The following is a 144179-nucleotide window of genomic DNA, read 5'->3' as shown; positions in this document are numbered from 1 at the left end:
AAGACTAAAACAGAGATTTGGTGTGGACCCGGCATAGGACTTGCAAGTCTTGCATTACGATCAGTCACTATGAACAAGAGAGTTGCCAAACATAATATTATAAAACCAATGCCCTCTGGAAAAGGCCCAATCCTTACTGCTTTCAGGTGGAACGACCCGTGCAGATGGATAGGCCTGGGCATTGAAAACCCACTTCTTATCCTTCTCATTGTTTTTTTTCCCTTTTTTAATCCCAGCTTTCATGCATATTTGCTTTTGTTACACCACAGGAGAAGGGGCAGCAATGGAGAGATGGTTCTGCACTGCCTGGTGCTTTGGGTGTCATTTACACAAGTCCAAAACTACTGCAAGGGGGGTCCTAAAAGCTAGCAATTCAGAAGTCTCCACTCCCATGCCAGTGGGAGCATTTTATACCCACTTTGTTCAGATGTAAATCACACAAAATGCCACTCAATGTCCAGTCAGGCCCACATCCTCATACACAGTGCTAGGGAAAAGGCACCAAAGATTTGCCATTTTCTAAGGTGCTGGTTTTATTTGTTTCCACTTTTACATCAAACAAAGTTAGAAAACTAGAACAGGATCTGGTGAAGGTCCCCTGGGATCTCCTGGAATACACTCCTGGAATAAACCTAACCAGACACAGAGCTGCCTTCAGATGCAGTCCAGGAACTGACATCTGTGTACATTAGAATAGCTATATCAGAGTATTATGGATATTCAGTGGCCAGAAGGGAGTCTCCATAATTCAACAGGCCCTGGACGATCTTTAAGTAGGAAACCAGACCTGCCATAGGTTCCTCTGCTCCTCTAAAGAGAATATACATTTGCATTTGATATAGAAGCCCTCTAACAAAAATATTCTCAAGGAATGACCTAAGCGCTACAGGCTGGATTCTCCTATCTCACCAGTTTTGTATCAGTGTAACCCCCTTTGTCTTCAGTGAAGCTGTCACCTCTTTGGCCCCAGTGTTAGCCAATATTCAGGGTTTTGCTGGGTTCGTTCCTCCAGGAGAGGAAGTCAGGTATTTCGTTGGTGCAATCGTGTTTACAAAAAAATTTACACTAAGTCCTGTTCCCTGATCCCAGTAGAACCAAACAATAGCAGGCAGTTTCCTCACACAGAAATCCCCAAGCCTGCCTGTCCAGCAAGTTCAGTGCCCAGGCAGCTCTGTCTCTGCTTTCTCCAAGGTCACACTCACCACGCTGTCCCTGGTTCCTGCCTCTCCCCTCGCAGCCTGACAATCCAAACTCTGCCCCTACCTTTGCAACCAAGGAAACCCCTGTTAATGTATCAGGGTTGGTTTTTGCTCAGGCCTCACCAGGCATCTGGTTGTCTAAATAGTAGCTTCTGTTGTTTCCAGCTATCTCACTACATGAAGGGGCTTAATGGCTTCTTCCATTTAGCCTGAAAGAAGGGTGCTTAACACATTCATTGGCTTTAACAGGGTCAGGTACTCTCTGGATCAAAGACCCACTTGATGGCATCCATTAACAAAGTCCAGCATAACAGAGCTACTGCCAATTTACACTACTGCTGTTTTACCAACCGCAGAAGTTCAAAGATCATGAGTCAGATTGCAAAACAACCTGAGACTGGCTCAGAAAACATGAGATTTTTTTAAAAAAATTCGGAGTTCTCTTTATATGCTTTCTCCTTTTTCAGGCTCTAGGGTTTGCATTTTCAAGCTTTACTCTGCAATCATGAAATCTTACTGTCTTTTTCTCTTTTTATTTTCTTTAATGAAGGCTGAGATTCCCGTGTAATTACACAACTCCTGGAGCTGGGGCTTTAAGAAAATCACCAAATATTGTGAGACTCATAATAAAATAGAATTGGTGACACTGCTAGTGTGAGCGAGAGGAGAATGAGGCCTTAGGAGTGTCACTCCAGTGTTTTAGGCCATTACTGGAGGATACAGAATGTAGCAGATTTTTATAAGGGAACCAGTGACCTGTAGGAAGCCACAATATAAATGAGGATCTCAGATTTATTCTCCAAGTATCAGTGCCATGTGGAATAGCACCTAGGATCAAGATGCAAGGTGACAGCCTGCCAAAACTCTCTCTCCCTGAGACACCTCACTCCTTGAGATTGCAATGTCTGGTAGGGACAACATAAATGCTCCTCTGGGTCCCTTGCCTCCTCTTTCCAAGCCGTCAGGGATTCATCTGGGATTGAAAGAGGGATGTGACCCCTTGAAGGGAATCTTCTTGCCAGGAGAGAGATCTGAACACTGTAGGGATAAAGTGGTCCCTAGAAGCAGACTTCCTGTAGCCAGACTCTGCTAAGCCGAGATCCAAGCAGCCTTCACACAGATTGTCACTACTATTAAAAGTACAGTCAAACTTGCCACATATGGGGTTCCTCTGGGGTATGCCTGAGAGGACAAGGCCCTCTTCTCTGCCATTGGTCATGTTCCACCTGCCCCCGGAGAAACCACAGTGTCATTGTGCAGTCCCAGTGCTAGCTCCAGCTGTGTCTAGAGGCCAAAATAGCTGGTCACATCCTGTTTAGCTCCAGCTGGTTTACAGTCAGCAACTATAGGCCTCCGGATCCCTGTGCAAACAGGAGACAGCTGTAGCTGAGAGAGAGGGAGGGGTTTTTTCTGATGATGATGCTCGTTGGAGATGGGCTTATGCAGTAGGCCTTGGAATCCAGCCTTGTTTATATTACTGTTGCTTCCTCTCCCCCTCTCTCAGACCCCCGCAGCTCAACTCTGCATTGGGATACACAAAAATGCTCCAGTTTACTTGTTGCCTAGGATCTATTTATATATGAAAGTCTCAAGCCGTTACCTCTTCAGAGAGTTCTTGAGCTACAAGCTTTTAAATTCCCATGCCAGGTGTACAGCAGATGGACAGACACAGTGGGAAAGCCTCACAGAATCACTCCCCTGCCTCCGGCATCAACAGACCAGTATCCAAGAACCCCACAGAAGGGAGCAATGCTGAGTGAAGAGGAGGCACTGCCTTGGCCCACAGTTTGGCAGTATTGAGCCAAACCCAGGACTGGTGTAACTTATTAGCATTTCTGCAGTGACAGCAGGGACAATTTTGGCCATTGTGTCTATTGCACAGAGGATTTCTCAAGGCAGTCAAAGAGGCCAATTTTCATGCTAGCTGAGCTCACTTTTATCAGACTCTGAGCACTGGTTATCCCCTATTAGGAATAGATTTCCTATACAGTCATTGTATTTTAAATCTACAGCATGTGCAGCCCATCCAGCAAACATGCAGAAAATGGATTTGTTTCCTGCTGCCACTGGTCCTTAGCCCTCCCTTTATGTGGGTGCCCTTTGCGCCTGCACTAGATTGTGGGCACATACAGGAACAGCTGGGTCACTAACTACCTATTTTCACCTACAGTTCATTTGTAGACACAAAGGCAGGAATTTTCCCCTCTCTGAGCCTCCATTAGCCACCTGTAAATTGGGAATAAAGACATTTTCTTACCTCCCTTCAGGGATATAAGGTTTGTGAAGGTTAATTTGGAAATCGCTTAGAGCTCTTCATCTTGAAGGGCTAAAGAGGTAACACATTTCAATAGGGCAGTCATTTAATACTATTTGCACAGATAGCCAAATTCACCTGTGGTCTAGGCAGGTGCAACTCCACTGAGGCCAAGGATGCTGTGTTCACTTGTATCATTTGCCTGTGAGTATCCAGATAGTGTTACATAGTACAAAATGGGCATTACAAATGCATAGAAGAGTCACCATAAGGTTTCAGCTGCACAGAGAGGAGCATTGGTGGCTGATACAGTGAGGAGAGTTGGTCACGCTACAGGTTAATGGAGAAAATTATCCCACCCTGTGGCATAATTGCTAGTTTCTTCTCATAGATGACCCAGTACAGAACAACAGGAGATCCTGTGGGTGAGGACTGAGGGGCACTATCAGAGCTGGTGGGGGAGCAGTAACAGAATAACAGGAACTGGATACGGAGAGATGTGCATTGGCAGCGTTATGTGGAGAGCCCAGGACTTGTGCAGCAAGACAGGATTTAGGGACATTGGCAGAGCTACATAGGGAAAGTTCTTACAGCAGCTGACTGCATTAGCATGACTCTGCCTGGTGCTCTAATGACTCGTTTTCATAAGCACCAAATTTGCTTAAAATTTGAAAGAAAAGCCCCTCTTAAAATGTACCAGTCCTGAGAAAAGATAATCAGAATCCTGGGAAGTGCATGGCTCAGAAAGAACCCCACATTAGAGATGCCCTGGAAGGTCTCGCTATTGTGGTGAGAACTTATTAACGGAGAAAAGATGGTCTTAGTGCACGTTCCATCTTCTTATGTGGCATCTCCATTACTGGAGGTTTGCAATCATGCTAGCCCGTTCTGTATGGTCCCCTATTAATCTCTCGATAGATTAATAGTCCTTTTGATCAGACTAGGATACCACATCATTCATCCAAGATCTTTGTCTGCCTTGTGTTTTTCTGCCATCATCTTTTCCTTCCTATGCCTGTAAACATGCATCACCTGCTGAACCTCTTAACACGTGCCCTTTAGATTGAATCTTTCTTTTCATAGGATCTCTGACTAGCATTTGCTGAGTTGTTACATGATCTATCCATGATATTTTTCAGAATTATTCTATAAAACCATAATTCGAGGGATTGTTGTTTCTTAATTGTCCATTGCTTAAATGTCCATGTTTCACAGCTTTAATTTAACACAGACCAAATGTAAGTTTTTAAGAGTCAGAATTTAGTCTTCAGATTTATGTCCCTCTTCATCAGATGTTTATTCTTCCAGAATGTCTCTTTTGCTCTAGCTATTCTGATGCTGACTTCGATATCTGATCCTTCATCTTCTGTTATCTTGCATGTTTTCCCAGGATCCTTGCATACCACCATAGTTTTTGTCTTGTCCACATTCAACTCAAAACCATATTCTTTGCCATATTCATATCTAATCTCCATTAACTTCATCAAACCTTCTTCTGAATCAGCCAACACCACTGTGCACATTCCGTAGTGTTTTATAAGCCACATCCCCCTGCTCTATTGAATAGCTGGGATGTAGGCAGGATTTCCCTAAGGTTGTATCAATGGATTTTGTGTGGCATGGAGAAGATAAATCTTTACTTCTGCCTCCCCTTGTTCTCCCCAAACACCTATCCAAAAGGAACTCAGTATTTCTAAGTTGCTATATGGCTCCCATACCATCTGAGACTCCCAAGTACTTATTTTTCAATCTTTCCCTGTGAGGTAGCAAATTATTATTATGATCACTATTTTACAGAGAGGGAGTTAAGGTACACATCAATCATGAGACTTGCCCAAAGTCACACAGGAAGCTTATGGCAGAGCCAGGGATTTAAGTCACATCTTTTGTGTCCAATGTCAATGTCTTAACCACAAAATCATACTCCTTCCTTCGATGGGTAAATATAACTAGCACTTAATCTCGCTGTACCTCAGTTCCCCTTCTATAAAATTGGAATATCTTCCCTTCCTCAGAGGGGTGTTTGGAGAATGAATCCATAAATACCAGGAAGGCTGAGATAGGATCATACAAGAATCTAGAAATAAAGCAAGTCCCATTTGAACTAGTGTTTGCTTTGCAAGCATGACTGGCTTCTCAGCGTGGCATGGATAAGGACGCTTTATGCTCTGTACATCTCTATGTACAATAATTCAAAATTTCATAGAAGCTCCGTGGTCCTGTCTGCTTCCCATCCCATTCATACAACTCAGGGCTCTGGATTACAAGACACTATGGAATGTGCCAGACAGATTCTTCCCAGTCATGGTGCAGGTGGAATTATGTCAGTCAGTAAACAAGGGTAGATCTGTTTTCTTTCCCCTGTGAATGATTTATACTCTGCCATGAGAGTGAGAGGGTAGGGAAGCTGCAGAAACAGAGGCAGAGAAAGTGCTCATGGACAGGGCAGTGAACCATGTTTCCTCTGTGTGTGCGTTATTCCCATACGGAAGAAACACATGGTGGCTTAATATGTTTAAAATATGTAAACTCCCTGGGGATGGCAGCACAAATCCAGAGTAATTCCAAGTTGATTGAGTTACGGTGTTATAGCAGGGTAAGTGATAGCAGGATCTGGCCCAGTGTGCTGGTCACACACAGTTTCAATCTCTGTGTGATGTGTTTGATCAAGATTATAATAAAGTGTGCGAGGAAGGAATAATTGGCCGGATTCTCCTTTGCACTACACCACTGGCACAAAGTGGCCCTAAACATGTAGTAGCAGGATTCAGGAGGATCAGCCCAGTACAGACAGATTGTCCCATAGTGTAGAGCTGGTATAGTGGCACCTTTGCTACCTCCCCTGCAGACTGCTGGTGTAAGAGTCAGGACTGGGAAAAGAGGACATTGCTGCAGCTTCTGTTACAGCCCCATGGGGTCACTGGCAGCCAGCTCAAGATACAGCAGCCCTTAGGCTGCTCTAATTTACACCATGGGATATCATGCTGGCATGCAGCCAGCCCAGGATTCAAGCCATCGTTACATCCCTGTCCTGAGTTGTACTGTGTGCTTCTTGGCTGCAGCCAAGGATCAGGACTGATGTTTTATGTTTTCTCATGGGGTTTTTGTGGGTGGAGGTGCTCAGCAAATGGATTCTGTTTATAATTTGAAGAGACAGGTCAACCCATCATCTTGGAAGACATGGTGAGGGAGAAGCATCTTGCTACTCCTAACAGGGCTCTGCTAGGCAGCCATTATTGAGTGTAACAGTACCCCTACTCTCCTTTCAGATCACAGTAAATGCGCCTATCATGCTGCAGACATGGTCATTTTATTTTCTTTCAGTTTGGGGGCTTGTTTAGTTTGGCTGTCTAGGAGTCCCACTCTGTCAGCAGCTGCCAGAAGATTGAGGTAGGCCAGGCAGCCAAGTGAGGCCTAGTCACTCAATGAAACCTTGACACCCTTGTCAGCAGGAGACTGGATGGGACCCATTTCACTCTAATTCTGGGTAGGTAGATATCAAGAAAGGACTTGTCTACACAGTAATACTCAGGAAAATTAATCTGAATAATTTTTTTAAGTGGATTAGTTAAACTGCAATAAACCCCTGTGTGGACACTCTTATTCAGAACTAAAGCAGCCTTAATTCACTCAGGAGGTGAATTAAACAAAATCGAATTAAGGCTACTTTGATTCTGAATAAGAGTCCACACAGGGGTTTAAATGTCATTTAACTAATCCACTTTAACTTCACATGTTTAGTTAATTCAGATTAATTTTCTTTGAGTGTCCCTGTGTAGACAAGCCCAAAGTTCCAGCCTCAGGAACAGAAGGGATGGAAACCCTCTCCTGTATGATGGAATGGAAGCTAATCTGAGAATCCTTTTCAGCAACAAGACAGCTTGTTGCAGCCACAACAGTTCCCCAGAGGAGAAAGAAGGGTCAGAGTAACTGAGAAATATTGTACCCCGTAGTATAAACAAACAATTTTTATCAGCTGTGATTCACCATCAAGAGCCAGCCACCTCTGGGGTGGGTTGCAGCAGCTGTGCACAGCATCATAACCCAAATGTTTAGGGCAGGAAGTGAAGAAGAATCCTAACTACATGCAAAACTGCTGGGGAAGTTCAGGGAAACAGACTAGAATGACCCAAGCTGGAACTTGGCCACAATGCTGGAGATAGAAACCTTACTCTCGAGAAAATTCCCAAGACTTTAGTGCCCACAAGTGCTCAGGATTGTACTTACTGTTGCTCTATTTCTCTGTACAATTATTGTTTCATATGTGTTGCATGGCTGTCCCATGGAGGAGGGGGAGAGTTATCATGCACTATAGCACCAGGCACAAGGTCTCCCTGTGTCACCAGGGCTGGTGTATCCAGTTCAGATAAGTTTTGTTAAACTGTTTTTGTTTTGTTTTCTCACTGATTGGCCTGTCTTGCTTCAGACAGGAAGCAAAAGAGCCAAACGCCACTAGGGAAGTGAATCTCATGGTGTTCCTCCTAGGGCTATCATGCGATTAAAAAAATTAATCGCGATTAATCATGTTTTTAAACAATAATGGAATACCATTTATTCAAATATTTTTGGATGTTTTCTACATTTTCAAATATATTGATTTCAGTTACAACACAGAATACAAACTGTATCGTCTCACTTTATATTTATTTTTTGTTACAAATATTTCCCCTGTAAAAAAACAAAAGAAATAGTATTTTTTAATTCACCTCATACAAGTACCGTAGCGCCATCTCTTTAATATAAAAGCTGACTTACAAATGTAGAATTATGTACAAAAAATAACTGCACTGAAAAATAAAACAATGTAAAACTTTAGCGCCTACAAGTCCATCAGTCCTACTTCAGCCAATCGCTCAGACAACCAAATTTGGTTACAGTTTGCAGGAGATAATGCTGCCCCTTCTTGTTTACAATGTCATCTGAAAGTGAGAACAGGTTTCGCATGGCACTGTTGTAGCCAGTGTTGCGAGATATTTACGTGCCAGATTCGCTGAAGATTCATATGTCCCTTCATGCTTCAACCACCATTCCACAGGACATGCGTCCATGCTGATGATGGGTTCTGCTCGATAATGACCCAAAGCAGAGCAGACAGATGCATGTTCATTTTCATCATCTGAGTCAGATGCCACCAGCAGCAGGTTGATTTTCTTTTTTGTGGTTTGGGTTCTGTAGTTTCCACATCAGGGTGTTACTCTTTTAAGACTTCTGAAAGCATGCTCCATACCTCGTCCCTCTCAGATTTTGGAAGGCACTTCAGATTCTTAAACCTTGGGTTGAGTGCTATAGCTATTTTTAGAAATCTCACATTGGTACCTTCTTTGCGTTTTGTCAAATCTGCTGTGAAAGTGTTCTTAAAACAATCATGTACTGGGTCATCATCCAAGACTGCTATAACATGAAATATATGGCAGAATGCGGGTAAAACAGAGTCGAAGATATACAGTTCTCCCCAAGGAGTTCAGTCACAAATTTAATTAACACATTATTTTTTAATGAGCATCATCAGCATGGAAGTATGTCCTCTGGAATGGTGGCCAAAGCATGAAGGGGCATACAAATGTTTAGCATATCTGTCATGTAAATATCTTGCAACGCCGGCTACAAAAGTGCCATGCGAATGCCTGTTCTCACTTTCAGGTAACATTGTAAATAAGAAGCAGGCAGCTGCATCTCTTGTAAATGTAAACAAACTTGTTTGTCTTAGCGATTGGCTGAACAAGAAGTAGGACTGAGTGGACTTGTAGGCTGTAAAGTTTTACATTGTTTTGTTTTTGAGATCAGTTATGTAACAAAAAAATCTTCATTTGTAAGTTACACTTTCAGGATAAAGAGATTGCACTACAGTACTTGTATGAGATTAATTGAAAAATACAATTTATTTTGTTTATCATTTTTACAGTGCAAATATTTGCAATAAAAATAATATAAAGTGAGTACTGTACACTTTGTATTCTGTGTTGCAATTAAAATCAACATATTTAAAAATGTAGAAAAATATCTAAAAATATTTAATAAATTTCCATTGGTATTCTATTTTTTAACAGTGTGATTAATTTTTTTAATCGCAATTAATTGTTTTGAGTTAATCACGTGAGTGAACTGCGATTAATTGACAGCCCTAGTTCCTACCCTAGATGAAACCAGAAAGTGCTAGCAATCTCACAGGGCTTCCTACCAGGGAGGTGACAAACTGGGAATTCTTAACTACACTGTATGCAGCAGCCCCAGGGACCCCATTCCCAGTGGCCTGTGATACATGTGGAAGGTGATGGGACTACTGCATACCAGACAGCAGCTAGCTCAGTTCCTCATGGGGTCATTTGAATGGTGGTGTGGGAGCTTTACCAAGATGTGGAGATAGGAATAGAAGGCAGCAAGGACCAGATGGAGAAGGACACCTATGGTGGGCCTGATCCAAAGGAACAATGGGGATGGGGCACGCTGTGAACTTGATGGACAGACTGAGCCAGAAGAACCAGGGGAGTAGTATACATCTACTGTATGCCACCCTGATTCTGAGGACTTGTTATTTACAAGCATCAGGAGAAGCTGGGTTTGAATTGGCCCAATTTGTAACCCCACACAATGAGATGACAAGCGTGGAGCAGCCTGTGTTGACTGGGGATGATGGAGAGGGTGGGGGGAGAAAGTGGTAGGGAGGCTGGCGCACTCCCTGGAGATAAGGGAGGATATAATGACTAGTTTGACACACACATACACACAAACACACAGAAAGCCAAATCGCAGAGGATAATTGCTTCAAAAAACAAAGGGAAGCTTCATATTTTTTTGGCTTGCTGACAGAATTAGCACAGTAAGCATTAGCTGTCTTTCCTTTTGTTCTCCTCCAAAAACATCACTTTCCTTCAAGGGAGTGGGAGGCGGGATATGAGCATCCCAGAGCTTGCAACAGAATACCGCCAGCTGCAGAAGGAAGCCCTCCTCCGCACACACACCCTCTTTCCCCAGGGACATATCCTGAAGATAAATGCAGCCAGCCACAGCACATACCTGGGAAGCTGGAGCTCATTTGCTTCTGGCCCTGAGGATCCCTGTTCTGGCCTGTGAGTGTCAGAGGGGGACTTTCAGGTACTGGTACTCCTCTCTCCTCCTGCTTCCTTACCCTATCACATCCAGTTCCACTGAGTAAAGAGACATAACCATATTAGCTCATGCTGTCTCCCAGAGAATGGGGCACATTGTACCAGTCTCTGAACCTCGCCAGATGATGCTTCCATCAGAACCTGTACAAACCCAGCACTCCCTCTCTTATCGCCCCTCCACCCACCTACTGAGGTGCCCAGTGTGTCTGTTTCAAGGGAGGGAGCTGGTTGAGGCAGGATATTAGAGTAATGGTCTAATCTGGTACAGGGGCTCCTCTAAGCCTCAGAAGTGTGAATGGCTGGATCAACTCAAGAGCCTCAGGGGCTTGTTCCCAAGCTCAGAGAGCTCTCTGAAGCTCCATATTAATTGCCCAGTGCCCAGGTTCCCTTTTAAACTGAGCAGGCAACATCAGCTCCAAGCGCAATGAAGCAAGGGCAGGAAGGGCTCTCTCCAATTCCCCAGCCCAGGCCTAGAATCTAGGCCAATAACATACAATTAAGATGTCCTGCCAGAGGAGAGCTCTGGATTGCACATCGACGTGGATATAACACGGGTTGGCAGGGAGACAGGCCATCATCAAAGGGTTATTTATGAGACAATTTCAAAATGCCGCTGTCAAACGGCCCTAAATAATGGAAACTCTCTGCTCTGTCCTGGCCTTAAATATGAATATACAGTATAGCTATAATGAGATTTTTACTACTTTGCTGGAAGAAAGAAAACAAATGGGGACGGGGCGGGGGGGGAGTGGAACTGAGAAATGAAAGGACTCGAGATGGAAGAAAGAGGAGCTAGGTCAATACCCCTAGTGCGGAGGCAGCAACAGGGAGGCAATATCTTGTATAACCCAGCAATGCCGCCTGTGGATGACTGATGGACAGCACTGGTCCCCTGCACAGTAAGTCCCATCCAGTGCATTTTAGCCCAAAGCAACGACAGCAATAAAGTGGGGATCACACGGATGAAGGTGTAAAGTGGGGAACAATTCAGGGATCCTCAGATTGGTGATTGGGACTCAGGAAGTTCCCTGTTTCACCCCAAATAAAAATGCAAATGTAAAACCCCATTACTATCAGAGTCCTGCTCCCCAGATCAGACCACAGCACACCCCATTGCTGCTCCACTTCCCAAGCCAGACCTGATATCCTTGTAGCCCTTTTTTGAACCTAGTGGCTTTTCACCTGAGGGCACCTGGGGTCACATCTGGATCGTGCTACAGATGAAAGCGTTTGGTGACCACAGTCTAGTCCCTGAAAATCAGTTACTCACAACACAAAACCACTGCACAGCCTGGCAGGATTAACTAGCTGTGCTGGGGTGAGGTCAAGGGTTGTGACAACTGTGGTATAACATGTCAAGTCTGAGGGACATTGGCAGAGCGGGGGAACAGGATTAGAATAACAGAAGTGCTGCAGGACAGGATGAAGGGTCCCTGGTAGACCTGAGACAGGGTGAAGCACAAGTGGGATAGCCAGAGTAGCTACAGGTCAGGATAGGGGTGGCAGAGTTGTGTAGGGCAGGTGACAGCTGTCACAGTTTGTACACACACTATACCACAATTGGGTGAGGACTGTCATCCCCACAACTTTCACCAGCACCAAATTCCCCTCCCTCCTCAAACATTCTTAAAAATGCTGAGCACTGCACTGTACTCAAAGTGGGGAGAAAACCTGGGCTGTACCTTGCAAGGCTGGTTAGCAGATGTGGGCCATAGCGGGGAGCGGGGGCGGGAAGCAGAGGAGGGCGTTGCCAAACAAGGCAACAGAGTTGTCTCCCCTCCTTCCTCCCTCCCCTGTCCTCACCCCCTGGACGTAGACCAGCCCTTCCATCTCTGCAGCACTCTTTTCTTGTTCAAAGGAACCGGCAAGGCAAGACAGTTTTTTAGTTTATTCCATAAGCAGCATCACTCCTGGGGCTCCTTCTCACCCCCAGGCACTGTCAGGAGTTCACCAGATTCTCTCCCTCCCCCATCCCACCATTACCAGGCAAGCTGCGTATTTGGGAGCTCGACTGCTCTCTGCCCCACCTACCTGCCTTTAGCTCACTATTTATCCTTGTAAATTATTGACATCAGAAATGCAAAACCTTTAACTGGAGACCACACAAAACTTTACACTGCCTGGGATATTGGAGAAAAAAGCATGCAGGTCTGGAGCCAGGGCCCTCATTGTCACTCTGTGGATTGCATTTGCCTCTTGGAAGGGCAAGACTGGAGCTATGCTCAAGTCACACCTTTTTCTATAAATTGGCTTATCAGTGCCGCTCCCCACTGCAATATCTAAGATTCACATACAACTCATTGATTCATCCTTATAGCCCGATGAGGTAGGGAAATTTGTCTGCCCATGGCATTGGGGAGGAAACTGAGGCACAGAGATGGTGGTCTGTGGCTTGCCCAAGGCCACACAGGAGATCAGTGACAGCACTGGAACAGTCTAGCTCTACCAACTCACATTTTAAAGCCCTCTCTACTAAACTAGGCTGTCTCTCTGAATCTGTGCCTTGCATCTCCAGGTAAGATAAATCCTCCATGCAACCAGATTTTCCTAACGTAATTTTCCTTAATGAAAGGAAAGGACTATTAGTGAGCAAGGCAGAACTCTGCGTCAGGCTTCCTCCCCCTTCTGCTGCTGTCTCTCGCTTGTGATATTTCCAAATCCTCCTCCTCCCCCTGGCTTTGGGTTCCCAGGAAGCCTGCAACACCATTGAAGGCACTAGGTCCCAGAATAAATTGCACACCTGCTTAAGCACATCAACTTCCCAAACTAAGAGAGCTCATGCTTGTGATTGCCAGGGGCATTTTATGTCCCATTAAGGCCGAAGCTACCCCAGTGAGATGTGTCCAGGGATATACACTGTGTATATGCAACAGTGCAATCTGTCCCTCCCCACCACCACACAATGCCCTGGGACAGCTCTATGCACTCACACACCTTTCCCCAGGGTCTCAGGTTGGCTTCTGTTGCTTATTTTCATGCCTCCCTCTGAAGAGTTAATGTGGCTCAGAGCCGGAATTAAAAGCTTAACAGTAAAAGAGAAGATAAAGGGAACAGTGGAAGAACCGGATTTTCTTTTTATTGGCATTTTTTTAAGGATGCAGTATTGAGCCGACCATGACAAATATGCCTGGAATGTTTGCCCTGGAGGCCTGGTACGAAGGGGGAAAGGCCCAGAAAAAAGCACCCACCAACTCCTTATCGAAATAGCCAGTCCCACTGTTTGTTTAAAAACAAATGTATGATCTGGTGTCTCTCCCAAGACTACAGTCCACCCCCGCTCCCAGAGTGGGACATTAATGTGTGCAGAACATGTCACTAAGGTCTCCATTGTGTTGGAGTCAGCACATTCACCAGCCAGCAGCTGTCAGAGGCATTGGCGTCCCCATCTCACAGCCTAAATGCCAGTGACAGCTACAAGATGCACAGCTCCAAAAGGAATGCAGGGGCCCTGCAACATGTGGCTAGAACCCAAAGGGGCAGTGATGGACTCCAGTAACTTGCACTGGGGGAGGGTTCCTAGCGAGAAGAGGCTGAAGAGGGAGGACAGAGGCGCTGAAGGGTGCTGACTTCCAGTGCTGGAAAGTCACCCAATGCCATTGCCAGTCACTCAACAGCGCTGAGCAGGGGCAGACGGTTAACTACAGTCCAGGTGGAGTCTGTGTTTGGAGGTCTCAGCACAATGAAAGGTGAGTCAAGTTTCCTCCAGCAGAGGTAGAAGGCAACTGCAGAGAAGCCAGGCCTGAAACCTAAGCAATGAGCAGCAGAAGCGGAGCAGCTCTGTGGGGAAGCAACCTGGAATATGCTGCTAGCCACCAGGTGCTGTAAATGTTCTAGCCCATGTGTGAGATGTTAGATCTGGGGTCTGAAACCAAAGAAGGTAATCGTGGGTCTTGTTTCCAAACTAATGGAGGTCATGGCTTGGCATCATGGGGTGACTATCACCATGCACAGGAAAACGTGAGGCACTGACATGTCTATGCTTGGGGATGTGCATTTAATAATCTTGTAGACTGCTCCTGAACTCTTCAGCAGCGGGAATGGGTTTCTCAGAGCACTAGGAAAGTGATAATACAGCCTTTTATATCAAGGTTGTTGGTTCAAAGCTAGCTCAGCTCAGTAATGACAAGAAGTTCCTACCACATACTTTCTGTGAAATGAGTATGGTGATCTCAGTCTGGATTCCGGAAGGAGAAGTCCCAGTAATACCATGTGCGACGGCGTGTCTCACACATTCCCAGGAGCAGCTCTGGCAATAGTAGTGCCAAAGGGCATCACCTGGAAGCAGACCTATGATAGACCCATCACCCCCACCCCACAGTTTTGCCTATGTTGCTATGTCCCCAGTACATGTCTGTTAATGGTTTGGAATTTAGCAAATGTGTCCTGTCTCTTAGGCAGTACCTGTGCCAAATGCTCACACCTGGGAAATAAAGGCATTGTCATAGCCTTCTGATGTTTCCTGCTCTTTCTCAGCAGCGAGGGACCTCCTTCTTCAGTGGTCAGGTGTAGAGTCCTGCGGATAAACTTGGGCCTTTCAATATTTTGGAGATACGTTGTTTTCTTCTGAACCGTTAAGATAGGACTCCTCCAAAAGCAGCTGGAATCATTCAACCCAAGAAAGGCTTCAGCAGGGAACTGTGTCAAATCTGAGGTTTCCCACAGATTTGGATTGACACTGGATTGGCCCCATTTGAATGGTAGCAAACCAAAGTATCCCCAGGTTTCCCTTTCCACTGGATTGTCTCGTAAGCAAGTACCTGATTTCAGAGGAAGAGCCTCATGTGCCAGGGTTTCTCATAGATGTCCATTGGGACTGATTCAGGTCCAAATGAGACAATCTGACCACAATGCAGCACAATGAATATGCAAATATGAATCCCTTCATGAAATGTTTCTTTTTGTAATTAAGAAAAGCCCAAGGAAATGAACATATCAGCTAAATAATAGAAACATGAGGGTCCAGGTGCTAAACAAATGCTCTTAATGTATTGGTTTACTAAATAAGAGGCAAACAAACCATCGGTCTACCCTCGAATACCCATAGGCACAAACAGCCTCATTTGAGAGTGCCTCTCCTAGGGTCAGGCTTCATCTGGAGGTCCCACCTGAGCCCTAACTGCTCTCTTCATGCCTACATATTGAAGGGTATTTTGTCCCACCTATCAGTGGGACCTTCCTGGTCTTCTCCACCACTTTTCTGACCCTCCATGCTATTTAAGAGCAGTGCTTGACCATGCAGACAGAGATAAGCAGGAAATATAGATCAGTAAATTGACTCTATATTACACATAGATCAAAGTTTGATAAGTGACCCCTGGCTGGCAAGAGAGACAGTGAGATAGAGAGATGCTCTCTTCAGGCCTGCAAGCCATTCCATCTTCTTAGCTCTTGCACCCTTTGGAAATCTTCTGCCAGAGCCACCACCTCGAATTCTGAAGATGAAGAAGCCTCATAAATAAGCTCTGACACCAGTCAGTATAACACATGGCCCATCAGCACCCCGTGTAAACAGAGTGTATGAACCATTCCCTGTGATTCATTTCACTCTCCTCCCTTGAAAGGTGCCTGGGGCCAAGCCCCCATTCATCACTGTAATTTATACCAGCATGATTAGAGCAACTGAGCTTTTCTGCACTAACAGGGGAAGGAATGGAGTAGGGAGGGAAGGTGATAGTTTTTGTTAAGCTTGGCAAGTCCATTAATCAGAGACCTGTCAGATCTCCCTAGCTCAGAGCCACATTGTTGGAATTATAAACCTCACAATGTCTTCGTTCCAAGACAAAGTGGCAAAAAAATACTGCACCATTCTCTCTCTCAGGAGTAGAATAGCGGCGCGGGAGGAGGTGCATCAACAGAGCTAGGGGAGGATAAAGACAGGCCTGGAATATGCAATGTTCTATAAATCCAGATTAAAGATACATTGGCAGATCATGGGGAGGGGGAAATAGCCACATGTTCAGTCTGAGATGCACTAGTTGGTTTCTGTGGGAGGGAGTTCACCCATAGCCTGCTACATATTGTCTCTCAAGCCTTAGGTTCCACTCTTGGGTCCTTTCATGAGCAATAACATTGAGCAAACTCACTCCCCAAAAAGAAAAGGAGTACTTGTGGCACCTTAGAGACTAACAAATTTATTTTAGCATAAGTTTTCGTGAGCTTCACTTCATCAGATGCTGTAGCTCACGAAAGCTTATGCTCAAATAAATTGGTTAGTCTCTAAGGTGCCAGAAGTCCTCCTTTTCTTTTTGCGAATACAGATTAACACAGCTGCTCCTCTGAAATCACTCCCCAAAGGCTTTCGAGAGCAGGGGGAAAGCTGCAGGTCACTGACACCTGCACAAACTTTGAACTCCACAGGAGTCACAATGCCTGGTGTGGTGCCAGGGCCAGATTTTCAAATGGTCAACACCCTCAGTTGTGGCTCACGGGAGTTAATAGGTTCATCCTAATTGCCTTGAAAACCAACCTGCTGGGCTTTGGGCTGGAAGTTCTCTCCACAGGAGGCTTGGCCTCTCAGTGATCCCTACATCTTTCTGCTTGGAGAGATGGGGGGCTGTTTGCCATTCCAGACATTGCCCACCCCTGTATTCAGACCTCAGCCTCTCTCCTGACCTTTGTGTGGTCGTTATGCTGGGTGTGGTTGCCCATCTGGCCCATAGTGTAATGTCAGAGTATAATCCTGAACCAGCCAGCTGATCCAGGTCAAGTCCAGGAAGACAAGAACCTTAGCACTGCCGCTGGATCTGGAACCTTTTGGCAGATAACAGGTGGCAGCACTGCCCTCTGCATTACACAAGGCCTGGATTCAGGTGCACTCTGGGCCTTTACAGAGAGCCAGTGAAGAAGCTCAGGATACTGAGGGGATAAAAGCTCCCACCAGATACCTACTGATAAGCAATACCCAGGAGGGCGTTGGCATATTCACTCAGTTTGTGGGCTGGAATATGAGCACCTGTCAGGTGCTGAGCCTTAGCTAACTCCTCCTTCAGACCCTGGACAATAGGGTGCCTTTCAGGTCCCTGACGTTTGAGCAAACTAGAGCTTGGCAATTTAGGTCAATAGTTTGAAACAGCCAGGACAGGAGTAATAATAACACTCTGCAAGCCCACCGTGCCTTCCATGTGAAGGGCTCAGAGTCCTTTGCAAACAATGAACTAAGCCTCACAGCCCCCTTCCTCCACTGTGAGGTGGGATAATATGCCTTGCAGACTAGCATATGGGACTGGGATTTAGGAGACCTTGGTTCTATTCCCAGCTCCGCTGTTTGACAGTGGACAATTCACTTCACTGTTCTATGCCTCTGTTTCCCCCTCTATAAAATAGGGATAATACTATTTCTTTGTAAAGTGCTTTGAACCCTACTGTGGAAAAGTGCTGTTTGAGTGCTGTTATTATTATCCCTATTTTACAGCTGGGGAAACAGGCACAGAGAAGTGAAGAGACTTGCTCAAGGTCACAGAGCGAGTCAGTGGCAGAACTGGAATAGGACCCAAGGGTCTTGACTCTCATCTAATCCTTTGCGCTAACCGCTAGCGAATTCACCTTCTTTAAAAGAAAAGACCTGGTCATGGTTATTTTTCTCTTTGCCTGTAACAAGCTTTCTCTACTTCTCTTTCATTTCTCTAGTCTCCTGAAGATTCTCTCCTCAGGTCTTTTTCCACTGAACCAAGTAAAATGCCTAGGAGTCTCTGTTCTGACTAAGAAAATGAACTACCACCTCCATGACATGCTGCTTCTTAAAGTCTGGGCCCGGTCTGCATGGAAGCAGAGCACAGCAGGCTGGGGTCTCACTAATTAACAGCCCCTGTTAAAAATATATCGTGCTTGGCTTAAACTAGGTTGCCTTGAGCTGGGAAGGCAAGGACTGGGGATTACTGAGAGAGAATTAGTAAAGCAGATGGGAGGAGGGGTTGGATTATGTCAATATACAATTAATTAATTATTTACGTACTGCCATTTCTAAAACCCAAAAGTGCCTTTCTGTAGTGCTAGGGACCCTCGTGTCCATTAAAATACCACACAGGAAATTGTAAAACACAGGAAAAACACCCCATCAGCCTGACTCCTCATCAAATGCCAGTCATAGTCATCAGAACAGAACAAACAAACCAATGCCTCATTCCGCCACAAGCCCCACTGAGGCCCTCCACATACACTCCCCCCGGCTATTTGTATGGCAAAGTAGATGGGCCTTGCAGCCTGCCCTGAAGGTCATAGCAGATTTGAGCTATTTCAGACAAAAAGGAATGGGTGCCATAGATAGGCACCCGCCCAGAGAATGGCGTGTCTGCAGTTACCTCCCATTTAAACCAAGGAAGCTCCAGCACCTCCATTCACTGCAGCAGCGGCAGTACCACAGGGTATCATCAGCACATTTAAGCCACATAGATAATGCTTCCTTGCTAGCCCCCCATGTAGTCATTGAACAAAGGGGATGACAAGGCAGAAATCTGCAGCACCCCACACCAAAGTACCATTCAGTCATTGAGCCCCCTAAAGAAATCCACTCCACTCTTGCACAGAACTACAAGGGATACCTCAGCATCTTTTGATCAGTGGTATCAAAAGCAGCTGATAGGCTTAAGATCAGCCTGGCACCTGCTCTTCATCCATTTCCAGAAGGAGGTCGTTGACTGAGGCAACAAGTTTGGGTTCTGTGCAATACTGACATCTGTTTCCAAGCTGAGAAAGTTCAAGGAGATGAGGCATCTCAATGCTATGAGACCTTCCAAGTCACCTTACCCAGAAAGGAAGATTTAAAGTGACTCAATAGTTGACCAGAGTCTCAAGCTCAAAAAGCTAAGGAAAACTTCCTTCACAGTCAGAGGCATCCTGTCCTCAAAAGAGTCAATGACAGTTTCAACTAACCATAGGCCCAGTGCTTCCTGACTGGCCCTACACCAGCCAGGAGGGACATGGCTCTGAATCATAGCTTTGGGTCCAAAGTTCACTCAACACTTCCAGAACTGACACAGGCTGACATTCAAGCAGAAAAGCTCTCATGTTCATCCCATCGCGATATTACCCTGCTACCCTGGACACAGATATTTCAACCTGAACCTGAATAATTTCCTCTACGTAATAGCTAGAAATTTCCTCACAGCAGAAGGCACTGAAATCAACATCCCACCAGAGACAGCCTGGATTAATCAGGCTGGCCACAACTCAGAACAATCTGCTGACTACGAATTGGCAGAGTCTGTGGTATGTGCTAAGGACCTCTCCTTTGCATCCCGCACAGCCACAGCATCAGAGCTCAACAATCCTTGTGGAGCGAGGGACTGCATTCATCCAGCCACACCACCAGCATTCCAGCCATCTTCTCTCGTTTCAACTGGTGCAGGTCATGCCCACACCCAGGTAAACTGTGGGGACACAGCTATGAAAGGGGGCATGTAGCAGCCACTCTATCAATAATAGGGGACAACAGATTGTAATAGAAATCCTTCTAAACCAGCAAGGGAGTGGTCCATTTGGCTGTTCTGTATGTGTGATTAGATGGCTATTAGAATCCTGGCTGATAGCACAATAGCCCAGCACTGGTATAGAGAACTTTCCCCTGCAGTCTTGCCCTGACCCTTTAGCCTTCCCAGCAGAAAGCCACTGTCACAGTCATGGGGGATTGGCAAGAACTCCCCATAAATCACCCTCAACAATGAGGTAGAGGAAGAGAGAACAGGATTTATCAAGTCATTTAAAAAAGCCTCCAACATAGTTCTGGCAGCAGCCTTGTTTCTCTCTGCTGTATGGGGACTCCTGTCCCACTGCTTCCCCGCCCCTCCCTTTCCTTTAATGTTAAATAGTGTCTGGATGATAAAAATCCCTCCCCACCCCTTTTTTCACTGGAGAAACAAAAAGGAACCCCAGGTTCTACAGAGATTTGTATCTCCATTAATAGCAGTTTCTTGTTCTTCCTTCCTGCCCCAAGGAGGAGATTGAGAATTATGTAGCTTTTGGCCTCAGCACATATTTTCCTCTGTACACCCCAACTAACCCTGCAGGCATTGCTATTGATATCCCTAGCTCCCTACCCTCATCAGCCAGGAATCTGCCAGATGACACAATCCCCCAGTGCAATCAGCATGTCTCAGTAAGGGCTGAGTATCTCTAGCAGGGTCAGCCAGCAGGTACTGAGTATAACCAGGGTACAGCCAGCAGGTATTGAGTATAATTGGGGGCACAGCCAGCAGATACTCAGTATAACCGGCGACACAGCCAGCAGGTACTGAGTATAACCAGGGGTACAGCCAGTGGGTACTGAGTATAACCGGGGGTCCAGCCAGCAGGTGCTGAGTATAACCAGGTGTACAGCCAGCAGGTACTGAGTATCACTGGCAGCGTCAGTCAGCAGGTGCTGAATATAACCAGGGTACAGCCAGCAGGTACTGACTATAATCGGGGGCACAGCCAGAGGGTACTGAGTATCACTGGCAGGGTCAGCCAGAAGTTGCTGAGTTGCCAGCCAGCTCCCCACGTGTGATGAGAAGTCTGTGTTCTTTGCTCTAAGCAGGTGTTGGCAGAGTGCTACAGGACTGTTTTTACAAAGGGGTTCCCAGCAGTGGGTGCCCTTTTATACCTGCCCCACTGTTAGCATGTTATGCACCCCGCATGTTGGGAGCAGTTCAATCCATCAGACCATGGAGTCTTTGAATGGAGAGGCACACGCCTGCCTGTTGTGCAATGACTGCGGGAGTAGGAAGCTTTGCTTTGCAATCTCTATGACAAGTTTTACTGCTATCTACCTAGCCAGGGCCTTTTCCTTCCCAGTTCTAATGACCCACATTGCTGGGTGTGGGCATCCTTTCCCCTGAGGCACCCACTACAAATAGCAGCAGTTAACAGCATCTGTCTTGATTCAGTCGAGCCTGCCTTATGCACAGTAGATAAAAAGTTAAGTGGGTAGCTCCCCGTTTGATTGAGTCTCTGTGTTCCCCAGGGGAAATGCACAGTGATGCACAACACCACCAAGCCCATTATGATGGGATTGCATTAACCAGCTTAAAGTAGGCCCACTAGCCTCAGAAGCTCCCATAATTCCCAGCCTCTGTCTCCTGCTTAGTTGCACCCGACCCCATCATCACTGAAGTCAGGCTTGGGGAATAGGAGGATTCCACAGGGGCAAGGGGATCAGGGCTCTCTGGTTGGGAAGCCCATACACTCTCATGTCACTGGGCCATAAGAGGGTAAGTGTTTGTTGTTCTAACAGCAAGCAGCCTTGTACAGAGGGGAGCAGCAGGAGGACGCCTTCTCCACCACAGAGCTCTCCTCTCCGTGCCAGAGCAGCAGGATGTTTACAAGAATGTTTCTGGCTGGTTAAGGACACACAGAGACACAGAAAAAAAAACCTCCTGTTGTTCCGTCTAGCAGATGGAAAGTAAACACAGCTGCTCCTTTAGCATAGCCCGGCCCCCCTTCTTACCAGCCACCCACTCCCCTGTGTAGCCACAGTGGTGGGTCCCCTCGGGCTTCAATGGCAAGGTATGAAAGAGCCTTCCAGAAAAGTGTGGCATCTTTGGACATCTGTGCATAGCACTAAGGTTAGTGGCTGCTCTGAAGGAGATGTTCAGACCCAATGCTACTGTGAGGGTCTCCAAACTCTTGCTCTCCAGCTTGGCCCTGCCCACTCATCTGAGCCCCTGGTACCCTCTTATATATCTAGCACACATCACTACATGTTGAGTAAAACAGCAATGATCAAAACAGGGCTGGGCTCAGTGGTTCAGGGAGAAGCAGCCACGCAACCAAACTGGAGAATATAGGCAGAAGGAAAATGAAATTCAGAAAGAGCTAACGGGGAAGACCAAGATGGTAATGGTGGCTGAGCCTGAATGAAAAGGCCATGTACATAGCCTTGAAACCTACCCCAGAAAGGTGCTGGTGGGTATGCTAAGGAAGGGAAACCCACAGATTGGGCCCTGGGTTTGAGAAGGTCTGATTCGGACACAGCCTTGGAAAAGAGAGCAAGGAGAACCCAGTCGACCTCAGCAACTTTGGCAAGACATGGGGCAGAGACAGTTGTTCATATATTTCTGGCCTACACTGTTATATATTATTTCTCTGCCTAAAAGAAGTGCTCTCTGAATGCTCCTAAGAGATAGATTCTTGGAGATTTCAGTCTCTGGTCTGCTCAGAGAACAGTGTGGAGTAGCAGAGTATGGGAAGACAGGGATAGGCATGTCCGATGCCCACATCACGCCAACCACATCACAACCCAGAGAACAGGTGACAGAAGACAGGATTAATATCTACAAACATGGGAAGGATATTCCAAAGAGGACAGGAAGAAGGGCTTCTCACTAGTCCCCAAGGCTGTGGCAGGAGCAGTGGGCTACACCTGCAGCAGGAAGAGTTGACGTTAGCTTTCAAACTCTACCAAGAGTTTGGATGACAAAATAAGCTCCTCATAGAGGCTGTGGAATCGCCTTTCCTAGAGATGTTTCATACTGAGAGAGGCATCCAGTTCACAGGGTAGTTTGTGGATAATGAAATCAATCCTGCCCAGAAGAAGGAGGGACAGACCTGATGGCCCACTAGCAGTATGTCCAGTTCAAATGTTTCTCTGAGAGAAATTTAGCAGCCTGGTGTTGCCACTGTCAGGTCATTTTGTCAGCAGTTTGTCAGGCCTGCAGCCCTGGTTTTGGGAGAATAGCTTTTCCGGTATAAGAAAGGTACTGGGAACATCTAGTGATAGTATTTTTAAGTGGCATTGCATTTTTGGGGCATCTTTCACTGTCTTCTTCCCTTCATCCCTTTTTCTTCTCCCTTCGTCTCCTGCATGGAGCTGGTTCACTGAGCACCTGAGGAGAGAACAGGAGTGGGTTCCCCTAGCACAATCTTCTCAGCCTGTGTGATTGGTAGAGGGACGCGTATGAAGTCCTAACCCTGGAGGGTTCTAAACTTCTTGCAGTGACGTGTGGGAGCCAGCCGTGGGGCTGGGTGTGCACATGTGTTTGGTGGACACAGGCCATGAAGCTGGAGTTTCAGCAATGGGAAGGAAGCTCCAAGCATCCTGCAGCCTCTGGGATTTTCCCAGCGCCCTTTGCTCCTTGCCATATTTTAACCTGATGAGCCCCTGGAACCAGGGGTTGGTGACTTCCTGCTGCACCTCCACAGCCTGGGATGTGCTGTCTGTGTGACTCACACCCAGCCTGACTCAAGGCTGAAGGGAAATTAAACCTTACTCTCATTTAACATATAATTTCACCAGTTTCAGGGCACAGCAGCTCATAGAATATTCCAAGCACTTTAGGTTACACCCCAAAATTATGCTTTGGGTTTTTAGGTTCAAATAAACCTTACATCACTAAACCAAACATCTGAATTTCACCCAATTTCATGTTAAAAGTCATGATTTTTGTATGATTTCAGAAACCATCCAAGACCACCCAGGCTCCTGGTCCAGGAGCCTCAGTGACCCTCCCACAGACTGGGGCTGAGCTCTAAGTTTGTTGTGGAACTCCAAAGGAGGCGAGTTGTCCATTTAAAGGTGTGAAGTTTTTGTTGCAAGTATCAAACATAGCACAGCACTAGAGCCAATGAAGTCTGGCTGAGCGGAATTCTAGTGTCCTCTAATGGCCAGTGTGCTTCATGACATCTCTGCAATGCAAACTGAAGGGACATGCTGCAGGAAAGTAACAGCACAAGCAAATTCCTCTCACCAACTCCCAGAAAGATTTTGCAATAGTTCATGGTCCCACAGATTGGACTCTCCACCAGTGTGAGCTGTTGGAAGACAGGGGTCCATGGGTGACCAAGTCACTAAAGCAATTGATGATGGGAACTGCTGATTCCCTCTATGACAGGTTTCAGAGTAACAGCCGTGTTAGTCTGTATTCGCAAAAAGAAAAGGAGTACTTGTGGCACCTTAGAGACTAACCAATTTATTTGAGCATAAGCTTTCGTGAGCTACAGCTCACTTCATCGGATTTTGAGAAGGGGGCATAGAGCAGGAGAGCATGCTGGAGTGCCCTTTCTATCACGTTTCTTGGTGAGTCCTTCCCATCCCTCTTGCAGGAGAGATGATGTCACAGTTGACATGGTACCCCTCCCCCCAGCTTGACCAAAGTGTCATCATGTCACTCAGATGCACAATGCAAATGCACTCACGTCTATTGTATGTGTCTCTGTGAGAAAGTGATCAAGGATCTGTAAGTGTTTACATTTTGGAGCTAGTAATTTGCGATAGAATTTCCTTCCCTCCCTGGCTGAGTGTCGTGTCCTAGCTGCAGTTTCCTGCTTAGACTGCTAGGCAGAGTCAGGTGTGGGCAACACCCTACATCCCCTTCTGGCACATGGTATCATAGCCCAGCCCCTTCTTATAAGAAATAGCAGCAATTCCCCAGACTGCAGAGGCTTGCACTGTCCCCACAGCAGTTGGTTGGAAATGGAAGTTTCAGATGGGGGTTTTTTGGGCAGGAAACCCTCAGGTGATTTCTGTGGGCCCCTTCTGTGCTCCAGTGCGGGTGGGGAAGGGGGAGCTGGAATGAGAGATGCGGGCCTGTGCAAGTCCCAGGGTGAGGCAAGGGCAGAGTGGGATATTTTTCGAGTGGAAGTGCATTGCTTTGAGTTAGGAAACTCCCAGCAGTGCCAGGACTGGTGGCCAACCCTACAGTAACAAAGCAGCCCTCCTAAAGAACTCCACACCTGGAAGTGTGTGTTACCCAGCCCGCAACCCTACACTCCAAAGCAGCACTCACAAAGAGCTCTCCAGTAATCACCTTGTGCACAGCCCCAGTACTCATGCAGGGCTGTGCGGATCACTTGCAGGATTATCTGGGTATATCTCACTTAATCATCTCCCTGCCTCTGTGGGGGCCTCTGGCACGGGTGCACCTCCGTCCCTCCTATTCTCTGCCTGTGGCACATAATAGTCTAGTCTCCTGTGGGCTGTACCACTTTGGTCTGATTCTGACTGTTGGGCTTTGTGTTTGGTTGCTGGATGCTGTTGGTGTCCTATGCTATACATGAGGTCAGATTAGATGATGTGGGGGTCCCTTCTAGCCTTCAACTTTTTGCCACCCCCCAGTTCAAAACTAGCAGGTTTAGCCCAGTGCCTGTAACCAACCCTGCAATAATAACCCAGTGTGAACGATCCTACAGTGACAAAGCAGTGTCTACAGAAGCAACCCTGCAACAATAACCCAGTGTGCACAGCCCAGCATTGCAGGGCATCTCCCAGGCCTCAACTGCCCTCTTCCCCACTACAACTCTAGCCGGCCCTTCTCAGTTCGGTAACCGGGGCATTGTACTGCCTTGCGCAGGAGGTCACGGACAGAGGCAATTGCCTTTTGCACGGTGTCCAGGGTAATGTCATCCCAACCTTCCAGTCCCGCACACACACTACACTTGGGGACAGGCTGAGATCCTGATCCCGCTGGTTATCAGTTAATGGAAACAAACAAGGTAAGGCCAAGAAGGGAGTAGGAGGGCGGGAGTCTAGATTTGGGTTTGATAAGAGTAACTAATTGGGTACATAGTTGCAGGAAAGAGCCATACTTGCCCCAGGTGAGTGTACATGGGGTGAAATATTAACCCAGACCCACGCTGCTGAAGGAATTGAGCTGTTTTCCAAGTCAGGGTTGTCTTACAGGCACCTTCAGTCAGGACCAGCTCTAGGCACTAGCTAAGCAAGCTGGTGCCTGTGGCGGTGCTGCTGAAGGGGCGGCACTCTGGCAGAAGCCCCGGTGGCAATACCTCTCCATTGCTTCCTGCAGTGGCAATTCGGCGCCAGCTCCCTCCAATGTTCCTGTTCTCTCCGGCGGTGGCATATTTGGCAGGGTTTTTTTTTTTTTTTTGTCTGCTTGGGGTGGCAAAAAACTTAGAGCTGGCCCTGCCTTCAGTCCCTGAGAGCAAGACAGCCAGATAGCACTAACCTGCTCCCCCAGTCTTACTGCAGTGTAATAGTGTTTCCCAAACAGCATGTACCCAAGAACACACCAGCTGCTTTTGGGGCAGCCAATCATTGTTCATGCCTTCCAACCCAGCCTGTTGGAAGGGTCCAAATCCATCCACACCACACAGACGGGCTCCCACATGTATGCATGCTCACACAGTGCTCCCATCCTCACTCCAATTCCTCTCTCTGCTTGGCTCCTACAGAAACATAACCCAGAAATACAACTTCGCACCCCCATCAACGATCAGATTATGATCAGCTCCTCAAGTCCATTGGTGGAGAAACACTAGCTACAACAGGAGCATCACATTGCGTCTCTCTGATGCTGGAAATGCAAAGGGGAGTGTCTCAGACTGACAATCCTCCACAAACCATTAGCTGGGGGCTAAGAGCCAGTCATTGTTGTAGGTTGGCACCCTGGGAAGGAAGCTCTTTAGAGGAGTCTGCACTTGCTGTCAGACAGAGAGAGGACAGCATTTGTGTACCCCCTGGAATGGACTCTGGGTGCAGCACCCAAGATCTGTTAGAGTTGAAGAAGTCCTGCTAGGTCCCATGTGTCTATCACCCCAGAGGCTAGGGCAGGGCTATTCCCAATGGCTGGTACTTGTATGATTTCTCTAGTCTAATAACAATACTAATAATTAGAGTTGTGCAAACAATTCCCAGTAGTGAGTGTATCCTACGAGTGGCTCCTTTTCCCCTGCGGCTGGGAGCAGAGCCCTCTTCCCTCAGGTTACTTGTTTTTCAGGATCTACAGATTTTTTGTGATTTTTTTCAATCAGTGGGTTGAGTTGGAACAGGTCTCTGAGTATTCACTATTTGTGCTGTCCTGTTTAGTGGTGATTGGTCAGAAGAGTCATATGGTGTTGATTCGGTTCCCTGATTGGGTGTGCAGGCAAGCATTTTCAGCAGAGAATTCACACGAATTCAGACATTCCCTTTCCATGGACATTCACTAAAAGTGCTTGTGGAAAGTGAGCCTGGCTAAAGTGAATTCACTGAGATGCACTAGCCAACACGAATGGGAAATGGTTGGTGCTATTTGCCCAGCTCTGAACTAATTTCTTAGCCATTTCAGCCTAGCAGCATTTCCATCTCCACAGGAGGGGTATGTCGCCATTCCCCCAAGTCCTCAGAGAGGAAGGAAAGCACTGTCTCCACTCTACACATGAGGAATCCGAGGGGCACAAAGGGGAAGTGACTTGTCCTAGTCACTGAGGGAGTTGTTGAATCCAGGAATTCCTGGCTTCCAGCCCTGTGCTCCAGCTACTAGATGGTGCTGCCTCTCCTTCAGGAGCTGGGTGCATGGTGCTTACAGGGATAAACATGCACAAACCAACACCCAGTGATAAGGTCCTTCCCCTGAAGAGCTGATGGTCTGGAGGCACAAGGAGGTTCCTAGGATATGCTGTCTGGGAGTATCAGCACATGAGCCTGGCTGACAAGTGCTGGGCTGGAGCTGGTGAAGAAGGGTGCTTTGATGGCATTAATAGTGAGGCATTTCTGAACATGGGGAGGAAGCAAGTTGGGAGTGAGAAAGGGGGAGAGAGGCCAGGGCACAGCAGAATGGAGTTCTGAGGGAATCAGGGCAGAGCTGTAGGGGCCGGCAGAACTACCAAGAGCAGGATGGCACACTTGAGCTGAAGGCTAAATAAACTGAGGCCTGAGCCTTCTGCTTCCACAGCGCTGTCCTCCCATCTCCCTCTCTTCTCTGCTTGCCTCCCCCACCTTGTCTTCCTCCCCTGTTCCTCCTTCCACCATCACCTCCCCCCATCCCATCTGACCCCGTTGTTTCTTGTTCCCTTTGCTCCCGTCACCTGTGCCAGAGTTTGAGTGATGGTTTGTTTGACAATCTGTCTCCTCCCTGTTTAAAAATAGCCCAGGCTGGCCAACTCTAGAGTGCAGCGGGCAAGAAAGGTGGCGTGTTCCTGGCTCAGGGTGGGGCTCTTAGCACCAGCTTTCATGGTCACTAATCCCTGGGAGCTGACAGCTTATTTGGAAAGGAGAATGAAGAAAAGGCAGTGTGTGTGCCCCCAGGACCTGCCTACCCACTCCAGATTCTCTCCTCCTCTCTGCTAATGCACCTGGCCAAGCAACCGCGTCCTTTATCTGGCACCTCACCTACTTGCCCTGGGGATTGTCGTGCTCCTTCAGTCCCATCTAAGGGACATTATCGGGTTCAAGGTTTGTTTCAGATGTTTGAGGATAAGACCCTTGGGGACAAATAGAGTCACAAATATTAGAATCCACAAAAATAAGGGAGTTAGTGAAACAGAAATTAAAAGGTACAGCGCCAAAAGTGAAATCCCTGCAAGCTGCATGGAAACTTTTAAAAGACACCATAATAGAGGTTTAACTTAAATGTACACCCCAAATTAAAAAACATAGTAAGAAAACCAGAAAAGTGCCACCGTGGCTAAGCAACAAAGTAAAAAAAGCAGTGAGATGCTGTAGCGAGGCGGTGTGGTGCCCCACCAACCCACAGAGGGAAGAATCTCCCCAGACACCAAAGTGGGCGGAGCCAGAGGATCCTGCGCCCGCCCCCCAGAGGTCAAGGCACAGGACAGGAAGTATAAAAGCCCAACCCAGAGCTCACTTGGGTGGCAGCTGCTGGAGATGCCAGACTCTGGCTTGGGAGCCCCTGGCAATCTGCAGCTGACCTGAGGACTGGCTGGACCAGCCAATGCCTAATGCTGACCAGTGCACGGAGGAGCTGCCAAGCCTAACCGTCGCTGGCTACCCAGAGGAGCTGCCAAGCCTATCTGGCTATCCTGAGGAACCCATGGTGCTGGAACCCTCTGAGGACACCACCCTGACCCAGGTACCCTATGAGGGGACGTCCAGAAGTAGCCAGGGGGCAGCTGACCCTAGTCTGGCTGCAGTGCTGCCAGAGCCAATGTCAGTGTGCTGTGGCCAGGATCCCCAATGACACAGCAGTGGGTCTTCTTCTGCTGCTAGGGCCCCAGGCTGGGATGCAGTGGAGTGGGTGGGCCTGCGTCCCCCCTGGCACCCACCTCACGGGTGGCAGTCTCCCCCTCTCCCTGGTTGCTCAAAGCCAGGAGCCTGGGATCTGCTGTTGAACTATTTGCTCAGTCCCTGTCTGAGGGCCTGAGCCTTGACTATTTGTTTGCTGCCGGCCCTGACTCAGGGCCGGGCCTATATTGTACTGCTTGCGGGACTCTGCCTGAAGGTCTGGGCCATAGACTGGGTATTCCCCAACCCAGCAGAGAGGGTGTAGCGAGGTGGTGTGGTGCCCCACCACCTCACAGAGGGATGACCCCCGGCTGAGTCCCCTTACAGATGCAAAAAAGTTTTCCTTTAAAAAGTGGAAGTTAAATCCTAGTGTGGAAAATAGAAAGGAGCATAAACTCTGGCAAGTGAAGTGTAAATATATAATTAGGCAGGCCAAAAATGAATTTGAAGAACAGCTAGCCAAAGACAAAAAATAATAGCAAAATTTTTTTTAAAGTACATCAGAAGCAGGAAGCCTGCTAAATAACCAGTGGGGCACTGGATGATAAGATGCTAACAGAGCACTCAAGGACAATAAGGTCATTGCGTGGAAACTAAATGAATTCTTTACATCAGTCTTCATGACTGAGGACATGAGGGAGATTCCCAAACCTGAGCTAGTCTTTTTAGGTGACAAGTCTGAGGAGCTGTCCCAGATTGAGGTGTCATTAGAGGAGGTTTTGGAACAACTTGGTAAATTAAAGAGTAATAAGTCACCAGGACCAGATGGTATTCACCCAAGAGTTCTGAAGGAACTCAAATGTGAAATTGCAGAACTACTAACTGTGGTTTGTAATCTATCATTTAAATCAGCTTTTGTACCAAATGACTGGAGGATAGCTAATTTGTTGGGGAAGAGTCAACATGGCCTTTGTAAAGGAAAATTATGCCTCACCAACCTACTAGAATTATTTGAGGGGATCAACAAGCATGTGGATAAGGGGGATCCAGTGGATATAGTGTACTTAGATTTTCAGAAAGCCTTTCACAAGGTCTCTCACCAAAGGCTCTTAAGCAAAGTAAGCTGTCATGGGTTAAGAGGGAAGGTCCTCTCATGGACTAGTAACTGGTTAAAATATAGGAAACAAAGGGTAGGAATAAATGGTCCATTTTTCATAATGGAGAGAGGCAAATAGTGGTGTCCCCCTGGGGTATGTACTTGGACCAGTGCTGTTTAACATATTCATAAATGATCTGGAAAAAGGGGTAAACAGTGAGGTGGCAAAATTTGCAGATGATACAAAACTAGTCAAGATAGTTAAGTCCAAAGAAGACTGTGAAGAGCTACAAAGAGATCTGACAAAACTGAGTGACTGAGCAACAAAATGGCAGATGAAGATCAAAGTTGATAAATGCAAAGAAATGCACATTGGAAAACATAATCCCAACTATACATATAAAAAGATGGTGTCTAAATTAGCTGTTGCCACTCAAGAGAGATCTTGGAGTCATTGTTCCAGGAAGAAGGACTGCTAAGCAGAGATGGGGTCCACCTATCAAGGAAGGGGAAGAGCATATTTGGATACAGACTGGCTAACCTAGTGTGGAGGGCTTTAAACTAGGTTCGAAGGGAGTTGGTGATCAAAGCCCACAGGTAAGTCAAGAACATGGAGACCTGGGAGAAGGTTTGGAATTTGTGAGGAGCATGGGATGTTATAGCAGAGATAAAGGAGAGACAAGACAGAACCAGGGGGAAGAATCAAATCAGTATCTTTTGTCTGTATACTAATGCAAGAAGTATGGGGAATAAGCAGGAAGAACTCAAAATGCTGGTAAATGAACACAACTATGACAAACTTGGCATTACAGAGACCTGGTGGGAAAAGATGCATGACTGGAATACGTACTGGAAGGGTACAGCTTGTTCAGGAAGGACAGGCAGGGGGAAAAGGGAGGAGGTGTTGCCTTATATATTGTATACACTTGGACTGAAGTTGAGATGGAAATAGGAGACAGACCTGTTGAAAGTCTCTGGGTAAGGATAAAAGGAGTAAAACACAAGGGTGATGTCATGGTAGGGGTCTACTGCAGACCACCGAACCAGGAAGAAGAGGTGGATGAGGCTTTTTTAAACCACTAACAAAATCATCCAAAGCACAGGACTTGGTGGTGATGGGGAACTTCAACTACTCAGACATCTGTTGGGAAAATAAGACAGCAGGGCACAGATTATCCAATAACTCCTTGGACTGTAGTGCAGACTTTTTTTTTTTTTTTTTCTCGGAAGGTGGAGAAAGCTACTTGGGGAGAGGCTGTTCTAGATTTGATTTTGATAAATAGGGAGGAATTGGTTGAGAATTTCCAAGTGGATGGCAGCTTGGGTAAAGCGATCATGAAATGATAGCATTAATGATTCTCAGGAATGGTAGGAGGCAGAACTGCAAAATAGACAATGGATTTCAAGAAGGCAAACTCAGGGGGTTGGTAGGTAAGATCCCATGGGAAACCAGTCTAAGGGGAAAAACAACTGAAGACAGTTGGCCATTTTTCAAAGAAACATTATTAAGGGCACAAGAGCAAACTATCCCACTGCGTAAGAAAGATAGGAAGTATGGCAAGAGACCACACTGTCTTAACCAGGAGATCTTCAATGATATAAAAATCAAAAAAGAGTCCTACAAAAAGTGGAAACTAGGTCAAATTACAAAGGATGAATATAAACAAATAACATAAGTAGGTAGGGACAAAATTAGAAAGGCCAAGGCACAAAACGAAATCAAACTAGCTAGGCACATAAGGGGTACACAAAGAAAACCTTCTACAAATAGATTAGAAGCAAGATGAGAACTAAGGACAGGGTAGGCCCATTATTCAATGAGGGTGGGGGGGAAATAATAACAAGAAAATGTGGAAATGGCAGAAGTGCTTAATGACTTCTTTGGTTTTCACCAAGAAGGTTGGTGGTGATTGGACGTCTAACAATGAATACCAGTGAAAATGAGGTAGGATCAGAAGAGGCTAAAATAGGGAAAGAACAAGTCTAAAAATTACTTAGACAAATTAGATGTCTTCAAGTCACCAGGGCCTGATGAAATGCATCCTAGAATACTCAGGGAGTGGACTGAGAAGATATGAGCCATTAGCGATTATCTTTGAAAAGTCATGGAAAACGGGAGAGATTCCAGAAGACTGGCACTGTATTTTCCCTTTTCCAGTCTATAAAAAGTGGAAAAAGAACAACCTAGGGAATTACAGACCAGTCAGATTAACTTCTGTACCTGGAAAGATAATGAAGCAAATCAATCAAGCAATCAATTTGCAAACATCTAGAAGATAATAAGGTGATAAGTAACAGTCAGCATGAATTTGTCAAGAACAAATTGTGTCAAACCAACCTGATAGCTTCTTTGACAGGGTAACAAGCCTTGGATGGGGGGAAATGGTAGACTTGATTTTAGTAAAGCTTTTGATACTGTCTCACATGACCTTCTCATAAACAAACTAGGGAAATGCAACCTAGATGGAGCTACCATAAGGTGGGTGCAAAACTGGTTGGAAAACTCTTCCCAGAGAGTAGTTATCAGTGGTTCACGGTCCTACTGGAAGGGCATAACGAGTGGGGTCCCACAGGGATCAGTTCTGGGTCTGATTCTATTCGATCTCTCCATCAGTGATTTAGATATTGGCACAGAGAGTACACTTATAAAGTTTGTGGACGATAACAAGCTGGGAGGGGTTGCAAGTGCTTTGGAGGATAGGATTAAAATTCAAAATGACCTGGACAAACTGGAGAAATGATCTGAAGTAAATAGGATGAAATTCAATAAGAACAAATGCAAAGTACTCCACTTAGGAAGGAACAATCAGTTGCACACAGGGCAGTCCCTACCCATACACAAAGTACACAGCTGCATAGGGCACCAGGAAATTTGGGGCACCAAATTTCCTGGTGCCCTACCCAGCTGTTTGCTGCTCCAGCCCCTGCTCCGCTTCTTCCCGATGGCCCCCGCCCCTGCTCTGCCCCCACCCCACCTCCTCCCGCTCCTGCTTCACCCCAGCCCCGCCCCCACTCCCCTGAGGACTGCAGCAGGGGGCGGGCCTGCACTCACCAGCAGCGGTAAGTAGAGCAACCCAGCCCCAACCCACTCCGCTCTGCCAGCTCATGCTGGGGGGCAGTTTCCACCCTGCCCACAGCCCACTCCCCCCCCCCCCCCGCAGAGGCCTGAGACCCCACACAGCCCCCCTGCGGGGGGGTGGAGGGGGCCTGCATAGAGCACCAAAATGGCTAGGGACGGCCCTTGTTGCACACATACAAAATGGGAAATGACTGCCTAGGAAGGAGTACTGCAGAAAGGGATCTGGGGGTCATAGTGGACCACAAGCTAAAGATGAGTCAACAGAGTAATGCTGTTGCAAAAAAAGCGAACATCCTTCTGGGATGTATCAGCAGGAGTGTTGTAAGCAAGACGCGAGAAGTAATTCTTCCGCTCTACTCCATGCTAATTAGGCCTCAACTGGAGTATTGTGTCCAGTTCTGGGCACCACATTTCGGGAAGCATGTGGACAAATTGGAGAGAGTCCAGAGAAGAGCAAAAAAATGATTAAAGGTCTAGAAAACATGACCTATGAGGGAAGATAGGAAAAAAATGGGTTTGTTTAGTCTGGAAAAGAGACTGAGGGGGGACATAATAACCGTTTTCAAGAATGTAAAAGGTTGTTACAAGAAGGAGAGAGAAAAATTGTTTTTCTTAACCTCTGAGGATGGAAGCAATGGGCTTAAATTGCAGCAAGGGAAGTTTAGGTTGGACATTAGGAAAAAATTCTTAACTGTCAGGGTGGTTAAGCACTGAAATAAATTGCCTCGGGAGGTTGTAGAATCTCCATCATTGGAGATTTTTAAGAGCAGGTTAGACAAATACCTGTCAGGAATGGTCTAGATACTACTTAGTGCTGCCATGAGTGCAGGGGACTGGACTAGATGACCCCTCAAGGTTCCTTCCAGTCCTATGATTCTATCATTGTGGATAGTTCTCTGAAAACATCCACTCAATGTGCAGCGTCAGTCAAAAAAATGATTTGTTGGGAATCATTAAGAAAGGGATAGATAATACTGAAAATATCATATTGCCTCTATATAAATCCATGGTACTCCCACATCTCAAATACTGCATGCAGATGTGGTCACCCCATCTCAAAAAGATATATTGGAATTGGAAAAGCTTCAGAAAAGGGCAATAAAAATTATTAGGGGTATGGAGGAGAAATAATAAGATTGGGACTTCTCAGTTTGGAAAAGAGACAACTAAGGGGGGGAATATGATACAGGTCTATAAAATCAAGACTGGTGTGGGAAAGTAAATAAGGAAGTGTTATTTACTCTCTCATAACACAACCACTAGGGGTCACCAAATGAAATTAATAGGCAGCAGGTTTAAAACAGACAAAAGGAAGTATTTCTTCACATACCACACAGTCAACCTGTGGAACTCTTTGCCAGAGGATGTTGTGAAGGCCAAGACTATAACAGGGTCCAAGAAAGAACTAGATAAATTCATGGAGGATAGGTCCATCAATGGCTATTAGCCAGGATGGGCAGGGATGGTGTCCCTAGTCTCTGTTTGCCAGAAGCTGGGAATGAGCAACAGGGAATGGATCACTTGATGATTACCTGTTCTATTCATTTCCTCTGGGGCACCTGGCATTGGCCACTGTTGGAAGACAGGATACCGGGATAGATGGGCTTTTGGTCTGACCCAGTATGGCTGCTCTTATGCTCACTTACATAGAGACCTCTACAACCCCACCCCCATAGGATGCCCATCTCTGGGTAACCACAGACTAAAGCTCATGGGTATGGGTGCACATCCTGCTGCAGGTCAGGCAGATGTGCAGTTGCCAGTGAGTCTGATGCACAGGATGGGGCTCTTGCAATACCTAATCTGTGTAGCCATGGATACTGCACCCATTTCTATGGCATCTGGGCACCAGGTGGAGGCAGAGGTGGCTCTGTGGTCCCTGGTTGCACTGATGGCTGTCAGTTAGCTTCACTCTGCCATCTCCTGTTTGATGCCTGCTCATGTGACTGGCTACTCCAGGTGCCCAGAGCTCTGGGTTTATATTACTCAGCTAGAAAGTCTTGCTGAGAGGATCTCTTTTAGTGTTCCCTTCACCCATCTCCCACACACCATTTCCTCATTAGCCAATGCCTTGTGATTCAACGTTCATCCATTCCTAGAGCAGAACCATTCCATCTCATTAGTGCCGAGATCTGCAAGCTCAGAACATTGTCAGGCCACTGGAGGGTTTATTTCACAGGGATTTGTGGCCAAGACACACATGTAAGATGAAGAACATGCCATCCAGCACTGGTATACACACATTTCCTGTGCATCAAGAGGCAGGGATGTGTGTCTCTGGGTCTGAGTATGTGTGAATGCTCATGTCTGTATGTGCACATGTGTATCTGTGGGTACATGTGCATATGCATGCATGTGCTAGTATGGAAGTGTGTGTTTGAGTGCATCAGTATGAATGTGTGGGTATATGCCCATGTGCATATCTGTGTGTCTGATCTGAGTGTGTGAGTGGACAGAGACACACAATCATTATTCAAAGCACTGGTGGAGCCAAAGGAAGCAAACAGAATAGGGAGAGGATGTGTCCAAGGGGATCAATGATGAGGAGGGGAGCTGGGAAGAAGGAGGGAATCAAACGGTAGAGATGGAACTGGGGAGAGATAGAAAAGCTGGGAGGAGGCACAGCTCTGTAACAAGACACTTGGGGCTCAGGTAATCCATCCATCAGTGCTAGCTTGTCATACACAAATCTACATAGATGCATGTCCAGACAGGCATCGCTAACGTACATAGACTCACACAGATATATCAACCCCTACATGGACATACAAGCCAGTGCATGTGGTGTGAGCACATGACTGCTGGCCACCATTAGTGAGTCACTCAGGGACTATTTGATGCTCTTCTGTTCAGAACAGACAGTCAGCTACCTCTCCTGCTTCCCAGGCTTAGAGTCCCCTTTCTGTCTCCCTCTCCCTGGGCCAGGATTAGCCTCTGACCCCAGCTGCTTGCTATATGGCTGTGAAATAAAACCTCTATATTGCTGGGCAGAAAGTTCAGGTCAGTGCCACTAAGCAGCTGTCAGCCTATTGCCGTTTGCCAGGCACTTTGTGCAGGGTGCACTGCCTGTTTGTACTTGGCCTCTGTGGGTAAATGAGGCAGTGTCAAACCGCTGGAGATTTGGCCCTGAGCATAGGGTTGCCAACTCTCCAGGATTGTCCTGGAGTCTCCAGGAATTAAGGATTAATCATGGGATGAAAAATTATGTCATGTGATGAAACCTCCAGGAATATGTCCAACCAAAATTGACAACCCTACCTGTGCAATGGACTGCTGGGGCCCTTCGGAGATGGGCTGCATCCACTCAGACAAGTTCCTCTACTTGAACTGCTCTCTGCACTGCTAGGTAGCACCATGTTAAATCAGATTGAATGAAAGGGTTGGCACCACTTTCAGTTGGTACTTCCTCTAGTTGACAGCATTAAAGGCCGAAGCTCCCAGATTCCTCATGAGTCACAAGGGTGGGTCAGATATTGCTGAGAAGCCACCAAAGTATTTGGGTTCCAGCTGTTCTTAGGGAAGAACTTGTGCTCTGGCACACAGTGTGAAGGGTCTGCTGGGGCGGGGCTTTTCACTGCATGGGCCCTGATGCTTGGCCCTCTCGACTGCCCCCCTTTCTAACCTTTGCTTCCTAGCTGAGACGCCGAATGTCCCACTGCCCTGGAGAACTGAGCCTCTGCAGGAATGGGAAACAAGTCTCAGGGAGCTCACTGTGTGTTGGGCTTCTGCAGAACTTCCCCACCATCCACTGAGAGAGCCCACCCCCATGCTTGCCTCATCTTCTCCTATTCCCATTGGTGGCCAGCCAGCTCTCCTGGTTCCAAGGGGACAAAATCCCAGCATCAGCCTGCTCTCCAGCTCCCGGCACAGTGTTTGTTCCAGAGCTGGTGCTTCCAGAAACATTACACAGCAAGTGTCCTTACTTGGAGGGACCATCCCTGTTTTTAGCAGGACATTGGCCATTTCCCCAGGCTCTGTCCCCAAGTCAGGTGTGTTTCAGGAGACTGAAAAAGCAGGTTCTACTTTTCTCCTCAAAAGACCCTATGTCTAGGTTTTACTGGCTGTCAGCCACCTGTGATTACTACCAGGCCAGCAACCCCCTTGTCCTCATAGTGACCCTTTCTCCTATGTGAGAGCTGCACAACTTCCAACCCACTTGGGCAGGCGGCTTTGCTCCGGGCCCCAGGAGCAGGCACTTGTTTCCTTGTGGTTCTTAAAAGAAGGGGTGGGAAGATCTCCAGGGGAGTTTGGAGAGAGCTGTCAGGCCAGGCTTAGCAGTGAAATATTGCTGGTTGGGTTTTATCAGCCTGCTAATCTCCTTGGACTGAAAATCAAGATGTGATAAAGGGCCTGGAGGTTCCAGCAGGCCCCGGCCGCTCTGCAGTGGCTTTGGGAACAATGGAATTTTTGTTCATGTTGCTATCACTGAGTAAATATCAGGTGATCCTGGCCCTGCAAACAGGGAGAGGTGACAGAGTGACACGGGGCTCTGTAGTCACTGTGTGGGCCTAAGGAAGGGCAGAACTAGCACCTGCTGCCAACAGGAATGGGGCATCTGATCTCAGATGCCATGGTAACAAACACCCCCTCCTACAGGACCATTTCAGAATAGTCTAAGCCATTTAACTCCCACACTGCAGCAGGGCCGTGGGTATGGCCTGTAGGCTTCCCACCCATATGTCAACTCCTGTCACGTGTCATTTTGAGCCAAAGGCCACAATGTACCTACCACTTCCCTGCCCACTTCTTGGGATGAGTGCCCCAGACCAAGATGCGGAGAGGGAAGAGGGAATGCAGGGGGAACTGGAGAGTGGTGGGGTCCTGACATCTGACTTCCCAGCTCCTTTGTGTGTCCTGTCTGCTTATTGCTGGAGTTAAGGGCAGTAAAGCTGTTTCAGAATCTGCTCCTGACACTCACATCCCAGGCCACAGCAGCTAGGTTCCAAGAAGCATCCAGCCTGGCCTGCCTCCTTGCCCCGGAGGAGTCTGGCTCTCCTGATATGAGCTGCACCTGTTTCTCCCCATCACCCCATTCCACTCTGCCTGGGAGGGTGCGAATCCAGGGCTGGCCTCTCACAAACTTTCTGCTGCTGATGGTGATTCATGTTCGCTTTTCAAAGCGACTGTTTATTTTAGCAGAAGCCCTAACAGGGGAAGCGCCAGGTGCTGTTTACATGGGGCTTTGGCTGGAGGCTGCACCCAGCAGCTCTACTGGCCACAAAAGGGCTGATTGAGAAACACAAAACAGGCCAATTTGTTACACATGACTGCAATGGAAATTAACCCTTTGAGCCCTGATTTAGTGCAGGAGAAAGAGGCCATCCAAGAGCAAGGAGATCAGGGGTTTGTCACCCAGAGAGGCAGCAGTGGCTGGCTCCAAAGGAAGCAGGGACTGCACAAGGCGCTCCCATCAAACTCCCCAGTTTGTACCCACTCTGCAATGTTAATAGGACTTTTCTCGATCTGCCCTGCAGCATTACAGTTCCTCACTGCTTTCCCAGCTCTCCCTGCCCTGTGCTCTGCTCTCTGGCCTAGCCTTCCACTGCAGCATTACCAGACAGAGTCCTGTTCTCCCCACCCCCTCCCGGGCTGAACCCTGCTCTGCAGTTACAGGAGCATCTCAGCAGTTCTTCTTCCTACAGTGACCATTTATCCTAATTTCGCCAATCTTTTAATAATTAGAACTAAAATGAGACTCTATAGGTGAGAACAGCAAGGACACTGAACCCTCACAGAGCACATCCCGGCTCTGATGGGAAGTCCCAGGGGAACCATGCGATGAAGTCTTGATGAGAAATTCCTGCACAGTCCCAGGGATCCATGTCATGGAGCAGGGAAAGGACAGGAGCACAAGAAAAAGGCCAAGCTGGGTGAATGGGGAGCACAGAACGTGATTTGAGTGGGAGTCAAGAGAAGGTGTGTGGGAGGCAGGCAGCAGCATCCAAGGCAGAGAAAGATGCAGAGGGAAGCTACAATGTGGCGAACGTGCTAACGAGTATGTGTGCACATACGTGTATTCGTGCACACTGTGTATATGTGAACTCTTTGTGGATGCATGTGTGCTGGGTGTACATGCCTACACTCAGTGTGAGCATTGTATGCCCGTAGGCGCATGCGTGTGCGCTGTATTTGTGTACGGGAGCATTTTGTGTATGTGTGAACTGCAGGTGCTGCATGTGTGTGTGCATGTGCACTATGTGTGTGCAATCTTGTGCCAGTGTGATGGTGGTAAAAAGGAAAGCGGCTCAAGGCAACAGGAGAAATGGATCTTTAAGGAATTAGGTGCATAACAAATAAGCAATCAGGACAGAGACCACTGTGCTGCTAGGAGTGTCATTCCCCTGTTTTTTTACAGATGTGCCATCTCCTCAACAGAGGCCTGAGATTCTCAATGCAATGGGGATGGAATGGACCACTGTAAGGATCAAAAGAAGATGTCTCTCTATACATTGATACTGACACATGCAGGCAGGCATATCCAGGGGAGGGACGATCAGACCCTCAAGTGTTTGCTTTGGGCTCCAGATTGTGTGAGGAAAGTGATATACAATAAAGTATGAAGCAATGACTGTGGGTACTGGGATTGCACTGGTCCGGGCAGCCCACAAGAGGGAAGCAGAGTGTAAGAAATAGCCCATTTCATTTCCTGCAGAAAGTGGAATAAATAGTAAAATTATGCAATGGCTCTAGAGGATTTTGTCACTGCAAAGACTTCAGCACTGCTCTGGGGCAGTTATTGCTCTTCTACCTGTCACTATCGCTGCTCTATGACTGATAAGAGTGTTTCCCCTCTCGTGTTCCACCTTTTCCTCTCTATTCTGCATTTGCTTCTCTGTTGAGTTTTATTCTTTTTTAATTTAGCAACGATGCAAATTCAACTTTAAAACCTAAATGAAATGTCTTTGTTTTGTGCGGGGAGGCAAGACCCCATAGAGGCACAGGGTGGGGGGATTCCACGTAGCGCCAGGGAAATCATCCCATCACGGGAACCCGGGATTCTTTCCTGGCTGATTGTGTTTTTAGAGCCCCAAGCTGCAGTGAAGCTGGGCTCTCTTCACCTGGAAAGAAGCTTGAGTGTTCGTCACTGGGCAGGATTTTCTCTCTAATTCCCAGCTAAGACATACAGGGTTTGGGTTAGATTGGTTGCCTCTGTGATACTGTAGAAGATCAGCACTGAAAATGGGCAAACACAGCATCTCCTCTGCTTGTATTTCATCCTGTCATGCTCACTGAGGGTCTGGAGTCACTGAGGGAGCTGCAAGCTGCAGCCTGCCCTTTGGACCTATGCTCCACATGGATGAGAAAAGCTAGGGGGTGGATACTGGCTTTGCTATTCATGGAACTTGACAACAGCTCCCTGAGGGGAGGGCAAGACACCTGCACACTGGGAACAAGCAACTACTCAAGACATGGTCTCTTCACAATGACAGCCTTGCTAGCTATTGCTCTGTCTCTAACCCTCCCTTGGGAGGAAGATCACTGTAAAGAGTCCTCAGAATTCCTCGACCCCTGTCAGTTTGGGTTTTAAGCCCTAGATATGCTACAGAAATAGTGCTGGTCTCCTTCTGGCAGTGGATAAAGGTCAGGTATCTGGGCTGAGCCTTTACGATCTCTGAGTTTTGTTGCTGACATGGCTGAGGACCTGGCCAGTGCAGGGGGAACTGAGACAGATGAGCTCCCTTCTTCCTTTCCGAGACCTCAGAGGGGAGTATCCAGCAGCTGCTTACCTGTCCTTGGGGCTCTCTCGGGAGGGGTGAGCCAATGCTCATTGTCTGCCATCCAGTCCTACATGAGGAGGGCAATGAGGCAGGATAGACTGTCCTGCCCTCCCTACACCTCTGACACTGCACTCCAGCAGACCAGGATAGTGTGATCTCTAGGCTTTCTCAGTCTCTGGCTAAGACATGGGTCTGGGTGAGAGGCTGATGCTTGGTCTGAATATGATGGAGATGATTTTGATTGGCTATGGGAAACATGTGGAGAGAGACTGTAGGCCATACCTGCCCTCTCATTTAATTAACTGGTCCCACCAGGAAGGTCAGTCAGATAAGCAACCCAAGACACCTCCATTTATCTCTAATAGTGGTGATTGTATGTAAGCAGCCCCTCCTGCTGCAGGATCATTCCCTGATAACTTTCCCTTCTGGGTGAACTCTTCATCAAAGCATTTCCATGTCATTCATTGAATAGCTCATATTTCAGTTACTCCCTGGGAACAGGTTTCAGAGTAACAGCCATGTTAGTCTGTATTCGCAAAAAGAAAAGGAGTACTTGTGGCACCTTAGAGACTAACCAATTTATTTGAGCATAAGCTTTCGTGAGCTGTAGCTCACGAAAGCTTATGCTCAAATAAATTGGTTAGTCTCTAAGGTGCCACAAGTACTCCTTTTCTTTCTCCCTGGGAACACCAGCTACTGTACAATGTCACACACTCATGGCCTCGCTAAGCTTCCCTGGGATCTTGCCTATCCCCTGGCTCCTAGAGGATGTAACAATAGCCATTGAAGTGTTTTCTCACCATGGGATACCAGATGAATTAATAACAGACAATTGCCCACCATTCACAAGTAGCTCATTCTGGCAATTCTCTTTACAATAGCAATTCAAGCACACCAGGCCAATTATGAAGACAAATGGGCTTACAGAAAAATCCATTCAAATAGCGCTGGCACATTCCAGGGATCTAGACTTAACATTGCTAGAGTATCATGACATATTTCACTTTTGGGATCGCCAGTTCAGAAACTGATGGGCAAAAAGGAAAAATCTTAGTGCCAACCTCTAACAAGCTTCTTGAGCCAAAAACAATTGACCCTGAAGAAGATCCTGCCCAGAACAAAAGCAACACTAGGACAAAAATTTCGAATGCTTACCCCAGTGCAAGTGGAAGAGAATGTTTGATTCCAGACATACTGTGTCTGTCAACCTGCAGTAACAGATCTTCCATCTGCTCCGAGGTCATACAGCATAACCATCCCTTACGGCCAGCTCTAGAGGGGGAACAGAACACATCCAACCAAAGCCAAGAAAAACAACAACTTTCTGTTTCCTGGGGATACTCAGAGTACTACTGACAGAAGTTATATACCCCACCTAGTCACTGACAATGGAAGACACGGAGCAGCAAACACAGGCTCCATGTAGTAGACTCCCTCAAGGGCCAAACAAACCGTTGCTGAAGGAAGTTTTTTGGGAATGAGACTTGGCCGTGTAATCAGAAAACCAGTGAGGGTCAGAGAGAGCAGCTGTTGGCAGATGTCCAATAAGAGGTAGAATAATCCTCTGCTCAGTCAGAGGTTTCAGGTTGTTTCCCCTGACTTCCAGCCTATGCATCCCCAATAACTAGTTGTACTGATCTGTGGTGGTGATTTGTGGTTGGTATTAGGATTTATTGGCATTTGATTTTCAAAGAAAAGAAAAAGGAAGATGTATCAATAGCTACTTGAGCAGATAGATACTGACCTCTGTCCACAATGGGTATTAACCTTTTGTAACCATGACCCATGTCTGGTGACTGAGGCCAGGACATAAACAGCCATCTCTTTCCAGCACTCCCTTATTACAGAGGGATGAACTTTCATAGCCTCTTATCCCTCTGCTGTGCATGCAGAGATGACACTGATTCTATCAGTTTGGCTGCGGTCCCACACGCTGAATTTGATATGCATGCATGGCCTCCCCCTCTCCGCAGCCCCCCTCCCCCCATCTTCAAAGTCAAAGAGCTGGCAGCCATTCTGAAACCCAGGCAATTTCTGTGCCACGCTTGGCACGAAACTCAAAGGCTCAATTAGCAACATCTGCTTCTGTGGGATGTGAAACCCTCTTCCTCCCCTCTGAGCACTCACAGCTGGAAGCAGCATGGAGCTGCAGCCAGCAATATCCAGGGACTTCCTTTAGCTCCCAGCAAATCCCCCTGCTGCAGGACAGTAGGAGAGAGCTGGGAGTATCCAGGAGATGCTGCCTGGAGGAAGAGCAGGCTACCATGCAGCCGTGTACCACTTCATTTGAAAGAATTCTGCAGGCTCGGCTAGCTCAGGGTTGTAGACCCTTTAAGGCCCCTCCAGATGAAGGATGATTTAAAATGCTGAGAAGTGGGCGGGGGATCAGGGTACTATGTGATAATAATATGAGCTGATCCAGAGGTCTAGTGAGCATCTCAGTGTGCTGCCACCCCAGGGATTTGCATTGGGTTCTGAGCCCTGTCCCCATAACTGGGCTGGGAAAGGCGGGACTCAGGGATGGGATCCCTCATGTTGCTCTGCAAAGACATGCTCCCTGCCCCCAAATCAGGCTGATTCAAAGAGGGTCACTGGTGGCTCTGAAGGGAACTGCATTCAGCCTTCTTCAGCCAGACTCAGATGCAAGGCCTGAAAGAAGGAAGAGTGGAAACCCCAGAGGAAGCCAAAGTAATTTTGAAAGCAACATGGGGGCCAGGGAGAACACACAGCTCAGCTCCAACCTGACTGGTCATTACACAGCCAGGGAAAAGCTCAAGCCCTGATCCCAATACAAACACCTAGTCAATAAGCCACACAATCCCCACTCCCCTGCAAGATGGGCAATTTTTACTATCCCCAGTTGGTAGCTGAGGCATAGAGGTGGGGAATGACTAGCTCAAGGTCACTCAACCAGTCAGTGACAGAGCTGGGACTAGAACCCAGGTCTCCCAGGCCTTTGTGCTAATCCTTGGGCAATCCTTCCTCGCAATGCTGGGGGTAGAACCAGTCCTGGCAGCTGGTCAGTGAAGAGCAGAATCTCCCCCCAGCAGGCTGGGACCTGGCAAGGATGTGGATTGCCACCCAGGTACTGCCAGCATTCCAGGGTAGGGGTGGATGTGAGGATGCTGCCATTCCCTCTCCTCTTGCCCTCAGGCAGAGCATGGTACAGTGGCAAGTGGGAGTTCCTCCTGGAAAAAGCTCCTCTCACTCTCTACAGAGCCTGAGACATGTCATGAAAATGGACTTTCAGAGCCTTGTGCTGGGGCTGCCATCTTGCTTGGCTGCAGACCCTGGCCTCAACCCCCAGTGTCAGGGACTGGAAGCCAGTCTCCATCCAGCTTCACTACTTACATGTTTTAGAGGACAAAGGCCTCCCAATAGCAGCTCCTCCCCCAATATACACGGATTGCTCCAGTACCCAGAAGGTATGGTGGGGTAGATGTAACTGGGATCCTTCCTCTCCTCTCTGCCCCGACAATGACTTCCTTGTTTGGGGTCTTCTTCCCTTCCTGCCCCCAAGAGAGCACCCCAAAAGCAGGAGTGAGAGCCTGGAACAGCCTAGTATCAACTCCCACAGACTGGAGAGGAGCCAAGGCAAGTTGTGTCCATAATGTCCCAGGTTCAACCTGGGATCAAAGCAGAAAGGCTCTTGCAGGCTGGGGAGGGGAACATCTTCTCCTTAATCAACAATGGTTAGGAAGTATTCACAAAAAGAAAAGGAGTACTTGTGGCACCTTACAGACTAACAAATTTATTTGAGCATAAGCTTTTGTGAGCTACAGCGTAGCTACACGAGCTATGCTGTAGCTCACAAAAGCTTATGCTCAAATAAATTCGTTAGTCTCAATGGTTAGGAAGAAATCCTTGAAGTACACTGCCAGGAATCAGGCATTTGACTCCCATCAAAGAGATGAAGTTATCTGCACAGCAGAGAAAGGAGTTGGGGGAGGAGGAAAACCAACTTTTCTCATGCAAATATAAAACAGAAGTTGAAATTGAAAGTCTCCCTCATCAATAATTCAATAAAGGGAGAGATAACAGGGAACTAGCCAGATAACAAGAAATGAACAAGACAGCACAAAACTTAACCACACCCTGCTCCCAAATCCAGCACAGCTCCCATCTTGGGTGAGATGAGTTTATGAGGTCTCTGTACAGCCTGTATGCTCCCAGCCCCTCAAGATTAGTGTTACTGCTTTGCTATTCTAGAGAGCCTTCCAGCTGAAGCTCTTCTAGTGCTTTATTCACCAAACAATCAAACATGCTCCCTCTTCTTTGAGATAAGGCGACCAGAACTGCACACAGTATTCAAGGTGTGGTGGTACCATGGATATATAGAGAGGCATTATGAGATTTACTATCTTATCATCTATCCCTTTCCTAATGGTTCCTAACATCCCGTTAGCTTTTTTGGCTGACGCTGCATATTGTTGAGTGAATGTTTTCAGAGAACTATCCACAATGACTCCAGGATCTCTTTCTTGAGTGGTCACAGGTAATTTAGACCCTAACATTTTATATGTATAGATGGAGATATATTTTCCAGTACGCATTATTTTGTACTTATCTTTGCACTTTGAATTTAATCTGCCATTTTGTTGCCCCTTCACCCAGTTTTGTGAGATCCCACCCTTTGTAAGTCTTCGCAGTCAGTTTTGGACTTAACTATCTCGAATAATTTCATATCATCTGAAACCTTTCCCACCTCACTGTTTACACCTTTTTCCAGGTCATTTATGAATATGTTGAACAGCACTGGTCCCAGTACAGATCCCTGGGAGACACTGCTATTTATCTCTCTCCATTCTGAAAACTGACCATTTATTCCTACCCTTTGTTTCTTGTCTTTTAACCCATTACTGATCCTTGATAGGAACCTCCCTCTTACCCAATGATTGCTTATTTTGCTTAAGAGCCTTTGGTGAGGGACCTTATCAAAGTCTTTCTGAAAGTCCAATACACTATATCCATTGGATCAACCTTGTCCACATGTTTGTTGACCCCCTCAAAGAATTCTAATAGATTGGTGAGGCATGATTTCCCTTTACAAAACCTATGTTGACTCTTCCCCAACATATCATGTTAATCTATGTGTCTGATCATTCTATTCTTTACTATAGCTTCAACCAATTGCCTGATATTGAAATTAGGCTTACTGACCTGTAGTTGCCAGGATTGCCTCTGGAGCCTTTTAAAAAAATTGGTGTCACGTTAGCTATCCTCCCGTCATCTGGTACAGAAGCTAATTTAAGTGATACATTATATCGCAGTTAGTATTTCTGCATTTTCGTATTTGAGTTGCTTCAGAACTCTTGGGTGAACACCATCTGGTCCTGGTGACTTTTACTGTTTAATTTATCAGTTTGTTCCAAAACCTCCTCTATTGACATCTCACTCTGGTACGGTTCCTCAGATTTGTCATCTAAATAAAATGGCTCCATTGTGGAAGCTCCCTCACGTCCTCTGCAGTGAAGACTGATGCAAAGAATTCATTTACTTTCTCTGCAATGGCCTTGTCTTCCTTGTGCGTTCTTTTAGCACCTCAGTTGTCCAGTGGCCCCACTGATTGTTTGGCAGGTTTCCTGCTTTTGATGTATTTTAAAAAACAAAATGCTGTTAGTTTTTGTGTCTTTTGCTAGTTGCTCTTCAAATTCTTTTTTGGCCTGCCTAATACTACTTTTACACTTGACTTGCCCCCCTTAAGGAGGGGGTTACTCATGAGTCCCAGCTATACCCAACCCCAAACACTAGTCTACTGTAGTTTCTTCCAGGCCCCACTGAAAGAATTGGTTCTTTCCCTGCCAGAAGCTGAAAAGTAGTGGGGCTTTATATTCCAGTTTGTCACCAAGTCATAATCCAGAGGCACTTACATAACAGACAATAACTGTGCAGGATGCAGGCCCAGCACAGTGGGGATAAATATCCCGGACTTCAGGGGGTGCCCAGTGTGATACGTCCCTCACTGGCTCACTGACTTCAGTGGGATTACAGCCAGGAACTCTAGAGCAGTGGTTCTCAACCAGGGATATGCAGTGGTCTTCCTGGGGGTACGTCAACTCCTCTAGATATCTGCCTAGTTTTACAATAGGACACATAAAAAGCACTAGCGAAGTCAATACAAATTAAAATTTCATACAGACAATGACTTGTTGATATTGCTGTATATATTATACACTGACATGTAAGTACAATATTTATATTCCAGATTATTTATTTTATGATTATATGATAAAAATGAGAAAGTAAGCTATTTTTCAGTAAGAGTGTTGGCATGTTTGTATTTTTATGTCTGATTTTGTAAGCAAGTAATTTCTAAATGAGGCGAAACTTGCAGTACTCAGGACAAACCAGACTCCTGAAAGGGGTACAGTAGCCTGGAAAGGTTGAGAACCACTGCCTCAGAGGTCTGTCCATTAGTATTATGGGTTTTAACAGAGCAGGTTTTGTGATGATGATGATGAAAGGTACCAGCCCAATATCCACATTCGCCACTCTCACTTACACACCTACATGCTGATGTGAGTGACCAGAAGGTGGATTTGGATGATTTATTATGGTGCTGATATTTGAAAATCAGGCCCCCAGCATGTAAAAGTAGATAGACTGTAGAGAGACTGGGGCACCCTCTGTGTGGGTGAATGTATGTGGAAATGGGAATGTGTGTTTATTCATTGTTACCTGTAGATGCAAATCCCCCACCCCAATCTCATTAGGTTCATATACCAGTGTTATCATTCTGTTGCAGTCTACTTTTCTGCTTTTTTTCCATTCTCTTGCTCTGGGCCAGATGAAGGCCCATCCCCTCTGCTGCTCTATACAGACAGCTGATCAACAGCCTTGATGACAAAAGAGATTTCCATTTGACAAGGGTGTCTGCAACAAGATTAAAAAACAATAAGAGGGGGCTCCTGAGCAGCTGCACAAAAGGACATGGACAGTGAGCAGGAACACGCTTAGGGCTTGTCTACACTGGCAATTAACAGCGCTGCAACTTTCTTGCTCAGGGGGGTGAAAAAACACCCCCCTGAGCGCAGCAAGTTGAAGCACTGTAAAGTGCCAGTGTAAACAGTGCCCTGTTTTTAGAGTGCTGCGCCGCGACCACACAAGGCACGTGTGATGCTGGTGGATTTTCAAAGTGGGCCCCCGATATCTTAGTGACAGAGTTGCAGGGTCCGAGGGAAGGTAGTTGGTCCAAACTGATGCCCACTGCGGAGATGCTTGTCAGGGAAATTCCAGCCACAGTCACTTTGGCTGAGAGGGGCCATTTTGGAAAGTTTGAATAACCCCTGGTAATTGCCTCTCACACATCTTCCCCCTTGGGCCTTTATTTCTGTTGTTAGGTTGTCTGGTTTTTGTTTGTGTGTGGGTGTGACGTGAAGTACCCCTGTATTCGCACACTATTGTAATAATCTTTGTAGAAGATATGCCTTGTGAGGTATCATTTGAAAACCAATAACTCAGTGAGCATTAATATTCCTGTGTGATGTATGTGTGCGCAATGTGTGTTAAGAGTTACAAATATATGCCAGAATTACGACTAAAGTGTGTGTATGTAAACCAGGCATAGGGTGGGAGGGGAATTGGTAAACAGGTCTATCCTAAACAAAGGAATGTGTGTTTACTTCAGCTTACATATGAGCAGTAAACAGGGCCATCAAGACAACATAGGTAGGAGATGGCAGGAAACAGAACAATTTGCATTTTAACAAACACAAGTGTGGGAAGAAGGAGCCTGGAGCTTCCTTTACCACCAGACTCCATGTCACCTTCCAGACAGCTTGAATAAACTTTACCTTGAGGGGTAACCCTCAGAAGAATCCCTTTCAAAAGTTTACTGGTCTATAAAGAGGGGAGGGGCTTAATCTCAAGTGATAAGCAATTGAATCAACGGATTGTATATAATATTACTGTGCTGTAAAAGTTTATAGAGAGATGTTTTTTGAAAGCAAATGGCACACTGTTGATTACATTTCACAATGATATCATGTGTTAACACAATATGAGGAAATATGGATATTTAATTACATGATATTTTAAAGTCTGTGGCCAAACAGGGAGAAACCAGTTCCTTAGGGGCAGGAGAGAGGGCAGCTACTTACCTGTCTTTTGTGTAAGTTAAGTATGGTGGGATCAAAGGACTTGAAGCCCACAGGAAGGGAAGAACAGCCTGAGGTCATCCTGCCTCTTCAAACAAAGTAATTGAACTTTGGAAGATACAAGCATTGACAGAAGCCATCTTTGGCATCCATCACAGACAGATACAAGAGGCCAGAGCTATTGCAAGGTGAGAAAGATCAGTCCTTCACCCAAGGGGAGTGTGACTTCTCTAGAAATGAATATAGGTGAGAAACCTACTTAGGCAAAGATCTTTTGCCTATGAAGACAAGGGAAGCCAGCTCCTTGTACTTCTGTGGAAGGTCCTGACTGAAGGAAAATCAGCCATGACTGGGAAGAGTTGCTGGTGCGAGATCATCTTGAACAAAGCCTGGATCTTGTTAGATTATGTTTTAGACTTTTAGGTGTGTGTTTTCACCCTCTGAACCGCTTTCTCCCTTGGCCAGAGTTAGCTGGATTTTGTCTTTAAAGTACAGATCTGCTCTGAAAAGTAGCTTTGTAAAATGGCATCATGGCCCTGTTTATTGTCTAACAGTGGATTCCTAATCAAATTGTTCATTTTACAAGCAAAAGACGGGGGAGGAAGCTTCCTGCTGCCAGCCCTGCAAATTCCCCCTGTAATCTGAAAGTCAAACTGGCCTTTCTGGCTCATGCATCATCACCAGAAATACTGAATCTTCCAGCCAAAGGCTGCCCTTGGCTGCACCTGTACAATTCTACAGCCCTCTGGCTCTACAGCTGTAACTGAGGGCCAGATCCTCAGCTGGTGTAAATCAGTGTAGCTCCATGTACTTCAACAGAGCTTGGTGGATTTCCAGCACAGGATATGGCCCAATGGATTACACAAGTGGACCTGCAATTAGAACCTAGTTAACAATTCTGTTGATGTTGTGCAGATCATAAAGCAATCTCACTTCCCTGCCAACCCCCCTTTTGCTGGGATAGCCCTACAGGGCTACTCGGAGTAAAAATAGTAAGGATACAGTGCAGCTGGAAGCACACTTCCCAATATGGGGAGAAAGACACAGGCTAGCTCTGCCCAAGCCAGCTTGCCAAAAATAACAGTGTGGCTGCAGCAGCTCATGCTAGCTGTCCAAGTCCATACCCAGGGGATTGGGCGGGTTTATACTCAAGCAGCTAGCCTGAGCTGCTGCCGCCCCACTGCTCTTGTTAGCATGCTAGCTGGAGCAGAGCTAGCCTGTGTCTGTCTGTGCTGGGAAGCAAGCTCCCGGGTGCTGCGCAGACATACCCCAAACGCTTATTGTTACTGAAGTCAGCAGCAGTGAGTCTGACAATCTGATGGGAAAGAAGGGGCCACTTCTCAGAGCAGAACTGTTCTCTAAGGAGGCCTTTTGAAGCCCACCGCTCGCCCAGAGCAAGGCTGAGCACGTTCACTTAATCGTGGTATAAAGTCAAGAGAACTAAGCGACCTCCCCTGGACTGACAGTGTGGAACAGCAGCCCGGTCTGTACCGCAGGGCTGAACAGCAGGGGTGCTGCAGGCAGAGGGTGAGAGCAGCCTTGGCAGCATGGGGACTCGGGACTGGAATAAGAAGTCGCTGTGTGTCAGCCCTGACTGCGTTGGCAGGCCCCTGCTGTGTGGGTTGTTTGTAGACTACCTGCCCACACTACACCTGGCTCCATCCTTCATTATCACAACAGAGCACTAAACACATTCACAGAACAGAAGAAAAGTGAGGCAACTGTGGCAGCTGCTGGGCCCTGCTCTGTTTCACTTGATACCCACGTGGTTCTGAGCCAAACTGGCCAGTCAGACTCCACCTCTTATCCAGCCTATTTTAATAATATAAATTAAGAGATTCCCTGCATTACAGTCAAGGCCTTTAATGTGCTTAGTGCTCCTGTCGCACAGATTCAGGGCAATAAATCAGCATTCAGCATTCAGCCTTACTGCTGCTTTCAAGTGCTTAGATTTGCCAGCGCTAACTCACAGGCTGCTGCCAAATGTTTGTCGCCCCAGCAGCATGAGGCACTTGCTGTCTGCTCTGTACCCCTGCCTGCCATCACTGGAGACCACTGAGAGGAAACAAAGACCCCGGGCACAGCAAAGTGCTTATACACTGGCTGGGTGAGATGTGAGCTGCACCCCAGCACCCTACAGAGGGAGAACTTCTCCCACCGTGATCCCTCATCTCCACCTTTCTGAGTCCGCACAGCCTAGCAGAGGGTTGCAGAAGTGCCCCCTGCACAGCAGCGTGTCCAGAGTTTAGCACTCTATAAGGCAGGGGTATTTCCATGTAGGTTCCTTACCTGTCCAGGCTCTCGTGGGTGACAATGCATTGAAATATGGAGGTGACTCAGTTACAGCAGGGATATGTGGTATTGCAAAGCAAGAAACACAGCATCGTGATGTGACAGTTTCATCCCTGAAAACAAAGCTTACAATATGGCAGCTCTGCTTCCGCATGCCAAACCCAATCACAGACAGGGCTGTTAGGGAACTTTTTGAAAAGGAGATTTGATAGTCAGGATCTGGGTTCATAGCCTCTAACCCTGTGTCTCACATGCATTAACAGGGATGAAATGCCCACAATGAAATGCCAACAACACATTGTTCATGTTCCACATAACCCAAATCCAACTTTGCCACGAAAACAAAGCATAAGGAGTGACTTGGTGATCAATGTGAAATGGGGCAGACACTGATTTGAGCATCTCTGAGAGAATAAAGACTGGCAAACCCAGGAACCCTCTCTGATAACAAAGACATCTTTGATTCTGGAACTATGTACTAGCCAGCCTGTCTGTGACATGTCTAAAACATCCCATCCCTATGGTAGTTGGGTGCCAAATACAAGACTAAGGGTTGCACAGCATTGATCCATCCCTCCACCCATCCTTGATTCAGGGACCTGCTTAGCTGTAATATTTTTTTAATCAACATTCTGTTTCTGAGAGAAATCATGTGGGTAACTCCTGAGCTTGTCACCCATGTGCTAATCTCTCTGGCACAGTGACTAGGTGACAGTGCAGCCTGCAGCTGTGGAAAGTGATGTGCAGCTGGTTGTTGTCAGCACACTGGTGGCACCAGAGCATGTGGCAGAAGCTCCCTACTGAAATCCCTAAATAATTGTGGGTGTGTTCTCAACAGAAGATAGGGCGGAACACGACAAGGTGATGGGGTGGTCCTGAGCAGGGAGGTGGGGCAGGTAAAGCATAGGTGGCAGCAGAGCTAGTTCCCAAACACATTGTTCATCCTGATAATGTGCCTCACCCCTGGCCTGAAGGGACCCCTCTGGGGAGAAGATGGGGACCATTTCAGTTTGTGGTATTTCTGATGTGAATATCCAACCTCTAGGAACTGGAAGTCCCCATCTTATACAGGCCCCTGGATAGCCACCTTCATGGTAGTAAGTTACTGAGTACTGACATTGACTGGAACTGAACTGGTAACCTCCACTGTATTCCATTACCAGGTTCTGGAGCCCTTCAGTGTATTTCATTATATGCATTTCTAAGGCACCCATCAGTACAATATCTAGGGCACCATAAAAGCCCATCATCAACAGGCCTTCAGGAGAAGGAACCAGGCCTCCTATTGTCAGATGGATGCAGAATCGTGGGAGGAAAAGCTGTCATTACACTGACAGGGGCTTCCTAGTTTGCATATAGTGCCTCCTTTCCTCCATGGAATCCCCACCAGCAATTATTAGCGCCTGGTAACGACAAAGAGGCTGTGACCCCTGACTCTGAGTAGATACAAGTGTCCCACTTGTAAACCAAATGCTGAACCTTAGGACAAAGGCTGGACTGGAGCCCAGGCTTCCAAACTGAACTGCCATGGCATTGTTAGCCAGCCCACGTTTCTCTGCTTGGAATAATAAAAATGTTAATAAACGAGATTGCTTCCTGAATAACCACAGCAGCGGTAGTAAGAAGAGAAATCCAAGGAAGGCTGAGCAAACTAATCAATTGTCTAATTAGGGACATGTGTAAACCAGCAGGTTTTTAATGAAAGGACCAAGAGTGGGAGGAACTGTCAATGTTCTTTTGATAAGGAGAAACTCCCAGGTAAAACATAGCTTTGTACCTTGGAAACGAACCCATTCTTCAAACAAGGTGAGCCATCCAATATTTGCATAGGCTTTATCTTCATTTGCTGACATTCAGCTTGGTGCGGGGGGGACGACAAAAAGGGGATTGACAGTAGCAATGAGTGCTCACTCACAACATTTGTGGGCATTTGGGAAAGTTTGGACCGTGAGCTGAGCTTTGTTGTTTGGAGCAGTCTCTACACTATAGAAACCCAGTGACTGAGGAAACAAGATAGGTATAGCATGCTGCAGCATTCACTGGTTTCCAGTTGTGGTGCCTTTGTTTTCCAAGTACCACACCTTTACATTTCTAAGCAGTTGTGTGCAAAGACAGCAGCCTTCCCCCCCCCCCCCCCCAGCCTGTTACAGAGAAGACACAAACACACTGTGATCACTCCTGGAGACTTTACTTTTGTTCTTTCTTGTCATTTTTTTGCCAGAAAGAGAATTGTCTCCCCCCAATGTGCTCTTCAGTCGACTTATTATGGCTTAGCACCATCCTCTATGGCCAGGAGCCAATTAGCTTCTCACCTTCCCAGGTAAAAAGCATAACTAACTGGGTGCCTTTGCTAGCCTTGCAGGTGATAGGGGTTAAATAACAGAAGAGCAAGACAGAGGAAACTAAATAGTACATTTGTTTCCGAAGTAACTGTGCCAAGTGCATTTTTAGTCTTTAACCCCACCTCCTCTTCGCTGGATGCTGCTTAACCCTCTAACTTCCCCTTCAGATTACTTAAATTTGGTATTATCATGCATATGGTGTGCACAACATATACCTGAGAAAGAAAATGCCCATGGAGGTACCATCCCAGTGATGGTGTGTAGTCACGTGGCAAAGGTTGTTCCAAAAGAAGCCCCCAATCATGAATGAGCCTTTACAATGCTGAAGGGGAAAGATGTGGATAAAATGTTTACATAAAACACTTGGGACGGGAAGAATAGACAGCATGGGCCTGTGGGGTAGGGGGTTGAGGGGTGAATTGAAGCATGTTCCCTGAGTAAGTCAGAGCTATAAATCTTTTCAGGGTGCTCAGTGCTCTGCAGAATTCATGGCCTTTTGCTCTGCTGTTTGAGGCAGTTAAGTCTCCTCCTAGGAAGTGAACTTTTGCTTATCCCACATTCTGTGTGGTTCAACATCTTGTCACTTCAGCTGTAGAATCATGGCTGGATAATCATCCAATATTTCTCCAAATAACTCCCTGCGCTTGAGCAGCACTAAACTATGGAATGTCCTGGCAGCAAAGCCACACAGGCCTTCATAATTAATAAACCTTTATTTTTGGCTCAATTGTATAATAGCAGAGGCAGGGCTATTGGTATGAGCTCAGCTAGAGCAATGTATATACCTGAAACACCAAGCTCTCCTGCGTACAGCGGTGTCCATCTGCCTACTCAAAAGATTAGTCCCTCTAAAAATCTCCATCAAACCAGGGTGTTTCATTCTTTACACTGATCTTGTCCTTATTCCTAGCAGTTAGGATTATTTTAGGTTATTTCAGCTCAGTTCAAAGCTCACAAGCTGCTAGTGAAGACAGGTTGTCTCTTGTGGCAGAGGGAAGAGGAAAAACAATCCCCATTCTTCGCTTTGGATGTGAGGGAATAGGGTTGTGGAAGGTCACTCTATTCCCTCCTTTGATGGTGGAATCAGGTGTGAGAGGCCACCCTAAGAGTCTGAGAGAGACAAAAGTGCAGCTAGGAAGAGAGGGCTGCATCCATGGGTGGGACAGGAGCACACATGAAAGAGGCAGATGTTTCATGGAAAGACAGGAGCACTGATAAGAGAATGAGCCACCAGCAGTTACTCCCCACCACAATTCTGGTTTCTCTGGAGAGGGGCAGAAAGGTAGAAACCATCAGCTTTTTCACAACTGCCTCCAAAGCAGGGCTCAGGGGGGGCAGCCTCCACCTGTGTCTTCTGTGAGCCAGTTACATTGCCCTCATGCCCTGATGCCTGTTGATACGGCTCCACCCTATGACAGTCAGAAGTATATATCACAGACCTGTATTTATTACACAGCATCACTTGTCCATGGATGAAGGAATCCTAGCCTCACCCTGACAAACTTTCCCAGTGTAAAATTGTAAGAGGGGAAAGGATGGTACTGAGTCTAATGCATTGGACTGGGAGGCAAGAGAGTCATGTTGTGACATGACTGGACTCTGGAGGAAGTAGAGTGAGGAGGGGTAAGAGGAGACTGGGAAAGAGAAAGCATTGTACAAAACAAAATTTACTCCTGCTGCCCCCTCAATAAATGAAACCAACTGAACAAAGCTGCTGACTCAGCAGCACAATCACAGGTGGGAGGATATGAATAAGGCGTGACCTCAGAATTCCTACTTCATGCCATTAGAGACTGGGCTATCCAAAGACTGACTGGCCTAGTATTCAGAGGGAGAAAGGAGGTTGCAGCATTCCTAACCCTCTCTAGAGACTGGCTGTTGAATGACATTAAAACATCAGTGAGGGCAGCAGCTGTTACACCTTGCTCTGTTACAGTGAAGGGATCGATGAAAGTTTTCTCACAGGTGCTGCCTAGGTCCTGACTTCAGAGGCTGGGCAAGTTTAAAATCAGAGAAGGCTGGCTGGGGTTAAGTCTGGGAGGGGTGAAGGCAAAGCCCGCAGTCACATAGCTGGGACAGGGCAGTTAAACAGAGATAGTGATAACAATGTGTGGATGTAGTTCATGTTATTATTGCTGTTTTCTATTACAGTAGCACCTAGAGACCCCAACCAATACCAAGACCCCATTGTACTAGGCACTGTACAAACACCCAATAAGAAAGAGTCTCTTCAATGGAGCACTTACAGTCTAACTAGACGAGACAGACAATGGGTGGGAGAGGAAACAGAGACCTGGAGTGACTTGCCGAGGTTACCCTGTAGGTTTCCTGGCTCCCAGTCAGGTGCCCTATCCTCTGAACTACCCTGCATCCTCTATTCCCAAGGAGATCTCTGTCCTTTGTGTGAAGTTATCCATATTTCTTCCAACACCATCATTGTTGCAATGTCCTTACCATAAAAAACACTGTAGGGCAAAATGCCCTGTGGGAATCCCTAATCCATGCCCCCAGATATGTGAGTATCATGAACACAGCTCTGTCTGGAATCTCCGGGGCACAGAAGACTGAGCAATAGGGATTTATTCTGCATGCTGCGAGCACCTGTCATGTAGCCAACTAGTGCCATTTCTTTGTGATGCCCTATATCTCTCTCCTTCATGCTAGCCTTATAGGGAATCAGTCAGGCTGCAATGCAGGGGGTGGTCAGGAGAAGCAGCTCCAGTGCAAATGACTGTATAACCGGAGGGATGTTACTAGAGCTGGAAGCAATGATATGCTCAGCTCAGTGTAACTCACTTCAGGATACAGCTAGATGAAAGCCCCAGAAATAGGAACACTTGGACCAGTTCCCACAAGCCAGGTTAATGCCTGCGAGTGAGAATGGATCTGTGTTTGGAAAGGCAGGCTCAGAGCATGCACTGTCTGCAGCTCTATTAACAGCAGGGTTTCACATTGCAGAGCTCTATCTATTGTTCATTTCTCTTGCCCATGAAATCCCTAGCAGGATGTTAACAGGGCTTGGGGAACAGGCAAGTGATGTTCCCTGAAAGTTGGTTTCTTCATTCTTCAGTGGCAATTCCGAGTTCACTGTCAGTGCCCTAGAGACAGAACACCGGGGCCGCCTCTTGGGAGGGCTCATTTCCCAACACTTCTCAGGGCTGAGGGCGTCTCTCCTTCTAGGAGTGATGGGCCCCTGCAGTGGCCTCTGCTCGGAAGACCAAACCATGTGGCTCAGGTGCCTCAGCACAGCTCTGGCTCCCCAGATGTTCAGCGAGGTCAGGGATGGGAACAAACCCCTGCCTGACAGAGACCGTTTACCTCCCCGTCGGAAAACTGGGACTGAGGGTGTCCCCAGGCACCAAGCCCGGTGCCTGCTGTCACCACAGACACAGGCCAGCTTCGTGCCCCACAACGCAGAAGCCCTTACATTGCTGCCAGGAGGCAAAGCACTGGGCATTGGCTACCCCTCCTGGTGAGCATAGTTGCCTTCCAAGCAGCTGACCGGGGCTTGATTCCTGGCCAATGGAGGGATGTGTTTTGGTGGGAGGGATAGCTCAGTGGTTTGGGCATTGGCCTGCTAAACCCAGGGCTGTGAGTTCAATCCTTGAGGGGGCCATTTAGGGATCTGGGGCAAAAATTGGGGATTGGTCCGCTTTGAGCAGGGGGTTGGACTAAATGACCCCCCGAGGCCCCTTCCAACCCTGGTAATTCTAAGGCGAAGAGCCGCACATCGCCAGACAGCTCTGCTCGCTGGGGTACTAGCCCGGTCGCGCTGGTATCTTCTCCCTGGCGGAGTCCCAGGGCTGGTTACATGGGAATAGACAATGGGATGAGTCCCTCCTGAGTGTGCCAGTAATAAACGGAGCCACACCTGGCTCGTGCTGCCGCTCGCCGTCTCGGACGGTGGCTGTCCTGCCAAGCCACCCAGCAAGGCCCAGTGGGATTGACCTGGGGGTGCAGACGGACCCCGTTAGCGCGAAGCCTCTGTCTGTGCAGAACAGCTGCTTCCCGGACAGGAATTACCCGGGGCGCTTTGCCAGGCTCGGAAAGAGCTCGGGTCTGGGCTGGGGCTTCTCCGCGGGCTCCCCGGGGTTAGTAGAAGGGCAGCATCGAGGGAGGTCCCGGCGGAAAGGAGGAGACGGCTAAAGAGACGTAACCCGTCTCCACTAGGAACCTCGCTGCAGAGAGAGCCCGGATCCCTGCGCAGCTCTGACCCCCGCGCTGCTGTCTCTGGATTAAGCAGATGCCCCGCTCTCTGTAACTGGCTCCAGCCTTAGACGTAACGAAGCTCGGATCTTCCAGCTCAGCTCCCATCCTGCTTTGTCAGCTCCTGTAAATTCCTTTCCGCGCATGGCTCCCAGGATTTCCCTTCCTCTCTAAACAGCTGTTTACTGGGAAACACACGGAACCGTGCTCGGCCAGAGCCGATCAATGTCACTGCGCTTCCAAACTTGTGCCCAAGCAAATCGTTAGCACCCTGGCAGCCAGCGCAGGCGGGGGGATGCTACAGACAGGAAGGCTGCAGCCAGGGAAGGCGCTGTGGGGCCCTCCGTCTCCCTCTGGGTCTGGCTGAGCTGTGGCAGGAGCTGTCCTTCAGCACCGCGGCACCTGCTAGCCCCTGGGTGGCCCGCGGCGCCCGCCCCCAGCACCCCGCGTCTTCCCCCAGGAGCTCAGCCCCGCAGCCTGCCTGGGGCAGAGCGAGCCCCGCGCAGAAGCAATTCCGCTTGGTCCGGGACCTGCTTCCTGAATCCAGGCAACTTATTCTTCCAGCTCAGTGAGGAGATACAAGGCTGGGGGGTTGGGGGTGGGGGTGGGGGGTGGCAGGAGGCGGCCAGGGGGAGAGGAGACGCTCGCAGCCCTTGGATCGAGAGCCTGGGAGGATCTGCCGCGGTGGCATAGGCACAGAGACATTGCCCCCCCCCGCCCTCCCCCAGGATGAACTCCGGGGGCGGCCAGACACCGGGCGGCGGCGGGGGAGCGCGGAGCACACGCCACCTGCAGCAGGGACCAGCCCCCGGGCCAAGGTGCCGCGCGTGCCCCGTGTCCCAGCGCGCTGTGTGCGCGGGCTGCCTGGGGGGGGGGGGGGGGGGGGCGCCTGAATGAAGGCTGGGACGAGCGGCTCCGATGAATGAACGGCTCCCTGGAGTGAATGGAGAGCCTGGCTTTGGGGGGAGGGGAGGCACAAAACAAATGGCAGGGGAGATGAAGAGGGGACGAGGAGCGCGCACGCGCCTTCCCTCCGCTTCCCCCTCCCTCCCCCCCCGCGTCTCCCCTCCCCCGGCCCCCCCCCCCCCCCCCCCCCGCCCCCCCCCCCCCCCCCCCGGATCAATTTCTCAAGGTGTTCTCTGTACAGCTGAAGATGGCGACAGATTGAGGGGGGATGGAAAACAGGAGACACCGATCCAGGATGATCAGGAACGGGAAAAACGTTGCCCACCAAAAAAGAAAGAGGAAAGCGGAGTGACTGTGCGTGCAGCGGGGAGCAGAGGCGGGCAGGAGAGCGGAGAGGAGGCGAGGCGCCCCGGCGGGGTGAGGATGAGGAGGGCCAGGCGCTGACTGTGGGGAGAGGAGTATGCTTCTGCCTGGCTCCGCTCGGGGCTGAGCGGCTCGCTGGATGGACCGGCGTCGGCGAACAGCCTGGACGTGTTGAGGACCCTGGCGCTGATTTTTCCTCCCGCAGCAACATGCAATGGCTGGTGGTAGCATTTAGCCGCCCAGGAGGAGGTGGTGGAGGAGGGGAAGGCACTTCCTTGTTTCTAGCCATGAGAATGATGCCCATCATCACACCATGCTTCAGAGGAGGTAGGTGACATTGTTGGGGGGAGTCTATAAGAGGAGAGGAGCAAAGAGAACCACACCGGAGACCGCAGTAGCCCCCCCACTCAGCCCCTAAAATATGATCAGGGGGGCTTGGATGTATCCAAGAGAAGATGACGCTGTGTTAAAAATTTGTTGTGCACCAAGACAAAACGACAAACCCTGCGCTGATTCCGAGAGGGCACAGAAATGGCGAATGTCTCTGGCATCCCTTCTATTTTTCACTGTCCTCCTCTCTGATCATCTGTGGCTCTGTGCTGGAGCCAAGCTCAGATCCAAGGATAGGAGCTTAGCCATGCAGACGCCTTGGGGGGACGCAAGCCAGCGCGCCTTCCAGCCACATTTCCTACTGACAGGGGATCAACAGTCACAGGAGGGGAGGTGTGAGATTTTTTTAAGCAATTTGACCAAATTTGCTGCTCCGATCCCATATTGCACTGGTGCCCGGGGTCATTTCGATCTGGACTCAGCTTGCACCAAATTGTATTCCTTGCAGCGACTCTTGGGCTCTTTCCCTTCTGTACCCTTAAGGCCACCCCCCTCCTCCTCCTCCTCCTCTTCTTCATCAGCCTCTTTTTTTTCCTCTTCCTCCTCCAAAATAAACTTCTTAAAGGCTTATTTTAGGAACTTCAACCTCTCTTTTTGTGATACTTACACGATCTGGGACCTGCTGCTGGGCATGGCCGGCCCAGACAGCTTGGATTGCAGTTTGGACAACCTGATGGTGGATTTCGTGGCTGCTGCAGCCGGTGCTCTGGACGGAAAGGCGTGTAGCAGCTGCGTCCAGGCTTATCAGAGGCTGGACCAACACGCTCAGGAAAAATATGAGGAGTTTGACCTCTTGCTGGAGAAATACTTGCAATCAGAAGAGTATTCAGTTAGATCCTGCATAAGAGACTGCAAGGTAGGAGGGGGAAGCACAGGGGGGCCTCCGAGCCCCTGCCAAACCACACTAGAAGAAAAGTAGCTTAAGGCAAATCACACCATTTTCCTGGGTCCCAGTCTCCCCTCCCCCATCTCCCTTGTTGCTCCTTTGTTCTGTCTGTTGGCTGGTTGGACTTTTTTGCTTTCACAAGAATTGGTTAATGCTGATATGGCCTCTTTGGATGTGCTGGAGCCCTGCAGCCCTGCAGTGTGATAATATACAGGCAAAAGTCACAGCAGCAGGAGGAAGAGGAGGAGGAGGAGGAGGAAAAGGGAATGAAACCGTTCAGTCTGGTAAAAAAAAAAAAAAAAGCCCGCTGAGGTTATGACTCGAGCATTGGTGGGTCCCCCATGCTCTCTTTCCTCTCACCCAGCACAGCCTGGAAGAAGGCATTTCCTTGGGTCCTCAGATTCCTTTCTTCCTGGTCTGAAAGCCAGTGGCATTCCCCTGGGCTACCTGGGCTTTCCAAATCTAATCCCACAAAGGAGGCTGGAAGGGGCAGATAGCCTGGGGGGTGCCACCACAGAGAAGATTCCTCTGCTCAAGGGAATCCGGGTGCTGCACAAGTTCAGTCCCAGAGAAATGCCCGTTTTGGACGGGAAATCAGTGGCGCAAAGCCTATGGAAATGCATTCCCCCCATGCACGCAGCCCAGACTTTGGGCGAGTGACTAGAACTCGCGCACGGAACAGGTGTGGGAGCCCATTGGCTGCTGCTTCCTCCGGCCTGGTGTAAATCAGTGTCGCTCCTGCGCAGTGTGCGGGGGAGGGGTGCACTCTCGGTGGATAATTAGGCAAAGATGTTTGAAATGAAGTGGCGACCTGATGTGACCCAAGAGAACAATGGCTCTTCCTTCCCCCAGCTCTCTCGGATTGTCCTTTGCCAGGGAGGCAGATCTCCAGAGAGCTAGCCAGAGAAAGGGAAGAATCAGACGTTTGCCAACCCTGGTCCCTGCATACTTGTGTCCCGAGGAAAGTGGCTGGTAAATCAGGGAGTTAGGAGTTAGCAGAGGCGAGGCCCTTGAACCTCTCTGAACTGTTTACTCTTAACCATCTATTTCTGCAAATCACTTTCCCCATTTCCCCAAAAGTTGGAGGGGAACGAATGATTCCCTTCCCCTTGCTAGAAGAGGCCCCTGGAGCTGCTCGTGCTAAGCCCTCCATCCTCCTGCAGCGCAGTGCAGAGTCAGTGTTATCAGCAGCGTGCATTTTCCATCTGAATTTACAGCCACCCCACAATCCCTCCCCACCCCAGACAAGTCACTCAAAGGCAGCTCTAGTTGTCTCAGATTACATTCCTAGCAGACCCCTGGGTCGCTGTTACCCATCAGCACACACCTACCCCTCTGGGTTGGGTTGGGGGCATCTTAGTTCTGTCAGTTCTCCTCACTGACTCATGGTGAGCTAGCTCTATCAGGTGGTGATGGTGGGAGAAGAAAGACAGCAGTGGGGCTACTTCTGAGGCCCACGCTGGGTGATGATCCGGGCAGGGTAAGAAAAGTGAATGTACTTCCCCCTGGACTCTGAGGCTGGATGCAGGGCTGGAGTGGGGCAGTAAAGAGACAGGCACTGGGGGAATTCTACTTGACTTGTGCAGACGAAGGACTGAGAGCTCTAGGGGCTGGGCCTACCAGTGTGTGTGTGTGGACAGTGCCTTGCGCAGTGTGAGTGCTGCTCTAATACAGAGAAATAACCATAACCAAATACATTTTTGTACCTGGGCACATTAATCCATGTAGGCCCTTCTCCTGCCCTTGGCAGTGACACCTATGCCCAGTATTTCAAAGGAAGGCAAAAATACCCACAATGCACTTAGCTAAATGTGCCATGCTGTAGCTCTTGTGGCGAAGAATTTATTCCCAAGGCGGCAGGTGATCACTTCATGTTCAAGAAGCATAAGAGTTGCCTTCCCCAGCAGCAGTTGGAACAAACCTCCCAGCCCACTGTAGTCAACTACGTTTTTAATGTATTCCAATGTCCATCCAGATTCCTTGTAAATTACATTAAACTCTTCAATCATTTCTCATGGAAATGACATAAAGGCTTAATCCCCATGACATGGCTCTTTGAACTTCAGCATGTTCAACAACCCTTGAGTGACTCTGATGAGATTTCCTGACTTCATCTGTGCAATCTCCCTTTGGCTGCTATGTCCAGGAAATGTAACTGTCTTGTTAATTATCCCTGAAACCTTTTCTCAGAACAATTTCTTGTGGGTCAGATAGTGTCTGTGTGTTATAGCAGAGGCTGTGCTTCTAGATCACCTCACAAAGCGATTGTGTCAGCACTCACAAACTGACCAGGGGTTGTTCTTGGTCAACACTTTTATGGGAGACCTCGAAGAAAAACTCAGAGCTGCAGTAAAGGTACTCGCGATGCATTAAGTGGTGCTCATCCCCCCAAGGAAGCACTGAACTAACACCTTAGTATGGTGCTGGAGGTACCATCTGTCAGATGATGTAAAATTGAGATTCTGATCACTTCTGGACAGTTTTTGTAATGAACCTTTTTGGAAAGATGTTAGTTTTGGTGTCCTGGGAAAATTCCAATTTGGGGAATTACATTCCGCCTACCTAAATTCCTCCTGCAGTTTCAAAGGTATATGATGTTCTGCTTACACTGAATTGTTTTGTATTGCTGCTCTTCTCTGTTAAATTGTTGTCATATTCCACTGGAAAATGACTGCATTATTGCCATTTATTATTTGTATTGCAGTAGCTTCCAAGTCCCTAGTCAGGAACAGGCACTCTACAAACCTGTAGAAAGATGATCTCTGCCCCCAGAAAACCCAGAATCTAAGACACGGTCATGGAAGAAGTGTAAAAAAAACAGAAGGAGGGAATAGGGGAGGAAGGAGAAGGGTAATAGTGATAGGGATACGTGGCTGCATAGACTAGCTACAGTCTCAACTTGACTTTAAAACAAACAAATAAAACAGATATCAGCAATCCCCACTGGCCATCCACCTGGGCATTTTCAGATGGCAGTTTTCCATAGGTGTCACAGACAAAACGGATCTTAAGGAGGGAAAAGGAAGTGGCTTTATGGATCAGTGTGGGGATTGTGTTTTATACGTAAGGAGCAGAGTGGAAGAAAGCACAAAGACATTTGTGGGGGAAGAGGACAAACGGGCAGGCATTGTTGGTGAGGTGACTCAATAAGCCACAGGTAGGGAGTGGCAGAGATGTGTATATTTCCTGTGTGCATAATTTTAAAAAACATGTTGGCATCCTTTAGGATAAAAGGCCTATAGGAAGTCAGACACTATCTGTGTGTAACTATCATAGAGGAATTCAGAGGTGTGAGTACCAAAACACAGGAGACGTATATTAGGGGAGCAATATAAAGAGGGAACTTTGTAATTGGGAATATAAGAAAGGCCATACTGGGTCAGACCAAAGGTCCCATCTAGCCCAGTATCCTGTCTTCTGACAGTGACCAATGCCAGGTGCTTCAGAGGAAATGAACAGAACAGGTAACCATCAAGTGATCCATCCCCGTCACCAATTCCCAGCTTCTGGCAATTACAGAGGCACTAGAGACACCATACCGGCACATCCTGGCTAATAGCCATTGATGGACCTATCCTCCATGAAGTTATCTAGTTCTTTTTGAACCCTGTTATAGTTTTGGGCCTTCACACATCCTCTGGCAAAGAGTTCCACAGGTTGACTATGTGCTGTGTGAAGAAATACTTCCTTTTGTTTGTTTTAAACCTGCTGCCTATTAATTTCATTTGGTGACCCCTAGTTCTTGTGTTATGAGAAGGAGCAAATAACACTTCCTTATTTACTTTCTCCACACTTGTCATAATTTTATAGACCTGTATCATATCCCCCCCTTAGTTGTCTCTTTTCCAAACTGAAAAGTCCCTGTCTTATTAATCCCCAGTGGCCATCTACCTGGGCATTTTCAGTATATGGTTTAGGCATCAGTTCAGCAAAGCACTTAAGCACTTGTTTAACGTCCACCTCTGTTGAGTTTAACGTGCTTTGTGGAATAAGTGCTTTAATAAATAAACAGATGAAAATACTAAAGAAATTAGTGGGTTGGGGGCTTAGATGAAAAACTGACAGCACTGAAGTCTAAACACTTAGAAATAGGTCCGTACGAAAACGGGTACTCAGATACCATGGTGATTGGCTTGGCCTGGGAACTTAGAAAGAATAATATGTAGGGGCCAAGGTAGTGATAATAAGAAATATATCAGGTAATTTGCTAGATTGTCAAATATTTACTATGATTATTTATATCACCAGATAACATCAGTTTTACAAGTTTGACAAGATATATTTGAAAAGTAGCATTAGAGTTGGCCATTTGCAAAAAGAAGGTGCTACCTAACTCATCAGTTGTTGTGGTGATTAGGGAGTTATGACCTCATTTGCAAAGGTTCTGAGCACGTGCAGATCTCATTGCCTTCAGCCGAGGTTGTGGTTATTTGACAGGTCTGAAAATTCAAGCTATTTCTGTGCATAAAGCGAGTTAATTTTGGAAAGGGCTGTTCAAATGCTGTAATGAATACCACACTGTATTTGAAAATATAACTTTGGGCTACGTGCTGCTCAGAGACTATTCGCATTCAGGCAACATTGCAGAGCGCTTTTCAGTGAAAGTTTTGTCTTGTTTTATGTTTGGTTTTTTTAATGATAAAAAGAGTGAAAATAGGAGAATTAAAGGAAAATGAAGCAAAATCCGATTGGAAAATCTGTGGCTTCAGCAAAAATCCTGCATAAAATGACCCTGGCCATAAAGATTTTGGAGGTTCAAGTACCACATACCTCATTTGGTGGGTTCTTCAGTTGTACAAGTTTTCCTGAACTGAGGAAATATGCAACAAGAAGGAACATTAATCCTTACTGGAAATGGCTTTTGTCACCAGAGGAAAATGCTTCCTGCAAATGATTGTGACTTCCCTTGTTTTTCTCCAGATCAGCAGGGGATGAGAGCAGGACTCTGCAGACAACATTTTTGTGAGGCGGGGTGAGAGGAGTTTTTGAGACGTATTTTTCCTCGTCCCTCCCTGGGTTGAGGGACTCCAGAGAGAATGATATAGACCCAAAGTATGGAAGGCAGAAGCAGGGAACCCAGAGGGCCTCCCCTAAAGGACACAACTCAGGGTTGGTTGTTGCTTTAGTTTTTCTTGTGTTGACTTGAACACAGGCGAAAGGTGCTGCACTGACAGCTGTGGAGGATGGAATGTCTCTGTATCACCAAATACATACAGCACAGGCAAGGGGACAAACTTCCTCCACATGGCGGCTCCTGTCAACATCCTTCAGCCTGACCTGGAGGAGAGGACCCCCTCTAGGGGTGTGAGAGTAACTTGGACTCCATGGCCCACTCAACCCTTGACATCACTGCAGAGAATGCCAGAAAGCAGGCCAATTCGTGCCAGTTGTGGTGATGGTGGCTTTTGTGACCTGGATACCTGCCCATGAGGAACTGGCCTGAGACCCACCAAACCCATTTCACAAATGGCCATTAAACAGACATCAGAGGACTAATGATTCGGGGGTTGCACTGGAACTGGTGAAAGGCTCTAAGTCTCATTCACTATCCCTGGCCCAACCAGTCTTCCAGAAGTAAATCTTTTGGCCCTTTCTCTAATTAATATCTTTCTGTCTTTCATGATAAGCCACGGAAAACGTAATGCCAGAAAACAATACGATTCCAGCTCTACTGGCACAAAATTCCTCAGAGACTCTTCCATCTGTGGAGGCACATCTCCCACCAGGAATTTCCTCCAAGAGGGACTATACAACTCAATAAATATCACAAATGCAACTATTAGGGAACCCCAGTGATTTCATTGACTTTGGGTTTTTTATTGGCTGGTTTAATCACTCCGAAATAGCCACTCCATTTTTGCTGCAGCAGATTTGACCCTTAGCAAAGCCTATAAAATTTTTCCAGTGAAATGTGCAAACTGATATTCCATGAAAGGGAACAAAATCTGATGAATTCTGTGAAAACGGTCCATTTCACTACATTCAGAGGGTAAAGGTCAATTGTCTGGGAGAGGTACTGGGGGTTAGAAGTCTGGTGGATGAAGGGGGCAGCAGCAGCAGAGAAAAGCAGTGTTAGGAGTTTCACTTTATTCCTTCTGTTTTTGTTTGTTTCATTTTCTTCTTGTCTGATCACAAAAGCAACAGAGGCAGGCACCTTAACTAACAGCTGGTGGGAGGAACTAACTCCCAGAGAGCGCTGACCAATTTTGAACTGCTGTCAGCCATAGGTACCTCGGAAATGAACCATGAAGGTACTTAGGCTCCTAAATCCCATAGTTAGGCACCACGGTGATTCACAAACTCCCACTCAGCTGTCACCTAACCCAGTAGGTGCCTGAATTCACAGCGCCCCTAAGTTTTTGCCTCTGGGCATGCACTCTGTAGCCTCATTTTAGGCATCTGGATGCCCATCTCCCACCTGATCCCCAGAGCCAGTCACAAATTGAGAAAATTAAGTGTTCGGCATGGGCAAAGACAGTGGCATCATGGGATTTTTAAAAAGTTTTGAACCTATCTGGCTTCCTCCAATGCAGAAAATCCTTGAATGCCCACTGCTGAGCGGCAAAGGACCAAGGGATACCCTCTGAGAAATGCCACATGCTTAGCCCACAGCAAGGCACTGCCATCTGTACACAATGATGTGAACTGAAAGAAGGAACAAGTGTCCCACGTGTGTGCATGCTATTATCATGGCTTACGTTCAGTAAGCTAAATAACATACATCAAATCAATCCAGTTCAGCACACACACACACCTGTGTTGACAAGCCCTATGTCAGGTTCAGGGACCCGATCCAATTGTTTAGCCTAAGAGGCACATTCTCTGAAGAACATAGCCCTGAACTGTAGAATAGGATTCCAGTGTAACTCGCAAAGGAGAAAGGTGCATGCTAGCAAATGTTCTCAACAGAACAATGAGATGTAGGAGCCTCTAGCTCAGTGGTTCTCAACTGTGGTCCACTGCTTGTTCAGGGAAAGTCCCTGGTGCACTGGGCTGGTGTGTTTACCTGCCGTGTCCGCAAGTTCAGCCGATCGCAGCTCCCACTGGCCGCGGTTCATCACTCCAGACCAATGGGGGCTGCGGGAAGGGCGGCCAGCACGTCCCTCAGCCCGCGCCGCTTTCTGAGGCCCCCATTGGCCTGGAGCGGCGAACTGCGGCCAGTGGGAGCCACGATTGGCCGAACCTGCGGACGTGGCAGGTAAACAAACCAGCCCAATGTGCCAGGGGCTTTCCCTGAACAAGCGGTGGACCACAATTGAAGAACCACTGCTCTAGCTAGTATAGACTCTGTAGCAAACACTCCTCTTTTGCAGTAGGTTCACAGGTAAATTCCAGCTCCAAGATCTGTCTCTCCTGTTTTTCCTTCCAGCCTTTCCAGCCCTCCTGGGCACAGGAAGAGATGGAATGGTTTAAAAGTCCAGCGCTCTATGGTGAGTGCTTGACCACTTGCTTGGTTTGTTTTGAATAGAAGTAGGTACCTACAAGTCACTGTTCTTAATAAATCAGCTGCAACCATCCCTCCTCAGGCAGCACAAGCTGAGTGGAGGTGGCCTGGTCAGTACTTGGCTAAGAAAAGGCAGGTGTTGCAGGAAGTGATATAGATCATTCAATATTAAGTATTTGCTAAGTATCAGTGTGTTCAACACCTTACAAGATACAGATCCTGCCCCAAGGAGCTTGCAGTGTAAAAGACAAGCAAGATTAGACAAAATCACACTTGCAGACCCAGAAGATGACATTACTTAATGTAGTGGGGTCTCTATATAAGGAATAGAGCTGTTTAGATTACTCATTACAAAAATATTTAGAGCAAATTTAGACCTTTTTTGTGTTTGGGAGTCATTCATAAATTTATCCTGATTTCTGCAAACAACTTTGGTATTCTAGAGGGACTACCATCAACTTTAAAAACCACATTCTGTCTGAAATGTTTTACTTATTACTGTTCCAACTAAGAGCACTATGGCTAACAGGTTAGATGAGGAAAATACTTTTTTCTATTTTATTGGTTCAGTACATTTGGCAGCACGTTTGTGTAGTGTCGGTTTCACTGTCCCCCCCTATATGCTCAGTTAATTGGTTTTCCCTAGTTGGTTGTGTGGGTCTATTTCACAGCAACAAGGAAAGGATAAAAAGAAAGAAACTGCAATTGTAAACCCACAAAATGTGGCAGAGGGGGTGCAAAGTCAGGTGCAGTTTCTGTGTCATGGGTGGTTTGCCCTTTTCAGTTCATGGGTTTGGGGGGGGGTGTTTTTGTTTGTTTTTTAAATAAGCTCTTTACTCTGATTATTTGCTGCTACTTATCTGGTGGCTGAAGGCTCACTTATGTCACATGGCAATACTGCTACTCTGTGGATGAATGAAAATTTTTTTTTCAATAAACAACAAATCCTGAATAATGAGTTAAGCACTTCCTGGCACAAATGACAAGAAAAATCACCTCTGGTGCTAAAATGTGTGAAACTTCTAGGAATGCTTTCACAAATACCCTATGGTCACCCGATTACTGACCAATTAGCTATTAACTCTTTGTATGATGGATGTGTCTAAAGGTCCCAGTCGAGATCAGGGCTCCATTGTGAATAGCAGCATGGTGAAGTTGGCATTCATAACTGTATTTGGTAAATTTGGATTTTCCTTATTTGACCAGCTGTAATTCAGAAGGTGAAGGCTCAGTGCTGTGAGGATGAAGACCTAATATAAAGATGGATTAGTCACAGGGGGTGGTACTTGCCCACTTAAGCCAATACTAAGTCAGTATTCTTCATGATATTTATAGGTGGCCGTGCTGGAGGTGCCCCCGTTCAGGGCAGACAAACCAATCAATGCTCTCTAGCTCTGTTTACTACACAATTAAATATTTGTTTTCTTAAATGTGCCAAGCCCTGTATTTATATTTTCCTCTACAAATAGTTATTCCCAAAAGCTTTAAGTACTAACTCAGAACACAAAGTCCCTTAAAATGTTATTGAGGAAAATAAATAACCCTGGGACAAAGTACTGTTGTGGATTAAGAACTGATTGTGTGGTAGGAAATAAAGAAATGTTGTGGCTAGTTACTACTTAGAGCATAGAGAAGTTAATAGCGGAAACCCCAGGCTCTGTATATTAGTTAGTTCCTCCTCTAGATCACTGATGTATTGAGTTCCTCTAAAGTTGGTGGCATTTGCTGATGATACTAACATAGTTTCACAATTAAAAACTAGAAATGGGCTGAGGAGGCTGAAATATGTTTGCAAAGCCAGCAGTGATGCATGTCTAGTTTCAATTTTTTTTTCTGAACCACCAAAAGGTGGGAGGGGGGAGTTGAATAAAAAGGTCTTGTTTAGACATGCTAATTTTTAATGAAAAAACAAGACTAGTGTGGAACTTCATATAGACTTGAAGTCCTTGTTGGGCTGAACAGCCAGATGGCTGCTGAAATACACATTGGATAAGCGTATGGTAAGGAGGAGTACCAACCTCTCTCCTGTAGCCTGGTAGAGGAGACACACTGGCATGGCCTGCCGCCTGACACTAGGATTCTGTAGCTGGCAAGATCAATCTCGGGTTTGCAGGGGAGAAGTCTCCTGATTTCTCCTAGCTGAGAGAGCCATGAAAACGCAGTGATATTAACCCATTCCTGTTGTAGTGGGTCTGTCATTTGTGAATCATCCAGAAACCTAGATCATGACTTCACAGCTGTGAGGAGCAGGAACTACTGCTGATGCTGGAGCTAACTCCAGTTTCCCTCCTGGCAGCTGAGATGTTCTTTGCTGAGTAGCTAATGTGGCCTGTGGCCTCAGAGGCAGCTCAGTAACATGTGGCAACATCATGCTCATCTGGACTGAGCTAGGGATTTCTGTGGTCTTGTCCCAGTGCTGCCACTGACCACCTCTCTAGCTCAAGGCTGCTGAGGTTAAAGTGACTTGGCCAAGTTTCCTCATCTATAAACTCTATTTACTAGAGGTGATGGAGTGGAAGGTGGTCAGAGTTTAATTCCAGAGTGGGGTTTTTGCACAATGATCATGTTGATTCAATCAATTTTTCTGTTGTCCAGATGTCACTTGTCCAAATTTCAGCTAGATCCAAGCTGCATGTCATTAATAGACATACTATGATACAAGTTACACAGCTCAATGAGTGTGGCAGGGCCAGAGCTGGAGCAGCTGGAAAGAGACTTCACAGGTGGCCCAGGTTAAACAATAAAAACCTGCTCTGGGGTTCCCCTCTTATTCCTGGTCAATCAGAAACAACACACACCATGAAGTCTCTGGCTGCCTTTCTTTCCTGCAGCTTATCAGGCTGTAAATTCCAAACCAACAAAGGAAATCGAACAAAACGCACATTGGGGACATAACAGCTGCCCTAAGTATTCTGTCCTGGCTTCTGCTCAGATCACACTCTTCTTCCCAATGCTAGTCCAAGCACAGCTGCATCTCAGTGCCTCAGGTCAGGGAGTCCCCCAGCTTGGACTCTGAAATCCCTTCTTGTATTTAACCCACGCCCCACTCACCCACCACTTTGTCTGGTGTAGGAGGCCCACATCCTAAGGGCACCAATGGGCATGGTGTAGCAGGGCTGTAGGATCCCCTTGGGGACCCCACATAACCGGCACATGCTCTCAGTGAGTCAAAACAGAAGTTCACATTGACAAATGCTTCCCTGGATCTGAAACTGTCAAATCTGTATTTATGTAAAACACTTATTATATTTAAGCTCCAACAACATGCTCACCACCATACAAGACAGTTCCTATCCTTGAGACAGGAGACAGACTGATAAGATGTGCTGGGAGGGTCATGGAAAGGACAATTTCCCTTAGATAATTTTTTAAACCTTTAATTCTTTTCTTTGAGCATTACAGAAGAAGTGAGTCTTTTGGAGAGATTGAACGAGGCGAGGGTGGGGGTTAGTAGCTGAAGATAGGGAGGGGAAGGATGGGAGCAGGCATGAAGGTGGCAATGGGTGAAGGAAACTGAGGTCTAAAGATTGATATTGCTGGTGGAGCAAAGAGGGTTAGGGTTACCAAGATTAGAGGTGGGAGCTGAGATAGAGGTTGGGGCTGAATTGTGCGGGCTCTGAAGGTGGAGAGACACAGCCCAGGGAGAGCAGATCCTGTGCTGGGAGCAGAGCTGCAGCCACAGAGCCAAGTGTGGTGAGCAACTGGGGCCAGCCAAGGGGGGACCTTGGGCAAAGGGCCCAGCTCAGAAACCCCCCCCCCCAGCCAAGGGTCTTTGCAGGCCAGACTGGGAGGGAGATCTTAACCCAATGGGGGGCTGACGCTGGGAAGAAGGGTCCCACCACCCAAAGTCTGGAGGTGAGTAGCCACTATCATTGCAAGTGTCCAACCCGCAGCATCCCTGCAGCACAGCCAAGACTTGAGAAGGAGTCCTGGGACCTATAAGAAACAGACTGTGAAGTGCCCTCACGGTCCACAGACACTGTTTGTGATGTTCCCTGCCACAGAGCAGGGTGATGTGTTTTCCTTTAACCTTTCCCATTTTTCCTTATTCATTTTTTTTAATTGTTAAAAACCTTGTATTTGCCTTAAATTGTATGAAATGATCAGTGGGTCAGGGAAGTGCCCAGTACAGAGAGAGTACCCCAGAGCTGGGACGACCCTAGCCCCTGTGCCAGGTGACCACAGCAGGGTAGATGGTCAAGCCCCCCAGGAATACTGGGCCCAGCCTTGTTGGGGTTACGAGGACTCTGCCAGACAGGAGAGTGGAAGGGGAGCCTTCAAGGGCAGGGATGCCTCTGGGTAAAGGAAGTGGGAGTGAGGACTCAGATCCCTTCGCTAGCCCACTTCACCAGGGTTGTGCAGAAGCTAGGAAAGTTCCCCGTAATAGTGGGACCGTTCCCCCACATACATCTGTTGGTCAGACTGCAAGCTCAGCAGGGCAGCGACTATATTTACCTTTGTGTAGTGTACAGTACCAAGGACATGGTCAGCACTGAGCCCCATTAATAATCTAAAAACTTTAGAGCCAACACATCCACTCAGTCCTACTTCTTGTTCAGCCAATCATTCAGACAAACAAGTTTGTTTACATTTGCAGGAGATAATGCTGCCCACCTCTTATTTCCACTGTCAGCTGAAAGTGAGAACAGGTGTTCGCATGGGACTTTTCTAGGCAGCATTGTAAGGTATTTACGTGCCAGATATGCTAAGCATTCGCATGCCCCTTCATGCTTCAGCCACCTCCAGAGGATGTGCTTCCATGCTGATGATGCTCGTTTTTAAAAAAACCCCACACAACCCCCCCCCCCAAATGCATTAATTAAATTTGTGACTGAACTCCTTGGGGGAGAATTGTATGTCTCCTGTTCTGCTTTACCTACATTCAGCCATATATTTCATAGTAGTCTCTGCTGATGACCCAGCACATCTTCATTTTAAGAACACTTTCACTGCAGATTTGACAAAATGCAAAGAAGGTACCAGTGTGAGATTTCTAAAGATCGCTACAGCACTTGACCCAAGATTTAAGAATCTGAAGTGGCTTCCAAAATCTGAGTGGGATGGGGTGTGGAGCATAAAGTCAGAAGTCTTAAAAGAGCAACCCTTCCATGAGGAAACTACAGAACCTGAACCACCAAAAAAGAAAATCAACCTTCTGCTGGTGGCATCTGACTCGGATGATGAAAATGAACATGCTTTGGTCTGCACTGCTTTGGACTGTTATCGAGTAGAACCCATCATCCGCGTGGACGCATGTCCCCTGGAATGGTGGTTGAAGTATGAAGAGACATGAATTTTTAGCACATCTGGCATGTAAATATCTTGCTATGCCAGCTACAACAGTGCCATGAGAACACCTGTTCTTGCTTTCAGGTGACCTTGTGAACAAGAAGTGGGGAGCAGTATCTCCTGCAAATGTAAACAAACTTGTTTGTCTGAGTGATTGGCTGAACAAGAAGTAGGACTGAGTGGATGTGTTGGCTCTAAAGTTTTTACTTTGTTTTTGAATGCAGTTTTTTGTACATAATTATACATAGTAAGTTCAACTTTCATGATAGACATTGCACTACAGTACTTGTGTCAGGTGAAATGAAAAATACTATTTCTTTTTTATAGTGTAAATACTTGTAATCAAAAATATAAAGTGAGCATTGTACACTTTGTATTCTGTTATAATTGAAATCACTATATTTGAAAATGTAGAAAACATCCAAAAATATTTAAATAAATGGTATTCTATTATTGGTTAACAGTGTGATTAATCACACGATTTATTTTTTTAATTGCCTGACAGCCCTAGTTTAAACTAAGGAAATATTCCACCCACAGTCTGAGGAACTCCTGGAGGCTGGAGTGTCAAATCCTATCATTTTGGAGATATAAAAGGAGCTTTTTGATTTTTTTTTTCTGACGAGTAACAACCAGGTTTGCTAAGGGAGGAGTAAGCAAGCTTCACGCTTCAGCTGATCCGTGCAGGAGATGAGGAGAATTTTTTTCTCCCCCATGCCATGTACAGCAATTGGACAAACACTTTAAGGGTGGTCTTCAACGTCTTCTAAAATATCACAGTCCACTGCCAGATGAGACACCAGATCTAGTGTCTAGTGTCGGCTAGTATGACACTATGTTCCTACAAATGTAGACAGCACCAGGGCCCAAAGGAAAGGGTTCTCCCCAGCAGGGGCTCCCCGGGAAATGTCCCAAGCTACAGCATTCACTGACCTGATCTGTGCTGGGTGTCTCAGGCTGGGATTTCCCTGGAACTATCCCAGGAGAAAAGCCTTCACTGATTGGTTGAAGATGAGATGGTCCCTGTGTCAATTCTCCTCCAGTCTAAGTTATTAGCTAATGTTTTCCCCTTTGAGAGTAGAACACTGAGATGTACTGTGGGGTCCATACCCATCAGTGGACACTTCGAATGCTGTTATTTATTAATAGCTGTTATGTGGTGCCTGGAAGTTCTGGATCAAGATCAGGGATCCTGTTGCACTGGGTGCTGTACAAACACTGTAGGAGACCTTCCCTGCCCCAAGGAGCTGACTCCTTGCTTATTTAAGGTTGGCCTGCGATCTCTGGCATAGTCATGGGGGTTGTGTGTCTCGGCTCTGATTTCAGCAGGATTCTCCAGTGAGATTAAGAGGAAAACTGGAAAGAACTCTTGCTTCCTGGACAGTGATGATGAAGAGGGGAAACCTGATGCTTGTCTGGAAGCATTAAACACCAAGAAGGGAAAGGGATTGTTGGGAGGAGGTCGGGGGGGGAGGGGACAAGGGATAGAACTAGGAAGAACTGGATAGAGTTAAACAAAGGGAGATTTAGGCTGACTACTAGGAAAATCTTCCAGACAGGAATGAGCCTTCAAGGGAAGGGTTAGACAACCATTTATTCATGTAACTTGAACTGGACTGCAGAATATACTGGAGAAAACATTCCTGCTTCTCTCCTCAAGGAGATCCTAGCTCCATGGAAGTTAATAGCAAAACTCCTGTTGACTGTGGTGGGGTCAGGATTTCACCAGTGAAGTGGAAACAAGATATGGTCGGATGGGTCTCTTCCATCTGTGATTTCTATTCTGTTTGCAGCTCTCTTGGAATCAGGAAAGGCTTCAGTGTAAGATTTGTTCCTGTTAAGTTAATGTTTGGCCTCAGATATACCTCGACTGGAGCAGCAGGACCCAACCAGTACAGTGACTATGACATGGAAGCCATTGTCACTAACATGCTATGAGCAACAACCCTTCTCCCTGGCTTCATAGAGAAGCAATGAAATCCTGCCACAGCTTTGCAAGCTCACAGACTCCTAAGTCTGCTGCAGATATTGTTAATAATGATAGCTTTTAGCCCTTCTCAACTAAGGAGATGCTCTGAGATCTATAAGTAACACTATTCTCATTTCACAAAAGGGAAACTGAGGCACCGAGGGGAAGTGATTTTTTTCCCCTCCCCCCCGGTTACTTAGCAGGTTGGTGGCAGAGCTGGGAAGAGAACACCTCTCCTGAGTCCTCCTCCAGTGCTCTGTCCACTGAAGAACACTGCCTCTGTTTTGACTTCCCCTTTATGCTGAGGTAGGGGTGTGGGGAGTAGCCCATGCTGCATCCTGATAAAGACTGTAGGAACTGAAAGTTTGCTCAAATGAATGTACCAAGTGCCCCCAATGAAAGTAGCAATGAGATTTCATTTATAAACCTCTCATCTGTACTGGCTGGGCTTCAGCTGCTCCTCCTCCTTTTGGTTCCTGGCCTGGTTGCAGGTGGAGACAGCGTGTACATATCTCATGCACTCACCATATGGCAGCTGTTTTATATTTCACTGCATGTGCTCTGGGCTCCAGTCAAGGGTGCCTTCTTGGCTACTGCACAAGCCAGAGAGCTGCTATGTGAAGCCAAGCAGTCATGTCTTGAGCCTGGTGTCAGCATTCGGCTTGGAGGAAATTTCTCAGCTAAAGCACATTTAACATTCAGGGGGATTTTTAAAACTGGCTGCCCGCCCACCAACAATAGGGCCCTGTCCTGCAATCCTTACTTGGCCTTGGAAGTCAGTGGGACCTCTTCTCATTTAAGGACTCAGAACTTGGGCTTTAACACTCTAAACAAAGTTTGATTCAGTAGAATGTGGTAAGCAGCTAGTGTGTGACCCAGTTGCTTCTGATAATGCGAACAAAATATGTTGTAAAATGGCCGAGACATTTAGCTTTGGAAAAACGGCATGTGCCGTAACTGCTTTTCATGAGAACAGTGACTATGCACGCTGGGAGTAGATATTTAAGAAGAGCCGCTTGCCTACATTTGAGCATTACACTCCTGTGTCAGTCTATCCTGCCAGCTCTCCCTGCTATGGAAGAGCTGTTTCTTGTGCTATCTAAACGTGCTATCTAAAATATATAATATATTTTTAAATACTACTGCTGTGCTCAATGCCAAAGTTGTGAGTCAAATACAAGCAAGGAAACTCAAAGGTTAGGCCTAAGAACTGACTTCAATTCATCCTTCTAGACCATGTTGCTTGCTTAAGTCCTGTTATACTTTTAGTTTTTGTTACTCTTTTATTTCTGGAAGCCTATCATCTGCATCAATAGTGATGTTGCAAAGTTAGTCCTTTGTGGCACCAGCGATCAAAAGATCAAAAGTGCCTTTGCTTTTCATGGATTTTGTCAGTCTGTCAACTACTCACTGAGGGGGAGTGTGTTATTCATCAGGCATTGTCTAAAGTTACTTCACACTTTTACATCACACCCGGTAATAAATCAACAAGGTTACAAAGCCTTCATAAAAAGCAGCCCCAAGAACACTCCTGCCAGACTGACTTTTTTTTAAAAAGAAAAGAAAGCAGCAGTGTTACTTTTTATTGGTGACAATATGAATTTTTACTCACATTTCATGGGGCGAAAAAGAATGAGTAAACAAGGGACCAAGACAGCATTTAACTTGCTAGCCTTTACCAAGATCACTTCACTCTTGTTACATTTAATCCCCACCTCCAGAACACTTGGTATCAATGAACAGATCAAAGGAGTTGGTTTTGTAGTAAAAGGATTGATGCAAAATGTACTTAGATTTTTTCATATTTAAAGTTCCAGTTCTGTGAATTGGACGGGTTGCAAGCAATGTTAGGAGTGGATACCGATTGCTCTGCCACTACAGCATTTGCTCATGCTTCTCAGCCTGAAGATGCTTTACAGCCCCATGGACACAGCGCTCCTGAAAGAGCGTTGCCAACTCCAGTGAGCCTATCATGAGCCCTGACTTTTTGCCCTTGCTATGGGAGCGGTCGTGAAAACGCAGTAAGCTCCTGTCTTGACATGAGTTTAGGGACCCACAATGAGAGGAAGACCAGACCCATACACAATGCCCTATAGCTTTGCAGGTAGTCTAATCCTAGCTGTTCAGCAGACTACTAATATTTATGTGCCCTTCCCCATGCATACAGTTAACCATCAAGGTAGCTATATGAGGCTTTGATTATGTCCCCTAAAATCACCATTTCAGAGATCAGATAATTGAGAACCTGCACAGGGTCACTTCAGATAGTGACTGGGGGTTTAGCCCCATCAGTAACTTAATAAAGCCACAGATCCATGGGTGGCATGTGAACCCCCCCTCCTTTGGGGAGGCTAGCCATGTGGCCCTGCCCCTTCCACCCAAGGGCCCCCGCCTCACACAGCTGGAGGAGGCTGGGCCAAACAGTCCCCACCAGCCACCCCGGTCACCCCCAGCCACCTGCTGGTCTCTGGCCAGAGCTGACCTGCTGCCAGCTTGGAGGAGAGGGTTTTGCATGGGCAGGACCAGGACTTGGTTTAGGAGAGGCTTGGCCTCCCCTGGCTTCTTATACCTACCACCCATGCACAGATCAACCACTTTGCCCCACACTCTTTTTGAAGGCGTGGCTGAAATGGCATACTTCTATAACCCATGCTGCCACAGCGTGGCTCTAGCCCACTCTCTAGTGCAGAAGTGGGCAGACTACAGCCCGTGGGCCACATCTGGCCCACAGGACCATCCTGCCTGACTCCTGGCCTGGGAGGCTGGCCCCCGGCTCCTCCTCTGCTCTTCCCCCTCTCCGCAGCCTCAGCTCACTGCGCAGCCGGCACAATGCTCTGGGCGGCGAGGCTGCGAGCTCTTGCCAGGCCCCGCAGCTGCACAGCCGCGGCCTGACCTGGTGCTCTGTGCTGCGTGGTGCCGTAACTGGCTCCAGCTGGGCGGCGTGGCTGCCTGTCCAGGTGCTCTGGGCAGTGTGGCTGAACCGCTGCCTGCCACAGGTGCTCCAGGCAACACAGTGGGGGCTGGAGGGGGTTTGGGGTGGGAGTCAGGGGGCAGGGGTGTGGATAGGGGGCAGTCAGAGGGTGGGGAACAGGGGTTTGAATGGGGGCAGGGGTCCCAGGGAGGCAGTCAGGAAGGAGAGGAGGGGTTGGATGAGGCAGGAGTCCTGGGGCGCCGCCAGGGGGCAAGAAGCAGGGGTGGTCAGATTGGGGGCAGGGGCTGGGCCACTCCTGGCTGTTTGGGGAGGCTATTCTGAACACTAAGCCATCCTTCTACTCCGAGTTTTTAGTGGCTTCCACTGAGGATTCCAGCTGTTTCTGCTGTTTGAATATATAGCAAGGCCAGGTTTGAACTTCCTTCAGCATGGTAGTTTGTTAGACAGTGCAGGGCAAGTATTTGTAGACATGTCTGCCTATATCTTAGTGGTGCTTGCTATCACTTGTGCCCCTGTTTCCTCCAGATCTTCAGTGCTGCTCTGCTTATCAGTCAGGGAGAGTTGCTGGAGAGGTTGCTGCCTTCTTTCTCTCTCACTGGCTGAGGGGCTGGATATGCTGCTACCATCTGCAAAGTTTCCAGCTTCTGTCAGAAAAAACTTAGGGGGGATCCAATCCTTGGAGACTGACTTCACTTTGCTTTGGATCCAATGGAAACTTTTCCACTGAGTTCACTGGGAGCTGAACAGGACCCTAAAATAAGGCTGGGTCTGTTTGCCCATATGTACCTTGTGCCTGGATTTGTAGATAATCGTGGCCGTTCACATAATTCAAACATAGGGTTACCAACCCTCCAGAATTGTCCGGGAGTCTCCAGGACTTAAAGATAATGTCATGTGATGAAACCTCCAGGAATTCATCCCACCAAAATTCGCAACCCTCTTAACTAGGCCACTTTTCTCCAATGAACACAGACTGCCTGGTGGTTTAGAAAACCACAATACAAGCCGTGCTTTGAGGTTCTGATCCTACTTGCCAGTTGTGTAGTGGATCTCTGCTCTGATGCAGGTGAGTTGTCCAGCCCAGAGTAGGATCACTAGCGGGCAATGCCTTTGGGAAACCTCCTTCCCCCCCCCCCCCGCCCCCCCCCCGAGACAGAGCATCAACATCAGCTCAGCCTGGATGATAGGCAGCACCCTAAGCATAACTCTTGCAGCTGCTGCAGAGGTTCTACAGGTCGGTGGGCATGTTTGTGTGTGTCCATCCCAGCTGTAATGTGGTGGTGTCTCAAGGCAGAACCCTGGGGGGTACTTACCTCTACTCTGCCCACCGTTCTGTGTTGGACACATAACCATTAAGGGCTTGGGACTATGGTGAGTGCTTGGCAGTCATGCTCACCAGATTTGTTAAAATGGCTCAGTCCCATGAAATGCAGTGCTGCTTTCTGCCCACTGGTACAATCTACAGTTAATGAGAGGGATGCAGCCGAGATAAAAAATCTTGTGTAACTCCTTCCTTTTTGTTACCCATCCCTTTGATTGTGAATGCTGAAAACTGTAACAGTTTCCCCCCTTATTATTCACCTAATGAAAAGACTCCATCTGCATAAAGGCACCTGGGCTTTGTACATAGACTAACAGGAGAGCTGAACAGTCATCAGCTGGAGCCAGTCAGCCCATTGATGCCATGGGGCAGATCTTCGCCTGGTTTAAATTGGCATAGCTCCATTGACTTCTGTGAAGCTAGGCCAGTTTACTACAGCTGAAAATTTGATCCCATGCATTTGGTTATTGCCTCCCACCCGGCTGGGGCAGTGACTCACTGCACCTTGGTTCACCTGCAGTCATCTGCTGCTGCTGTGTGACAGTGGCACTAAGAAGCTGCCTGCCCCCTGCCTTAGTCTCTAAGGGCTCAGCAAAGTTTTGTGTGACCTCCTAGTTAATGGGATAACTCTGCTAGGGTGATAACTTCTTTTCATGCATGGGGTGGTCGCTGAAGACTGGTGGTGCTGGTTGTTGTTGTTGTTGAACAGGCCCAACATTTAGGTTTAACAACTGTTCCTTTATCCTGCTCGTAAAACAGGGTCTTAACTTGATCTGCACGCTCAGGTTCTGGTAGGATAGATTTTGATTTTCTTTACCCTTTATTTGAACCGGGGAGCTCAGTCTTTGCCCAGCTATGGGAACCTCATTAGAAACTAGTCAGGAGTTCCAGAGCCAACCTCAAATTGGTATAAAACAAATTATTGCTTCATTATGGCAGCCGGTGAGTGAGTGGGCCCAGCATGCTTGGTTCACGGTCCCCCCTTCCATACTAAAGATGAAGGTGGTAGATGTTGCATTGCAGAGCCCCGTAGGCCACACTTAAGGTGTCCCTACTATAAACTAAAATACATATGTAAAATTACATTTAAAATAATGCTCTTATGTTCACCAAATACTATGCTGCCAGTCTGCCTGAATTCTCTGGACCCAAATCTCTCAAACTGCAGCTGCGGAGAGGATTCCCGGGAGGGAATTCAGTGTATTCCCAGAGGTGATAGCGTTAGGTGTCTATCTCTCACATGTCTGTCACCATGTTATCTGGGTTGCCTATGCATACGGTAGACAGATTTGCAGGAGTTATATTTGTAACCCTCGGTTAACACTGTTGTGCCTCCGAAATGTCTCCAGATGAGGATTTAATGGGGCCTCAAATCTGGAACTGTCAGTCCTTGGGGAATGGAATCTTTTATGTACTGCAAAATTATTTACAACCTAGAGCAATGTTTAAACATATGACTGGGATTGTTGCAGAGCTGGATTTACCAGTGAGGGGTGGACCAGAATCTATGGAGCAGCAGCCAGAGCTCTAGCATGAGAGTCATGGTGCAATATTTCAGTGGCTAATGATTTCTTTTGGAAAGCATCCAATGTGCAATGGTTCTGTCAGGTTACAGGCAGTTTGTAGGAGCCAATAAACTCAGCCTAAAGTGTCAGTCTCCGCAAACTAAATTTATCCTGCAGCCACAGACATTTACTTTCAGCTCATCATATGTGTCCTGCTGTGCCCACCTACCCTCTGTTTCCTCTGCACCTTGCTGTCCCACACCCCTCATTCTCCCTCACCGATGTGCAATGCCCTCAGTTGTCTGTCTCACTGAACCAGCATAAAGTGGCTGCAGTCTGAGACCTGCACAGATGCTGTATAAATTTCATTATTTAGGTGTTCACATATTTTAATCTCCTAAAAGTCCCAAAATGGAGGGATTCAGAGTGTGTATCAGATGGAGGGAAGAGATGGGACAGTTGCTGTGTTTATGTGCCCATCACTAGACTATCTATGCCACCTCGGGTCTCTGTTTCTTCTCTACTTGGTAAGGGCTGGATTTGAGTTTGGGAGCCAAGTCCAGTATCAGGGAGGCAGTCTGGCTTCGCACTCCATCCTGTAGACTCAACAGGGATCCAGCCTGTTGATTTTTCTCTCCCACTTTTTTAAGACCATTTTGTGTGGAAGGGGGAGAGGACAGCAGGGCAAGGGCGCTGTCCCTCCCACTTCTGGTGTCTGCACTGAACCCCACAAGGGATGCAGAGATGGAGATGGCCAGGCTAAAGAGGGTAAGTGACCCTGGGAAGAGTAACCTCTGCAATCCCACCACAGCCACTTGGCCCTGCTCAATAGCCATATCTGTTCCTTCAAAAATAGAACTAGGAGGCACGTGGCAATAGGAACTGCCCGGCAGATGAGTTGCTGAGCCAGTAATTAGCCAATAATGGAGTGGCAGGGTGCAGGTATGAAGGAGGAGGTCATGAGTGGAAACAGATGGAGAGTCTGAGTACAACAGGCCCTGGGCAAGTGCAACAGTATGGGCAGGAGGCTACACACCCCAGGGAGCAGACTTGCGTGCACAGAAGAGCTGTAGGATGAATGGTGCGGTGCACTGCTGCACAAGGGTTGTGTGTAATGGTGGCCTGGGGTGGCAGAGCAGGAAGGGCTCGGCATAGTAGCAATGCATAGCAGTTCATGATGTTCATAGGCGCAAATGATGATGATGATGATTCTTTTATAGTAAGTAGTTTGGAGTGAATAGCCCATAGCGGGGGGAGGGCGCAATGCCTCTGGGAATAGGGAAATGCTCATAGCTATGGGCAGTGGGGTTGTTTTGGCCTCTAGGTATAGGGGGGTGGTCTTGCATAGCACATAGGTGGGTGCGGGGTGGTCTCACATGGCCCATAGCTAGGAAGATGAGGCCTGTAGCTGCCAGGAGGAGACAGTCTTGCCCACCAACTATAGGCTGTGCAGGAGGTGTCACACTGCCCACTGACTGCAGAAGGATTGTCTTGCCCACCTTTCAGGAGGTTGAGCACATCTGGGTCTTTGCAGGTGCCACATGTGCCTATGTGGGTTGTCAGTAATCTGTACACAGCAAGATAGTTATTTGGTGAGACAGGGTAGATCATCAGCTGTGCCAGAGTTCCACTCAGTGCCACTGAGGCTGCAGGGGGCAATTGTGCCTGCTCTGATCCCCGTGGTAGCTGTGGACTGCTTCAGCTCCCAGTGTAGCTTAGAGCAGCTTGTAATGGCCATGCACTCTTCCATAACATGCACCTGGCATCCCTCAATAAAGAAGAATCCTTCGCTATCAGAGCAGTGCAAAGGCAAGTAGCATGGGCCAGAATCTGGACCAGTGTTTCCCAAACTAGCAGTCGTCATGATCCACTTGTTGTTAGCCCAAGAAAGCTTCCATATATCCACCTCTAAAACTGCCACTGCACCCTAACCTCATTTATAAACTGGGGTCTCCTGACTGTCCTTGTGGTTGGGCCCATACCTTTATGGGACTCTAGGGGGGTCGTCATTAGTGATGGTTGAGCCTCAAAAGGTTTAGTTCAGGTTAGCTTTACCCAAGCTTAACTGCGCTCTCCAAATCTCTTGGGCCTGCATATCTGGACTAAAGACCACAAAGAAGAGGCTTCTCGTGAGTCTTCCCCTAGATCCACTCCTGCTCTGAGGCCCTGTATACAGTACAAAGTTCGGTTGATATAAGTTATGTGGGCATGCAGCCACCAACTTTGTATATCACTTGCTGCTTGTGTTGGCACTGTGTCCTCGCCACTAGTGGTTGCATGGATGGAAAATGCAGTTCACCGTGGGCAGATATCCCAGTTTGCCCCATGCCACCATCTGGCACAACGCCTTGTGGGACACTTTTTGCAGTGCTTTGTGGGATACCAGCAATTAGCCCAGGGATTTCTCAAAACTAGGGATCAGGTTCCCTCAGTGTCACTTTCCCCATCCCATAATGCTTGTCCCATTCTATAATTTTGCACCATTTATAACACTTCCACAGTCCAGTACACCACACTTTAGTATCTGCCATATCTCTGGCAGAAGCATGGACCCTGCAGATCTCAGCACAATTCTCATGACCATTGTTAATTCAGGACGCACAATTCTCCTGTATTTGTGGAACTTCAGTGATGATGATGATGACTACTACAACTACTACTACAACTGGCTGTCTGAGGAGGAAGAAGAGATTTCAATAACTGTTGTTGACTAACAGAATGAGAGTGCCAGATGGCAGTGGAATTAACGGAGCAGCTTCCCATGGTGGATCACATTTCTGGGCACAAGAAACAAGCACTTATTGGTGGGATCACAGAGCGTAAGCTTGGGATGATGAGCAGTGGCTGCAGAACTTCTGGATGCGAAAGGCCACATTCCTGGATCTGTGTGCCGAGCTCCCTCCAGCATGGGACCCCAGAATAAGAGCTGCATTGACATTGGAAAAACAAGTGGTGACTCCATGCTGGAAGATTGCAATGCCAGAATGATTGATTTCCCACTGTCCAAGAGCATTTTGGAGTTGGAAGATCTATATGGAGGGCCCACTGTCCTGCAAGTGTGTAGGGCCATCAGTTGTCACCTGCTACATTGATCTGTGACTCTTTACGTTGTGCAGGCCAAAGTGGATGGATTTGCAGCAATGGGGCTCCAAAACTGCAGTGGGACAATAGATGCCTAGCGCTATTTTGGCACCACCATACCTTGCCATAGCGTACAGCAACAGAAAGAGCTACTTTTCTATGGTTAGGCAAGAACTAGTGGATCACCGGGGCACTTCTGATATCCACATGGGCTGGTCAAGGAAGGCATATAATGCTCTTTGGAAAAGTCATGTGTTCTTAAAAGCCGCAAGCAGAGACACTCTTCCCCAACCACTACATTCTCATCAGTGATGTTGCAATGGCAGTAGTGATTCGGGGGCACCTGGCCTACCCCTTGGATCCCTGTCCCATGAAGCTGTACAGTGGCACCTTAATAGCATCAAAGGTTCAGCAGGTGTAGGATGACTATTGAATGGTCTTCTGGTAGACTGAAGGGTTACTGGCACCTTTTATTGACTAGATGGATTTCAGCAAGGTCAGCATCCCATTGTTAGAGTTCCATGATGTGTACCTGTGAGGAAAAGAGGGAACAGCTACAAGCAAGGGGCAGGACTGGGGTGGACTTGGCTGACTGCTGAATTTGAACAGCCAGAACCAAGGGCTATTAGAAGAGCTCTCCATGGACCTGTAAGGCTGTGGAAGGCCTTAAAAGCACATTTTAACAGTCATCCACAGTAGTGTTGTGTGATATTTCTATGAAGTACTATGCCTTCATGTGTACAGAGCTTAAATACAATGGGTTACTGACTCTCTCTCATTATGAATTCTGTAATGTAACAATTATGCTTGGTGTAAACCATTAAATGTACTCAGGTTTCCAAAAATAGAACTTCTTTGTGTGAAGAGAACCCAGAAATAAAGTGAATTTACACAAGGTAAAAACACTTTAGCAGCACTGTAAGAGGGTGACCCGTATTCTAGAAACCCAAGTAAACATTCATGTTCATATATTAAAAATGTGACATGCTTGTCATGTTACAAAACCTGTTGTGCATTGTGGCTGATCCTGTGGCTTTTTCACAGGTCTGTGTAGGTGTAGTTATGGTTCTCCTTGTTTTTCCCCTGGCATGGAGTAAGGGTTTATACCATGCTGCCACCTATTATGTCAGGGTATAGGGAGCAGCAGCGATGGAGTCTTCAAGGGATTGGAAAGTTTGCTTCATCTGGGATCTTTGGGCATAGACCTTTGTCAAGCTACTCAACATCTGAGTTTGTTGCCTGAATAAACACACAATGTCCTGGTGCACTTTGTCCCTTTGCCTCTCCTACAGCAACTACTCTCTCCATTCTTAGTCAAGACCAGGGAGAATGATCATTTGGCCCCTCCAAGCCCTGTGGTCATGATTAGCAAAGACTGGAGAATATTGCAGAACAGTTCCTCCATGGTCCTCTTCTTTCTTTCCTGAAGAAAGAAGTATGGAGGGGGGTGTATCTCAAGGTCTATTAGAATAGAAAGGTACCACACTAGACTTAGTCACAACAGAAAGGGAATGAAGTCTCAGAACTCTTGCATTATTCCCATTGATACTTCTTCTTTTTTTTAAATAAGAAATACTCATCACTCTAGCTTTGGCGCATACTGTTACAGCACTGCTCTGAGGCCCAAGCCATGGTGAGTACGGCCTCGTGGGGGAGGAGGGGTGGGAGCATGGTCTGTTTCCTGGAATGTTTAGATGCTGGATGCCCCTGGGTATGAGGATAGGGAAAGTGTAAAAATATTGGCAATATTCACTAAAGAGAGTGGTGACTCTGGCTGTCACTCTCATGAGTGAAATATCAAAGGCACAGAGAACCCAACTGCTATTGCTGTCCTGAAGCCACCCGGGCTCGTATGCTGCTAGCCCACGTATTACAATAATGCCAGCAGAGTGCCGCTCATCAGAGTGGCATGGGAAAGAAACTAGAGTGCCATTCCTAGCAATGCTCAAAAGAGGAATGCAGAGTATCTCCATGAAAGTTTCACTGAGATTGCTCAAGAGGATAATAGGGACATCCCTGTTCGGGAAAAATCAAGTACTCTGCATGGGGAAAATTGTGGGGACACCTGTCTAGCACATCAAGCCAAAGAATGAAAAAGCAGATGCAGCTTCTACCTCTTCTTTCTACTTCTGAGCACAGGACATGGATGACGTAATTCAGAGTACCATGCTAATTTTTTTTAAATATTATTTTCCAACATTTTTTAGTAGAGAGGAATCACAAGTCATGTCTTTGTGCTCTAAACACAGGGATGCACTGGGTACCATTTTTTAAAGGGGAAAGAAGGGCAGGGGTTAGGGAGAGCAGGGCTCCGGCTACCCAGTGGAAAAATGCTTGAGGAATAATATATATGTACACAAGCTCCCTTCACATTCATCTGAGCTCACCTGGTGGGGACATGCTTGACTCCAGTGGAGTTTCAAACAGTGCCTCACTCACTGCATGGTTTGCATCTCTTCTGGTCCTTCCCCCCTCTCCCTCATTAGTGTGCACTGCAGGGGTCTTCACATACGGCTCCTGCAAAGTGTCCTGTGGTATGCAGTCCATGCCATATTTGGCATACAGATTGTTGTAGACACACAGATGTTCCTTAGCTGGGTTTGCAGTCTCTTCTCCCCACAGGCCAAGGAGATCCATGACTTCTTTCCTGCACCAGCCAGGAATGTGTCTAGTACTCTCTGCATGGAGCCAGCATGGTCAGATGCTCTCAACAGGGTGCTAAGTAGGTGTGGTCTCCAAGGTGGGCAATCAATAAAAGGCATTTCAAGAACATACTGGAGACTTAGTGGGAGGTTCGGGGGGGTGAGGGGGAGAGACTGGCTTCTGGTGATTGACCCTTGGGCAGTGGAAGTCAAAATTGTGACTAGAGTGTCCACTAGTGTGGAGAAGGGCATTGTGATTGAGCTACTGAAGGACTGTTAGGGTGCAGACCAGTAATGCAGTGTCTATACTCGCTGCATTAATGGAAGTAGGTCAAGTGCCTCTGCTTTATTCAGGAATGTTGTGTTATTGCATAACTGTAATGGGGTGCTTATATTAGTGGGGAAACTAAATTTAGGTATCAACACATTCCCAACTAGATAGGTCAACCTAAGTCCATTTTTTTTTAGTGTGGACCAAGCCTCCGATAGATGCCATGAGAACAACCTGCAGCATTTCAGAACATCCACTTTCAATTGTATCCTAAACCCAGAAGTGTGAAATCCCTTTTCTAAATATTCCAGAGCCTCAGGTCTAGCTCTAGAAATGGTCTAGGGGGCTTATCTTTTCTGAAACAGTTGGCCTAGCCACATGTACCTGGCCATCTAAAGAAGCCTCTCCACCATTTGGTCTCTGCTCCTTGACTCTGGACTCTGGACCAAATACCAGAAAGGCAGGTGCATGTGGATGTAGGCTGGGCTGCAAGTGGCTGTCACTCACAGGCATTAGGATGCAACTCATACCTGGTGTTGCACAGAGCACTAAACTCAGCTGTCATTTGAAGGGCAGTGACTCAAGGACAGCAAATCTGTGAATGAAACACAGGCTGGTTGGGTAAGAAACCTCCATCCTTCTACACTAGATGTAGCCCTAGCTCCCCTCAAGCTGCCAGCTCACTGGTGAGACAAGCCGCATGCAACGGTGGAGCTCAGCCAATGAAAAAGGACCAAAGCTTGACATGTGAGACACCACAAACTGTTCTATGCCATGCTCATTCAGCCCAGCAGTGATATAGTGACCAGCAATGATTCTACTCTGGAAAGAAAACCTGGTTGCATTCCCATCGTCCACTGCTTTTCTCTTTCCTCTGCATTTTCTTTTCCCTTTCTAGTCTGCCTGCAGTAACAGCATCACACAGCTGGGCATGGCTCTATAGGAGCCCTGGAGATGAGGGGTTCTATAAAACCCTACATGGGCTAGATACTATCTCCTGGCTCAAAGATTTTCAGGTAACAATTTTTTCTCTAGAAAGAACACTGGCAATATGGCACTAACTGAGAAGGTTCTGTCTTAAAAATTCTGTGTGAATAGCTATATTGAACTCCTTGCAACAGACATGTATGCTGCATAGGGGAAAGAAAAGAGGAATCACTAAAATGTTCCCTACTATGCTCTGTCCCTGAGGCATAGGACTCTAGCATTTAGCATACCAGCTGACATCTTATCCCTGCATTGGAAACGGCAAAGCTGCTAAGGGGAGGAAGAAGGAGGAATAGGAAGGTAGTTCTAGCAGAAGCTCCCTCCACAGTGGAAGGGCTGTATATTTCAACGCTGTCCTAGAGGGACCATCTATGGGGCAGGGGAGAGAAGGCCCCATGGCCCATTTGAACCTTAGCCTGCTACCAGCAAGGAGAGTGCTTAGCATAAGGTCTGACCCACTGTCTCCCTTGATCTGCTCCATGCTTTCTGAAACGTGCATGAACAGCAGTGATAGAGTTGGGAGGGAAATAAATTGGTAGTGTGGACAGGGAAAGAGGTGAAAGAAACATGAAATGTGGAGTAGGAGGGGGCTTTACCAGATGCCTAAACATGAAGCAATGTCTAATTATCAAACATCCCCAACTACACACAGATGTAATGCATCAAAGATCACTTTGCCATATTTGAAATGCAGGTGAGAGCTCCATCTGTGGTGAGAATGGTGTCTGTCCTAAATCCAGGTGCTGAGGAGATGGCTGGCAGCCTGCTCTGCACTGGACAGCGCAAAGAAGAGCAGCTCATTGCAGAAGAGATGACTAGTTATAAATATTGACTCTGCTATTTCCACTCTTGTCAAATAACAAGATGGAGGGAATAGTGGAGCTTCCTTTTCTTAGGGGCAAATCCTATCTTGCACAGCTCTGCAAGGGCAAAAATCAGTGGGAAGGGGTGGTTCTCTAGGGTACCTGTTAAGATTTCACACTTGTGGAATGGGGGGGAGCAGTGGTTAATGCTCTATTGGCTTCATCTGGGACAAGCTACTGCTGAGGGAGCACCTGCTATTGATCAATCAAGCTAAGAAATTACTTTTTAAATGGTATTGTCCACCATGACAGCTGACAGCAATCCCAGGCAGAAATAGATAAATCCCCCCCCCCAAAATTACTAAATTAGAGGGTTCTGTCACTTTAATCCAGAGGCAATGGTGAGTATTGCACATGATGAGTTAGCAACCGATGGAGCAACCATTAAAGTTGTTTCCATCATGGTTATTAAAGAAAATGTCATGCTGTCAAGGAAATGAGAAGTCTTGGAAAGCCCCTTCCTTTTGGCCAAATTCTCCACTGATGTAAACTGGTGCAGCTCCATTGACTTTAACAGGGCTGTGCCAATTTACACAAGTAGAGATTTGGCCCTTGGTTTCAAATCTTGCAGGCGGGTCTAGTAGCTAAAAACTCTGGGCATGCATGCTGTTACTGCCACTGCTCGATTTTTTTTTTCCAGCTTCTAGATACAGTCGAACCTCAGTTACGAACACCTCAGGAATGGAGGTTGTTCATAACTCTGAACAAAATGTTAAGAGTGTTCTTTCAAAAGTTGACTATTTACTTCATACAGCTTTGAAACTTTACTATGCAGAAGGAAAATGCTCCTTTCCCTTTTTTTGAGTAATTTACGTTTAACGCTGTACAGTATTTGCATTTTTTTTTTATTTTTATTTTTTGGTGCTGCTGCTGATTGTGTACTTTTGGTTCCAAATGAGGTGTGTGGTTGACTGCTCCATTCGTAACTCTGGTGTTCATAACTGAGGTTCTAGTGTACCAAATTTGGCCTCTCCCTTCCAGGCACACTTCCCAAAGGTTTGGATCCAGCTAGGTCACTAGTCCTAAAACACCAAAAGAAAAGCACTGTGTAATCATAACCTTTTTTTGTTGATGTAAACCGATTTTAAGCCAAAACACAATGTTGTGTTTTGCGGGGAGGGAGAGGGGTAAGGTTTGTTGAATGCGCACTTCCAGGTGTTTCTGATTCTGTGCAGCTCAGATGATAGAGATTTGCTTCTATGAAGGATTATTTTGCTCAAATTAGAGCACAGGTGGCAGCATCCTAAACAGCAAAATTCCATATACTTTTGGAAAGTGTTCAGTAATGGGCAGTAGATTTACTATGAGAGAATTTGGATGAAGAACAAGTTAAGGAACCAAGATCAATAGCTTCTCTCAGCGAAGCTGTGAGAGAATATCCCTTCTGGACTGATATCTAATTGTTGGTTGTTATATGACAGCAGTGCCTAACTTTTATATTCATCACTTGGGGTTGTATTATGCTTGGAATTTAAAGGCTTTAAAAGTCATTTGACTGATAAGATAAGGCCTATTATTGGACTTGGATATTTTTCCAGTGGATCACAATAATTAGGCTCTACAGAAATATACTTTTTTCCTGTTCATTCAGACTATAGATTTGGATTTTTCCTTTTAGGATGTTTTTAGAGGAAAGTTTCATAAAGGTCAATGCCCTGATTTTCAGAGGAATGGAACAGCCACACAACTTCCAGTAAAGTCAATGGGAATCGTGGATGCTCACTTCCAGTTTGTTTGCATCTGGTGACAGCCAAGAATTTCCCACTGCTAGGAGTTTACTTGTCACAAAAGACTGTTCAGATTTAGGCTGAGGCGTTTGCTTCCATGCTAGCAATCAATTTTCAAGTGAACAAACACAGTTTCCCTGTTTTGAGTCTTGGCTGATGAATCCCAGCAAGCATCTAGAATTGCTGGAGGATTAGTATGCTATGACCTCAGCTTTATAGAGCTTGTGAAAATGAATATGGAATTGCTGGGGCCATTAAGAAAGATTGGCAAGATCTGCCTTCAGGAGGGAGGGCAGGAAGTCAGCCTCTCTGAAAGAGGTGACTGTTTTCTTCAGCAAGACTCTCTTGTCACTGGCAATCCCTCCAGTTATTACCACGTCTCAGACTTCCCTTTGAGGGGAATATTATTGGGGATGTGGTGGGAGGCATCCTCAGCAATACCTCAGATCTTTGATCCCTATCAACTTAGTTTTAGGTATAGGTACAGTGCAGAGCATGTACGGGTGGCTTTGGTTGATCTCCCCTGGGCAAAGAATGTAGGTCAGGTGTCCATATCAATTATTTTAGATCAAGCAGCTGCTTTACATTTGATTGAGCATGAGCTGTTACTGACCTATCTACAGCCACTAGCATGAATAGATGACTTGCTCTTAAGTGTGTTTCCTCTTTTTTCCTTGGAGAAATCACAGAAGGTAGTCCTGAGCAGTTCCACTCTGTCACCGCTCCTGTCCAACATGTATCTAAGGAAGGTTAGTAAGAAAACATGGTCTGTGGTGTCTTCAGGATACCAAAGAAACCTTGCGCTGTATTTCCATTCCTTCTAACCCAGATAGTGCAAATGTCTTACCAAGCATTCAGCAGAGAATGGATTTGTAAGAGAGCTAATTGATTTGAAATTCCATCTAGAATAACTGGGGAAGCAACTAGCAGAAGTGGCAGATATTAGCTCCCTTTATTGAATGGTTATTCCTGCCACATTTTACTCCTTCATGTTCTCCAGATAGCAGCAGTTACAAAAATGCTGTTCTCGTTTGTGCTTGGCAAGAAGATTGCCGCCCCCTCCAGTCTGAACCCCAGCCCCACTATCCAGGCCTAGATCACTGCACTCTGTAGGAAGCTGGACTGTAAGACCATTTGGAAACTGCTGCTACTTCAGGATGCATCTACCCGCTTATTAAGCAGCATCTCCCACAGGATGCATGTGACCCCAATGCGCCACGATTTCCATTGGCTGCCATCAATTTCCAGGTGAAGTTTTAGATGTTTGACCTACAAAGCCCTAAATCCCTTGAGTCTTCACTATCTAAAACTGCCTTAATCCTTACATAATATCAGTTCAGTTACGATCACCCAAGCCAGCCCTAAAATTAACAAATTCCAGCTCTGCCAGCCTTGTACAGGGGGTGGTGAGGCAGAGTCAAGGATTCCTTATTGAGAATGCGCCTCCACCAGCACCTCAGCTGATTGCGACAGCTGCTAACAGAAGGAAAAAACAGGATCCACAATATTTAGAGCTGTACAGGTCACAGTGAGAGCTGGTTGAGTGATGGGGAAAATATATGTGAGTGTATGTGCAAAATCCAACCGTCTGATTTGGCCATATTTGTGCTTCTTTCTGTTAATTTTCCAACAAATATTCAGAATTCCAGTCTCTGTACACATGTTTGTGGATGAGATATATATATATATATATATACAAACCCCTGTATTTGCATGCAAACCCTGGCCATTATTCTGTTAATTTGTTACTTACTAGCAATCATTCATTACTCTCTGGTTAAAAGTTTGTCATCAAACCACGGAATAGAAACAAAACCATGTGACTTAGGTGACAAAAGGAATATGAAATAACCATAGTGCTCAATTTGAGGCTAATCTTTAGGCTGTAGTTCAGACTACTGATTCCACAGATTCTTACAAATAACCAAGAGATTAGAGACAATCCTCAGCAGTTCCCATGTAGTTTGGGAACAGAAAATTAGCTCTGTCACTTGTTACAAATAGTTTGCTCTGCTCAGGTCAAAACCAGTGTCTTGAATTGCACCAGAAACAACTTGACAGCTAGTGTTAGGCTTTGGAACATGGGTGTTTAAGTCCTTGCTGCAGGAAGCACAGAGGAAGTAGGAAGCTAGCTTCTGTACTAGATGAAATTTCTGAGTGGTCTTCAGTATACAGCGCATCATGAAAGCAACACTTCCGGCTCTATCATTTCTGTAGCTCATCTCAGAATTTCCTAAGCTGTTGACCTCTGGTACTGCGGGGTCCAGAATAGGGTTGCCAACTTTCTGCTAGTACAAAACTGAACACCATTGCCCCACCCATCCTCTGAGGTCCTGCCACTTCTGAGGCCCCACCAGTGATGGCTCACTCCATCCTCCTCCTCCCTCTGTCGCTCACTCCACCCACACTCACTCACTCATTTTCACTGGGCTCGCTCAGGGGGTTGGGGTGTGGAGGACGTGAGGGCTCTGGCTGGGGGTGTAGGCTCTGGTGGGGCCAGGGATGAGGGGTTTGGGTGCATGAGGGGGCTACAGGCTGAGGGTTGGAGCTGAGGGGTTTAGAGTATGGGAGGGGACTCTGGGTTGAGCCAGGGGGTTGGGGTCTGGGAGGGGGTACTGACTCTGGGCTGAGCCAGGGGGCTCCGGGCAGGTGTGTGTGGGGGGCAGGGCTCTGGCTGGGGGCGCGGGGTCTGGGGTAGCACTATGGATGAGGGATTTGGGGTGCAGGAGGGGGCTTCAGGCTGGGACTGAGGGGTTCAGAGTGCAGGAGGAGGCTCTGGGATGGGGTTGGGGGGAGGGGGCATGAGGGCTCCAGCTGGGAGTTGCAGGCTCTGGGGTGGGGCTGGAGATGAGAGGTTTGGGGTGTAGGAGGGCTCCAGGCTGGGACTGAGCTGTTTGGAGGGCAGGAGGGGAATCAGGACTGGGGTTGGGGTGTGGGGGAGAGGTGAGGGGCACAGGCTTTGTGCGGCACTTACCTCAAGCAGCTCCCAGAAGCAGCAGCATGTCCCTCCTCCAGCTCCTATGCGAAGGCAAAGCCAGGCAGCTCTGCGTGCTGCCCTGTCCGCAGGTGCTGCCCCCGCAGCTCCCATTGGTCATGGTTCCATTGGTCCCATTGGTCATGGGAACCACGGAGCTGGCGCTTGGAGTGGAGGCAACATGCAGAGTCCCCTGGCTGCCCCTACACGTAGGAGCCGGAGGGGAATATGCCTCTGGTTCTGGGAGCCGTGCAGAGCCAAGGCAAGCAGGGAGCCTGCCTTAGCCCCACTGCACCACTGACCAGACTTTTAACGGCCCAGTCAGGACTGCTGACCGGAGATGCCAGGGTCCCTTTTTGACCGGGGATTTTGGTCAAAAACCGGACACCTGACAACCCTACTCCAGAAATGAATGCAGAAGTCACAGTGCTGTCTCCCCAGTGGTGTACAGAGAAGGAGGATCCCAGGCCATGATCTGATGCCTCCATGTACACAGCACTGGCTAATGTTCCCCTGCCATATAGCACTGCAGTTTCCAATTAGGAATTCCCTATTCAATTTGATATCCACTATCACTCTTAATTCCCTTTTGACACAACTGCTTTCCAGCTGCTTCCTTCCTTCTGAATATCTGTATTTCATGTCCAACCTTCTACATCCTGAGGTTGTGCCCCAAGCCCACTTTCACCATGCCATTCCCAAAGAACAAGAGCAGAAGAAAAATCTGTCTACTCCAAAGCAGAAGCCAATGATTTAACCCAAGAACAGCCTGAAGAATTGGCTCTCTTTGGAGAGTCCTGGCTCTCATTGAAAATGGTTTTACTGTGGCTATATTCTGTGATGGTAGGCTCCTTAGAAATGAATTTTACCAGTTTGATTAACTGCATTTTTCAAAATGAATCTCATTTATTTCCTGCCCGTATATCTTAACCTCCCTGTGTATCTTTATCATTTCTCTGTCCCTGCTGGTGTTCACAACACCTTACCATTCGGTATCATTAACAAATGTAATTAACGTGCTGTTTACTTCCTCTTTTAAATAATTAAAGGTGTTTAAAATTAGACCAGGTATCAATCTCTGGTATCTCACCAGATTTCTTTCCCACAATGGGATATATTCCCATTTATCATTAATCAGAATAATTAATGATTGCACAGTGCTTTGGAACTGTAAACCTCTGTATAAATGCTAGTATTATGAGAGATCGAAAAGACCCGTGAGTTCATCCAGCCCATCTCCCAGAGGCAGACCGGGATTGTTCCCCAATGTATGTTTTACTCATGTTCTGTCTAGTCTAGTTTTTTTTTTAAATGTCCCAAGGTTTTACCCCTTCTCCCCCCGCCCCCCAACAGCCTCTGTGTTGTAGAATCATAGTGTGTTCGCACTGTTACTACGTAGTTAAGCTCCATTAGCCAGTTTTCAGTGTTTGTCCAGTTTGAATCAATTTATATCCAGTTCTCTCTCCCCATCTGACCTGGTTCCCTATTATAATGCCTGGGCTCTCTTTGGTAACCACTCTGTGTCCTTCCTGCCCACTGCTGCTCTCCTCTTGTTGGAAACTAGCCACACTAAATTCTCTCCCTCTGAGCTCCCCAGGAATTCTTCTGCCTGAAAGAGATACTGAAAGCTGCGTCCTCATTGCTGTGAGGTCCAGAAGGAAGTGATATTCCTGCATGTCCAGTTACTTCTGTAGAACAATGTGCCATGACCCTTCACAGATTCCATCCTTCTAAATCAATCCCCCCCCCTGCTTTTTTAAAACTTTTTTGCTGCTAAGATGACAAACTAAATGCTTGTGTATTTTAATTTACATGCATATACATTCTACCCATTACTAATTGACCAACTCTTGCATTCCTTGGTTTGCTCAGATGGTGGTGGGGAGGGGGTAGTTCTAGGAAATAAAAGTGACGCTATTGCTTGTGCATTCTCCTGGCTACCCCAAATTGGGGTTGTTACGGCATTTAAATCAGCATGCAGACTTGCAACAGATGTAAAGCAAGTCTGTGTAACGCCTTATGAGATTCTATTAGAGCAGCCATTTGCACGGGTGTATCCTACTGTTTGTCATGTGGTATGGAAGGCTTTGGATACTCATACTCTATACATATATCATTGTAGAACAACAACGGAAGCAGCTAAGTGTGCAAGTCAGGCCTTGGATCTTGCGAGGAGCAAAGGATATAAACTGTCATTTAAATTGCCCCGAGAGTCCCTCTTTAAACTGTCCAATAGTAAAAGGTTGATGTTCAGAATGCCTTCAGTTTCACTGATCCTTGGTACCAGTGGGGGAAGTGGTAGCAAACTAATTCTACCCTAATGTGTTCTGAAACTACTCTCCTTGGGCTGAGCTCTGGTGCAGGACTGTCTGTGCCTGAGGTAATCTGTGAGGTACTCCACTTTCTGCTCCATTTAGCCACTTTTATGCCAGTTGTGGATACTCCACAATTGTTGGTTAATTACTATGAAATCCTCTCTTCCCATACTCTCCTAGAGGATCTTCCCAGCTCTAATACTGGATTTGCAGTGATTGAGATTTATCTCCAATCACAAGGTTAACAGGGCAGATTCTGGTTATTTTCCTGATCTTTAAACCTCTGTTACCTGCTTGGATCTGCTTAATGCTTGTGAGCTTTGGCACCAGTTGGCAATCCCACTTAGACACATAATGTCTGAGGTGTCACACCCCTGGGTCATGGGGCAAGGTCAGTGTGATACCCTGCCCATGGGCCATATTCACCGGGGTGAATTGTGGAGTGCCATGTCAAGAGCAAAGATGTTGGTGGAGAGGGCTATGGGGTGCCCTGCCCAAAGCTTCTGAGAATTTGTCTGTGGGGGTGCCTGACCTATGCTGTCCCATGGCCTGGGGTGTTTCTGTGTTAAGTTCATTCCACAACTAAGGGTGTTTCCATTGGGAGCCAAGGTTGTGCCTCTGGGGCTGCCCTGTCCGTGCCATAGAATGTAAGTACTTGTTTAAGTATGAAACCTGTCAAACAGGTGGTGGGGCCACTAGATGACAAAGGAGCACTCAAGGAAGACGAGACCATTGCAAAGAAGCTAAGTGAATTCTTTGTATCAGTCTTCACTACAGAGACTGTAGGAGAGATACTAGCATCAGAGCTATTCTTTTTGGGTAACCAATCTTAAGTACTGTCCCAAACTGATGATCTAAAACCTCTTCTATTTACACAAATTATTACTGTTTAGTTTATTAAGTCAACAGGACCAGATGGCATTCACCCCAGAGTTTTGAAGGAACTCAGATATGAAATCGCAGAACTACTAACTGTGGTATGTAATCTATTGTTTAAATCAGCCCCTGTACTACTAGATGACTGCAAGGTAGCTAATGTACAGCTGACTTTCAAAAAGGGCTTTAGGGAGGAGATCCTGGTAATTACAGACTGGTGAGCCTAACTCTAGTACTGGCCAAATTGGTTGAAACTACAGTAAAGAACAGAACGATGTGATTTGTTGGAGAAGAGTCAACACCACTTTTGTAAGGGGAAATCTGTTAGAATTCTCTGAGGGAGTCAACAAGCAGGTGGATAAGGGTGATCCAATGGATATAGTATACTTGGACTTTCAGAAAGCCTTTGCTTAAAAGCTTTTGGTGAGTGACCTTGTCAAAGTAAATAGTCATGGGATAAGAAGGAAGGTCCTCTCATGGATCAGTAACTGGCTGAAAGAAAGGAAACGGTAGGAATAAAGGGTCCATTTTCACAATGGAGAGGTGAACTGAGGAGTCCCCCAGGGAAATATATACTGGGAGCTGTGCTGTTCAACATAATCATTAATCTGGAAAAGGGGGTGAACAGTAAAGTAGCAAAGTTTGTAGATAATCTTGAATAATTTTGTTAAGTCCAAAGCAAACTGAGAAGTTTGCAGGAGGATCTCACAAAATGGCAGACAAAATGCAATGTTGATTATTGCAAAGTAATGCACATGAGGAAAAAATTGCAACTATACATACCCAATGATGGGTTCTAAATTAGCTGTTACCACCCAAGAAAGAAATCTTGGAGTCACCGTGGACAATTCTTTGAATTCTTCAATGTGCAGCAGTGGTCAAAAAGGCTAACAGTACACTAACAACTATTAAGAAAAGGCTAGAAAATAGACAGGAATATCCTAATGCCACTATATAAATCCATGCTGTGCCCACACTTTGAATTCTGTATCCAGTCCTGGTCATGCTATCTCAAAAAGGATATAGTGTAAGTGGAAAAATGTTCAGAAAAGGGCAACAAAAATGATTGAAGGTATTGAAACTATTCCATATGAGTAGGCTAAAAAGATTAGGGCTGTTCATATTAGAAAAAAAAATTACTAACAGGATATGGTATAGGTCTATTAAATCATGAACAGTGTGGACAAAGTGAATAAGGAAGTGTTTACTTTTTCCCCACAGTACAAAAACCAGGGGTCACCCAATGAAATTAATAGGCAGCAGTTTCAATGCAAACAAGAAGTACTTTTTTGCACGACCTAACCTGTGGAACTCATTACCATGGGATATTGCAATGGCCAAAAGTATAACTGGGTTCAGAAAAGAAGTGGGTAAGTTCATGGAACATAGGTCTATCAATGGCTATTAGCCAAGATGGCCAGGGACACAACTCCATGCTCAGGATCACCCTAAACCTCTGACTACCAGAAAGTGAGGGCAGATCATTACATAATTTCCCTGTTCTGCACACTCACCCTGAAGCTCTAGTAAGGGCTCTGGTCAGAGAAAGGAAACTGTGCAAGGTGGACCATGGTCTGACCCACTATGGCAGCTCTTATGTTCTTCCCCTCCTCAGGGGAGGGGATCTCTCTGGAGAGCCCTCCCTCTGCCATGGTATTTCTCGGGGGGTGTCTGCCAGAAGCTAGAATTTTCTCCAGCTAGAGGGATCTGATTAATTTCTGTTCTCTTCCCTGCTTTTATTGATCCACTTTCCCCATCTACCTGGGGACAGGGAGCACCAGCTCCAGCCTCAGCCCTTCCCTGAGCTCCCCGCACAGAAAAGGCTTCCCCTTTAGTGTCTGCGTAGGAGTCTCTCTCTCCTACATGTTTGTCTGCAGTCTCTGGTCGGGAGATGCTGGCCTGGGAGTCTCTCACTTCCTGCTGGTCACCATGGAAACGGAGCAATCCTGGATTCTTCCTAACCTTTTATTTTCTCTCAGCCAGCAGCCCTTAAGGGCCCACGTGGAAGGGATGTTCCCAAGCTGTGTTCAACAAGGGGTAAAAATGAGACTCCCAAACCAGTTCTGGTTCTGACAGGGGGCCAAATCTGAGCTAGTTACTTCTCCCAGCAGGAGCTACAACTTCTGCCCATTTCACAAATGCTTAGCACATTACCAGCTTCCCCTGTATTCAGTGTTAGTTTGAGCAACCTCCATACACATCATGTATGACAACTGGTATCTCCACACAGCTGAACACCCAGCTGCCACCCCACACCTGCATAGCTGGGGAGGAGGGAAATCTGTCTATCTTTCAGTTTGTCTCTTTTTTTTTTTCTTTTTCTTGGGGGGGGGGGGGCGCATCTGAGTGGCCACCTCACAACGCCCCCATGGTGGCCTCAGGGCAGCCCTGAACACAACCTCTCATCTCAGTTTCCCTTCTTGGATCCGCAAATAAACTCCCACACAGGGCTTTTCAAGTCCAGTCACAACAGCCCTCCTTAAGGTCTGATTTATTAAATAAAAATTCAGAACTAAACACCAGTCTTGCCTTCAGCTGGGTACAGCCCAAATTCCCACAGTCTGGTCAAGCAGGCTACAACTAGCCCTTCTTGGTCTCAGGATCTCTTCTACAGGAGTGTGGTTGGTTGGTTGGTTGGTTGGTTGGTTGGTTTGTTTGTTTGTTTGTTTGTTTGTTTGTTTGTCCTCTCCCAAACCTCCTGAGCTTCCCCCTTACTGCAGCCACCTTCTGCTCTTTATCAGAAATTGCCCAATTGCCCTCATGTGGGGCTCATTCTGTAATCGGGGTTGGCTTGGCCTTGTTATCGTCTATATAGCACCAATCATCATAGTATCCAAGGGCTGTACTAGCAAGAAGGGATGCTCTCCTCTCCCTGACATGCTGTATTAAGGAACTGGAAGAATGTCAGAAGCTGCTTCCTTCATCTATATTCAGCTAAAATCCAGCATCCTTGAGACAAAAGGCAGCTCAGAATCTGCTCCGAGGGGCTGTGGAGTGTGATTAAAAATTGACAAAAAGCTTCAAGTTATTTCCGTATTCATAAAGGACCTGATTGTGCAAGGTGTAATGTACCCTTACTATATTAGCTATAGTGCCAGTTAGGTGTTTTCGGCAGCTCAGAGAATCAGGCCCTACCTTCCCATCCCCAGGACCATGAGTACTCTGAAAGCAGCTCCTCATATTGCTCTGCAGTAAACCCTGTAGAACATAGGAATTGCCGGAGTGGATTGGGCCAGTAGTTGGTCTTGTCAAATGTCCTCTGTGTAAGGTGGCCAATAGCAGTTGCTTCAGAGAAAGATGGAAGACTTCCCTATCCAGAAGGACTGTCCTCCTAAACCAGAGGTGGGAAAACTATGGCCCGCGGGACTGTTCTGCTTGGTCCCTGAGTCCTGGCCCGGGAGGCTAGTCCCCGGCCCCTCCCCCGCAGTCTCAGCTCACTGCACCGCCAGCACAATGCTCTGGGTGGCGGGGCTGCAAGCCCCTGGGGCAGCGCAGCTGCAGAGCCCAGCCTGACCCGGTGCTCTGTGCTGCACGGTGCGTGGCTGGCTCCAGCCAGGTGGTGCAGCTGCCTGTCCTGGTTCAGCTGCACCACCAGTGCTCAAGGCAGCGCAGTAAGGGGTCAGGGAGGGGGGTTGGATAGAGGTCAGGGGCTGGGGGTGTGGTTAGGGGTCGGGGCAGTCAGAGGGCGGGGAACAAGTGGTTGAATGGGAACAAGGGTTCTGGGGGAAGTCAGGAAGGGGGGGGGGGGGTTGGATGGGGTGGCGGGGGTCAGTTAGGAGCGGGGGGTGTGGGGCGGTCAGGGGATGGGGGGGTGGATGGGGCCGTCACCCCAGGGGGGCTGTCAGGGTGTGAGAAGCAGTGGGGGGTCAGGGGCTGGGCCATGACTGGCTGTTTGGGGAGGCAGTACCTCCCCTAACTGGGCCTCCGTACAATTTCTGAAACCCGATGCGGCCCTCAGGCCAAAAAGTTTGTCCACCCCTGTCCTAAGCCCTATTAGCTAGTGGCTGACTTATGCCCTGTGTCACAAGAGTCTGTTTTTATTTGTTTTTATTACCTAATGTTACTGGATATTCTCATCCATATAAATTCTTGACCCACTTTTGAATCCTGCTAAGCTTTTGGCTGCAATTATATCTAATGGAAGTGACTTCTTCAAACAATTCTAATAGATTTGAAAAACTTGATTTTTTCCGAGTAACAGCCGTGTTAGTTTGTATTCGCAAAAAGAAAAGGAGTACTTGTGGCACCTTAGAGACTAACCAATTTATTTGAGCATAAGCTTTCGTGAGCTCACGAAAGCTTATGCTCAAATAAATTGGTTAGTCTCTAAGGTGCCACAAGTACTCCTTTTCTTTTTGATTTTTTCCCTTACCGAAGTCTTGCTGGTTTGACCCTATCATGTTCATCTAGATGTTTCGTAACTGTCTTTAATTGTTTCAACTGTTTTACCTGGTACTGAAGTAAGGCTCACGGGTAGTTTCCAGGATCACCCTAGTGTGTGGGGCACAAGGGGGTTGTTTCAATAAAAAAAACAAGAATGATAGTTACACATTTGCTACTATCCAATCCTCTGGTACAGTGTGAGAGATTCAAGTGGCTGAGCTGCTAACAAAACTATGCATTCTTAAGTTTCTTCAGAACTCTTGGATGTACACCCTCTGGTCCTGCACTATTCCATTGTCGCCTCAGTCTGACAGTGTCTTTAGTAGCTGAAGAGAGGTGGTGACTTCCCAACATCCTCTGTGGTTTAAATTGATGCAAAGAAGTAATTTAGTTTCTCAGTAGCGTTCTTCTCCTTTCTCGCCCCCTGGTATCAAATAGGCTCGCTGATTCTCTTCACAGGCTTTTTGCTTCTGATGTACTTAAAATATTACTTTCATGATGTTGGCAAATTGCTCTTCAAATTCCCCCAGATCCTTTGTAATCTCCATCTTGCATATTATCTGTCATAGTTTATCTTTCTTTCTGTTGCTGAAGTGGAGCTAGATTTCCATTTGGACACTTGTTTGGTTCTAATAACCATACTTCCGTTTAACCATAGTGATTGTCCCCTTGCTGTTCTGTTTCTTTGGTTTTTTGTTGTGGTTTTTTTTGTTTTGTTTAGGGGTCTGCATGCCTTTTGTGATTCTGTTATGGTTGCTTTTGTAGCTTCTATGCTGAGACCAAATATTTTCATTGCCTTACCTCTGATTTCAGAGTCTTTCTGCCTAGTGCCCTCCATTTTTTTTATTATTATTAATTTTTTAAATCCCCTTCTCTAAAGTTTGGCATCCTAGTGCTTGTTTTTAGTATGATCCCTTTCCCAAGGATGGCTAACTTATTTATTTGTAGGGCTGTTTAATTAACTAGTTACCTCTTGAACCAACTCCTGCACATTACTTAGGGTTAAAGCAAGCAACCATGTGGCTAGCAGTGGCTATTCTGAGAGGCAATCGTTTAAGGTATTGGAAAATTTCATCTCTAAACCATGTCCTGCTGAGCCATTTGACCAGTTTATGTGCAGTTACCTAAGGTCATTCATCCATTATTACTGTTTTTATTGCCTCTCTGATATCCCTAAACATTGGGCATTCAGTATCCCTTTCCTGCTCAGAGATTAGTGGTATAACCCTGCTAGTATTTGCATTCTTATGACCTCAGATTTGTATCCATTCAGATTCCCCTGTTGTCATGCTCCCCACTCAGAATGCTATCCTATTAGATAGAGGTAGCACTATACCTAAAAGATACCACAGTGACCTAATCTGCCCTGCCTACTCACTGGCCCCCTGTGCCAGCAGATGCTGAGAGAGCTGTAGAGGCAGCAAAGAGATCCTATTTGCATTGCATTCCAAAAGCTGGCAGAAGCTGGGGTGCTCAGAAATCCATGTGAGTGGTGATAACTGCTAACTTGGCCAACTAAAGTGTTGCTACTACCCCAATTTGTAACCATACTTGAAATCCTCCTTTGGACCTCAGCCTAGGAGGCATTTGACACCCCTGTTGTGAAGGAGATACTCTCCCATCCTTCTCATCTGGAAGGAGAATGGCCACAATCCAGGGCGTTAGGGTAGCGGTAAGAATTCAGGAAAATTATCATGGCTCTGAGGCAAACTGGGGGCTCTTCCTTCCTTAAAAGCAAAAGCTCAGTTACTATTCTTCTGTAAAAATCAGGGAAAATTGAATTTATTGTAAATACTCAAATAGGTTTATTTTTTATTTGCAGACCCAGAACCAATGTCTGGTACATGAATCCTTTTTGACAAGCAGAAAAACATCACCAGTTTGTGAGGGGTTGCCCTGTTCCCCAATCTGTCTGTGTTTGTTAAATTTTGATTTGTGAAAGCAAATTGATCCAGAGCTGTGTGATGGGAAGCAAGTGAGGTGCAAAAACCTGCAGCATGGTTAGCAGTGCATAGTCCTACAGCCCTTTGCAGCACAGCTCTGGGGCTAGCGAGTGACTTTACAGTCCTGCTGTTGCTTAATCAAAAAGCCTAACTACAATAGATAGTTTTGCCACAGGTTTGTGCAAGTTGGCTTTCTGTGCTCCATTCCCATCTGACCGTGGTCCATTGGAACAGGCACAAAGTGTGAGAGGACTGTGGTTGTGCAGAGTGAAGTCAACTCCTAGACACAAGGCTTGTAGGTGAGGGGAGTGAAAATAAAGGACAGGTGCAATGCCTCGGGGTCTGCCCCCTGTTCCTGATTCCTGTCCCCTAGTGCCAAATAGCAGGCCCTCTTGGGAGGAAGGGAATGAATGCATAGATTACAGCAGCTCCAGGTGCTGGGGGAAGAGCAGGAGTGTGAACTGTGCTGAAATTCAGTCCAGAAGGGAGTGAGTGACAGACAATCCCAGAACATGTTAAACAAAGGCTCCCACATACACTTTGTGAATTAATTTCAATCAGACGTTTATTGTGTGTTACCTAAAATACCAACTGACTGGTCACAACACTTATTGAGATGAATATACTTGTAACAGTGACATCTTCCTTTCTTTGGGAATTGGCAAGTAACAGTCAGTGCTGGTTTCCCCTCTGGACTGCAGGCAGAGCCGCTGGGAACAGCCTGGGCTAACACAGTGTCTCACACAGACCACGAGGTTGGCTTCCAGCTATAAATAAGGGTACCAGAGCATGGGATGCAACTCGGGCTCAAACACAGAGCAATTCTGTTGTGTATTTGGTTGTCATGGCTGCTTTCAGGGTTTACAGCTCTCTGTGTCTCCAGTGATTTCTTCATAAAACTGTTGGCCCCAAGGATATAACAAAGTCAAAGCTCCACTAACCAGAGCAGAGGAGGCAAAACTCTCTCTCTCTCTCCACTGAACGTTACAACCACAATGCAAGCTTTCGCTCACTGTGGTAAGTGTGTGCCAAGGGCAGAGCCAGAGCATTCAGGTCCTGAGGGAGCTTAGAGAGTGGGGGAAGAGACATGGACAGTGTGGGAGAATGTGTGTAAATGCAAGTCCCACAGCGGAAACTGCCACACTTGTCCCACCACAAGGTCTGCAGAGTTGATCAGATGATAAAAGGTGGCCAACAACCATCTGGCCTGGAGAAGGCATCAGCAAGGAGAGGGCATGAGGAGCTGCACCCAGAGCTCTTACCAGGTGTGCCCATCCCAGATTTTGTGGTGCCCACGCTGGATTTCCGTGGATTTCCTTTCCAGAGGGAGAATGTGGCCGTTTCCAATCCCCAAAATAGGATTGGTGCAATGAGGGCCACAGCAGCCTCATTCCAGCAATACCACTTTGGCAACCATCTTATCAGCTACGTAGCGCCCAAGCCTGGTTCAGGGGATGAAATAAAGGGGCCTCTCCACAAAAAACTGCCACATTTGGCACTGCCTTAATTTTCTGTGGGTTTTCTATTGTCTGATTTCACATCACAGTGCAATTCCTATAGTTTTGCTGTAGGAACTTACACATTGTTTCACACTGGAATCTGAGGTAGTAATGCACACTTTTTTTAATCCAATGTCTGTATTTTTGGGGCATCATAAATTAGCAGATCCGCATGCTAGAATTTGTTTGGGTTCATGGACAAAGTTGATCCCCCATTGTGGAGTCATCCGACTGCTAACATTTAGCAATGCTGAATCCTCTGCGTACCCCCACCGGAAGTGAAGGACAGGCACCAGCAGGGCAAGCTTCCCTTATTTTTGGTCCTTCCAGAGACTTCTGCAGTTGCCATTTTTAGAATTTGTCCTCTGTACCACAGGAGGTATCGGGCATGGTGCCCTACCCACCCTCCAGCCATGTGGCCTTGGGAAAAGAAACTGCAGGGAGTAGCCAGGCACACTGAAGCCAGCAAAACAGCTGGAGAAACAATTTAAGCAGGGCGTATGGGACACAGTGTCATGAAAAAAGAAAAGGAGTACTAGTGGCACCTTAGAGGCTAACCAATTTATTTGAGCATAAGCTTTCGTGAGCTACAGCTCACTTCAGATGAAGTGAGCTGTAGCTCACGAAAGCTTATGTTCAAATAAATTGGTTAGCCTCTAAGGTGCCACTAGTACTCCTTTTCTTTTTGCGAATACAGACTAACACGGCTGCTACTCTGAAAAGTGTCATGAAAGTATATTTTACAATTTTGACTGGATATTCGCTGCCCTCTGCTGATTGGCTGTTCACTTCAACCTTCTCTCACCCTCTACCTCATTTTTTTCCTCTTCCCTCTTCAGCCCCATCCCTTCCCTTCCCTTCCCTTTTGTTTAGCTAATGCCCTCCTCACTCAACCCCACTCAAAAAATAAAAAGCAACCTTGACAGTTGCTGCTATCCTAGTGGTCGCTAGACGTTCCTGTTAACTGTTGGCAATGGCCCACCTTGATTATCACTACAAAAGGTTTTCTTCCCCCCCACCCCCTCTCCTGCTGGTAATAGCTCATCTTAAGTGATCACTCTCCTTACAATGTGTATGATAACACCCATTTTTTCATGTTCTGTGTGTATATAACTCTCCTCACTGTATTTTCCACTGAACGCATCCGATGAAGTGAGCTGTAGCTCACGAAAGCTTATGCTCAAATAAATTGATTAGTCTCTAAGGTGCCACTAGTTCTCCTTTTCTTTTTGCGAATACAGACTAACATGGCTACTACTCTGAAACCTCTCCTAGTGTGTTCATACACCTTCCTGGGTCCCGCTTGTCTATATTGACTAATGTTCTTTAGGGCAGGAATTGTCTGCTACTCTGTTTTCATATGGCATCTGGCACAATTAGGCCCCAGTCGTGGTTGGTCCTTAGGCAGTACTGTTATAAACCAACAAATAACAGGAAGGGGATGACAATTATTAACTTGTATTACAGTAGCAACCAGAGGCCCCAACCAAGCTTGGAGCCACATTGGGCTAGGAGCTGTATAAGCAGAGTGCTCCCTAGCCTAAGGAGCTTACAATCAGAATAAACCAGTTAAACACAGCGTGGGAATAAGGGATATATATCCCATATATACTACTGAAAAATGTATGTGCCAAAGTCAGGGCACAAATGTGAAAATTAGGTTCTTTGTGTTCCGTTAGCCCAGCAACATCTGAGAAATTACAGTGGGCAGAGACGTCAAAGTTAACCTGTCACATAATTAACAAAAGTCATCATGCAAATTATTAATGGCTGTTCAACGTAGGGAAAAAATATTGAATTTCTGCTTCCCCCTGCATCTACTTTTAAACCTGTAGGTGATCAGTAAGACAAATGCTGGAGCTGGATTTGATGAAGGCCTGGATAATTCTATGAACAATAATACTTGTAATTATGCCTGTTGAGACAGTGGTCATGGAATCTGCTCAAGGTGAGAGCCCTTTGCCGTAGTGAGAGAAACCACCCTTTTCAAGTTTGAGTGAGCAAGCAACTGGTTGCAGGAGCAAGGACATTGCCTGCAAGACCAAGTTTAATTGTTAAACTAATCTCTTTCCTGCAACCTGGAAAACGACATTTGAAATGTAGATTTGTTACCAAGAAACTTCTGTAGCGAATCCAGTGTATGCTAGTGGCTCAGACCTGTAGGTGAAATCATGTTAGAAGAAATGGAAAGATGATCACCTCAGGCATCTGGAAATAAGTCTGCAACTCAGCTATCTGTGGCACTGAACCATCAGTAAGTCAAGTGTGGTATGGGATTTGTTTGTCTTCCCTTGAAGCATCAGGTACTGGCAACTCCTATGGACAGGAGACGGGACTTCATGGACCAAGTCGGATTTGCTTTAGCAAATCCTTGCTCCTTCCCTGACACCAGGCCTGGCTATAGTAATGCATTCCACTCCTCCATATCAATCCCCTCTCTTTTCCTGAGTTAGGAAGGTGTCTGGATATTAGCTAGAAATAGCTTCCTACACTACAGCTTGCCCTTCATCCTACCAGGCTGAGAGAGTTTTTGTTTTTCTTCCCATCTGCCCTGTTTGTTTCCCCTGGAAAGCCCTGCAGCAGTTTCCCTGACATGAGTTTTATCTTGTTCTCTGGCTGGCTCATGTAACTCATCGAGGTTACTGAGGCTTTTGTCTTCATTTTCTTTTTGAGTGTGTCATGAATTTGGGGGAAGCTGTTTGTTCTTTCAAGCAGCCACTCTCTTAGCAAAGCCATGGAGCATAGTGAGCTCAGCAGCTGCAGTAACACAAAGGCCTTTGGGCTGCCTCTTAAATGTCCCTCTTCTCACAGCACACACTGTCTGCCTGGATAAAACATTCAGAGCTTTGCCTTGTTGATTCTGGTCTAATTGTTGCTTCCTCCTTCCTCTCTGCTCCCAGCCCCTTCTCTCCACCCCTAGAAACCAACATTCACAGGTTCCTATGGCAACCAGGCTGCAATGGCAAATGTTGCATTGGACTAAATCAGAGATTATGTATGGTGTGAGTGACATTGGTGGAGGGAAGATTAAAGGGGCCTCTGAGAGCCCAGGAAGCTCTGGGGCCTAGAATATAGTCGGATACAATAAGGTTCATGGATCACTAGAGCTATGGGCCTCCTCCCATCACTACTATAGAGCAGTGTGCACCCCTGTGTGTCTGTGCATGCTGCTCACACTCCACACACGATCTGCCAATGCCTCTCCCTATGGCCCTGCAGCACAGCCCGCTATTCCAATCCTAGCCTCTTACACAGTTATGCCAGTGCACCTCAGTCCTCACCTGCAGCACCCTCTGCACCTCCTAACTATCAGAGGGCTCTTTGCCAGCTGTGTGGGTCTGAAAGTCACACTTGGGCCTTGCAGCTGTTCGTTTTGCATGCTGATTGCATGAAGAGACACTCTGTGCAGAGGGAGACATGGGGTTCCAATGAACCTGCATATGCCCACACACAGGTACAGGCCAAGGAAAGCACTGGAGTTTCCCAATAACTTACTGACCATGGCAGTTGTGGCTTTTATTAGTGTTGGATCTTTTCCTCTTTACACAACAAATGTAATATGAAGGAACTATATGGACAGAGTATGGTTTAAATAACCATGTTACCTAACTATATGCAATATATAAGGTCTACGAGTTGCTGCTCTGACATGGATCTGGTGATGTTGGAAATACTGTGAGGGCACAAGCTCTTTAAAGGGATACCACCTTACACACTGAATTTAGGATCCAGAATGTCTCATTTCCAGTTGTTACTTCAAGACACATTCAAAGCTATAAAGTTGAATTTCCTCTGATTACATAACCAAGTCTTGTCATTGCCTCATCCTTAGTGCAGGCTTAGCTCCTGCTCATGCTGAATGGGTTAGCAAAGGGATATTGGTTCCAAGGGGTTCCTGATGCTTGCACATCACTACCAACTCACCACTGAAAATTCTCACCATTAATAAGCATCTGAATAGCCTTATAATGAGAAGGCAAGATTTGGACTCCCACTAAGGCAGCTTTGTGCTGCTCCAACAGTATAATGTAGCTTCAAAGCCAGCTTAACTGAGTTCCTGGGGATTTCCCTGGCAGACAAGGAATTCCTGGATGGTGTAGGGTGACTGTAGTTAACTCTCTGCCAACCGCAGTTACAGCCCCCTATCTGTTGGGTGCAGGACCTGGGGAGTGGTACCAGAGTGTCACAAACTCCAGCCAATCCCTGCCTGCTAGACCAGCCGCTGGGGGCATGTGCAGCTGGAAGTAAAAGAGAGCATCCTTGACTGTTCTATTTTGCATCAATGACTGGAGCAGAGCTCAGGAGCTCCAGAATCAGGTCAATGCAAAGGAAATTTACAGCTAGCTAGGTGCCCTGCCGCTCTGGTGCTGCGCCAGTTACAGCACAGCCAGTCACCAGAATCTGGCCCAGTGTGTGCATGCAGTTCCAACTCCCTGGATCTGGCAGCCTACAGAGTGCACTATAACTCAGCAATTGGACCATCTGATGAGTTTACAGAATATGTGGTTTAAAATTGTTCTTTGCTTTTCCCCTGAAATTGATTATTATAGGCTGTAAATTCTGATAAATAGTGTTTCCTGTTCCAGGCCTTCTCACAGCTAGTGCCAGCCATAGATCCTAGATATGTCTAAGACGCCCTGGATCAGGGCCTCATCCATAGCTGGTGCAAACCCTCTATGGCTCAATATATTCTTATCTTCACACCCACTTGTTCTGAGGTAAAGTGGCCACTTTAAATGCGTCTCAAATCTGTTTCCCCATATACATCTATATTTATGGATGAGAGCCCTAGGTCTCTATCTTCCTCTCCCTTGTGCAGGATTGCCAACCCCAAACATTCAAAAATTACAAGATTTAATACACTTTTATTCTGGGTTCTTTTTCTTTGCCATCTGTTTTCTAAACCTTTAGGGTGCTCTTGGGTCATGGTTTTGAGCTTTTCTCTGCAATCGTGAGGGCTAGAAATGTTTATTTTTTTATAAAAGTTGAGATTTTCATGTAATCACTTGACTGCAGGAGCTGAGGATTTTAGAAAAAACACTAAATATCATGAGGTTCAAAATGAAATTACAAGAGTTGACAAAGATGCTGTCATGTGCCTCTTATTGAGCTAGATTCTGATCTTAGTACATCAGGGTAAATCCAGAGTACTTCCACTGAAATCACTAGGATAACTATGCCAGCCTCACCCGAGATCTGAATCTGGGTCCCTATCTGGAAAATCAGGAGCAATGAATCCCCCACAAAGTCTTAAATTAAGGGGCTGTTCGCCATTAGGACCTTTCCCATCTTGAACAGTATCCATTCTATGGGCAGTGGGACAAAATTTACATTGCTGCTGCCTGGGCTAAACTCATTGAATTGGAAAACAGAGAAGCCCAGGCTCCAGCGCTATCATCACTAAACAAAATTTAATGTTATTAAAAAAATAAAATCAAAGTGTTTTTCCCAAGCCAAAGAATCAGAACGTGCAAACACTCAGCCAAGACTGGAATAATACAGCCAAGATGCAAGTCAGGACCTAAACAGGAAAAGAGTCACCAAAAATGCAGCTGCTACAGATGTAACACTAGAACAGCTTTCAGCAAGGCCAATCGGAGGGAGAAGTGGGGGGAACTGTGAAAAAGTTCAGCGTTGTAAATGTCAAAATTCCAGGTGGCTGTAATTGTGTACAATGCTAATTGGGCTTTGGTGCTTTTGTTAGTCTGTGATTCCTTCTGGAGAGTAGTGGACTGTTTAGCTATTCCCTTGTATTCACTGTTAAAGGGGGGCTCTTCTCTCCCCCTTGTTAGAGCTCCTTCCTCCTGCACTCTATCCTGATGTGCCAGGGCTTGGAGAGATGCCCAAGCATCTCATTAGCAGTATTCATTTCCTTGCGTCCAAGATTAATGAGGCGCGGCCACTCCAGATGCTCATCTCAAGTCACGATGGAAATGCAAGACCTGGCAACTATTTCTTCAAAGAACCAGGGAGAAGGTGAGAGGGAGAGACAGGAGGTTTTTGTGTTGGAAAGGATGTACTTGAGGACAGATTTACGAGCTCTGTTTCTCAATAGCTGGGCACCTGCAAACTTCCAGATCAGCACCTTTATCCACATGGCGTGCAAAATGTAAACAAAATCTCTAAGCATGTAGGCGAAATCAATATTTAAGGCTGAACAAATACTGAGGAACAGTTCAGCCAAATTCCCAAGCAGTCAGTGGGGTTAGGTGAGAAGGCAGCAAATAAATGCCACAGGATGTAGAGAAATGAGTGTGGGAACAAAAATATCAACTAGGGAATGTGGTTGCCAAATGGAGCAGTCACCCAACTCATTCACTGGGAACAGGAGCTGGGGTTTACTATGAGCCCAGGGCAGCCAGAAAGACAGGCAAAGGACATGCTGTGCTGTATTAGCCAAGGAATGGAATACAAAACCAGAGGCTGCAGCTATGCCACATTATGCTTTGACATGGGTAGCTCTTACATATGAAGCCAGGCTGAGCCAGGCCAGGGGATCTTTTAAGATATCCAGGTATTTCAGGAAGTAGTGTTGATTTTTCTCACAGTTCTCTTCCCTTTGGATCATGATTGTGTGGGATATTTAAAACTACACTTAATAAAATACTCATAAACTGAACATGGAGGCATAGTCCTGGCCTGCTTTTATGTCATTATCATGTCAATATTCTGTGGAAAAGTGCATGCACCCCGCTATTCCCAATCCTAGCTACTCGGTAGCTAGTCTATGGCCTCTGACATTGAGACCAGCACAGAATGGTAGCATGGATGATAGCTGCTGCCAACAGGAAGTTCCAAAGTGCCATGTGGAAGTTTTCAAATACATCTTAGCTTGTATTCATAGTGATGAAGCCACATTCAAGGTAAGAATCTGAGGAGACAGTGGACATCAATCTGAGGAGACATCTTTGTTAAAACTATCCACTGAGGTTTGCATAATATGGGTGTTTAACCTTCCCTGGCTTGGCTGTGGCATGAGCTTCTAAATAGCAGTTATCAAGCCAAGCAGTAATGCCAGCTAAGGGGAGGAGGGTGGTAGGGGAGAATCTCGACAACTGAGCCAAACCATTTCCAAGGGGAATCCCAAACAATTGACCCAAGTACGTTCTTGAAGGATTCTCCAGAACTGAATGCATTACAGCTCCAGATTAGTGTACTAGTCCAGTATTGTTATAATAAAATCCCAGCTCAACTCCAGTCATCTTTGTCAGCCTATAAACTCGTATTTGGACTCTAAAGCATCCAATTTGCCTGCACCTTATGTAACCACTTATCGCTGCCCCTCAGTGGTCTCAGTTGCCTTGGAAAGCTTTTCTTAGGAAGTTGTCACAGAGTTAAGGGCTCTTGAGGTAAGCTAAGGCCAGTCCACCTGTGCCTAATCAGAACACTCCTCAAATTTAATTAATTAGGCCCTAGAGCCAGGGCATCTGATTTGCATACCTTCCTTGGATGGGAGCTTAATTGTGGTGATTAGTCCCAGGTGTGGGGAGGAAAGAGCCAAAGGAATAGAAAGAGCCAGGAGTCTAGTAAGGGAGAGTGGGCAAGGAAGGACTCTCCTGTAGAAAGAGGGTGGTCATTTGCACATCCTCACAATACTAGACATTCTGGTCCTTCTGGGAACAGCGTGGGCCTGCCCCCATTGGTATAACCCTGCCCCCACTAGTGTGACACCAGGCCACACAGAGGACACTGTTTTAAAAAGCACAACGCTCCACCCTGAGCAGTCTGACCTCACATGTATGGTGCGTGCAAGGCCATGCCACCAGAGGTGGAGCAGTGCACTCTTTAAAATGGCATCAGCCATGCCCAATAGTGGATGATATGCCTGGTTTTGTACCAATATGGGACAGGATACAAACCTTAAATAGGACTGTTCAGCTTAAAACAGGATGTATGGGCTTCCTATGTAGCGAGGGACTCATAGGAAGCAAACCAAGGTCACGTAGGGAAGAGTCCTGAGGCAGAGAGGCATGGGGGCCAGGAAAGGCTGGAGAGGGACCCACTAGGAGTAAGATAAGCTCTTGAGTGGGGAGCCCTAGAAGGAAGTCTTGAGGAATCCTATAGAAGGGGAGCAGGCTGGTAAGTTTTATGAAAATTGACCTGGGACTATGAGCCAAAACAGCTGGACTTTGTAGGGATTAGATTTAAGGGTCAAGACAGTTGAGCTTTGTATTTGTTAAATAAGCAGTGAAAAGGCTTGATGAAGACCTCAAGCAAGAGAGGCTGGGAGAGAACTGAGTTTGTCCCTGTGAAAGGGGAGAAAGGAACTGTGATAATTTGTTATGAGTAAATAAAACTAGCCCTGAAGAAGATGGTTTCTTGAGTGATCCTGACCTTGTGTGTATGATTTGAAATGCCTCTGAGAGAGTGGGCACCACTGGTTAGGTGACTCGAGAGCTACTGCTGATCTATAGGGGGTGCTCCTGCATGGCTCTAGACCCTGACTGAAGGAACTCAAGCCAGATGCTCTGTTGTGTGAAATGCTTCTAGTGGGGAAGGGAGTGCAGCCAGCTGCCTGGCTCCAGCCCCAGGGCTAGAAAGGTCCTGTTGCATTGCTGCTGGTGGTCATGCTCTTGCCACCCTGATGCTCCTATTCTGCAGTTAGATGGGATGAAATAATTGCTCTTCATCCAGGTGTAATTTTAGCAGAAGAGGAAGCAGCCACAAGATCTTACCTTTCTGAGCTGAATCATGTTAAATCATATCTGAAAGTTTCCCTCTTCCTTCTCTCCTCTCATTATCTCTCAGTCTTGTCCTTGGCTACCTGTTGTTCCCTCTGTTACACCCACAGCCCTTGTATTCTTTCCATTCAATTTGCAAATCCTGTTTCCTCAATAAGCAGATGCAGTTGCCATGGCAGCCATTACCAGAGCCCCCGTCTCTAATTAAAGAGAAGAGTTTTGTTCCAGCTGGGCCAACCCCCCTGATGATTAGCCACAAGCAGGATTTCCCAGGGGAGATTTCCCCAAGCCTTACTTCCTGTTTTAATAGGAAAACAGCAGCTTGTTAAGTTAATTACAGATGATCCTCCCTCTGGGCCCCCAGTTTATCCCAGGCACAGAATCCTTTTGAAAAGTGCTGAGGGGCTTGTTGGGTGAATCCCAAAGATTTATTTCCACCTGAAACCCAGACCCCTGCAGCACTCTGAATTTGGCTAATGAAGTTTATAGGAAAATGCCAATGTCTGCAAAACTCAATATCAACTAGAACTGCAGTTAAATTGCTTTAAAAATAAATTAATATGAAACAATGTAAACAAAAGGGTAAAACTTTCTTCATGGAGTCTGCTGTTTTTCTGTTAACAGGAAGGCAGTAAGAGAAATTTGAACAGGATGAAATTCTTTCTGCACTGAAATCAGTGGGGGAAAGCCTGGACTTTGAATGTTGATATTAGGTGTCAATGACTAGGAGGGCAGATACATTTAGTTTATCTAGCTATCATATTTTTATATCTAATCTATTTAAACATTTATTTATTTGATTGCCAGATGGTGTCTTGGAAATTCAAGTGCAGATATATAACCCATCCTTCCTCCTCCCGGGGAATGGTGCATATTTGCACCATCTCCTCCTTGAAGTAGTAGTCCTCTGGTCAGACTTGTGAGTTGAAAAAGCAGGGAATGCAGCAGATATCAGAGGTGCACCACTTCTTGGGGGTGCCAGCTATTTATCTTCACTTGAAGCTGACAATAAAATAAAGAAACACCAGTAAAGTTTAAAACCAAGCTTCACTTTTCTGAACAAAATGTAAAACAATGATGTAAAATTAGGGTTCATAGCTGTGCTTTTCCATTCGATTTTAATGGAGAATAAGTTTCTTTCTGTCCTATCATCTCTCACTTCCTGCTGATAGGAAAAGAATGGAATAACCTCAGAAACGTCCACAGCAAGAGAAGCCGTAAGAATTGCTGCTTCAGTAATCTTTGTTATTTTTATACCTTTGATATAATGTTGTTGGAATATTTCTCAGTCTGTTCAGTATTTGATAGGAAAATGCCAGTTTCTGTTTGAAGTCAGCACTTTGTTCTAGTCCTAGAAAGCTGGCTCTGTGATAGTCTGGTTGGCTTTGGTGTGGAGCAGCTGCAAGCTGTATTTAGCCAGTGGCCCTTTGCCATCTTTATTTTTGACCAAGAACAGGAGATTTCTATTGTGCATGGCGCAAGGATTTCCTAACTAAACACCCACAGAAATCACAAGTAGGTTTTTCCTTATTCAACATGTGCTAAAGAGAAAGTATCAGACTTGGAGCTGTGCCATGGGGCTTATGGGAGAACAGTGCCCATGAATTTTCCAGACAAAGAGGGTCTTGGTGCCCAATAGAGATGGGGCAGCAGAATTTACATAGTAAGTGCTGCCAATCTACCACACAATGCCACCAGCGAACTGCAAGGCAGAAAGGAGAAACCTGTTTCTGTGTCACCAAGGTGGATCATTAGCATGAAGTGCCCCACAAGGCCAGGCCTAAGGTTCCAGAGGCAACAAAATGTACTGCTGTGTTTGGGTCTTGTGGGAGGCTTCTTTGCCCCTCCCTCTAGTCAAATCAATGAAGGAGCAACATGAGGTGTAGCCTTTGAAGTGAGACATAGGAGAGAAATGAGAAGCCTAGGAGAACCCCAATCCCAAAGCAGTGTCTCAAGCAGCAGAGGCACTTGGAAGAAAGAATAAACAAAAAAGACCATTCAAAACAAGTTCTGTTCATGCTTTCTCTGTGATTTGTGAGTGGCTCTTGTTGTGTTTGTGATACAGGAGCATTCCACATGCTATTTAGGCCTTTTGGAGACATGAGAAGAGCTGCTCTCTCTTGTTTTTTCCTGTACGTTTAAGATAATGTCTCTTCCATCAATGCCTGAGGGAGCCCCAGCTCCCCTCGCCTATATGGGTCTACTTCCTGTAACATAAGTAGGGCCCTACCAAATTCATGGTCCATTTTTGTCAATTTCACAGTCATAGGATTTTAAAAATGATAAATTTCATGATTTCAGCCATTGAAACCTGAAATTTCAGGTGTAGTAATTGTAGGGGTCCTGACCCAAAAAGGAGTTGGGGGGGGGGCAGGTTTGCAAGGTTATTATCGGGGGGGTGGTGCGGTACTGCTACCCTTACTTCTGTGCTGCTGCTGGCGGCGGCGCTGCCTTCAGAGCTGGGCAGCTGGAGAGCGGTGGCTGCTGGCCAGGAGCCCAGCTCTGAAGGCAGAGCCACCGCCAGCAGCAGCACAGAAGTAAGGATGGCCTGGTATGGTATTGCCACTTTTACTTCTGCACTGCTGTCTGCAGAGCTGGGCCCTCAGTCAGCATGCGCCACTCTCTGGCGACCCAGCTCTGAAGGCCACAGTGCAGGAGTAAGGGTGGCGTGGTATGGTATTGCCACCCTTCTACTCTGCTGCTGGCGGGGTGCTGAATCTTCAGAGCTGGGTGCCCGGCCAACAGCCACCCCTCTCCAGCCACCCAGCTCCGAAGGCAGCACAGAAGTAAGGGTGGCAATACCGTGACCTCCCTAAAATAACCTTGTGACTCCCCCCCCGCAACTACCTTTTGAGTCAGGACCCCCAATTTGAGAAACGCTGGTCTCCCCCATGAAATCTATATAGTATAAGGTAAAAGCATACGAAAGACTAGATTTCACATGGGGAGACCAGATTTCATGGTCCGTGACTCATTTTTCATGGCCGCGAATTTGGTAGGGCCCTAAACATAAGGGTTGTTTCAATGTGCCCTTCACCTGCTACTTCAGCCAGGAATTGACTCCTGTTCCTGATAGAAACCCCACATGAACTATTATCCCCAAGCTGTGCCACTGCAGGTGCTGTGTTTTCTGAGAGTCGCAGGAGCAGGTGTTAGTCATAAGCAGGCTTCAGCTGCAGCTTAGACAAGAAACACAGACTGTGAGATCCATAAGGGAGGTTAGTTTGGCCCCACCATCCCAGGATACCCCAGTTGAAAATCTATATGATAAATGTTAACTTGGTTTTAAACTAATATTTTTCCTTTGTCTTCTAATGCAGGTGAACCCAGGAGAATCTTTATTAATGCATTTTAGTGGCACAGAAATAGCCCATAATCTACCTATACCAGATGGGGCAGTAATATTGATGAGGCCCCTTTGATGCTGGGGGCAAAAGTAGGTGATGTCCTTTTATGGCAGGAAATGCATGCTCAGTAGGAAGGAACTGGTTGTTCATGAACTACGTATGTGAACACATCCACTTCCAATCAGTGCATGGTGCAAGAGACAGTTGTAGTGACAAGGAGTCTGGCAAAGAATCTTGGAGTGGTCACATAGTGCAGAAGAGGCAAACTTCAACTAACAGAATCCAGTCCTTGCCAGCCTGTGTTGACCAATTAGAGTAGACAGCACATCCTATAGGATATTGCATTTGGTTCTGGGAACCTTAATAACAGAAGGATTGTGACAAACTGAAGGGAGTTCAGAAAGATTAAAGAGACCAGAGACTGACTTATAGGGAAAGGTGAAAAGAGTTAAATCAGCCTAGTTTGTCTAAGCAATTATTTAAATGGACAGTACAATACATCTACAAATATTAGAAACGTGTAAACACCAAGGAGGTTAGGAATGATTTATGGCAATACAAGGGGATGCGATTTCCATTTCCCTCATGGAAGAGAAAATGTAGGTTAAATATCAGAGAGACCCTCCAGACAGTGAGATCGTAGAAATGTAGGACTGGAAGGGACATTGATAGGTCATCTAGTCCAGTTCCTTGCACTGAGGCAGAACGAAGTATTATCTAGACCATCCCTGACAGTCCCTAGACCATCCCTGTTCTTAAAAAGCTCCAAAGATGGAGATGTCACAACCTCCCTAAGTAATTTGTTCCAGTGTTTAACTACCCTGACAGTTAGGAAGTTTTTCCTAATATTTAACCTAAATCTCCTTTGCTGCAATTTAAGCCCATTACTTCTTGTCTTGTCCTCTGTGGATAAGGAGATTAATTTACCACTCTCCTCCTTATAACAATCTTTTATGTATTTGAAGTAGGGCTGTTGATTAATCACAGTTAACTCACACGATTAACTCAAAAAAATTAATTGCCATTTAAAAAAATTAATTGCGATTAATCGCAGTTTTAATAGCACTGTTAAACAATAGAATACCAATTGAAATTTATTTAAATATTTTGGATGCTTTTCTACATTTTCATATATATTGTATTCTGTGTTGTAATTGAAATCAAAGTGTATATTATATTTTATTACAAATAATTCTACTATAAAAATGATAAAAGAAATAGTATTTTTCAATTTACCTCATACAAGTACTGTAGTGCCAGCTCTTTATCGTGAAAGTGCAACTTACAAATTTAGAATTTTTTTGTTACATAACTGAACTCAAAAACAAAACAATATAAAACTTCAGAGCCTACAAGTCCACTCAGTCCTACTTCTTGTTCAGCCAATTTCTAAGACAGACAAGTTTGTTTATGTTTACGGGAGATAATGCTGCCTGCTTCTTATTAAAATGTCATTTTTAATAAGTGAGAACAGGCATTCCCATGGCACTTTTTTAACCAGCATTGCAAGGTACAGTATTTACGTGCCAAATATGCTAAACATTTGTATGCCCCTTCATACTTAAGCCACCATTTTAGAGGACATGCTTCCATGATGATGATGCTAGTTAAAAAAATAATGCATTAATTACTTAGTGACTGAACTTCTTGGGGGAGAATTGTATGTCTCCTGCTCTGTTTTACCTGCATTCTGCCATATATTTCATGTTATAGCAGTCTTGGATGATGACCCAACACATGACAAAACGCAAAGAAGGTACCAACATAGGCGCCAACTCCGTGGGTGCTCCATGGCTGGAGCACCCATGGGGGAAAATTGGTGGGTGCTCTGCAGCCACCGGCAGCCAAGTTCCCCTCCCTGCCCCCCCGACCCCAACTCACCTCCGCCTCCTCCTCCGCTTCCTCCCCTGAGCGCACTGCATCCCCGCTTCTCTTCCCAGTGCTTGCCACTGCGAAACAGCTCAGGGAGTGGGAATGCGGTGCACTCAGTGGAAGAGGCGGGGCCGTGGTGGGGATTTGGGGAAGGAGTCCAATAGAGACAGGGAGGGGGCGGAGTTGGGGCGGCGGGAACTTTGGGGAAGGGGTTGGAATGGGGGCAGGGCAGGGGTGGGAGGCAGCGGGCAGGGGTGGAGTCGGGGCCAGGGGTGGGGGGGGCGTGAGCACCCATCGGCGCCAGGAGAAGTTGACGCCTTTGGATACCAATGTAAGATTTCTAAAGATAGCTACGGCTCTTGACCCAAGGTTTAAGAATCTGAAGTGCATTCCAAAATCTGAGAGGGACGAGGTGTGGAGCATGCTTTCAGAAGTCTTAAAAGAACAACACTCGGATGCGGAAACTATAGAACCTGAACCTCCAAAAAAGAAAATCAACTTTCTGCTGGTGGCATCTGACTCAGATAATGAAAATGAACATGCGTCGGTCCACAGTGCTTTGGATTGTTATCGAGCAGAACCCGTCATCAGTATGGACACATGTCCCCTGGAATGGTGGTTGAAGCATGAAGGGACATGAACCTTTAGCACATCTGGCACATAAATATCTTGCGATGCTGGCTACAACAGTGCCATGCAAATGCCTGTTCTCACTTTCAGGTGACATTGTAAACAAGAAGCGGGCGGCATTATCTCCTGCAAATGTAAACAAACTTGTTTGTCTGAGCGATTGGCTGAACAAGAAGTAGGACTGAGAGGACTTGCCAGCTCCAAAATTTTACATTGTTTTATTTTTGAATGCATTTTTTGGTACATAATTCTACATTTGCAAGTTCAACTTTCATGGTAAAGAGATTGCACTACAGTACTTGTATTAGGTGAATTGAAAAATACTATTTTTTTTTACAGTGCAAATACTTGTAATAAAAAATAAATATAAAGTGAGCACTGTATACTTTGTATTCTGTGTTATAATTGAAATCACTATATTGGAAAATGTAGAAAACCTCCAAATATATTTAAATAAATGGTATTCTATTCTTCTTTATCTGTGCGATTAATCGGGATAAATGTTTTTAATCGTGCAATTAATCTCAATTAATTTTTTTAATCACTTGACAGCTTGAAGAGACCTCAGGAGGTCATCTAGTCTAACACCCTGCTCAAAGCAGGACCAACACCAACTAAATCATCCCATCCAGGGCTTTGTCAAATGAAGCATTAAAAACCTCGAAGGATGGTAACCCATTCCAGGGCTTCACCACCCTCCTTGTGAAATAGTGTTTCCTAATATCCAACTTAGACCTCCCCCACTGCAACTTGAGACTATTGCTCCTTGTTCTGTCATCTGCCACCACTGAGAACAGCCGAGTTCCATACTCTTTGGAACCCCTCTTCAGGTAGTTGAAGACTGCTATCAAATCCCCCCTCACTCTTCTCTTCTGCAGACTAAACAAGCCCAGTTCCCTCAGCCTCTCCTTGTAAGTCATGTGCTCCAGCCCCCTGATCATTTTCACTGCCCTCCGCTGGACTCTCTCCAATTTGTCCACATCCTTTCTGTAGTGGGGGGCCCTAAACTGGATGCAATACTCCAGATGTGACCTCACCAGTGCCGAATAGAAGGGAATAATCACTTGCCTCGATCTGCTGGCAATGCTCCTACTAATGCAGCCCAATATGCCGTTAGCCTTCTTGGCAACAAAGGCACAGTGCAAAACAAATCCAGTTTTTTCAGTTTTTCCTTGTAGGTCATGTTTTCTAGACCTTTCATCATTTTTATTGCTCTCCTCTGGACTTTCTCCTATTTGTCCACGTCTTTCCCAAAGTGTGATGCCCAGAACTGGACACAATACTCTAGCTGAGCCCTTATCAACGCTGAGTAGAGTGAAAAAATGACTTCTTGTGTCTTGATCACAGCACTCCTGCTAATACATCCCAGAATGTTGTTTGCTTTTTTGCAACGGTATTACAATGTTGGCTCAAATTTAATTTGTGATCCACTGTAACCCCTTATCCTTTTCTGCAGTACTCCTTCCTAAGCAGTCATTTACCATTTTCTGTTTGTGCAATTCATTATTCCTTCCTAAGTACTTTGCATTTGTCCTTATTGAATTTCATCCTATTTATTTCAGTCCATTTCTCCAGTTTGTCAAGATCATTTTTAATTCTAATCCTGTCCTCCAAAGCACTTGCAACCTCTCCCACATTGATATCATCTGCAAACTTTATAAGTGTATTTTCCCTGGGTCTATGCCATTATCCAAATCATCTATGAGGATATTGAATAGAACCAGACCCAGGATAGATCCCTGCAGGACCACTCAATATGCCCTTCCAGCTTGACCATTGATAACTACTCTCTGAGTACGGTTTTCCAACCAGTTGTGCACCCACCTTAGAGTAGGTTCATCTAGACTATATTTCTGAGGTTTGCTTATGAGAAGGTCATGTGAGACAGTATCAAAAGCCTTATCAAAGTTGAGATATATCACATCATCTGCTTTCCCCCAACACAAGTCCTGTTACCCTTTCAAAAAAAAGGATATTAGTTCGTTTGATGTGATTTGTTCTTAACAAATCCATATACTGGCATGATGTACCAAATCCGAGGTAGGATATACTGTTCTCAGCTGTGAAATAGTCTTCTGAGGGTAGGTATTGAAGTTCCATTGCTAGATAAAGTCATGGAGGATAGGAGACTATGGGAAACAATCTGGCACTGGCCATGAACTGACTACATCCTAAATGGCCCTTCCCATCCCTGCTGTCTAACTGAAACCCTTGGCATGATAGAAAAGAACAGACCTTGCACAGGCTGTGTATGGCTGCTATAGGCATTCAAGATTTCAAGTGCTGTATGTCCACTTTGGGTCATTTGGCCACCATTGTGTCCATCTCCCTCTTAAAGACCTTAGGGAAGGTCTTGCTGTTGCCTTTGGTGCTGCAGATAGTGCCATTTGAGTGACTTCAGTCCTCACAGAATATTTATTTTACAAATATAGTTTCATTTTTATACATGTGCAGCAATTCTGTCTCCCTTTGGCACAAGGCTATAGTGCAGCCCAGAAAGTAAACAGAATACAATGGAGACTTGACTTGCAGATCAGCTATTTGTGGTATCTTTGCATCCTCTTGCGAGGGATTGCATCAAGGAGTTCTTTGCCTTCAGCATGTCACATTTAGCCATCCAGCTGCTGTTCATGCTCATGATGAGAGACACCTGTTCTGGAGTTGGTCAAATAATGAATGATCTTCCCTGGAAATTTGATGCCTTTTTCCTCTTCATGAATCACTCATGGACAGATCTTGATTTTTGTGAACGTGAACACTATTAATTAGTATTCACACCAAAATTTTTATGAACAAATTTCATCCTATGAGCTATGTGCAAACTGTTCACCCATTCTCTATTCATTACCCATCGATTGGGAGGAGTCCCCTAAGCCACATGGTATTGCTTCTGCTCCCTAACTGGATGACTTTTGAACAGGAGAAAAATGAATGACCAATAAAGAGAATAGTAAATAATTCCTACCTAGCACAAAGAGTAATTTAGGCTAAAATTCACAAACTTTGGAGACCCCATGAACATTTTAATGAATACTTGGTGGCTATTTAACCCCTCACAAACAACAAATAGTATGACCCCAATAACAGCAAACTGAACTCAACACTTTCAGTCACCTAAATATTTAGGAATCACTTCCTATTTTATTTAACCATATTCTGCTCTGTGCACAGGGAAACAATGGATTCCTGTGAACACACACGGGTGCAGGATGAGAAAAGCATTGGAGCTTCCCAATAAGTTGCTATTATACTAGTTCAGTTGGGGCTTTCATCAGTGTCTAAAACTGTCTGTTATTTCCAGTTGCTGCTTCAAGACATATTCAAGGCTAGAAAGTTGAATCTGTTCCAACTATGAGATCAAGTCTGGAGCTGACCATACTCTCTCCATTGTCCACACCTCCTCTGCAGGTTTAGGGAAGCTCCTGATCACAATGAATGGGTTAGTGAAGGGAGAACATTAATAGTGATTCATGTCAACCTGCCCAGTGGTTATCTAATATCAGCCAACAGAGAATAGAATGAAATCACTGCCTTTATGAAAAAATCCCACTGAATTTAATAGGAGTAAAGCCAATCAGGTCATATACAAATTACTGTAAAAATTTAAAGAATACTACAGAGAATAAAATCCTTTCTTTATATTTTTTAATTATTTTATGGAGCTATATACCAGGGAGATAATTCTGTTTCATAGATTTTAAATCCAGAAGGGACCATCATGATCTTCTAATCTCACTTCCTGTGACATTGTCTAATTAAAATATAACCATGCAAACCATTGTTGCTACCACTGTTATATAATTGCAATGAATCTTATACAAAGTGTAACATATGGCCAGAAAGGGTTAAGCATCCTGCAGGCTAAATGACCCAAAGCCAACCATTAAAGACATGTTAGAAAGTATGTGAATGGTAATTAGGGCTATTCCCTGCTAGATAGGCTAGAACTTTGAAGTGCAAACCTGTATTGTTAGAGAATTAGAAATTATACTAATTGTGTGTGTTTACTTATATGTTGTTTAATAATTAGCCATGTAAACAGACAGTTCCTGTCTGTCACTATAGCTATTGATTCAGAGATCTAAAGGGAATATTAACATTTAGATGAATCTTGAATGCAATAATGTAATTGCCTATATGTCTCTTTAAAGTTTGTGATAGACTGCCTGATTGATAAATTATCTTATGTTAATCCATGTAGTTAATTACCAGTGAGGTTTAGGAAACAGAAGGTTACATCAAAAGCCTATTGTTCACCCAGGATTGTATGGTCAAATGGCTGCTAGAAACCAGTTTAAAAGATCCTGTCATCTCAGATCTGCTTGAGGCTTCATGCAGGGGAAGCCTAAGCCATAAGGACTGAGATCCCAGTCCTGACTGGACCACCCTGAATATAAACATTGGACTATAAGCTATGAACTGTTTTTGAAAGAACTCTTTGCAACTACAAAGGTCACTATCTCTGCTATGAATCTGAATCTCAAGAATTGTACTCATGTCTGTATGTATACTGATCTTTTAACCATACTCTCTCTCTTTTCTTTTTTAATAAATTTTAGTTTAGTTAATAAGAATTATCTGTAAGCATGTATTTGGGTAAGATTTGGAATATTCATTAACCTAGGAGGTAATGTGTCAGATCCTTTGGGATTGGTAGAACTTTTTTATATGATGAATAAGATTTTCAGTAATTCTCATCATAATTGACTTGGGTGTCTGGGTGGAGGCTTAACGCTGGGTTACTTCAAGGGAACTGTGTTGTTGGCTTCTGGGTAACCAGTGAGGTATTACAGAAGCTGTTTTGTGCTGGTTCGGTAAATCTAAGTATTGGAATATTCACCAACTTTAGGGATTGTCTGCCCCATTCTTTGCAGTTCACCCTAATTTAAGTGACCTCAGTTGGCTCCCCTGGGACTCCCATCACACTTCCTATGGCATAACATAGGCCATAGAATTTCACCTAGTGACTCCTGCACCTAACCCAACAACGTGTGATTGAATTAGAGCATATTTTTAGAAAACCATCCAGTCTTGATGTAAAGACTTCAAGAGATGCAGTCTTAAATATTAAATCCTATACAATGGCGGAAAATTTCTCTAGAAAAGTTATCATTTCCTATTAACTTTTATAGGATTTTACTATGAGAGTGAAGTTATTTCTCCTGTGACCTAGTCAGGCTCTGAACCCAGATTTTAAAGTAGTAACACACTGTGCCCTTCATCCTCCCTGTCTGCTTTCATTTGTATGAATGTTACTTTTCTCATCTCACTGCTTTGATAATAGAACTAAAAGGCCCTGCAGATTTCTGCTAACACAAGATGTAATGGGATGAATGCACCCTCTAATGGAGAAGATGGGAATAAACCTTTCCTAGGCATCAGATTAGAGAAATTGTATTTTGGATTCCTCATAGTGCAAGATATTTTATTTCAAGTAAGCTCCTTGGGGAGGACCCTTCGTTGTCAGATGACTTTGCAACTGACCCATTTCTAGAGTTTGTTGCTATCCCATTCCCTGCCAAAATGCCCACTTCTTAAATGTATTCCCCATTTGGTTATCATTTCCCAATGCTAGGCCTCACCCTGAAGCCATTCCAGATACTGTTCCCAAATGTTATTACACTACATTTTAAAGAGAGAGCGAGAGAGAGAGCAGCTAACTACAAGCACATGTCACTAGCAGTTTATCTCATGGTTGTTCTTCCACCACTGTAACCCTTGCCTTCCCACACCCCCTTCCTTCACTTATTACCATTGCATGCTGTGTAATTTCAACAGCAAGCTGCTTGGGGCAGAGACCTGTTACTCATTTGTTCTCTAAAGTGCCATGCATAGCTATAGTGTTGTGTAAGTAATAATATTGCACTGATAGGCACATAGAGATTGCCACACTGGACCAGAGCAGCAGTGCATCGAATCTGGGATTCTGTGTCTAGCAGTGACCAGTGCCAAATAGTTCAGAAATAGACACAGATATCTCCACAGTGGACAACTATGGGATAAACTGCTGCTACAGGAATTTTCTTCATTTCCTTTGTTACTTAGTTGATGGCCCTGAACCATGAGGTTTTCCTCTCATCACTTTTTTTTTATTCTGTCTAGTATAATGGTTTATGTTCTCACTGTTCATGGAAACCTTGCTGGAATCCTGTTAAGGTCTTGGTCCCAGTGATTTCTAATAGCAATGATAAAGGCCTCATCTCCCAGATGGCCAGCCCCTTTAAGGGGATATAGGCCCAATCCCACCTGTGATACAATTAGCTCACCTCCTGAAAATAAAGGTCCTGTGATTGGTGGATAATATCACCAACCAGTCCTTCTGGGGAAAAGATAAGAGTAGAGGCCTATTGAAGAGCTGGAAGGAGTTAAAGGCTCCTGCAGGCTGCAGAGAGCAAGAAAGCTCATGCAGGGGACACTGGGGCACCAGGGGGAGGCCAGACTTGGCAAGAAGGACTAGGAGCAGGAGCTGGATATAGAGAGGAAGAGAGACCCCTCAGGTAGGGTGACCAGATGTCCCGATTTTATAGGGACAGTCCCGATATTCAGGGCTTTTTCTTATATAGGGACCTATTACGCCCCACTCCCTGTCCCGATTTTTCACACTTGCTATCTGGTCACTCTACCCGCAGGGAGAAAGGATTGGGCTCAGCTGGAGACTGGAGTGAAGACTTTTTCTTTTGGCCCACTAGGGGGGGAACACTATTGATTTCTGTTCTGGAAAGACTTGATCGCCAGCCTGGGTGGAACCAGTCTGGATGGTGGTGTCAACGGGACCGGGTAGAAACACAACACAAGCATCAGAAGGAGGGTTGTAGAATTCCCTTAGTTAGGAGGAAAGGGTTTGGGCCACTGGAAATCATGTGTAGGATTAAATAAATTAGACCCCAGCCATAAGGGGAAACTTTTTTTGAATACCTTGGATTGTGAGGAGTTTATTGCAAAGGTGTGAGAACGGAAAACAAAGGCAGGGTTGTGCAGGCCCCTCCCACCCCCAGGCCACAAGGAGGGCTCCCTGTAGGCAGTGACACTGTCACACCTCATTTATTTAACTGGGGTTTTGAGTAACTTGGAAAACTAATCACCCTTTCTAAAGTCTACCGTTGTCACAGGCCTGCCTCCACAGCCATCCCCTGAATGGTCCTGCTTCAAGCCGCAGCGCCCTGCCTCCTCCTGTTCCCTCCTAACAATGGACACAGTCAGGGAGATGTGTGTGTCAAATCTTACACTACTGCAGCCTGTGTTGTGCTTGTTGTGGGGATAGACAGAGACATGTCTCTAGAGCTGTCAATCCAGCACCTCAATCTCACCTGCACTGTTTTCCCTTTCAAAGGAAAATTAAATTACAAATGCCAAATGACATCTGCCTGTGTTTGGTAGCAGAGAGAGAACCAGCAATGTGCAGCTAGTGGACCTACAGGTTGCACCTGATAGCACAGGGTTGAAGACCGGGGTCCAACATCTGTTGGGTGCTGCTTTAAGTAACACTACAGATTGTGTTTTTCCTGGTGAATTAGGTATGTCCTACTGAAGTGAAGCATTTGGGCCACAATTAATCACTTCAGCTGCAAAGTTCTGCAGCCCCAAGGAGGTGGGAATGCTGCCATGTCTTCACCTCGCCCTGGGATACATGGGAGTTTTGTGCAATTCTGTGTCATATATTCTCTTGCTGCATCTTGGTCATTCACAGCAAAAGTGATGATACAGCCTACAGCACAGCACAGGGCTCCAAGCTAATAGAGTTTCTGTGCCATTGGATCACACAGTAGGAGCTCTCAGTGCTATGGGAGTCTGTGCTAATTCGGAAGGCTGGTAGGAGCTTATTCTCAGTCTTTCCCCAAAACCTGACCCTCCAAAACCTGACCCTAGGGGCTCACAACAGCCAGTCCCTAAAATACTTCATACTAGCAAAGGCAGGAAATGTCCATCTGAGCTAGCTTGTTAGGGCCATGATTTCTCACTATGGGTCCCAGCCAGGTCTAACCATGCCCACCTGATGTTAACTGCTCCGCTCCATTCTGCAAAGCCTCACTTTCCTGGGCTCTGACAGCAGCTGAGCAATGAAAAGGAAGATGCCCCCGATGCTGCAGGGCAAGACAGGGTGTTTCACCCTGATACACCCATGCTGGGTTACCAGTGGAGCTATCTGCAGGCACCTATTCTGTTTTGTACTGGAATACATTAGCTGTTTCCTTAAGACTCTGGCTGGGTATTGGGACACTTAGAAGAGAGGAAAGGAGTAGTGAAGAGCTTGGGAATGGGCTCTTGTAAGTGGGATACTTCCGGGACTAGGTAATTCCAGACAGTGCATGTATCACTAACTCAGTATTACTTTGGTTTGCATGATTTGGTTTCTGGCGGGGAGGGGCCTCTCCACTAGCCAGTTCTTGAGGGGTATTTGCTCTCCCCCACTACTGCGTGGTTTTGTCTCCTTTGGGGCGGGCAGGCCTTGCCTATGCTGTTTGCACTAGAGGAGTTGCTGCTGTTGATAAGCCTGATAGACTTCAAAGCCAGAGTTTATGGCACATGTGGAGTATGAATTTTGAGGCAGGCACAAGCAGAGCCTAAGTTACAAGCTACATACAAGCTAGCCTTTGATTCTGAGAGTTTTGAAAAGTTCAGTTCTAACCAGCTAAAAGATGAACATAAAATCCTTGTTTAGGGGCATACAGGAACATTTCTAGCGCGGTTAAGCATTGTTTGGTACATACTGGCAATTAAAACACATCTATAAAATGCAATGTTGCCCATGAGATATGCCCATCTTAACCAAGAGTAATGGCATGTTTTCCATGAATAAAAGATTCCACCTAAGCAACAGGTAAATAGATGTAGAAGATTAAATAGATTTAACGGCGAAGCAGAAGAGGAAGAGGCAATTCTAACTAACAATGAGCTACCTCTTATTAACATCATTCAGAATAAAGTGTGAGGCAGGATTGGTAATATCCAGGAATCTCCCCAGTGGCTGGAGCTAGTGTAGATTTTCCAGCAGTCATATGCATATAGGTATTTTCAGACTGGACCACTCCAAAGGTCCATCAAGCCAAGTTTCCAGTCTCCAGCAGTGACCAATGCTGGACACTTCACAGGAAGGTGTAAAATCCCTATAATGATTATTATTGTGCAGTAGTGTCCCTGAGGTAAATTCCTTCCGGACTCCAGCTGGTAAGCAGTTTACATCCTGAAGTGTAAGGATCAAGAGCCTGGGTAATTTTATCTTACCTAGTGTCACTGCAGATGCTATTCTGTTTCATATAAGTGTACATGTATCTTTAATGCTTCTGTTAACTGTTACTTGTTGTGGGGCTGCTCATAAGGGCGAGATTTCATATCCTGGTTTGTTATACTTGCTGCCGATGCTGGTTTGCTGTTGCAGAGTTTCTCATTAGTGTTGGGCTGCACAATATAGTTTGTTATATTGTAGGACTACTTACCAGGAACCAAGCTACCAGTGTTATTTTGTTATTTGTAGGGTTGCTTATGACTCATGGTCATAAGAGGAAAAAGCATTTCCATACTTATTTTTAAAGAGGAAATAAATAATTTCACAAATTTTGCAAACAGGTGAAATTTTGAGCCTACCAACCTTGACAGTGTCACTAAAGCCTCTAATGAACGATGTCTAAGGACCTACAAGTAGAGGACAGTAGCCTATATGTTCATTTGCTTTACTCTTGTAGATATTTTAGGTTGTGAATTGAATTTCACACTGTCTCACATCTTTCAGTTTGCTTAAAAGGAAACAGTTAATTCAATAAGTAACCCTGATGTATTAACAAATATTTATTGAGATTAAACAGTGGGGTAAAAGCTCACCATTCATCTGCCTTTAACTTGCACTAAGCCACAAGATTATTAAATGGTTTTAATATACATATTTTTGCTGATGTGACGTTGTGTCTTCTGGTGTCTTGTTTTCTCCCTTAGGCTGTCTACAAGGCCTGGCTGTGCTCTGAGTATTTCAATGTGACACAACAACAGTGCCGACACCGGATTCCATGCAAGCAATACTGTCTGGAGGTGCAGACCAGGTGCCCCTTTGTGTTACCTGACAATGACGAGCTGATCTATGGAGGGTTACCTGGTTTCATCTGTACGGGTAAGAAGGTCATGGAAGTAGGACAGGTGTCCCTGTAATGACTTCTTATCTCCTGCCCATTGTACATTTCAGGAAACGGAGGAAATACAAAAAGACAGGCAGACAAATGTGTGGGGTGGATGAGGAGGATTTTCAACTCATGTTCAAGTAATAAGTTCCATTTTTCTAGAGCCTTTCACCCTGAAGACTCCTATAGCACTGTACAAATCATGGGCCAAATCTTGAAGTCTTTTTGCACGTGTGTAAGGACTTCAGGATTTGGTCATATATATAAAAAAAATATATATAGGAAGTACATTATCAATTATTGAAATATTTCCATCTCTGAGATGGAATATAGCTGTTTAGCAGCCTCACAGCAACACTACCTGACAATTTAGGGCAGGACATGAAAAACAGTCCCACCGCTAACTGAAACTTCTATTTGGTGAGGCAATATGTGACTGCGTTAAAGTTTGACCAGCTCATTGACGCTAACTGATACAAAAGATGTCAGAGGATTTCCTTTTTTAAAGTGTGTTTAGTATTCATGGCAGGTGCTCAGAGACTGAAGTCCTCTATTTATCCATACATACAAAAGGTACAGCATAGGTATGGGCGGTACAAACTTTCCATCCTGCCACCTACCATAGCACTAGGTTTTCCTGGCAGTTCTCCCATCCATGACTGAACCTGGCCTGATCCTATAGTTTGTAAGATCTGATAAATACACAGCCTGAGATGTTCACAGCTTTGTCCCAAATTATCATTACACTTGGTCCTTGGATCTTGGAATAAAGTGGACCTGGATCATGGTTGCTTTTTCTCTGGGGGAATGTGGCCTAGGATCTTAGTCCCAGAGAAAATCTGCCAGATGAAGGTGCTCAGGGTCTCAGTCCTTAGGTTGAAAGTTGTCCAGGAGCAGGCAGCCAACCAGAATGGAAACCCTTTTTTCCTACTGCAGGTGGATTTTCTGGCAGGCCCTATGGCTTTACTCTCTATTGCACTTCCCCTGCACGTTCACTGATTCTCACCATCTGTTGTTATGTTTTGCCAGGGTTGCTAGAGAACCAATTATCCAATGAGGAAGCAAAGTGCTGCGATGTGCAATGGGACTCTTGTGACCAACCACCAGACAGCAACTACAATGCGTCCCCCAAATCCACAGAGTCGGAGTCATTCCATTACCACCGTCATGACCCCCACCTTCATCACCACCAGCAGCATCACTATCACCTCTACCACCACCACCAGTACCACCAACCCCACCCACCATCTTTGCTGCCTGTCTCCGCAGGGTCTCGCCTCAGCAACAGCAAAATCAGACTGTGCGTCCTGGTCCTTATGCTTCTCCACACCATGGTGTCCTTCTCAAGCGTGCACAGCAGTGAGGGGACTGCCAGCAGGGGCCTGAGCTTGGAGGCCCTACCTGCTATGGATGAGAGCATAACAAGAGATGAGTGACCCAGAGGGGGAAGGAAACGTCCAAGCAGAGTGCCGGCTCTTTTCCTGCCAAGGGGGGCACACGCTATTCCTCCAATGGGAGGCACGGGATTGGGGGTGATGCGCACACACACCCCCTACCTACACCCCCAAGAGCTGCTCGCCACGGGGCATCCCCGTGATGAAGAGTCTTTAATGCGCACAGGGCTGCAGGACTCAGCTTTGAGAAGGGTTCAGTTATCAACAGCCTTTCAGCTGTGTGCATCCTGCCTGGTAGAGGCTCTGGGAGCTAGCGCAAAGAGGTATAGAAAAAGGGAGGGGGGCTAGGATGGGAGAGGGTCCCTTTGAAAGAGTTCTCCCCATGGAAATGCTACTGCTCTCCCTGCCACCTATGAGGTATCTCATGTGGTGCCCCTATTTTTTCTACCAACCGGATAATTCAGTGCAATGGGTTCAAGAAATTGGTTTATCCATTATTCCTTTTTTCCCCTCAGTCTTTAAACTTCACCATTGTATATCGCCAAAGCTGCTAGGTGGTATATACAGCAACTCAAACACCTCAAAACAAACCCCAGCTAACTTCTCAGCAAACCTCTCCCTGCTGAGGGACAGTCTTGGGTCCTTAGTATGACCTGGTGACGCCTCAGTCTGGGTAGCCCTGATGTTAGGCTCACTCTCTTGCCAACAGACAAGATCCATTGCTAAGGCTATGTTGTTGGGGTGGAAGATGTATTACCTGGCATTGTGTGTGCCATGTGGGGTTGTGTTTCTTACCTCAGTCAGCCCTTCCTTGTCTGTGCCACTCTTGTCCTTTGATACACTGAACATAAAGAACATCCCCTGTGGGTGTTGGCAGTGAGTAGAGAGATGGCTGTAGTACAGGATGGAACAGGAAATTATGTTCCCAGAGTTCTTAACACTTCACTCTTCAGTGTGTCCTCAGAATTTCCTTAAACTCCTGTACTTTGTTTTCTCCAACAGCATGTTTGAGTTTGGAGAGGGCAGCACTTAGGGCAACAAGAATCTGGAGGGGCAGAGCTGACTGCAGTAGTTTGCCGTGGGGCCAGGGATGGTAACAAATGGATAAAAAGCCCCAAATTGCACCCTCTAAAGTTGCCACGTTACAAACTCTTACAGCATGTGGGAAGAGAAATCCAGCCCATAGGGAAATAGTTTCCCAAATAAAATGCCACCAGCTAACAAAGCACAGGTATGGAAGAGAGGTTTCATGTGCACTATGTCCATTACTGACCATACAGCTCCTGGAAGTCCTGCTGAAACAGCCACACTTAGCCTGGCAAGATGTTGATTGGCAACGCTTAGATTGTCCAAACACAGTCATACACTGGAATTCAGCCCCATCCAGACATAGGATCCCACCTCTAACTCTGACCTTTCAAATTCTCCATCCCAAGGACTGAGATTTATACTCGTAGGCAATGTTGCAATTTGAGGTATGTAGCACTCTCTTCTCTTCCCCCCCCCCCCCCCCCCATGTCCCTTTATAGCTGATATTTCCTCCTGCAGAGCCCACATTCAGGGTGATTTCTCTCATACTCGCAGTGATGTTACTGTACTGGGCTGATGATATCACTAGGAGGAGCAAATGACATTTTAGGAAGGAATGCTTGGGGGCCTGGCTGGAACCAAAGACAAAAGAATCAGGAATGAGAGAAGAGTTGAGGATCAAATATTTAGTGAGGACAAATCTCACTTTGGAGGGGTAAGGCAAGATGAACTTGTTGCCCAACATCAGTATGAAGTGAAGCACAAGGAGACAGAAAAGCATGTTGTGTACAGTTAGATGCTCTCCCTCTCTCCAGGTCACAGTGACCGGGAACATTTATTATTCATCTTGCATGGCTCATTTAGGGAAAAATTAAGATTTAGATCCCACCACCTGAGACAGCATGTTCAGTGGCCGAGTGGTTGTAACTAGGGGTCAGGCAAACCAACTGAAATCAGAATTAGACTGGTTCTTCTGTCAAATCTCAAACCAAACCCAGACCTGTCTGAAGGGCAAAGAAATTTCTTTAAGTTCAGGATTTATAATACTTTTGTATTTCCTGGCTTCTGTTGAATTGAAGCAGAAATAACCAAAACACCATGAGAAAAGCTACTTCCTGCCTGGCTGGAAGAAGGAAGTACCAGAAATCTCATGGGAAAGCTGGATTTTCTGACATTTCCAGCCCATTTCCAGACCAAAGAGGATCGGAAAAGCAGCTGAATGTTTGGATTCTTATTTGACTTGAACCTCAGAATTTTTGGATGATGTTTACATGTTGTTATTTCCCATGCACTACCAAAGTCACGAACGCATAAAGCCTGTGAACACCATTCTCATAGTGCCAAACCGACCCATTGGCTATCAGGCTAACACTGTGTAATAATGCTAATACAACTAGTTTCCAGGGCAGATCCTGGGGACACTTCTTAAGACAGATCCTGTTGCTGTTTGCACCCACTGTGGCTAGGACAGACCTTGTGTGAACATTCACAACAGCTACCATGTATTTGCAGTTTGGTTCACTCTGATCTAAGAACAGGTATGTGCAACAGTTTAGCAAACATGAATCAGACTTTTTTGATCTTGGGAGTTTTTTGCCTTGAAACCAGCCTTTAAAACCAGCCTTTGTGATAGCTATGATGACTTGACCAGATGACTAGGCCAAAGGAACATGCACAAGCATGTTCCTGTATCAAGACAACAGACTCTGACTCATTTTTTAAGGAAACTAAACTTCACTAGTATTGTTAAGGTTTGAGTGGTCACCTAATTCGAAGTGTCTACTTCAGAGATAGGATGAGTACAGTCTTTAAACCAGGGGTGTGCAAACTTATTGGCCCGCGAGCCATATCTGGGAATAGAAATTGTATGGTAGGCCATGAAAGCTCACATAATTGGGAGGCGGTGAGGGCTCTGGTTAGGGGTGCGGGCTCTGAGGTGAGGCTGGGGATGAGGGGTTTGGGGTGCAGGAGGGTGCTCTGGACGGGGACCAAGGGGTTTGGAGGGCGGGAGGTGGATCAAGGCTGGGGCAGAGGGTTGGGGCACAAGGAGAGGCTCAAGGGTGCAGGCTCCAGGTGACGCTTACCTCAAGCGGCTCCCGGAAGCAGCGGCATGTCCCTTCTCTGGCTCCTATGTGGAGGCACAGCCAGGCGGCTCTGCATGCTGCCCCGTCCGCAGGCACCGCCCCTGCAGCTCCCATTGGCTGTGGTTCCCAGACAATGGGAGCTGTGGGGGTGGTGCTTGGGGTGGGGGCAGCATGCAGAGCAGAGCCCCCTGGCTGCCCCTATGCTTAGGAGCCGGAGGAGAGCCATGCCACTGCTTCTGGGAGCCGTGTGGAGCGGTCCCCAACCCTGCTCCCTGGCTAGAGTACCAGAGCAGGACAAGCCCCAGACCCCACTCCCCAGTGGGAGCTCGAGGGCCGGAATAAAACGGCTGGTGGGCTGGATGCAGCCTGTGGGCTGTAGTTTGCTTACCCCTGCTTTAAACAATACAATAGGATGGAGAAAAGCAGACCAGTTTGCACATCAGCACATGATCCTGTGTCACCAGACTTGTTCAATGTCTGGTCTGATTCTGTTCAGGTCAGACACCAAGCGGAAAACTCCAAGTACTGCTGAGCCAGAGGTGGGCATAGTGGCCTGTTTCTAATTTTTTTTTTCATGTCATTTCTGCTTTCTGTGAATGCTAGGTAATCCCATAAAGACTGTGGGCCTGAATCTCATTTACACTAAGGCAATCTAAAGGGACCATAAAATGGGTGTAAGTGTAATTATGCCTACTTTAAGGCCCCTTTACTTTGCCAGAGACTTTTATACTGCCAGGACAGTGTAAAGAGTGCTTACGGTAAATGAGAATCAGGCCCTACATGTGCCATATGATAACAGGAAGCCACATACTGATATAAGGACATTTTGTGTAGGTCTGTATTATGTGACTTGTTTACAATCCCCCAAATCTGGGGGTACACAACCTGTCAGAGCCTGAATCTGAAGAAAAGAGAGAATCTGCCACAGAAGCTGCCTACATTTTCAGGACAGGCCTTTATCCACCAGTTCACCGCTCAGGGCCAAATGTAGAAATGCTGTCTGACTGAACTAAAATAGAATAGATAGGGTTTTGTGGACATGGAATGGGGCTAGAGGAGGTTGAGTAGGGTTTTGTTGGAATATACTATGTGCCTCAAGACATTTTCTGACCTTAATCAATACAATATGAATTGATGAGCTGCACCTCTTTTACAAAGTACCTTGGCACCTGTTTCAGGATTGTCATGGTTTGTGACCTAGATCAAGCCACTGTCCTGTCTCCATTTGCTTTATTCCTTCTATCCACCATCCACTGTAATTGGCCTGAGACCACTTTCTAGTTTCCAGATAACATAGTTACTGTGAGAAATGCCGCTGCACCCCTTGATTGTAATAACATCTTGTTGGCATAGAATGCAGATGCATTCCTGTTTGGTCCTTGATGACCAATGCTAAATCAGAGCAGAGTTCGGCAAAAATACCCCCTTCTTAAGGAGACTGGGGTGACCACATAGCAATGTGAGCAAATAGAGTTCAACCCTCTCATTCTTTCACCTTTAGTACACAAAATATGCTCCAAATGCTCCTTATTTACTTGGTAAGTGCTGATGGTTTGCTTGCTTGGATTGGGCAGGTCACTTACTACATCCCAGCAAGTGATTTAAGAACAGTGGGAACGGAAGGGTGCTAGGCCATTTTCAAAATCTAGGTCCAATTGTAGGTGTTGAGGCTTTCAACAAACCTCGCCATAAGTGTAATTAGTAAGAAACCTACAGGAGCATGTAACTACCATGTAATTGCACTATTTCAATCAAGTGAATGCTAGGCAGTTACACAGTAATTAAAGAGGCCTCGCAGCATAGTTATGCCATGGAATTAAAATGAGATCCAAATGATGTTTCAGGTTACAGTCTCCCATAAGATTCACAAATAAAAGTCTGCTGTTGCACCAACAGTAAGGCCATCCCATCTGCCCAGCATGAGGGAAATTCAGGGAAGCCTGGTGCTGGGTTTCCATTGGCCTGGCAGGTTCAGGACTGTCCCCTGATTATGCTGTTTTGTGCTAGTGCTTTCTCTCTGCCCCTGAACATGCTTGGTATCAAGGGTGATTGGAGGGAAAGAGCTGTATCTTCACAGAAACAAGCTTTTGAAAAGAGTTATTTTCTCTAACAAGTCCAGGCTGTTGTCAGTAAGTTCTGTGGTTTTAGTGCACCATATGCTGTATTCAACACTTTGCCAGTCTAGTGAAATGAATCCAGGCTGTGCTGTTCTCAGAACAGGACTGAGCAGCTGGAAGCCATGTTTATTACGCTTCATCATTATAAGGGTGTCTGATAAAATCCTCTTTCTGGTCTGACTGTGACATTATACTCATAACAAAACCTCTGTCTATGCTAGCCCTCTCTCTGATATACAGTGGGATGCTCCCCTTTACTTAGACTGTAACCCTGCCTAAATAAAGCCTATTTACATTGCTTACATTATAACAGTGTTTCTCACTAGTCCTGGTACTATTTAGCATGTGAGATAAGGAAAGAGGAGAGAGTATGAGCCTCTCTGCAGAATGCATGCACAAACATATATGCCACACACAACTGAACAGGGGCTCCAAGGCTGAGATACCTCTCTGGAGCAGATTTCAGCACAGCCAGATGTGTGTTTAGAAAACACTGATCCCAAATGAACTTATCTTACTATGAATTCAAGGTGCTACTTACTTTCCCTTCCAGTTCAGTGACTTGGATTCTCCTCTCTGGAGAGAAAAGGAGTACTTGTGGCACCTTAGAGACTAACAAATTTATTTGAGCATAAGCTTTCGTGAGCTACAGCTCACTTCATCGGATTCATGCAGTGGAAAATACAGTGGGGAGATTTTATATACACAGAAAACATGAAACAATGGGCGTTACCATACACACTGTAAAGAGAGTGATTAGGTAAGGTGAGCTATTACCAGCAGGAGAGAGGAAAAAAAAAAACCTTTTGTAGTGATAATCAAGATGGGCCATTTCCAGCAGTTGACAAGAATGTGTGAGGAACGGTGGAGGGGGCAGGGGGGGTGGGAAATAAACTTGGGGAAATAGTTTTACTTTGTGTAATGACCCATCCACTCCCAGTCTTTAGTCAAGCCGAAGTTAATGGTGTCCAGTTTGCAAATTAATTCCAATTCAAAAGTCTCTCATTGGAGTCTGTTTCTGAAGTTTTTTTTGTTGAAGAATTGCTACTTTTAGGTCTGTAATTGAGCGACCAGAGAGATTGAAGTGTTCTCCGACTGGTTTTTGAATGTTATAGTTCTTGACGTCTGATTTGTGTCCATTTATTCTTTTACATAGAGACTGTCCAGTTTGTCCAATGTACATGGCAGAGGGGCATTGCTGGCACATGATGGCATATATCACATTGGTAGATGTGCAGGTGAACGAGCCTCTGATAGTGTGGCTGATGTGATTAGGCCCTATAATGCTGTCCCCTGAATAGATATGTGGACATGGTTGGCAACGGGCTTTGTTGCAAGGATAGGTTCCTGGGTTAGTGTTTTTGTTGTGTGGTGTGTGGTTGCTGGTGAGTATTTGCTTCAGGTTGGGGGGCTGTCTGTAGGCAAGGACTGGCCTGTCTCCCAAGATCTGTGAGAGTGATGGGTCGTCCTTCAGGATAAGTTGTAGATCCTTGATGATGCACTGGAGAGATTTTAGTTGGGGGCTGAAGGTGATGGCTAGTGGCGTTCTTTTTTTTTCTTTGTTGGGCCTGTCCTGTAGTAGGTAACTTCTGGGTACTCTTCTGGCTCTGTCAATCTGTTTCTTTACTTCAGCAGGTGGGTATTGTAGTTGTAAGAACGCTTGATAGAGATCTTGTAGGTGTTTGTCTCTGTCTGAGGGGTTGGAGCAAATGCGGTTGTATCGTAGAGCTTGGCTGTAGACAATGGATCGTGTGGTGTGGTCTGGATGAAAGCTGGAGGCATGCAGGTAAGTATAGCAGTCAGTAGGTTTCTGGTTTTGGGTGGTGTTTATGTGACCATTGCTTATTAGCACTGTAGTGTCAAGGAAGTGGCTCTCTTGTGTGCACTGGTCCAGGCTGAGGTTGATGGTGGGATGGAAATTGTTGAAATCATGGTGGAATTCCTCAAGGGCTTCTTTTCCATGGGTCCAGATGATGAAGATGTCATCAGTGTAGCGCAAGTAGAGTAGGGGCATTAGGGGACGAGAGCTGAGGAAGCGTTGTTCTAAGTCAGCCATAAAAATGTTGGCATACTGTGCGGCCATGCGGGTACCCACAGCAGTGCCGCTGATTTGAAGGTATACATTGTCCCCAAATGTGAAATAGTTATGGGTGAGGACAAAGTCACAAAGTTCAGCCACCAGGTTTGCTGTGACATTATCGGGGATACTGTTCCTGAGAGAGACTTCAGGCATTGGTGTGGACATGTAAAATCAAATGTTCCCCACAATGCAAACTGAGCTCTGCTCCACTGAGAGAAAGAACCTGTTCTCACAGCAGTAGCTCCTTATAGACGTTGTGATGCATGCAAAGTGCTACCCTTCCCCTACAGGGTCTGTCTGTCTGAGTCAATGTGTGGATCTGATGGGGCAGAGTTAGCCAGGATTCTCTTACTTTCCCACAGGACACATAGACCTCGTGAATATTTATTCACATACTTTGCCACCATATCATTTGACATTATTGGCAAGTTCTACTCAGAAGAAGCCCACGGCCTGAATTAGGGAGAGCAGCAGATCAGGACTCAGGTGCACTGGTAAAGTTGTGAAAGGAAAGCTAGTGAAACAGCTGCCCATTTTCTATCTGGATCTAGCTGGGGTATTTGTTTTGGGCTTTGCACTTAAAATAAAGTGCAAATTCTATAAAATTATCTAAAAATAATCAAAGAAAAATCTGAAAAAAGGCTTTGTTTCCTCTGACAGATATGACTCATTAGCTGAACCTCTTTCCTGTGAAATTATGGATACCCTGCAGCCCCACATGAAGGATTCCCAGGCAGTCTCTTCTTCATCCAGGCACTGGATTAGAGAAAATATTTTGAAAGAGTTCAGAGTAACAGCCGTGTTAGTCTGTATTCGCAAAAAGAAAAGGAGTACTTGTGGCACCTTAGAGACTAACCAATTTATTTGAGCATAACCTTTCGTGAGCTATGAAGTGAGCTGTAGCTCACGAAAGCTTATGCTCAAATAAATTGGTTAGTCTCTAAGGTGCCACAAGTACTCCTTTTCTTTTTGAAAGAGTCTGATAACTAAAGCAGAACACATCAAGTAACTTGGTAACACTCAGAAAACACCTTGAAGTGGTTTTATTGAACATATTTTTGCTCTGCTTTAGTGGAAGATGTTAGGGCAGCTCAGTCACTGCCCAGCAGCACCCCAGATAATATTTGGAAGGAGGCAGTTCCCTTTGCCCCATCTTAAACAAAACTTCACTCACGGTAGCTACCACTTCGGTTACTGCTAGTTTACAAACATGGCACCTGATTAACAGTACAGTGGCACCTTCCATTTCTAAACACTCCCTCACTTTTTCTCCCCATCATGGTTTTCTTGTGCGGCACTTGAAATTAAGGGTGATGATTGTGGAACATTCCATGATGACTTCTGTTAGGGAGGGTTGCTAGTTTGTGTTCAGACTTTATTGCTATGCTTTTTAGAATAGTCTCTGCCCAGAACACCTTACAGTGGCTTGTAACAAAGGAAAATATTATGCCTAGCCACCACATCGGTATATTTACCGTAAAGAAATTTAATTATGGGTGATAGCAGTAGAGTTCTACAGAAATTTAGTAGGATTTTATGGAACTCACTGTAAAAACCGATATAATTTAATAGAAGATCGAATCCTTTCTATAGACTGTTGGAACCATCCTAAAGAATTCTAATAACAGGGACAGAATTCTCTATTAAATTATTTTCCAGTTGGGTTAGGAAGGACAGTCTCCAATATTTAGCCAAAATGTTATAATCTTTTCGTGCTGATCTTTCCAAAAAATGAATTCTAATTCAGTGGGACGTTAGAGTTGTCTAGCAATGGGAAGGTAAGGATCTCTATTTTTCCTTTCAAATGGTCCCTATTTACAGCCTTCAGATATTGGCATATGTGTGTAAGGATTGTGCAGATCCTTTCTTTCCATGTCAGTGTTGCTTTGCTCTACATTTTAGAGGTGCAGTAGCTTATTGGCAGCTCATTAAGGTTTTTCTCAGACCTGTGTTACTCCTTAGATACTGCTTTGGTTTGGTGACTATTGCCATTTACTTACAGTATGGTAGGGGAATGTAGAGGACAGTACAAGCCTTGTATACTGGCTCAATTAAAAAGACAGTAGAGCTCAGATACACAACTCTGTATGAGCAGGGCCCATCTCAAAAATGTAAATTGTTTGTTCATTTAAGAGTTTTTATTTTGGTGGATTAAAATTGAAAGGTTTTGTGGAAAGTATATTTTAAGGAGGGATTGGAGCAGAAAGACAGAAGTCAGTTGACACATGAGAAGTGGGATAAATGGTATCTCCTCAGTTGTATGGATAATTGTAAACACCATCCTTCTGATTTTATTTAATCTTTCATTGGAAGAACCTGATACAAATTGTGTGGCTGTCAGACAGGAGCTATAATGCTGTGGTACACTTGGGGCCTGACTCTCCATTCACTCATACCGCTTTTACCCTGGTGTATCTGCATGGACTGTACTGGAGCTACCCCTGATTTACACTGGTGTGAGCAGGTAGAGAATAAGGTCCATGGGCTATATAGTTTGTCTCCAGAGTTCTTACAAGAACACTGAAATCCTTGAATATTTTCACCATTCTTATAGCTCCAACCCAAGAGTTCTGCCATCCCTAGCCAAGAAGTAGCAGTGTAAAGCTGAGGAAGCCCACCACTGACCCTTCTTTCCCAGGACTGACTGGAGAAGCATTATAAAAACTGGACTTACTTTGCACTCTGAGGACTTGCAATTAGATGAGTCTCAACTGTATTTACCAGCACCTGCTTGGACCTCTTTTGGGGAGCAGTCCTCCAGGCTCTCCAGCCATTTTCCCCCTTAGGTAGGTCTCACATCACAGCCATACACCATCCTTCTAGCTGGGGAAGGCTGGACAAAAGTGAATGAGGGGTCTCATAATAACCCATTGGCCTGGTTAGTGTGGAACCTGAACTCAGATCCTTGTGCTGCCCCTAGACTGTCAAGCTATCCCTGGTGTAATTCTTAAGGAGACAGCACTTCCTCCAGCCTTTCAGGTCTCCCTTCTGTGATGAAGGGAGGTAAACATTGGGGTCATGTACAATGTATAAATCATTTTCAAATAGGGACGTTTTAAAATATCTTTGATTCCTTTTAAATGTTGCTGGAATTTTAATTTCTTCAGTTTTAGATTTCTAACCTATCTCCAGCAGACATGCCCCGAGCACATGGACATGATTTATAAGCCACATGCAGAACTCACTGACCAAGGACACCCACAGTAGTCTCCCTCAGAAGAAAGTTGACACATTTTGGTATACATTTCTTTGGTATGTTTTAAAGTTCTCCTCATATAAAATAAAGAAAGTATTCCATATGCTTCCCAGAGAGGAACCCAATGGGTACCTAATGGTCTGATTCCCAGCAAGCATAAGTGAAACTCTCCTCATCTCTCAGTGAACAAGGCAGCAGCAACTGCTTATGGGCAAATTCTGAAACCTGTCACACGATGGTGTTTTCCAGAACTTTGTAGATACATTTCCCTCCTATTCTGTGACTTTTAGGTGTTGCTGCTTTTTGTGCTAGACTTATCGGCTAATCTGATGTAGCACAACCCATCCTAAGGAACCAAATATCTAGACTCCAAATCCCTCCCATAGGGCACAAACACCTAACCAGGTATCTTTTTCAAGCACCTGATGGAACCCAACCTGTAAAGAACTTCTGAGTTTCATTCAATATGCAGCCATCAGTTCTCGTGACCTTCAACCAAATCTCAATGCAGGGCAATGGTGGCACTACTCACTGGGCTCCTAGTCCATTGGCTAGAGACAGACTGGATGACTGAATAAGATTTTCTCCTGCTAGAGTACATGTTCTGTATGTCTGAGTTATTAAATATTTAATTAAAACATCATCTATCCCAATTCTTTGAAGTTCCAAGTACAGCAGGTCAGCAGCAAAACTGAGTCTGAGTTTTCTGTTTTACAGTGATTATGTTCATTTAATCCAAGATAACCTACTTGGGGAATTGCTTCTGTGCGTTCTTGACTGAGAAGTGTGTAACTGTGATGCTTTCACCTTCAAGGAGGCATCACTTACGCTCCCAAAACCTGACATCATGCTGACTGCCCCCAACCACTCTACTAAACAATCTCTGATTTCGTTTTCCAAATTAAAATCAATCCAACACCTTCTAACCCCATCCACTCACATACCACAGAGAGGGGCAGCCTTTTAAAAACCAGAGATTCCCTCACACACTCAGAGGAGTTTAAAAAGGGAGAGAAACTAAACACACTGTTCCAGTGGATAAACTACAAAGCTGGTGTCTTGGAAGAGGGAAGAGCAGGCATCATGTTTTTCAATAAATTTTTTAAGGGGTGGGATGGTGAAAATCTAATATGGATCCTGAGGAAGACATTTCTTATACAATCATCCTGACTCTTCCATCTCAAGCACAGGAGATGCTGTTTCTGCAGCTACAGCTCATGCACCACACATGTCCTCTCCAACCCTTTGCTGACAACTGGGGCCAAGCACTGGAGAGCATAGCTCTGGGAGAATCACATGGAGTGGGGCAAGAGAATGTCAGTGGGAATCGAGTAAGCCCCAGTGGGATGAACTTGTGTGTATGTGAAAAAGGTTGGTTGTGACCAAACCCTTCTCAAGTGCTTGTGAAATATTGGTGGTTACTGAGCGCAGACCTGCAATAGGTCCTTTTACAGTACATGGTGGCGAGGTGAAAAAAAAAAAACATACTGCTGAAGTAAAAATATTCTTTCTACTCCCCTCTGCCCAGTTTCTCTTTCTTTCCAGCTTTCTTTTCTCTCTGCCTTCTCCTTCCCCTTGCTTTCTCTATACCCTGTTTTCCCCTTTCTCTATTTCTCTCTCTTCTCCCATCTGTCATAAGAAAGTGACTGTGCCCTTTGAGGGGACAGTTTTCTTATGCCATTTTATACACTGTGCTTCATGTTTAGAACTTTTTTGCACTAGTTCCTATTACATTTATTTTCCAAGATGGTTTGACAAAAAACAAACAAAAAAAAATAAAAAACAAAACCATGCTATAATTCAGTTGTATTAAAAATATTATCCTACTACTCTCTGTGTTCAATAGTCTCTGTACCTGTAATGCTTTCAGTTCTGTTGTATTTTGGGGCAGAGGTTTTCTCTGCTCCTTGTTTAACCCAGTAAAGAAATAAAATGTTAAGAATTGATGATAACTTCCCCCTCACTTTCTCTGTGGCTTTATTTGGGACTACTAGGTTATATAATATGTCTTGTATTCTGCGGCGCTTAGCTGGGATTGTACCTTGTCAAGCCTTAGTGCCCAATTGGCCTCTTACCTCTAGGTGAATAGCAGAGACTGTCCTGCAAACCACAGCAAAGAGATGCCACTGTTGATCAAATATAAATGTGGGAAAGTGATACAGCATGAATGAAGGGTCCAGTAGCTCTCATATGTCTGTCCTATTGGTGGTTTCCTACAGAATCCAATATGAATTGGAGACAGAGCAGGCAGAATAGAGGGACAATAACACTGTCCTACTGAATTTTTTGCAACCTTTCTTTTCTTTCTGCTCATCCCATTTTTTCAGTGGGTTTCACCTCAGGACAGCCAGAGGCGATGACAGACACCACAATTCCAACAAGGGATTTATATAAGAATAATGACTAAACCACTGAGGTTCACTGTGGCAACTGCCATGATTCTGATGCCCATCTGGAATTTATTGCATCTGGACTAAGAATCCAGCATGCAGTGGGACTAGGACATGCAGCACCAAGTCAAGTACTTTATATGGGTACCCAAGAGGCTACATAATAAAACTCTGAAGGCTACATTTTGGCCATCCAGCACTAAGCTGAAATTTCTTGCTTTTTCTCTCAAAACAGTTAAAGAAAGCAGAAGGGAAATGAGAGGGATAGAGAGAGAAAGGAGGAAAGTGAGATCAACAGACACTAAAGATGAATGGAGGAAAAAGACACCAAGGTGTCTCATAAGAAAAGGATAAAGAAGAAAGAATGGGTGGAGTGAAGTCAGGAACAGAAAATCCATTAAACAAAACCAGGGGAGATGGAATATGATGTATTCTATAAAATGTATGAAGGAGAAAACTGATTGCCAGGATAGTAAATACCAAATATGTTG

General features: G+C 46.1%; 1 protein-coding gene across 1 annotated transcript; it reads left to right on the top strand.

The window, feature by feature from the left end:
• The first annotated feature begins 59319 nt into the window (after positions 1-59319).
• On the top strand, positions 59320-143250 carry NALF2 (NALCN channel auxiliary factor 2). Its single transcript, XM_007055284.3, has 3 exons — positions 59320-60711; positions 129220-129391; positions 130428-143250. Exons 1-3 carry the CDS (start codon positions 59887-59889, stop codon positions 130832-130834), a joined length of 1404 nt encoding a protein of 467 aa, XP_007055346.2. The 5' UTR covers positions 59320-59886; the 3' UTR covers positions 130835-143250.
• Positions 143251-144179: the final 929 nt, after the last annotated feature.

The sequence above is a fragment of the Chelonia mydas genome, chromosome 9 (genome assembly GCF_015237465.2).
Source record: "Chelonia mydas isolate rCheMyd1 chromosome 9, rCheMyd1.pri.v2, whole genome shotgun sequence".
NCBI lineage: Eukaryota > Metazoa > Chordata > Testudines > Cheloniidae > Chelonia > Chelonia mydas.
This window is presented reverse-complemented; position numbering and strand designations above follow the sequence as displayed.

Excerpts from the sequence above, each read along its gene's own strand:
- NALF2 (XM_007055284.3), top strand. The coding sequence starts at position 59,887 with ATGATCAGGGGGGCTTGGATGTATCCAAGAGAAGATGACGCTGTGTTA. Across the intron at positions 60,712-129,219 it reads CCTGCATAAGAGACTGCAAG|GCTGTCTACAAGGCCTGGCT; the intron begins GTAGGAGGGGGA and ends TTTCTCCCTTAG. Across the intron at positions 129,392-130,427 it reads ACCTGGTTTCATCTGTACGG|GGTTGCTAGAGAACCAATTA; the intron begins GTAAGAAGGTCA and ends ATGTTTTGCCAG.